General features: G+C 39.2%; 6 protein-coding genes and 1 long non-coding RNA gene across 21 annotated transcripts in view; 1 reads left to right on the top strand and 6 right to left on the bottom strand.

Annotated features, from left to right (window-relative positions):
• Nucleotides 1–5613: 5613 nt before the first annotated feature.
• On the bottom strand, nucleotides 5614–16348 carry LOC113747152 (uncharacterized). Its single transcript, XR_003463385.1, has 3 exons — nucleotides 16250–16348; nucleotides 7447–7552; nucleotides 5614–7347 (listed from the first exon to the last, which is right to left on the bottom strand). It is a non-coding gene; the product is annotated as an uncharacterized LOC113747152 (long non-coding RNA).
• Nucleotides 16349–25951: 9603 nt separating this feature from the next.
• plk3 (polo-like kinase 3 (Drosophila)) lies at nucleotides 25952–34843 on the bottom strand. The gene is made up of 15 exons (XM_010752788.3): nucleotides 34488–34843; nucleotides 33353–33460; nucleotides 33106–33222; nucleotides 32727–32856; nucleotides 32509–32596; nucleotides 31891–31986; nucleotides 31501–31699; nucleotides 31158–31284; nucleotides 30736–30851; nucleotides 29503–29623; nucleotides 29310–29393; nucleotides 28743–28905; nucleotides 28371–28500; nucleotides 28088–28198; nucleotides 25952–27947 (listed from the first exon to the last, which is right to left on the bottom strand). Exons 1-15 carry the CDS (start codon nucleotides 34701–34703, stop codon nucleotides 27750–27752), a joined length of 2004 nt encoding a protein of 667 aa, XP_010751090.1. The 5' UTR covers nucleotides 34704–34843; the 3' UTR covers nucleotides 25952–27749.
• Nucleotides 34844–35991: 1148 nt separating this feature from the next.
• On the bottom strand, nucleotides 35992–39968 carry cacybp (calcyclin binding protein). The gene is made up of 6 exons (XM_010752807.3): nucleotides 39858–39968; nucleotides 38318–38528; nucleotides 38128–38224; nucleotides 37942–38041; nucleotides 37287–37381; nucleotides 35992–37038 (listed from the first exon to the last, which is right to left on the bottom strand). The coding sequence occupies exons 1-6, from the start codon at nucleotides 39873–39875 to the stop codon at nucleotides 36870–36872; spliced, it is 690 nt and encodes a 229-aa protein (XP_010751109.2). The 5' UTR covers nucleotides 39876–39968; the 3' UTR covers nucleotides 35992–36869.
• Nucleotides 39969–41353: 1385 nt separating this feature from the next.
• On the bottom strand, nucleotides 41354–44043 carry mrps14 (mitochondrial ribosomal protein S14). Its single transcript, XM_019262131.2, has 3 exons — nucleotides 43918–44043; nucleotides 41995–42159; nucleotides 41354–41888 (listed from the first exon to the last, which is right to left on the bottom strand). The coding sequence occupies exons 1-3, from the start codon at nucleotides 43990–43992 to the stop codon at nucleotides 41706–41708; spliced, it is 423 nt and encodes a 140-aa protein (XP_019117676.1). The 5' UTR covers nucleotides 43993–44043; the 3' UTR covers nucleotides 41354–41705.
• A 16877-nt stretch (nucleotides 44044–60920) lies between these two features.
• tnn (tenascin N) lies at nucleotides 60921–108122 on the top strand. Of its 8 annotated transcripts, XM_027285505.1 has the most exons (26): nucleotides 60921–61060; nucleotides 67085–67279; nucleotides 67658–67858; nucleotides 68053–68427; nucleotides 74541–74674; nucleotides 74766–74895; nucleotides 76472–76654; nucleotides 77131–77220; nucleotides 84105–84368; nucleotides 86238–86501; nucleotides 86864–87127; nucleotides 87452–87715; nucleotides 89171–89434; nucleotides 89800–90063; nucleotides 90310–90573; nucleotides 91281–91544; nucleotides 91863–92126; nucleotides 92446–92709; nucleotides 94213–94476; nucleotides 96728–96858; nucleotides 97747–97885; nucleotides 98014–98165; nucleotides 98363–98459; nucleotides 98568–98732; nucleotides 99323–99486; nucleotides 100621–108122. In XM_027285505.1, exons 2-26 carry the CDS (start codon nucleotides 67087–67089, stop codon nucleotides 100768–100770), a joined length of 5208 nt encoding a protein of 1735 aa, XP_027141306.1. In that variant the 5' UTR covers nucleotides 60921–61060; nucleotides 67085–67086; the 3' UTR covers nucleotides 100771–108122. The 8 variants fall into 8 exon arrangements, with proteins under 8 accessions (XP_027141306.1, XP_027141307.1, XP_027141308.1 ...); XM_027285506.1 differs by lacking the exon at nucleotides 92446–92709; XM_027285507.1 differs by lacking the exons at nucleotides 86238–86501; nucleotides 86864–87127.
• kiaa0040 (KIAA0040 ortholog) lies at nucleotides 107321–114629 on the bottom strand. Its single transcript, XM_010743653.3, has 2 exons — nucleotides 114412–114629; nucleotides 107321–109772 (listed from the first exon to the last, which is right to left on the bottom strand). Exon 2 carries the CDS (start codon nucleotides 109064–109066, stop codon nucleotides 108737–108739), a length of 330 nt encoding a protein of 109 aa, XP_010741955.2. The 5' UTR covers nucleotides 109067–109772; nucleotides 114412–114629; the 3' UTR covers nucleotides 107321–108736.
• A 14290-nt stretch (nucleotides 114630–128919) lies between these two features.
• The window catches only part of tnr (tenascin R (restrictin, janusin)), a 158933-nt gene continuing 143673 nt past the window's right edge, over nucleotides 128920–144179 (bottom strand). For all 8 annotated transcript variants that reach the window (XM_027285570.1, XM_027285568.1, XM_027285571.1 and 5 more), the window contains 6 exons: nucleotides 142308–142440; nucleotides 141183–141334; nucleotides 140887–140983; nucleotides 133337–133498; nucleotides 132503–132666; nucleotides 128920–130301 (listed from right to left, as the gene is read on the bottom strand). In XM_027285570.1, coding sequence (XP_027141371.1) covers nucleotides 130182–130301; nucleotides 132503–132666; nucleotides 133337–133498; nucleotides 140887–140983; nucleotides 141183–141334; nucleotides 142308–142440 — 828 coding nt within the window. In that variant the 3' untranslated portion in view covers nucleotides 128920–130181. The remainder of the gene's footprint in view (nucleotides 130302–132502; nucleotides 132667–133336; nucleotides 133499–140886; nucleotides 140984–141182; nucleotides 141335–142307; nucleotides 142441–144179) is intronic.

The following is a 144179-nucleotide window of genomic DNA, read 5'->3' as shown; positions in this document are numbered from 1 at the left end:
TTAAATTCTGGCAAGTTTGACTGGGATTCACATGAACACACAACACAGAAAGACAATAATCGCATAAATCGCTGGGCATGGAAGAGCGGTGTGACAGATGAGGAAACTGCAGACTACTTTCTGATGGCACAGATAAATGTGACAATTGATATAGCTAAATACGTACATCCACACACTCTGCACAGGCAACAATTAGATATTTCCTAGAACAATGACCTTGCAGCTCTGCAGAATGCTACTTTCTTTTCCATTTATAGACATTCTCACATTTTCACAACATGTGCAGACTCTTAAACTATTTATTGGACCAATGGCACAAGATAAGTTTTCCACATTCTTCACCTACTGACAAGCAGCATTCCAGCCAAGAAACAGGTGGGTTTTCAACCAGTTTGCAGTGACACTGACTCATCTCGGTTCTCCCTAAAAGAAGAATAAAAATTGTGCTTTTAGAATTTCCTGGTTTGGTACAATACAGCCTGTTTAAATAGTGCTTTTGAACTCTATTGCTGTTAAAGTTTAGTTCAAGTTTCAAGCTACTTCTTAGTGCATTGCCACATTTTGACAAAGTCTGCCCGAGCTGTTCAAGTTTTGAGCAAGAGCGCTGAGATTGACTGTACTTTTACATTCACTAAAATCAATTTTTACTACTGTTTACTGTGTGTTTTTATCCAAACATTAAAAATAGTACTTCAATAAAAGCTAAAGACCCTCACTTGGCACGAAAGCAGAAGAGCTTAATTTGCAAACTACTCAGTGAAAACAGCTGGTTTGGTAGTTCATCAACACATTCCTTTGAGCCCCCCCCCCCTATCTTGTCTTCTCGGGCAGGCATGCTAAGAGGACAGGTGTGAGCCCATTGCCTCCGCACATGCACACAGCGGGTTTGGGATTTCAATAATGTCATTCAGCAGAGCTGAATAGGAGTCAGTAGGGGCCCCGCTCTGTCCTGCGCCTCTGGTTGACAGACGAGCAGCCGTGTCTTTGTGCTGAGCCGAGGGGCCCCGGATTGCTCAGCAGAGAGGAGGAGGTGGAGCAGGAGACGGTTGGTGGGTTTATGGGGGGGTTGCAGTGGCAATCACCGTAGTCTGTAGTCACTTAGAGAAGACAGGAGGGGCAGGCGGAGGAGGGAAAGGAGGTGGAGCGGTGGCGGTTACGGTTTTGTAGGCCTGAAATGGTGGCAGCCGTCGAGGCTTAAGGTCATGTGTCAAGTCAGTGTTCACTGCTTTCGTCATAGCAGATGGAGTTTTTGTGTGTCTTTGTGTGTAAAATGCGCATCCACTGTACTGTTTGGACCCTTTTATTTTACTGTTCCTATACACTGTCGGCCTGTTTAAAATAAGCTTGTTTGCTAGCATCCATGTACATATATGTGCATATGTGTGTGTATTTGTGTGTATATGTGTGTGTGGAGGTCAGGGGGTGGGGTAGGATTAGGATTGGGTGTGTGGGGTAGGATTGGGGGGGCACTCTGGTTGATCCCACCTGCTGAGGACCATACAAAGCTTTGCAGTGTCGACTTGCCACAATGCCCCAAAGCTGCTGCTCCTGCTGCTGCCTCGGAGCCTGCTCCATTCAAAGATTCTTTCAGTTGCGACCATAATAAACACTTCTGTAAAAGGATCTCTACACCCAATCTGCCAGGGGTCATATGAATATTAATACATGGCACACGCAACTGCTGCTCCTACTGCTGCTTGAGTGGCACCAATGCACCCTCCTTTACAAAGCTCAGCTTGGTTTTCCAAATCCTTTGCAGCTTGAAGCACAGACACTAGTTATAAGGTCAATCTATTAAAACCCCTACAGCCCCAATAGTTGCCTGTTGTTACTGAGAGAATGTTAAATAAACGCCAGCTATGAGGGATGTTGTTAGTGTATTGTGTACTACCTGTGAAAGTGTGTTAAAAAGTACTGTAACTATGTGCTGTGGTGGTCAAGATGTGACCGTGAGATGAATTGCTTTGTAATTCTTTCTGTGATCATCATATTAGCTTTGTTACCTTTCATTTTTAAAGAAAGTCTTTGCTCGTAGATTAGGCACAGTTAGCCTCTCCAACTTAATTATGATGGCTCATGTCTTCTAAAACCACAATTCTCGAACTGGGTTTACTTAACGCTCACTTACATTAGGTTTAGGAGATTAAAAACTTGTGACGCACCACGTAATTCTGACACAGGACGCATTTGCAGCTCCCACGGCTGATCTAATTAGCACAATGTACACATATTTTAGTCTGTCCAGTTTTTTAGGCGATGCAAAGGCCAAACTTCTTATTGAGAACAACGACGGAAGACCAAAATGCGTCATGTGTCTTCAGGTACTAGCAAATGAAGTTATGAAGTGAGTCAAGCTATAAAATATAAATAATAATAAATATAAATAAAACTTTTTTTTTATCAGCGTGAGGATTATAAGGGTGGTCCTTGGAAATCTTTTTCTCCTGTAAGGCCCCAAAAAGTGAAAAAGAAAAAAAAGAGAGATGTCATAGCATAGCGTTTCCTTGGCAGATAAGGAAGAGTAAACAATGGGTCATGAGGCCTCGTGTGCAGTTCTCCTTCTGACTACATGTCAGTTTATGACCCAACACTGCCAGCACTGTTTCTACATGTAATTCTATTAGAGTATATGATTAGACTATATCTATCTACTCTGCACATCATCTTTTGCATGTCAGTCCATGCTCCTCTGTAGCTCTTCCTAGTTTCTTTATTTTCTTAAAGTGTGTTTTGGGAGATTTTCATGGATCAAGAATTTAATTTGTCGTGGAAAATGTGTGATTTGAGATTTCTGGTGATATAAAAAAACGAACTTTAATTGACCTTCCTTCTGGCGTGAGTCCCATGCATTTAGTTTTCTAATGATTAATCATCTAATTGCAATACCAGAGAGAGATGAGTGATGAAATAAAGGCGTAATCTGAATGTGAGACCTTGAGGAATGTTAGCTGAAATTGTTTGATGTATCACACAGCCACATTCACACATAAATAAAACCATCTCATCACTAGTCATGCTTTTAGCCAACTCTAAACCACATTTTCAAAGATAATTTGAGCACAGGAATCCACAGCGTCTCACACAGACTTGGGATGAGTCACTCTTCTCGCAGGGAGTGACCAAAAGCAAAGAGACGAAGCAGGGTTTGTTTTATTAAAGATATGAAATATTTAGACTGTGACTGTGTCAGAGTTTTGGCGTAAAAGCAACGCATTCTGGTCCATCCGGAGAACAAGGACAGCTACTTGAGTGGCAGACAGGTCATCCATCTCTGTGTACGTGCATGTGCAAAAGGATGCACAATAAATGTATGAGCAGACAGACCGGAAGCTTTTAAGGATGAGAGAAAGCGAAGGAAGTCTGGTAATAGTTCACAAATGTCTGTATCTGACATTTAAAACTCTGAGGTAACAGGAACTATGTTTAGATCTTGAGACTTTGAAATGCATTAGAGTCCACTGTAAATCGACTGACTGCAGCATAGTGTACAGTACAACTTCCCCTCCCTGTTAACTGTTCCCATTCATGTTTATTCTCTGCAAGGTATTACCTTGCAAGGGATCTAATGAATTATACAAGTATGAATGAATCAAACCCATTGAGAACACACTGATCGGAGGATGATGATGGCGAGGATGACAGGTGTGGTGGTAACCCTCTTATGTAGGCAGATCACGTCTGAGCTGTGACATCATTGCGCTGCTCTCTCTCTCTCCCTCTCTCCCTCTTCCTCTCTTTTTCTGTCTCCACATCTTGCCCTCTATTTGGTATTCTGCTGCTGCCACTAGTCCAAGAGACAGCGCTCTATTCCCAGCTTGGTTTGAAGTAGGAATGAGGGAGGGACAGAGAAAGGAGAGAGAGTGTGGAGGTCCGTGAATGAAAGAAAGAAGCGATGATGATGATGAAGGCAGTAGATTGCAGGAGACATGCAGACAAAGAAAAAAAAAGAGACAGGAAGCAAATCAGAGAGAGGAGGGAGAAGAGAGACACAGGGAGGAATGGATGAGAGAGAAAATTGTGCACCCTGGCCTCTGATTTTTATTCACTAGAGGAGTACCTATGGGAACTGCCTGTCTGTGTCTGAATGCATGGATGGTCGGCTGGCTCCCTGTAAAGGAAACTATTATATGTCTCTCCTCTCTCTGACTCTCACTCGTTGGCACATCGGGTCCCCTCTGCTGAAAGAGGCACGATGTACACTGTCATACTTGTCATACTACATCATTCATGCATTCCTTCTTACTCTCTTCCCTTATAGGCAAGCCTGTCTTCACAAGTGTACTATCAGTTTTCAGCACTTTTCAGGACCTGCGCAAATATTCAATTAGATTTCATTGACCTTGGTGTGAAGAAATGCTGATCTCAGTTTACGTCATTGCATGAAAATGCATAGCATATTTGGTCTGACTGCACCCCCAAGACAAGAAAATATGCACATATTCACAAAAGCAAGGATGCTCTGTGGGAATATATTCACTATTCACTCAACAATGTGAAGGCCCTCTGCCTCAATACCAGCTCATTCAGTGATGTAAGCACACTACACTCAGGACTGTTTAGAAACACTGCTGTACTGTTTCCAGTAAAGGAATGCATATTGGCAGTCACGACTCATCTAATTTTCATCCTGCATATATCTGCTCAGACAATAGATGTGTGACGTACTTCATCTGGAGATTGTATTGATTACATGTCTGTGACTCTCCCAGACTATTGATCGGGATGGACTTCATGGTTTTTGCTAAATTAACATATGTTTTGTGAACGGAACTCAAAATGTGTTATTAAATTAACATTTGGAATGCAAATTACTTAAAGCAGCAATATTTCCATAATAACAAAGAATCAGCCCACAGCTTTACAGAGCTTTATAGCTTCAGCACATCACTGCTCTTGTTATGTTGTCTTCAGCTGCAGCTGGCAGCTGTTTTCTGCACAAAAGCTCTAAAAACCTACCACGCAACCGTTAGTGACTAGCTTTGTAAAACAGCATTTACAAACTAAACAGGAGGTGGTGGAGACCAAAAACAGATCAAGCAGAGAGTGAATATATACAGTCGTCCCTCGCTATAACGCGGTTCACTTTTCGCGGACTCGCTGTTTTGTGGATTTTTTTAGTGTAATTTTGCATGCTTTTTTTTACAGCGTACTGTACAGTATGAACGTGCATTGTGTTCGGCATCCTAAATTGGCTAAGGGAGAACCGCACGTGTTCTGCGTCCTGATTAACTAAGGGAGTACTGTACAAAATGCGTGTAAAAAGGTGTACAGTATAAAAGTGTGTGGTTAGGGGTTTTACGGCCTTAAAACATGTATAATAATTGTAAAACTTACTTCGCAGATTTCGTTTATTGCGGGTTATTTTTAGAACGTATCCCCCACGATAAACGAGGGACCACTGTACACTTACATTCAGTAAGCGGCCAGAAACATGACTCCAAATGCTAATGTTTCTCCCCGGTCTATTCGATGTGTAAACAAGCAAGTGTTTGCTAACAGATTTGCTATATAAACTTTACATCAGTGTCACAACTTGCCACCATGTAGCCAGTTATCGCAGGTTCAATACAAAAATAAAGAGGTTAATGTCTATAATGAGGGGGTAGATACAAACACATGGTAAGACAGAGTTACAGTGAATTTCTAAATGCAGTTATGATGTGTGAAGAACAATTAAGAAATAAAAGTTAAGCTTTGTGCTTCATTAGGGTCATCATTTGAGGAATGACTTGATCACTCAAGCATATCTAACAGAGTTATAGAATATAAAACAATTGGTGATACATTCATTCAACGAATTAACCTTTACTAACGCCAGGGCAGGTTTGAGATTAATTAGACATTCCTCAACGGCAGTGAAATCAGCTGAACTTCATTGTACTGTGACTACTTCTTTTGTTCTCTAAATCTAAAATATATGCACGCTGACTCTTTCAACAGATGTTCTCTGTTCTAGTATTTTCTGTCAGTTTTTTATCTGAGGAATGCGAGGATAGCTTGTCGGTGGGCTGCTGCAACAATCTCGGCTGAATTCACCCTTGGCTCGGGATGAACGTGCAAACATGCAACTTCTCTGCAAAGAATGTTACAGCCAATATGTTAATCTTTGCATTCTGGTGCAAAATATATATATTATGCTAGATACCATGTGTTTGACCTTCTGATTTCACTGCATGCTAAAATAACAGAAGTATCGATCAATATGAGTCATGCGTTTCTACAAAGTACAAAGTGCCCCAAGGCACAAACTCATTGAGCACAATCATGACTCAAGTAAACAATGATTAAGCATCAGTACATGGCAACTTTTACGTACAATGCTACGCCTTTTGTGTCTGGATGCATTATGTAGAGTCATGCTGCACACACACTCGCATCCTACTGACCAACTTACAGCTGCTATGGCAACTGGATCATAATTCTCCTTTTCCTTTTGTCTTTTTCTGTGAACAAGCTGTGGGTGTAGAGACGTAAGGCAGCAGATGTTCAGATACATTTCCCAAACTTTCATATCTGCTTTCCAGTTTCCAGTTTCTGCAGTATATTCAGTGTTCTTCATCGTGCTTTTTTCTTGTTTTCATACAAGGGTTTCGGTCTGATTCAGTTTTATTAGTTTAGCTTCTTTTCTTTTCATTCTGAGAGAAACAAAAGAAAACATAATTTACACAGGAATCCACAAAATATACAGTGTGATATATTTAGTTTTTCACAACAAGCACAAAGCCTCTTGACTTAAAAATGGGCACAAGTTGGCTTTAAGTGCAACAATTACCCTACTGCTACTACCCCACTTTAAATCTGTTATATATACTGTGGCACCAATGGTTTTTCCACTTATATAAACTCCCTCTCTGGACAAAAAACTGACACATAGGTTTTTATTTATTTTGATATGTACATGCTGTCCCACCCCTCCTTCTCTTTTGGACCAGTTTAAGGACTTTTATAGTATCAGTGCACAGTGACAAGTTGCACCAGCACTTCTAGATGATGTGGGTGTTCATCCGCGTCAAGTGGGAACATCTTATTCTCAGTGGGCAGTTTTGTGTGACTCATAATGTTCCTTATTATTGGCCCCCTCCCCCCTCCGTCCACCCCCTCTTACAAAACTTGCTCTTGCACAACCGTCTTCACAGAGCTGGAGAGAGTACTGCATCATAAAAAGGTTTCCTTGCCTTCACCTTGGCTTCTTTTGATGATAACAAATCAGGTGGTTATTTTCAAGAGAAAACACATGTCACTGTGTTTGGATTATGTAATCTTGAAACAAACAAACACTTACCACTTATGTTCAGTGTTCCACTTATGTTCTGCTGCTACCTCCCTGCTTCAGGGAGGTAGCAGCAGCTGAAGGATAAAGAATAAACATTTTGGGATGCACTGTACATAAAAATTGTAAAAAAAAAAAATTAAAAATTAAAAAAGGGAAAAAAAGACCATGTTTACCATATATTTTTTTATATGTTTGTGATTTTCTTGTCCCGTGATAGACTGACAGCCTGGCAAGCAATTGCATCTTGCCTAGTTCATGCTGTGATAGGTTCCCATGACCCTGCACAGGTTAAGCGAGTAAAGAAAATTTTATGTTATTTATTTTCACAATGCAGACATTCTTCCATGACATGTAATTACTTCTATATTCAGTGTATAATAAGATGATTTTAACACCCATTTGTAAAGGAGCTGCTCTGAATCATAATGACATTTTCTTTTAAATTAAAGGGAGAACCAACTATACCTTTTTTCCAAAGCTGCATGAATAAAGATTGAGAATACATAGGCTTTGTATAATGTGCAGTATGTCCACTATAATCACAAATATATACTGTATATATACTGTATATTTGCAAAGGTTTTTATGATTGCAAGGTTGTTTTCTCTAAAAAGTAAAAAAATCCCCCCCAAAATTAAAATACCACGTTTTATATGCATCAGTCGTACACCACTGTGTCCTTCAGTGGCAAAACAAACATCCATCACACTGTAGGAAAAAAGACATTTTCCAGAGCTATTCATTCACAAGACAACTGACCCAGCTACACAGCTGGAGTCTAAAATCCCCACTCCCAAATTTGGCTGAGGAATTCCTTTTAACCCTTTGCTGATGTTGCTCACTGTTTTCCCCACTGTCCTGAAAAGTGGTGCAGAGGCATAAACGCCCTTATAACTACAACATAACTGTAACATGTGGTTTCCGCCTTTTAGACTTCTAGCATCACATGCGTAGAGCAGCATGAGAGAGTAGCTGTACAGAGTTCACACCAGCCCACCATAGATCATCAGCCCTGCATGAGACCAGGGCTCATGATTCACCCAATAAGTGTTAAATACAAACACACAGACAACACAAATCCCAGCAACACACACCCACAGACCCCCTTCCTTCTGTAATAAAACAGTATGGGGTACACAGCATTGTAAAGACCTCAGGTGGTCCAGTCTCAAAGAAAAACACTTTAAATATTACACTAATTATTCTTTTAAATAATTAAGCATTCCAAATATTTAAATGGGAGATATAAAACAACAAGATTAGACAAAGCACACTGAGCAGATCATGGATGCAGGCTCATTCACAGGATTCTGGTTTTTGGCTGTAATAGATGACAAGTAAATGACAAATCTTACAGATGAGTTTCCAAATGACGTCATAACCAAAAAGCCTGAGAGCTTATGAGAAGTTGTCTTTGTGCCTTAAACTGCACAAATCACAAAAGTAATGCGTGGAAAATTATATCATTATCTCAAGACGTAAACCTCCCTTTTAGCTCAGAGTGCAGAATTAGCTGTAAGCTCCAGTGATAGCTCCTACTGTTACTGTGTCTTTATGGCTGAATTGTGCAATATATTATATTAAAATAATTGGGAAGATTCTGTCTTCCTACATTGTGCAGACGGCAACATTTTTGTTGTATTTCATACTGTAGTATATCTCTTACGGTGCCAGTAACCTGTCTCTTTATCTCCTCTTGCTTCTCAAACTGGCTCGTGCACTGCTGATCGGAGCTGGAGCCAATGAATACCTGTGACACTGATTGTTGATTGCTGATACTTTTTCACACAGAAGAGAAAAGCCAGATGTTAGTGGGGGTTTTTTGTCTAGCATGAAAGAGGCTTTTGTGTATTGTCTCGGTTAGCATTTATTAACATTTATCATTTCCCTGTTTATACAGCTTTGTGCTGTATTAGCCTGTAAATTAATTAAACAGCATACAATTCATAAATGTCTCTGGGACTTAAATATAGCAGGATTAGTATGAGGCAGACATGTAAAATATAGCAATATATGCATGTATAAAAGGGGGACTTTTTGTTTGCACAAACAGGATTTACCATGCTACTTTTTTTAGCTTTGCACCTGGGACTATAGAAAACTCAGCAAGGAGGAGGATCCTCAGGATGAAACGGGGGGACCTAGTTTCTGGAAAATCCATCAGCAAGAGAGAGAAAGGGAGAGAGAGAGACAACGAGAATGAGGCAGAGCCAGAGAGAAGCAGGTGGTCACTGTAGAAAACATTAAGGACACTTCTCAACAAAGTAACTACCCAAGCTCTCTGTCTGTCTGTCTGTCTCTCACTCACACACACATACACACACACACACACACACACACACACACACACACACACACACACACACACACACACACGCACACACACACACAGTAAGCCATGTGCTCAATGGCTGAAATTCAACAATAACATCTGGTGTCCAAATACTGACCAATAGATTCATTGATGAAAGTAAGCAAATGATTCCAATATGGTTATTAATTATAACACGCTGGACTACAAACATGAAGACAAAAGTAGGCCTGAGAAGCACTCAGAGGATGTGAATATGGATTAACACTGGGTGACTCACCAAAGACACACACTCAGTGTGATTATGGGTTGTCGCGTTGCCGTGGCAACACATCCTGTAATGTGCTAATGTCTCATTTCTGTGTGTGTGTGTGTGTGTGTGTGTGTGTGTTTGTTTGTGTGTCAGTGGGTGGAAGGTGGCTGTAATGTCACACTTGCCCTTAATCGCGGAGAGTCAAAGAGCACAGATATTTTTGTTGTGACATGGGGGCTGCACAGTGAAAGGAAGAGAATTAGTAGCTCTAAAATGACACTGACATTTAGGTGACATGCATTTGTGTTACGTGTGTCGCTAATTTTAGAGTTGATACTGACTTTCAAAGATTTCTGAAAAAATATGAACATTGATTTAAAGGTCTCTGCATACTTTTACAGCTGGTTCTTTCTTTGTTTTCATTAAAGTAACTAGTAAAGCTATGTACAGCGATGACACCCCGATCCTACTAAGAGGACAATGAGTAGTCTATTGTTTCTTTATCAACCGTCAGCAAGCACACTAGACTGATTACTAATGTTGCCGGTGATTCAGACATCTGATTCAGACGCCTGCAGCCAGAAATAACTTCAAATTATTAGTCTCATTCAGAGGCCGCATTTACTAATCTGTTGGGTTTTATTTTTTTCTGAAAGGGTCGTTTATATTCTCATGGAGCATATTATGTTTTTGTCACTGTGTGTGCAACGTTGACGTCAGTGAATGAAAAACGTTGCAAGATGAAACTGTGACACTGTGGTAGATACAGATATGTCACGTATGTATGTGTGTGTGTGTGTGTGTGTGTGTGTGTGTGTGAGAGCATATCTGAGTGCATGTGCAAGAATCTAGTATGTGATACTATGTGTTAGCCTACGCGATAACAACTGACACGTGTGCGTGAGTGCACGCATGCAAATCTTGTGCACTGATATGAACAGCCTCAGATGTTTGTTGCTGAGTCTTGTATGTGTTTTTGTCACGTCTGTATCTGTCTGTGATCTCTGGCTCACACTCGGAGGAACACAACTGTTGTAAATGCAGACAGCTCATGTGTTTGTGTGTGTGTGTGTGTGTGTGTGTGTGTGTGTGTGTGTGCTTCAGTGTCAAGTCATACTGTATGAGTAAGGACTTCATGGGTGGTTTACATGTGATTAAGACAGACTGAGTTCAAACTATATGGAGCAATAAATTCCACACGTGTCACTTGACTGGTGGGAACAGATTAATTAATGACAAACTCACACACACACACACACACACACACACACACACACACACACACACACACACACACACATAACAGCCCTAGATGAATATTCAAGACAAACACAAATATTCATGACCTGACAAAATATGCACAGAAGAGCAGAATACAGAAGTCTTTTATGCAGGACTGGATTTCATCCCAGCAAAGATTATCTTGGACTTTCTGCAGCCTCGCAGAGTGGGAGTGTTGAGTGCTTACAGAAAAAAGTGCAAGAGAACATTTCAGAGCTTGACACAGACTGATACACACTCCCTAAAAGTGACCTCATGGCTACAGGGCTGTAATTCTTTTCGAGAGAAATATATCCGCGTGGTCGTAAATACCAAGCTTTGTGGACGCTCAATAAAGAATAATAATTAACATGATTTATTGAAGGACGGGGAATAACAAGTAGGTGGAAATTACTCTGATGATCCTTTCAGTTTTCATTTTACCAAAACAGTTACCATGACACTGTCTTTAAATGGTGTGTGAACAACAATGGGATAATAATTACATAATCCATTGTGTGTAGAAACTAGCTTGAATAGTTTGTGTGCAGATCCACAAAACTTTGAATGCTGGAGGCCAAAAAAATCCAACAGAAAAGTAGCTGCAGTCAGAACAATCCACATATAACATTAACAAATTGTTGATATTTTGGCTGTCTTTTTGTGACCTACTGATTGAATCATTGTGCATTTAAAATCTATTTTATAATAATGATGTTCTGACATATGAATGGGATTAAGTGGTTGTGATGTCACAGGTTTTTCATTTCTGTCATGAGGCCTGTAGGAAGACCTGTAAAACACCTAAAGTGCTGTCGGATAATCACCAACAAAACTATTTGTGTCAATAAGTGCAACACTGAATGTCTTCTAGGAGAGTCTGTCTGAAAGTGTGTCATTATCCACATGTGTATACTCATATGTAATGGATTACCGCATAACACCCTACTCTGTAATGTCTAATGGTCTACAATGGTCGAGCTACAGCTCACACAGACTAGTTATTTTTGACCATAGGTACTTTTCTACTGAATTCATCTGTTACTCGTGAGAACAGAACTCTAGGTAAATAAATACAGCCAGTCTAAAATGTACTCTTGGGAGTCAGTTTATAGGAGCTTTCCCTCCTTCTGTCAATCTGGGAGCGTTCAAATGAGGTTCCTCTCATTCAATAAAGTAAAGTAGCGCCTAAACAAAATAAAGCATCAATGAATTACTGTTGTTTGTGGTGGTGTTTATAGAGAATAGCATGATTTCAGTGTTTGTAGCTTTTGTGCTGGGTTGCTAATTTGGGTCTAATGACATTCAGACTTCCCTTGAAATGTTCATGTTATTTCTGCGCTGCTCAGTTTTCTTTTACCCACTGACTTCCCCTTCACTTCCCTCTTTTCATTCCTTAGAATTTCTGTAATATGAGAAAGGTCTCTATATAAAGTGAAGAGTGTGTTGAATACATGTACAGTGTAAGCTCAGAAACAGAAATAACCTACATAGATTTGACCATAATTGAAAAAAATAACATGAAGTTTTCACAAGATGTTATATTATTATATTATATATTATTATATTATACCCATGTAAGGTATAATCGGAGCAGATGAAAACAGACTAATAAAGTTTAATGAGAGAAAAATATCAGCAGACATTTACAGCAATAAATACCGAACTTATCTTTCAGCCATCATAAACGGCTGTTTACAGACAGCTAACGCTCAGATAAATCATGTTATGAGTTGTTTCGATTGCCTCTAGAGATGTTTCTCAGTTCTGGTGGTCCTTTTAATGTTATTTCCTACCATGATCTTGCAGTATTTCTCCTTCCAGCCCACTGTTTTCGTTTGAACAGGGTATTGCACACTGGTAAACCCTCAAAAGATTACAGGAAAAGAGGTAAACCCCTTAACGTCTAGCAGAGAAACCTTTGGGTCTTTCTAGATAAAGTACTTCTCACTTCACTTTCACCCACATACCAACACGCACACACCTTCACAAACATGCACAGTTCAGAAGTGAGGTTATCTAGGATCCTCTTATTGAAAGACTGATTATGAATATACACAGTGGGTTGTTCTGATGAAGGTGGCACCCATGGGACAGCCCCGCAGTTTATTGAAATACATCAAAGGCCATTGTGAAAAGCATAGGAGGCTGTGGTGGGGAGCTCCAGAGTTGGGTAGCTGGGTGTTTTGCTGACTAAAAGAACTATTGTTATCCCTCCTCCACACTCACTTTTTTTATGACAACTGTTTACCGTACTATTAAATGACAAAGTGACTTATCTAGTTCCTCCTCGCAGAATTTCCCTGTTTCATTTGTGCCGTTAAAAATAAAGTCAAATAAGTTACAGAAACTATAAGCGCACAGGAAAAAAAATACCTTCACCTGTTGGCATTTCAATGAATTACCATTCAAAGAACATACAGACATTTGTTCTCTGTGGTCCGACTATGAGATGGTCATGAATATTGATTCTAAAGATGATCGCTTTTAGTGAGTGTAATTGTTTGAGAATTGTCTCCAGAATATTCAACAATTGGATTTAGCTTCAACCAGACTCATCCATCTGACAACAATGCTTCCTATAAAATGCACAGTCACAGGCTTGTTTATACAATCCTACTTAGCCTGTATCACCAGTAACTTATGGAGGCCAATGATAGCTAATAAATAAAAAGGCCTTAGTCTACATGTTGAAGTGTCCTCGGGCAACATACTGAACTCTGTACCAAATTGCCCCTGAATGCTACACTATCATTGTGTGAATGAATAAGCTGTCTTCTGATGAGCAGTTGGCACCTTGCATGGTAGCCAGTGCCTTCACGTTTATGAATGTCATGTGTGGTTTAAAAGTGCCTTGAGTGGCCAGAAGAACTAGAAAGGCCCTGTATAAATACAGTCAATTTACCGATACTGTTGTTTCTCCTTCGTGGTATGAAGAAGAGGGTGAGGCATGGGGGTTGAAGACCACTAGATGCAACAAAATCATACACACTGATCCTTTAAAGAACTCTTTAACATGTTATCTTATATGAATGGAATTAATTAGATGTCAGTTGTTCCACTGCCATGATAAATTGCTTGCAATTTAACTATAAACTAAACAAATTAACTTATACAACATATGGTTCCTATAGTGGTTAACTGCCACCATCTACAGTATCCTGTTTCTCAAACAAGCCCGGGATGGGCTCCAAAATGGGCGGATGACAGAAAAATCATTCATCATGGTTTCAGCTCTAGGGACTCACGGGGTCCAAGACCTCTTCTGTAGTAAACAAAGTCATACAACTAATCTAGCTGTCGGCACAGGACAGCTTGAAATATAGCACAATAATCCCATTATCACAGCTCGCTGAGTTTGCTTCCAGTCAGTCCGTCAGTCAAGTTGTGGGTTTTTCCCCTTCATTCCTCCTGGATTAGATTAAATTCTTCTTATCTCTTTATGTGCATTGTTGTCAGCTTGCCTTGGGGTTTTATTTGGAGACAGTAAAGCAGTGTGCCATCCTGTCTGCCCCTAGTGTGTTTACAATACTGTAACAAGGTCTTAAAATGTGCCCTATAAGTACTGTCATAAGTCATGCTATTCGTTGCTGAGCATTATTAATATACATTAATCATGTTGGTTTATCTTTAAACTAGAAAAGAGAGTCACTACCACATCTATCTTTTTATGTAAATTCACAGAAAAATGGGGATTTTGATCGACAGAAATTCTCTCTCATAAACAAGTCTTCTTTCTTTTCTCTAACTACCTGTGTTTGTAGGGGAATCACATCGCAGGTACTTCCCGTGCTGTAAATCAAACATTTTCCCTTCATGTTTTCCAAAAATTAAAGCTAATGCGGGAATAAATCTTTACTGAACTTCGAGTCTTAACATAAGCTTCTCATCTGAGGCTGAACTTGTGTGTCATGGTGAAACTTGGCTCTCTCTGTGACTCTTTTGTGTGTGTGTGTGTGTGTGTGTGTGTGTGTGTGTGTGTGTGTGTGTGTGTGTGTGTGTGTGTGCGTGCGTGTGTGTGTGTGTGTGTGCATATGTGTGTCAAATGATCCACATGCGTGGGAAATCCCCTCTTATCAGTCGGCGTGGTCTGGAATCTCTCTCCAGCGCTAATGTTTGTTTGGGTTTGTGGGGAGCAGAAAGAGAAACGGTGAAAGAGAAGAAAGAGGGGAAGAGAAACAAGGACAGAGAATGAAAATATCATATGCATGTCTCAGCAAATCATCCTACATCTTATCTGTGATCTTTACTCTTAATCCCTGTATCCGGATCATTTTAATTGGCAGTATTACTTCATAGCTTTGAGATTTTTTTTCTTCTCTCGCCAGTTGTATTTTTCTACCAAGTCTTGACTTTGAATTAGGAGCTAATAAAGCCTCATGAGGGGAGTTTCACACAACCCCCACATAGAAATGGACACAGCACAAAGTGGCCCATTGAAACGTGTGAGAGGACCCAGGGTGCCTTGTCCTACAACAAGCTCTTATTCTACAGTACAACAGGCCGAGTGGAGCTCAAACATACTTGTAGTAGGAGGCTTTTCAGTGTCTTGATTGTCAAGCAGAGAACATAGTTTTCAGAAAATGTAGAATGTAGAAAAGAAAAAAGAGCTTGTCTTGAGGCTTACAAAAACACTTCTCAGTAAAAAAGGGGAAACATTTAGCTGAAAGAGGCCGGAGCTAATTCTGATTTTGTGATGTTGTGAGCCGCTTGATCAAAGGAGTAATTATGCCCATACAGAGATTACAGTTGAGATTTTTTTAGGTAGTTCCAGAGACAAAATTCCCGTGTTAGTTTATGTGTCACACTGCTATCACACTTTGTCAGATTTTAATGTCCCAAAACCACAGCTTTCAAGCTAAAACATGTCCTATATATTTCCCACGCGACTGTAGTGCATGACTGTCACATGTAAAAAAAAAAAAAAAAAATCACCCAGGAATCATATGGGATTTTCTGTGCTGAGCTAAGATAAATGAAAGTATGAAACATCATTTTCAGCCTTGGAAACAGTGGTTTACCAAAACAGAAGTAGTTGTTTGACTTGATTATGTTGTCTTATATTTCCAAGATACACACAAAAAAGGTTTGTGTTTATAAGACAAAATGGACAATAGGTTAAATGTTTAAAAGTTTTATGGATGAAACTCACCTGTCAGATCCTTCGCTATCAGCTGATGAAGAACAAGAGCTAAAAAAAACAAGTGTAACGCTTTGTTGAAATAACCTTAATAAAGCAGAACTGATAAGCGTCTGAGTCACACATCACATGCTGAGCTGAATCTGAATAGCAGTTTTTCATCAAGATACTTATGGTGTCTGGGGTTAAAGGGCAAACTGTGAAATAACACAGCGTTTGTTTTCTCTTCACAGGGGGTCAAATGTGTCATTAACTAATTAAATATATATTTTTTTATTATTATTTTGATCTGAGACAAAAAACAACAACAATGATGATAATGATGGCAGCTTCAGGATGACCTGAATGTCAGATTATGATTATATCGGTTGGAAATCAGGTTAATGCAGAACAAAACAAAAAAAGGCTGCCTCACTTTGACCTTTGATGACTTTGATGATTCATGTTGTCAGTTTTTGTGTCTGTCATGTGAGCGGTTGACCTGGATGCTGGATGACCTTTATCAGCTGTCTTACAAGTGGAGGAGCTGCTGATCTGTCCATTCTCAATGATCTCATTTAGCCGGGGGGATGAGCTGTCTGTCCCTTTCATACTTCCTATCACATGTTGTTGACCACAGTGTGGTCTGAAAGCTTGTTTGTGCCTCTTATATGCTAAACCTCACTTTCGGATGGCGATGGTGATGACGCTTGATGACAATAAAGCAGCTGTTATTGGTATGTCTACAAACTGTCTTTTTGAGACACTGCTGCTGATCATCCTCACTGCACTTAAGCTCGTGCCTGATGACTGATTTAAATAACCATTATGGATAAAATGAATCATCGGTTTACAGTGCAAGCCCTATGAAATCCCTTTAGAAAACTTAATCTGGAGCCTCAGTGCATCCTCTGCATCACTGTCTTCTGGCCATCTGTTTCCAGGCGCTGTGCTTTTCTGTCTCGTCAGCAAAGTCCCTTCCTAGCAAAGACATTAGTAGATTAACAGTCTCTCACACAAGGTGTCTCCACATCATTCAAGGGTGTGGACATCCTGTTTCCAAAAAAAAAAGATGAATAAACACTGTCTCGGTATTGAAGTATTGAAGAAATAATTACAGTAGTCCTGTAACAATTTAGGCCTGTACATCATAAAAAGTTAGAGTATGTTGTGAAGTATTCACATCCTTGAGCTTGCTGAAAGAAAAAAAAACGACCTCTAACAACTTTATTCCCAGCAGACATCTGCATAGAAAACCCAAGGTACAGTATTTACATCTTACAAAATCACTTTTAATGTGCTGCAGCAGTCAAGTATGAAAAACAATGTGTCACCAGAAAGTCAGACTCACCACTGACTCACTCACTGAAGGCAGGATTGAGATTTTGGATGAGAATAAATCTGTTAACAATACTTTCCATTTATATGTGGTTTCAGCCCAATTCACTGCTCATTGTGAACTCGGTGTGAAAAGAGTCCATGTAATGAGATGCGATAACTCAGACAGCATCAGAGGTGAAACTGCTGTCAGACTCCCACCTGTGCGATATTCCAACAGAAGTCAACCGAAATACTCCACCTGTCACTGACTGCATCTGTGATGTTCATAACTGATGGAAGAAAAAGAAAAAAAAAATCAGACTGCACCATGGAAGTGTTTTTGTTTTGCTCTGTCTCATAAGTTTGTTGTTGTGTGGGCACTGTTGTCTGACTTCCTCTGCACCTGACAAACAGGAAGGTATGTGTGTGTGTGCGTGCATGTGTGCGTATGTGTGTGTAGCACAGGAAGTAAGATAATCATAGTTGATCTTTCCACGAAGTTCAACACACCCACTGTAGCCCCCCTCCCCCCCACATGACTTTTCAACTCTATAAATAGGTTTTCTTTCTGTTTCCACACACACACACACACACACACACACACACACACACACTCTCAGACAAGTGAAGGACAGTCACAGTTTTGATTTGGCTCTGTGCTCAAAGAGCTCAAAGCCATCTGGGCAGTTATGTTGTCATTAGCAGCACACTTGTATCAGATATCAAAGAGATACCCTTTTGTAGTCTGTTAACACTACACTAATGTTTTACGGAAGTCAAACTACTACTATTATGATTTTAAAATGTGTTGTGGCTGTATATTTGTTGGTGTCATATTCTGGTGGTGCTATGAGCTCATATGTTCACTCAAAAGTGTTTGAGTAAATCCATGATCTGTATCACTTATATGTTTCATTCAAATAACTGATGTTTGTCGTTGGTTTTTTGTATTTACTTCAGATCTGATATTGAATCTGGGAAAAATGCAAAAGTGATTAATCAGTTTGGCCACCACAGTTTAAGCTGAGATTTAGTTATGATTGACTTATTGGATGCAGCAAATGCATCTAAAAATAGTATGAGAGTGGCTGAGGTACTAGATGGAATAAGATCTGGAGCACATTGTTAAAAGTTTCTGTAAAATGCAGCAAATACTGACCCATATAAAACACAATGCGTGTATCATTGAGGCCTACATGTTGAATGAATTTCACAAAATATATACACATTTTTTATTTTTATTTTACACCTGCAGTTTTGATGTATCCTGATCACTGACCACATGACTGCTACGTCACCTAGTTTGTGCCAAAAGTTAATCTTAGAAACAGCATAGCTTCTACTTTTTTTTTGCCTACATGTCACGACTGTAATAGCATGAAAGAACATGCATCACTTCACCTGCATGTCTTTGTGTGTCGTTTGAGTATGAGTTACAAACACACTGGGAAACCACCATATTTCAAGGGCTTTGGACACAAAAAAAAGCAAAAAAACATTGAAGTTTCTGATAATAACAATAATAAAAAATCTGATCTAAAATGCTAAAAACAGAACGTAAACCAAGAAACAGGTTGTGGGTGACACCTGAGATGCTGTGAAAGAACTGGGATTATTTTTGTGTGAACGTTAATTCCTCCTGAGGGAGACATCATTTTTGTGTGTTAAGGAGGTGGATGGGAAAACCATAAAAATAATAAATCTAACGGGGAAATGAATGTGCAGGTCTGAACAATGCATTAGGATGCACCAGGTCTGAGCATAAAGTCGTGGGAAGGGAAAGGGTCTAATGAAACTGATGCAAATGACTCAGAAACGCTTGTTCCTAAGAGGAAACGAGTGTGAGCTAAAGCCCTTCAAAAGCAAAAAAACCTAGCCGCACACACTCACACAGGCCTTGGCTTGTGGCCTTGGCTGGAATTCATATGAGGAAAGAGCATTACAATGGCTTCATACACACACACACACACACACACACACACACACACATACATTTGCACACACACTGAAGGGGCCTGGAGAGAAAGAAAGCTCTTGAGAAAACAGAAGTTACTAATTAGACGAAATTGTCCCATAGCAGTTAGATGTCTGGCTGAATTCTTCCCCTCTCTCTCTCTCTACCCTCATCTGTTTCCCTCCAGATGTTAGACTTCCTGATGCATTGACTTTGGTTTTAGTGCTGTTTCATGTTCAGTTGTCACAGCAGGAGTTATTGTGGCTGATCATTAGTGAGGATGAATAATGAGCCAAGCTGAAACACCAAAGAGTAGGAAAAAAGACACGGTAGGAAAAACAGGAAAAATAGACAGACACAGGATACGTGTTTTAATAGATTTCAAATGTCACCATCTGTATATAGAATACCTTGGAACAGGAAGAGAAAGTCTAAAGGAGACCAAAAAGAAGTGAATATTACATATATCGCTAAACGACCACAACTGAACATGCATTTGCAAAACCCAGCCCGCCAAAATGATTGTCCAATCATGGATTCACTTTTTGTAAACCGGAAATACAACATTAAGATGTCAGTCTCTTTGCTTTAAGCTGCAAATGTTAGCATAGTTTACTACCTACAGCACTGACATTGTTCTATTTATAAAACTTCATATAAATTCTAAAACTAGGACACACTTCTAGCTAACTATATTATTTTGGGTTACAGGTTTCATCAGAAAAACACCTATTGAGGACTGCATATATGGTTGTCCAGAATTTAGTGAAACTGCTAAACTTAAGTGGCCATAGCAAATTAATGGCACAGAATTTGAATCTTAAAATTCAAGACTCAAACTTAAAACAGCATAATAGCCTAAAACCAAATAAAATAGCTGCCTAGAAAACACAGCGTCCAAGAGTGGGTAAGAGTGGGTCTGTACGTCCATGTGTGCATTTACACAGAATTTACACAGTTTTTTTTTTTCACTGTCTGGCTGTGGTTGCACACATGTAAGTATCAGGGGCAGCCCCCTTCTGAAAATGTGTTCCTGCAAACATGGCAAAGATGCTAGAATCAGAGTTTACGGTAATAAGAGCAGCTCTGTCTCTCTCTAACTGGTTTGTTTGCACTCCACGTCATAAACACGTCAATTAGGCTACTCCTTAACGAAGATTCTCAAATTTATGTTAGAGACGGTGACACCTAAATTACATATTTATTCATAAATAAATACTAGACTGTAATACTGGGGCTAAATAGCTCTACCAGGACAATGCTGCTCCTTTAAGTCCATGTCCTCTACATGATTCATCGACGCTAAGACATGCAGCTTTAACCTCAGTCTTTAAACACTACATCATGTATGGAGCCATCAAGTGTATACTTAAGATCCTCTTAACATCAAAAGGAAACATCAAAAAGTCAGCCAGAGACAGAGCTGTCAGCCAAGTTGCATAGTTTTAGCGTGTATGCCAGTGAACAGAGTTTAGAGTAAGACATACAGCCTCTTCTGATCTATGAAGTTTTGTTTAATATCATTTTCACTGTAATAGAGAGACAGCATGTGAAGCTCCAAAAATGTTTCTGTACATTGGCTCAGGATTAGATTCGCTTGAAAGCAAAGTCCTCCTCTTTCCAGAATCACTGTGGTGCTGATTCACTGAAACGTGGAGAGAAAATTTCAGTCTGGCAGCTCAAGACTGGATGACATTCTCCTTTGTGCCTTTTAATGGGAAACAGAGGGAGAATCGTAAAAAGGAAACACACATTTCCTGTAGGACTGGCGCGTGACGTACATAAGTGTGTGTGATGCTCTCATTGTGGCCTTAACAGGCAGGAATGTGACATCAGCAGCAAGATCCCGTTTGGAGGATAAGCCGGAGCCAACACAAACACACACACACACACATCAGAGTCTGAAAAAAAACGTGGCCAAGGTTCAGTGAAATAGTAACAGAGAAAAGGAAGGATGTCCCCTCCTTTAACTCCTTTTCCATGCCACCCACTTGGTCTCGCCTCACATTCCCATCTTCAAAGATTGTATACATACACAGCAGTACTGAGTGAGTTTCTTTCCGGTAATATATAAGCCCCAAAGGCAATACCACAAAGTGAGCAATCTTCACAGCAACACAATCACTTCATTTCCTTTAACAACTGCCCTTTTAATCTTTTTTAAAAAGACAAACAGTAGAAACGTGAACAACACACACATTCTTGCCCACACACAGAAGACACACACACATTCAAGAGCTAACTCACTCGGCTATCATTTAGTTTTTGGCACACATTGTTCCCCAAGTGAGTTGCGAATAAAGCAGTCTGAAGAAACCAGCAAACATAGTAAGTGGGGAGTGGTAAGAGATAGTGCAGGAATTGGAAGAATCAGTTGAGGTTTTCTTGTGATCTGACACCTAATGCTGAAATTCAGGGTCCTAAACCTGGAGATGAGGACATTTAACACAGATTATAGCAATATATTAGGCTGTATATAATGTTTTTATATATGTTTGCAGGCCCAGTAACCCTAGTAATATGAGAATGTACTGTATATCTATTATTTTCTTTTAGGCCTAAAGCAGACATATCAATAAATCTAAAACACAAATTAAAGACCAAATATAAATTAGTTATTGTTGTGCTTTGTTTGTGGGTAAAGTAGGAGTCTTCTGGTGTAAGTCTGGCCAGCTTTCATGTGTCATATTACAGAAATCCCTGAACCATCTCAGGCAGCAGCAGCTGGTCGATCAGGTCACAGTCGCTTTTTGTTTCTTTTTTAGGAGTTTCGTAAAACAAGACGACCAATATCACATCTCAGGATGCCATTGTTTATTCACATTCTCGTTCCCCGAAGTTGGTTCCTAGCACTAGTCACTTCCTTGTGACATCACATGAAAGATGGCAAGCTATGATTGGTCAGGGACTAACATGAAGTCTGACATGTCTGACGTAGATTTTATGCATTAATAATAATGTAGCTATGGAATATAAAATTGCCTAAAGAACAAGCTGACTAAAAAAAGAAACCCTATAGTTAAATGTACTTATTAGATATTGATGATTTGGTTAAATGAACAATTTTGATAAGTGCACAGACTTTATAATTACTTTATTTTTCTTGTCATGAAGCACAAACCATAAAAATTTAGTGCCAATGAGGCTCAGGTTTTTTCTGTGATACAGAACTTGTCTCGACGTCACCACTGTGTCTCTCTACAAGAAATCATTTCAGATTCGGTAGGTGAGTGTGTGACTTCACGATTGATCATCTTACAAATGTAAGTGTGACAATGACACTTAGGCAGGAGGTTGAGGTGAGAACACTTTGTAATAGTGATGTGACGGTTGCGAACGAGCAGGTCTATACAGACATGTTCAGGGTCACGTCACAATCTCACTCTTATATGCTGTGTAATCAATTTCTAATGACAAAGTGACCTCCTTTAGAAAAACAGATTTGGAAAAAAATCTCTAATCAGTAATAATTGATGACCCATTTAACTGTTAATCATCGTTTTGTGAAGATATTTGCTGGCAAAAAAAAAAAAAAGAGTAAAAGAGTAAGAAAGGAGATGACTTTGCTAAAGGAAATGAAAAAGCAATCATATTGCTGAAGGGAGCTGGCATGTTGCCATCAGGTACAGTGCAGTAGGTATGCTGTTGTGTAAATTATTTAATGCTGAAATTGCTGTAGGCCAACACACACATACACGCCTACACACAAACACACACTCTAACACCTAAACAGCTTACTGTTACTGATACAATGACTTTTACCAAGGACACACATTGCAGTTACAAAATTCTAACTATTACTCTGTATGTATGTATGTGTACCTTTCTATGAGGAAATACTCTGATCATTTCTGATATGTTAGCAGGATCTATGCCAAACCTCTTTAGCAGCTGCCATTGTTGTTGAGTAAACACTTCTCCCACAGTCATCACACACACCTAGAAAAAAATGCGTAGCTCATGTTGGAGCTGCAGTACCTGCTCAGAGGAAGGAAACCGAGCTTACCTCTGCTTACTTATTTTCCATAATCACGCCAGCACATGCAATGTCAACATATTTTGGAACTGATAATGACAGTTCAACAGTGTCTGCTCATTCATGTCAGCATATTACCAAATTCAAAGTTGGGCTCAAATAATAGATAAACCTCCATATGAAGCAGACACTCATAATTTATGTGATTACACCAAAATCTCAAAATTTTATCAGAGGAAGTTATTAACATTCAACCAGATGAGGCCAAACATTTACAAGCAAAGCAGGTATGATATGTGTGTGTTATTAGTTTTTCATATTAGAGTATCAAGCCGTGTAATATAGTATAGAGTTTGACGGTAGAGATTCTCATTTACACCTCTGAGGTAACTGGCTGAGAGGAGTGAAGTGAACGTCTCACGCTGCAATTAAAGATGTGAAATCAGCACATTTTGCCCTCAGAGTCACAGCAAAGCAAGCTTGTGATCTCTTGCTGCTGCCCCAGTTTCCAGCATGCAATCTGGAGGAAAGTTTGATGACATTTCTCTCTCTCTCTCTCTCTCTCTCTCTCTCTCTCTCTCTCTCTCTCTCTCTCTCTCACACTCGCTCACTCTGTCTCTCTTTCTCTTTGGGGTTTCATAGAGTAGCTACCAAGTGAGTCCTGTCTGCCTGTATGCCTTTGTCTTTTGTGTACATACAACATTGGCTCTCTGTGACTGTGTTCATGGCTGCAAAGAGCACTTCTGCACCATAACAACTGCTGATCATGTGCAATGCCTGTGCATGTGTGACTTGTTTACGAGTTTGTAGTAGTGAAAGAGTGTATTTGTTGTTCACACATATGCCTGTGTCTATATCTATATGTTGGTAAGTGTCCCCAGCCAAATATATAGATAGAAAACTATACTGACTTCTAAGCTTTCCTTTCAGCACATGTACAGAGCAGTATTGTGAAGTTTTCTTAACTGTTTTTCTCCATCATAGCAAAGTTGATAGTGGTGTTTACTAATCCTGTGTTAGCACTTAAAATAATATAAAAAAAATGTGCTTTTTCTTCTTTCATAGATAATATAACTAGTTTGACAAGTTTGATATTATGATGTGAGTCTCTTGACGTCATGCCTTGCAACTATTTTGTCCTTATCTGAAGTAGGAGTATCTCAGCTGATATTGTATGCACATTTAGATTCAATTAAATTTAGACAGATAACAAAATCTTCACTTTTCAATAAAAACATCAGATTTGTAACATTAAAGCTAGATATCTGACAGGTAATTTGGATTTTGAATTTGTTTATATATCTTGTTTAACAGCTATTCAACACTTTGAATGCCTTGACTTAGTTTTGTTAAATACGTGATCCTGGGTGCCAGGTCCCTGCCTATTTGATAATTTTGACAAAAAAAAGAATATTCATGTCAGTGTTATATGACTATAGTGAGAATACCAAGACATTTTAATCATGTAACACTGTTTAGTAAATAAAGTCATACTGGGCTATAACGACACTGCAAACGGGCTATTTCCTTTTTTTCTTTCTTTACCAAAGTTGAGCTGAGCTGAGTTATTTATATGCTTTAGACTGCATACACTGTTTAGTTAATGAAGTTATTCTTGTCAGTGTAGAGATGCTTCAATGTTAAACTCACTCCAGGGTGTCATGTTCCTGCTAAGGGCTGCAGGGCAACAAGTTTAGAAGCTTCTGTGTAAATAACAGCTAGTCTCTTAGAGTTAAGCAGTCAAGCTGGTTTGAGACTCAATTGTGTCACATGAAACATGATTACACTGGCTGACAATGGACAAAAGAAAAAAAATGCAGGAATGGTAAATTCCTTTAGTATAGACACCGCCAAGAACGTTTTCATAAGAACACTTTCATCAGTTGAGATGCAATGTGAGTCTCCTCAACACGTGATTAAAAAATGCTTCATAAGAAGAGGAGAAACAGGATCAGGAGTCCATGTTGAAACCTGGGTCAAAGTATGAGTCAGGCCCAGTTTGAAGTCATGCCCAATTACAAGGCTATCACACATAACAAGGCTGCACTTGTGAGTCGGCACCCTCACTTCTTACATTTTTCCCCAGCTTCCTACTTAGTTGAATAGATTTTGTAGACTTCCTTTCCTTGTAGTTAAGGGTCAAGCTACCTGCCAAGACTTTCACAGGAGTAGATTAAAGATATATTTTTTTGTACTGGCATAAATTACCAGTGAACACAAAGGGTAGATCACAGCAGCCTTCTATAAAGAGAAGAAGGTCATCTGCATATTACCTACTACAATAACTTTCAATGTGGCTATAGAGTTTTACAGTCACTGCCTGACTTCGTATATTAGATGTGAAAAACAACTAGAGCTCGTTTCAAAGAAAGAAAATTATATACCAAATATTACATAACCTAGGGAGATACAGTCTTTGGTGTTGAGAAAAAGAGGACAGCAGAAATTCTACATGTTTCAATATCCAAATAATGTGCAATTTTAGTTCATTTTCAATAAACTTTATTTTTGTCCCATTTTCCCCCAAACATGTTACATACAAAAAGTGATCGGAATTGAACATTTCCTTGTGTCAAGACCGTAACATTTACACAACAATAAATAAAAAACATGTATAAATAAAAAATAAATAAACAGGACATTATGTGCCAAAAAAATAAAGACTCTTCTGAATTGGCAGATGGCTTTCACAATGTTGGTTTTTTGAAAACACATGTACGTAATACTTGCATTCCAGGTCACAGTTTTTAGGATACAACTCTGGGTCGAGAAAGCAAAGTAAACCAATAAGGATTACAGTACAACAGAGTACAATGTTTTCTTTTTTCCATAGTAGATATTACTGGGATATATACTTATGATACCAGTTGTTCTAAAAGCTTATACCAGGTAGTGAGAGTGTAGTGCTATTGGACTTACTTTTAAACTTGGCTCAAAGTACAAAAGTAAATCCCACCTGTAAAACCCATCTCAATTCTTGTTTGTATCCAGCTTGACATTCACAAAAGGGTTGTTATTGCACTATACAGACATCCCTCAGAAAGGCACTTTTATCCCCTCCCCCCCCCCCCCCAATCCTCATTTTCCAACCAACAGTTTTGTTTACCAGCACATGTGTGGCACACACACACATTCACCTATTGTATGTGAATGTAAAACAGAATTTTAAAAACCAAAGAAAATGCCTTTTGGTATCTAGTTAAAAACAAATAAAATATAACAAGTGGTAGTAAAAGGTTTTGCTTTTCAGATGAATTTACAAAAAAATAAAAATGTGCAAAATTGTGTTGCTCCCTTAGCCCCTTTAGTATGATGTGTACCATGTGAAATTTGTTTCTAATAACTAAACCAAAAAAAAACAAAAACAAAAAAGTGATGTTGGAGCAGAAGCAGCAATGACTTTCTCCAGACATTAGCATCACCATCTTCAAATAAGGCCAGGAATGTTATTTGTGCATGTGAGGTCAAGATCGTAGTGTGATCCTATAGCTGGCTCTATTTTATTTATTTTTTTAAATGAAGGAAAAAAAAAAAAAAAAATGAATGTGTGCACCATAGTCCAAAGAGACCAGAAACCAACCGGGGGTAGGAGGGTCTCTCTCTTTTGCTCTCTAATCAAACCACAGCTCTCCCCAAAGCACATCTGCTATAAGATCACAGTTCCAGTGCAAGACAACGCTAAAAATGATCTTGCCGCTATAATACTTTTAGAAAACTGAGCCTAAAAGCATTCCAACTGCAAGATTATAGTTGTTCCGTTGCAAGCAAATAGGACAGTTTTAGTGTTTAGATACCTTTGAGAAACCATGCCTGGGTTATCGGCTATCGGCTATCAGGGGAAGCTGAAAGCTGCAGGGTTGGTTGGTGGCTTTGAAAGAGCCAGCCAAGAAGCAGTGGTTTTAAGTGAGTGAGGGAAGGTAGGAGTCTCTTATTTAAAAAAGGTATCGATACCTTCCAGGTGGATACCTTTGTGGCATAAGCTGGACAGGCACAAACCCTTGAGGCAGATGCTGCATTGAGCAACTTCCTGACTGCTTGATGTTTATCAAGGTCAATCAATTTGATAATCAGCTGCCTAAGCACCAGTCCAGACAAGAATATTTGCTCAACTCCTCTGAGCAGCCTTCCATCTGGCAACTGAACAAGCCTCGGCTCCTCCTGGCACTGCCTTGAGAAATCATATCAACCAGTCAGGCTGCCTAAAAGAAAACAGGTGTTAACCAGTCAGGTTGCCTCTAAGGCATCTGCCAATCAGGCAGCCTGGGAGGCACTGAGGTGTGCTCTCAGGCATCAGCATGGTGTTGGAGCAGCTGGACCACATATCGCAGTCGGTGTCTTAGCTCAGAGGTGCAGCCCATCTCAATCAACATGCTGAGGAGGTAAGTGTATGAGACGCGTTCCCGGCTGATGTAGGTGAGCAGGTAGGAGTCATCAGATGACTTGCACAGGATGATCTTGGTGTGGTCTGTGTAGAAGTTAACCTGGAAAAAATAAAAAAATACAGAACATGAATTTAAGAAAAAGGAGGGCAAACATGACATTTTGTGGCTTTATTCAGCGTTTTACCACGCGTTTCAAATGGAAACAATAACTGAATTACAAAAATTGAGCTTTTTCGAACCTGTAGAGTGCCATTGTTGAAGAGCATGACAAGAGCATGGTCAGTCTTCACCCACTGGAGCAGAAGAGGAGGAGGACCTGAGACTAGCTCCTCACATTGTAGATCCCCACCCTGATGAGAAGGACACATTTTGTTTAGATTATAGGATAACATGTTAAAATTGTCTAATTGCTCTTAGAAAACGTTGAGCCTGGTGTGTGTGTGCTTTAATCAGGAACAATTCAGTAAGCAATTCAACTGCATGTGATCAATCAAATTAAGTTAAAAACTGCTTTGCTCATACCTCCATCAGGTTCTGCTCCATGTAGTTGGCCATGAGATCTACAATTTGTTTCTGGCTGCGAAGCTGTTCAGGTAGAGAGTTTGCAGGGAAAGTGAAGTGTTTGTTGTTGGTCAAGCAGTAGTAGACGGTCCTGTTTGGAGAAGAGTACATTTTTTAATAAAACAAAAAACACAATTCAATGTTACATTGTTTGATTTCAATGTCAAAATTGTCTCCAGTTTTATTAATGGGGAAAAAAGAAAATGACAGGGGTGGCTAGCTTGGCCCTGTAAAAGCCAGTGAGTATAGCTGGGACACATATTGGACCAATTCAGTTACTTGGTGGAGTCTAGCCAAAGTAATCAAGGTACAATGTGAATAAGGAGTACTTACTTGCGTTGGTTACAAAGACTCAGATGTGTTCCCTCATTGAACAGCACACCAATGCTTTGGTTTGAGAGCTGGTAGCCAAAACCATATTTGTTTGAGTAGTCGACCCATTTAGTCACCCACAGGAAGGACTGCGGCCTGGACAAACAGGGCGGGTTTCTGGTGGCTGGAGAGATAAGGATAACAAAATTAAGTTAGGGATTACGGAACAATTTCTAAAGAACACAATATCAATCCTGAGTAAATAGCAGACAGCCAAATTCTGTAAGTCAGCTTATAATGTTTAAAAACACAGTACAGACTTTTAAAAAGGTGCTTTGGGTTACATGAGTCAGCAGATACTGAGGATGTAAAGAGATGGCTGAGGCAAGGAAAAGATCTGGTTGATTAAATTTGAATTATTGGTACTCTATAGCCCAGTATGGGACTGAAAGATTTAAAAAAATACGACTCAGCATTTTCATTTTGTCTTGAGGTTAGACACGTCGATGCGACTTGCCAACCATATACTGCCAATCCTATACTATAGACCAAAAGTGCTCTTGCAGGGTTTACAGTTAGAGCTCATACCTGCAGGCATGGTTGCTAGGCAGCTGTTGAGGACCTTCATGGCCGATTCAGCAACAGCTGCGGGGGTCAGGACGTCTTCACATGCTGGAGACAAAACAAAAATCCAAAAGTTAAAAACGCTGATCACAAAAGACAAAAAAAAGGAATTAAAATGAAATATATCTACTTAGAGAAAACATTTTGGGGACCCTACGTTCTGTGCTGCTGGCCATGGTGCCCTTGAAGGACCGAGAGATCGACTTCCTTGATTCCTCCTCAGCAGGAGTCTGTTCCAGAGGCACAGAGTTCACCAGCTGACCGGTGGGAGACGGCACCTGAGAAGCAACAAGAGATAAGATTTAACCCAACGAAAGCGATCTGAAGTGAACAAGATGGAACAAATGACATGCCTAAAAGAAGCCACAGATTTATAAAAAGAGTACTGTGAGGCAGTCTGTGAGCGTGTTCTATTAATGTTTGCACACTCGCTTAGAGATTTGTGAGAAAGATTCGGTGAGCTTTTGTTTTTTCCCCTTTTATACTCTGCTTCAGCTTTAACTGTTGCTGCTTCATTGGTTTCCAAATGGTTTAATTTTGTGCATCTCACTGCCACTGCACTGGGGGTAAGACTACTTTTAGTACCACAGTTTCCTTGCAAGCATGCTGCAAATTTGAAATGTAGTTTCTAATGTCATGTCACCACAAAGCTGTTTCTAAAAATCCGGTGGTAATCTGTTTCATCATGTTTTTCTACAAACATACGTAGAAAAAAAAAAAAAAAAAAAAAAAAAAAAAAAAAAAAGCAAGCATGGTACTTCTAATGACTACTTTATGTCGTCAGGAAGAAGGAAAAAAAGTTTATGATTCTTGACTACGACCTGGTTTCTCAGTGCAGGCTTATTATGAAGCTGACAAAGAAACAGTCACACCAAAGAACAAACAATGTAGTTTCTGTTGAGCTTTATAAATAGAAACTAGACCAGTGCGAATAGGGATTGGCCAATTGAGCTTCCGGCTCTTGTGGCATTTACTTGTAGCACCTCTTATGAATCTTTCCTTTATAAATGAATACATCAAGTCTGTAGTAGATTCCTCAGCTTAAGTCGAATGCAGTTTTGCTTTCACTTGGTATTAAAACAGCTACACACACAAACTGCACAACATTTTTCCTCTGAATTTCACTTGACTGTTGACAAGCTGAATGACGCTCGAGACAATATAGAACACCACAATGTCAAGTGGAAAAAAAAAAAAAAAAGTAAATAAGCTAAGCTGCTGTTCAAATAATATGCCTGTCATCGTAACTGCCATTTAACACACAAAATAAATGTATTCACCCAAGTTTCCCTGTTGCACCATTTAGCAAATAATTGTTTAAATGAACATACTTCAAAAAGGCGTTAAGCACAAAAATTAAAAATAAAATTTAAAAAAAACATCAGTCTACCTCATTGGGTCCCACTGTCTTGTAGCTGATCTGCCGATTGATTGAACATTTAACGATCCCCGACACCAGCTTGGAAATGTCTTTGTCGTCTTTTTCCTCACATGGAATCTTCTCCACTGCAAAAACAAAGATTTTTGCATTGTAGTCACAACAAATATGTTCAAACACAGGAGTGTTTACGTACATACAGAAGATCTTGGAAATGTTTGAAGGAAAACTAGAACTGAATGCAATCCTGTTCTTCTGTTTAAAAGAACTTTCAGCATCAGTTCTCATGAGACGAAACCGAATTAACAAGATGACAGGTGCTGTATAATTATATTTGGGAGGGGACTAAATATGAAACCAACACATGATTATTAAACAAATGACCTAGACGTCTACTGTGTCAGTCACTTCACTGCTATGCTGCTGCTGTTTACCTTTTGGCTTCTTTTTACCGAAGAGGCTCTTGGCCATTTTAGTGAAGAATTTCTTGGCAGGGCTGGGGGGGTGGAGCTCTGGCACCATCACACAGCTGCTTGGGGGAAGCTTATCAGGGGTGAAACCCTAGAAGAAAAAGAAAAAAAGAAAGACAAGAGGATGAGGAAGATGCAAGAAGGACAAAGAATGGTATGCAACTCATTCTGAGTAAAAAGGAGAATGCGTCAAGCACTGATGCACCACAATATTCTGTTCTTGTACCTCCCCCATAAAAGTCCATAAACTGATAAGATTAAAATCCCAGCATCGTTTCTTTAAACAATGAGCATGACTTCTGCTTACTTTGGTGAAGAATTCGTGGTTGAGGATTTGATCAAGTGAGAATCTGTCGCTGGGGTTTTTCTGCAGGATGCCTGTGATGAGTTTCTGTGCGGCAGGGGAAAGCGTAGATGGCAAGTTGTACCGAACTTCCTTTATACACTTGTAGGTCTCCTTCAGGTCAAGAGTCTCAAAAGGAGGGTTGCCGCACATCAGTGTGTACCTGAATGGGATAAACCAAAGAACACAACCATTAGTCAGCTCAAGATAGAACATAATGACAACCTTAGTGGTTGGGTAATACGGTTGGGATAAAATGAAGCCAAGACAAAACCTGTATGTTCAGATTCCACACGTTATTTTACAGGACAAAGCAAGAAATTCCTGGCAGTACAAAAATAAAAAAACACTCACATGACACATCCGAGGGACCAGACGTCAGACTCTGTGCCGTGGCCCTGTCTGTTGAGCACCTCGGGGGCCAAGTAGTTGGGAGTCCCACAGATTGTTCTGAGCAAAACAAGAACAGGATAGACTTAATACCTCAAACTATGCAGTTGTTTTTTGTTCTCTAGATGCATCTAGCAGATCAGGAAGTAGTGGTTGAAGCTTTTTTTTTTTCTGCCGTGCTCATTCTTCTGGTATTCCACAGGATGGTGTCAAACGGGTACTGAAACTGTGCTCTGAGTGCTACATTCAACCGTCACTTGGAAACCGGTTTAGTTAGGTACTTACTGAGGGAAAGTAGTGGGAGGAAGTATGTGCTTAGTAACTGACGTAATGGTTTTATGTTCATGTACATTACGCCATTACTGCCATGTTCAGGTACCTGGGTGTTATGTTTATGTATAGTAACCATGCCCAGTAGCAATGTTTTAACATTAAATTATATAATTGTTCCCAAAATACTTAAAAATGTTACTGTTCAATATTGTTCAAATATTTGTTTCTCCTCAATCAGAGTGCTAGAGGCCACCTCCATTAGAAGAATACACACAAAACACATATTGAAAGTAGTTTAAAAATTCTAACTTTTTCCTCTGTTCGACTGTCTCCAGCTTGGCAGCAAGGCCGAAGTCTCCCAGCCGCAGCTCCATGTTCTCGTTGACAAAGAAGTTGCCTGAAAGAGACAAAAACATTTGTCCAGTCAGCATTCCACAGATAACACAAGCCTGTCCAAAGTCACAGCAGATTCCTGGCATGCCTGTGTGTGCATGTGAACGCCACGTTTCGGTCATGTTCTCACATACCTAGTTTTAGATCTCTGTGCAGGATCCCTCTGCTGTGGAGGTACTTGAGGCCGGATATGATCTGTCTGAGGTAATATCGCACTTCTGGCTCTGTGAGTGTGTGTCTCGCCTTCCAGATGTGTGCCAGGGACTGCAGGGACAAAGCAATGGGTGAACTGTCAACCCTGCATCAGTCAGTGGGACTGTACAACACTGCTGCACACACACACACACACTCAATGTAGCATATAAAATGGATTCTTTTATAATTCAGATGGGTGTCTGGGACATAGTGTGTATAATTTCCATTGTACCACTGTGAAACAATGAGATGGGCTTCATACGTGCAAGCAAAAACACATGCCAGCTGTGCAGACTGTTCTAGAGATTCAAGTCTCACCTTCCGACTGCAGAGCTCGAGGAATATGTAGATGTTTTCTTGGTCTTCAAAATGATGAGAGAATTTCACCACATGCTTGTGTGACAGGGTTTTGTGGAGCTCAATCTCATTCGTTATCTGTTAAAACAATACGGCAATCTATCAGTTTCAACCCTTAAAAAAAAACGCAACAAGGATATTAAATTCAGGTTAGGCGTGAGCATCTCTGCAAGACATACTGAGACATAACAAGCTCAGTCGTGTGTACCTTGTCCCTCTGGTGTGGTTTGGACACCCTGCTCTGTGGAATCACCTTCACAGCATACATTTTGTTGTTGGTGAGGTCTGTCATCTCGTAGCATCGAGCAAAGCCACCCTTTGGGGGAGACAAACAGGATGATCAGTTAACAAAAAATAAAAAAAAAGCAGCAGGTTGAAAACCTGCAACGGCCATAAATAATCTGCCTCAATGGCAAGTCTTTGATCCGAGAATCAATAGGTGCACAGCAATGACAATGATGTGGCTAATTCTAAAAAAGGCTGGTGTGGAGGCAAAAGAGGTCAGCAAGAGGGAAAGAGAAAATAACCAATCCTGGATTAAGCATAGGGGTTATAAAAAATGATGCATCTCAGTAGATAATCAATTAAACAAGCATCTTTTGTCGCCTTGGATGCACCCATATGCTTCTAAAGTCAACAATCGACCCCTGATATCATGTTTACTGCTGCTTATTCATGCATATATCTTGATGCAATCAAGACTACACAGGGTTGAGGACATGAGGGATGAGGCAGACCGAGCTGCTGCATTTATTAACCGTGAAATTGACGGGAGACGTTTCCAGCTCTGCGGCAGGCAGCAGAGGAGGAAAAAAAAAAGAGAGAGAGAGAGAGAGAGAGAGAGAAGGACCTGGCTGGCTGCCCGATGCAGGGTATCGATGGCGAGCAACATGTTGATACAGTCACTCCATTCATACATCGCACATACTGTGTCCAAAAAAAAGCATTACAGCGGCGACATGGTGATTGGGGAGACATGGCAGAGTCAGGCAGATGGATTTTTGAAGGGACATTAAAATGCGATGATCCTTATTAATTGATTTTTTTTTAAAAGGTGTTGCCAATCATGTGTGCGCACAGGAGCTGGGCACACCTTGCGTCTGATTCATTCAGCAATGACGCGCACAGCAGGGAGAGACTGGCTACCACGAGGTCACCCCCTCCTTATTCCCGCATTACTAATCACACCTGGAAAACAGCTAATAATTAATTTTAAATCGTCGACAGCTTCCTTATCAAACCCCAAACAGCGACCCTTCAATATAATTTCTAGATCCAGCTTTGCGCCTCAAAAGATCCCTGTGGTGAGACGAGACAAGCACATGAAAAATGTAAGCTCGTACCTTGCCCAAAAGCTTTCCTTTACTGTAGGATCTTCCAGTCTTGGAGTCTGTCACCACTTGGGCCAGCTCTGGTTTGGTTTGTTCGGGTTTATTCCTGTTGGTTTTCACCGGGGCAGAGGACTGTTGGGGTCCACGCTCCGGAACAGGCTTAAATAAATCCGCATTCATGGTGTGGCACGAAATACGCTGCGCCGCGGTGAAACAACCAGTATCCATGTCCACACGTCGCTGTAAACGATCAGTTCGTGTATAAATATATATAGATATATCCTTTTCCTTTATATTTTCAGTAGTTGGTCTGGTGCGTACTGATGAGTCCAACTGTATCCATCTGGCGTGTCTGGGCACGGAGCTCCGAGACTTTATAAGCGAGCTGCGACGTCACGGAGAAGAGGGCGGTGGGAGGTGGAGCGCACCGGTGGAGAAAGTCCAGACGATTTGCTCAGACAGAAAAAGTGATGTGAAATGACAGGAAAAAAAACATGAATGAAACTGCTCATGAAAAAAAAAAAAAAGAATCGACTAAACTCGTGTGTGTCTGCTGATATGAGGCCAGTGACACAATGTGACCCAGCAGACAGAAAGGGGGAGTTTCCAGTGTGTCATGTTTAATCTTCTGGTTATTAAATAGCTCTCTATGGCGCTGCAGCCCCGTCAGCATGTCCAAGCCGAGCAATGAGAAATAAATAAGAAAGAAATAATATCTTAATGAGTCATCTGCTCCATAAAATGAATTGTGCATGGCATTTTTCAGTGGATCATAACACAACACAACTCACCCCAGGACCTGTGAAGTTTTACAGTCATGGATCTCTTGTTCCACGTGTTTAAACTGGATTAACATATTAATTGAACAGATCTAAATGCACAACATATCGTGAGCAGTCATGCTGCCATGGAAATATTACAACGGGTCATACAAAATGACCCCTATTTGTCCAAAATTATTGTGTGACTCAAGAGATGAACTTACATCATGATCATGAAATACTTCAGTGAGTCTTAAAATTAATTTAGCAAAACCGCAGGCGAAGACAATGGTTTGTTATACTGCCAAAATCATCAGAAACCCTTCAAAATAAAAGCCCTAATTCCAACAATAAAATCTTGGGTTGGCTTTCTCCAGTGTGTTAAAATAAGCACATGGGAAGTGTCGATCGCAGCTGCCACCTGGTGGTCAAAAGCTCATGTTTTCAGGACATGAACCATTAAAAGCTGTGCTGCATCACAAACAATAAACATAAGGTGACCAGGATCCATTTTTATCAAATAGTATCTGGATCATTGTTCATATTAGTGGATTTTATTGTTTGGGTTGGGTGAAGGTTTTCATGGATTGTCCTTTTTTATGATTCTGGGTTAAGATTAAGTTCAATGTAAACTTTTCAAGACACGATAACAGCATGTGTAGTGCGATGAGCCAAGTCTAACAGATGATGGCTTAAAACACTGAATCAAATCTATTCTGATCAACAACATAAACAAAGACAAAAACCAGACGACAAAGAGTCAGCTGAAGATCTGTATTTGTGAGAACTTCATGAACAATCTGAGGACAGCATGTAGGATGACACAATAATCAACATTATTAAAATAAAATGTTTACATATTCACAAATGTTGGAGGAAAAATTACATTTGAATAGTGCAACTGTAATCAGAAAGTATAGTGGGTACTGGTCACATTAAGGAATCATAAAGAACGTTTTAGAGCATTACGTTATGCAACAGACCCATGCAGTAAATTATTCCACTGGGCTGATGCATAAGTAGTACTCTACTTAGTAAAGCTTATGAAATGACAAAAAATAAAAGATCTGAGAATGTTAAAAGAAGTCAGAAGAGCCCTGTGGTTATCTCCACTGAAGGAATATGAGCATGACTTTGGCAAATGTACATTTGAAAACATCTTAAATCTTTAGCTGCACAGGAACAACATTAAGATGTGACTTTAAAGAACACGGTTCAATAACTCTGGTCCAATTTAAACTATGAACTACTGACAGACATTTATCTCAGGAAAAACAAACTGCATTGGGGTGTGATAACCTCTAAAAAAAAAAAAAGTTAAAGTGATGAAATGTGATTTCTTGTTGTATTAAGGTTGCCATCTACTGGACAGTGCACTTGTGTTTGAGCAGGCATTTTCTTGAGAATGCATTCTCAACGGCATTACGTCTTCTGACAAACCAGGGCCAGAACGAGGCCACCCGAAACATTAATCCCTAAATCTTATTTATGAGCTGTATACTAAATTTCTAGATTTTGTGGAAATGATTTATATGTCGGACTGTACTCTCAACTCAGAACGTTTAATATTCAAGTCATGTCAGCTACGTGTGCCTCTGGCTTGGTCCTGCAGTGGAAAAGCAGTGTGTGCAGTTCAGAAGTCCATCATGCCGCCTTCTTCTCCTCGTATTTTCTTCTCTTGAGACTCTGACCAGGCTTTGTTGATGGTTCTCTTCATCTCGTCATCTCCCTCTGAGTAAATCTTCTTCAGCATGCTCATCAGGCCGTCGCTGGGGTCTGCACTTTCATCTACGTTGGGTTTCCTGTTGACCGACAGTAGGATTACCAGTTTGTTTAAAGAAGTTGGAATTTTTTAATCCTCATTCTGTATGCATGAACTGTACTGCATTGTGTACAGCGACACCTGGTTCATAGACATGGTACTGCACTTCAAACAGAAGTCTGAGACACACTGCACATTGGAGTGATGTGTGAGACGAGTTAGAAACTGACAACATGGAAGCATTCACTCAACATCTTTGAAAAATAACAAAAACTTCTTTGGACTTACTCTTTATCTTTGGACTGCTTTTCAGCCTTTGTAAGGCACTCCCACTTCTTTGTCGTCTGCTTCTTGCACATGACCAGGACCATGTCTGTTTTTATCTGGTGCAGGAAGGAAAGACGGTTACAAGACTCTGATGCTCGGTTTTCCCACAAAAGTTGGCAGATTGAACAGAAAGGGTAAAATGCAAGTCAACACTGAGCCTGGATTCAGCAGTTGGCAAGACTACTGGATGCCCACGTTTGTTTGTTGCTGTTGGCTCTGTGAGAAACATTCAGCAATTGTTGAACAGAATCTCGGCCATAAGCAGTTGATAAATCAATGTCGTAAATGAAGGGTGGTTTATTCTGGAGCACACTTTCTGCCCTGTCATGGTCACAAACTGCACCCAGCGCCAGTCCAACCGGCACAGGTTCTGGTGTGTGATATTACACTAACAATCTTTAAAAACGAAATGGTTCCAACATATTTGTTTAAGATGCCACATTATGGCTTAAATATTTTCATCTATAAGCTCTATTTCCTGCTTGCAATTTAGGCTGATAAGTTCAGCGTGCTACCTCAGTTCATCTATGTAATACTGCCAAATAATTTATTTCCTGTTTCTGTCAAAAAACATCGTATAGTCTATTCCTTTAACAGACGAAGAGGATTTATTAACCTTTTTATAGCTGTCCTTTTCATCAATTGGGCATAACAGGTTGAGGACTGCCATCTGATGGTTTTTCCCACCCAGATCCTTTATAAGCACAGAAAATGACCTGCAAAAGAAAGAACAAGTTGTAAGGTTCTTCACGTGATGAATAATAAACACAGTATATACTGTACGTGTCGATTATCACCTTACCCTTCTGTAAAGTTGACCTCCACGTTTTCTGATGGAATTTTGTGCACGTCCTTCAGTGTAAGGTAAATTTTGACAAATTTCTCTGACTGGTCCCACGCTGCATAGAAAATCAAAAGTGTGAACGATTATGTTTCAGCTCTTGCACACAAGTTAACTGTTGCACTTTTTCATGAATCAACGGTAGCCTTACCATAGTTGGTGATCTTGACCGTGTATGTCGCTTTAGGGGCAGCAGACGGGTCTGCCGCTCTCCTGGCTTGTTGCTCCTTCTGTTGTCGTTTGGCTGCAAGCTCCTTCTCCACCTTCTTCTGCTCTTGCTTTAGCAGCTCCTGCACTCTTTTCCTCTCAGACTTCTCCAGGAGTGACCCGAGCTCCTGCATGTCTGCCTCCAGCTGGTTGATCTGTAACGGAGGAAGACAACAGACCACTTAGAAATGCACATCCCTGAATAAGACGCGTTTATAAGACCGTGCATCTCATTTAGGCAAAAATCAAAACGCCTCATTTTATATCTTAGTCTAGATTTCAGAGCTGAAATTACTTGTCCATATTAAACCAATTTTGATTAAGAGATTTATCAAATATTAAATGTTTGCTTCACAAAAGCTGATGGACGTAGATGGAAGATAATTTTTGATGAGACTAAAATAACAATTTAGATATTTTTCCATTTTTCTCTTTTTGTCTTATCTGATAGAAAACATCCCGTAACTAAACCTTTTATCCTGTCCACAAGAATGATCTCTGCTTAATTTCATCGTATGAAAACTGTGTTATAGGTTCAATGTGTGTTTGCATGCTGCTACTGGATGCTTGGATTTTTCTTTGGGATCAATAAAGTATCTATCTATCTATCTATCTATCTATCTATCTATCTATCTATCTATCTATCTATCTGGCACAATTCATCCATATAAAATAGCACTCATCAGGGTATACTAAATATTAGAAATTCATAGTGCTACTTTATATATATAAAATATTCTTACACTATGGTCACTTTACATTAAAATACTCTTTTTATATATCCTGCACTTTTATCCTCAGTACTTGTCTGTTTGAAGGTTGATTGTTTTTCGTGTTTATTGTGTAGGTTATAGATATTTCTGTCTGTTTATTGTTTTTGTTTTTTGCCTTTTCTACTTTTTTCTACTTCTGCAGTGTATGCTACACTTTCCTCTGCTGCTGTAACAAGTAAATTTCCCCGTGGTGGGATAAATAAAGTATATTTAATCTAATCTGATAGTCTTGCAGTTCACTTCTTCGGGCCCCATCACTACAGTTAAGGGAATACATAACATGCCAAATCCAGATGGGTGAGACTGACAAACACTTCGCTCTCACGGTGAGTTTAAAAGCAAACATCAGTTTACAGCTCAGTGACAGAAAACGAGACATCACGTTGTCCCAGTCGGAGCTAACTTACTGCTAGCCGCTAGTTAGCCAAGGTGAGCTAACGTGACTGACACATGCCGCCAGACCAAACTAAAAAGGCTCGTTGTGAAATAATTGGAAGATATACGTTTTATAGGAATATATTTGGTTTAAAAAAATGTAGTTATTTCGTAAAACTACACATAAAAAACAGCATAAAACCACTTTGCCGGTGCGCGTTTCCTCGCTAACTCAGTAGCCAAGGTAACTAATGTTGGCTAACGTAGCTTAGCAACCACCTCAGTCAGCTAATAACATAAACTCTAGTTTACACCTGACTGTATATAAACATTTACCTGTTCGGTTAGATCCATTTTTATGTTTTAAAGGTTCAGAAAGGTTGTCCTCGTCCTGCTGCTGTGAGTCTGTGTGCAGTGACGTCGTTTCTGCTTCTTTGGGATTAATGGCGTTTGGCAAACTAACCTGAATGTTCATGACCGCCCCCTGCTGGATCAAAGTAAGGACAGCCATAAACTATAACCACTTCAACAACTGTCTCATGTTCTTTTGAGTAGTTATTAATTACATGGTTTTGCTGCCACCACCAGTTTACCTTTTACTTTTATCAAATCAAATCAAGTTTTATTTGTAAAGCCCAAAGTCACAAAGTACATTTGCCTCGGAGGGCTTTACAATCTGTACAGGGAGTGACACCCTCTGTCCTTAGACCCTCGGTTCGAGTGAGGAAAAACTTGCCCACAAAAAACCCTTTAACAGGGAAAAAAGGTGGAAGAAACCTCAGGAAGAGCCACAGAGGAGAGATCCCTCTCCCAGGACGGACACATGTGCAACAGATGTCACATGCACAGAACAAATCAACATAAACAGATTGTACAATTACTGATAAAACGACAATGAATTACAATGAATGATAAAATGATTACAGTCCCCCAGCAGTCTAGTCCTATGGCAGCATAACTAAGGGATGACCTGACCCAGCCCTGACTATAAGCTCTATCAAAAAGTCTTAAGTCTACTCTTAAAGGTGTGTTGACCGTGTCTGCCTCCCAAACCCAGAATGGTAGTTTGTTTATAGCTAATTTTATTAAATTTTTATATACCATTTACACTATGTATGTGGCGTATGATCAAATGCTTTTCACTGAATTGTATTTATTGTTAAAATATATACACCCACTGCAGCAGAGGATGTATATTCTATATGCTATAGAAGTTCAACCTGCCAAAGAGTGATGGTGCACTTCTACGCCACCATCATTGTGTCTGTCCTCCTCACCTCCTGCACCACCACCATCTGTTACGCTGCTGCCGCTGCCAAGGACAAGGGCAGACGGCAGCACGTCATTCGGTCTGTTCAGAAGGGACTGTCTGTAATCTTCCTCCTCTTCCAAGACCTGTACTCCTCCAGGACCTTGAGGCATGCAGGGAAGACTGTGGCTGAGCACTCTCTCACCCTGAACACAAAACGTTTTGATACACTCCCCCTCTGGCAGGAGGCTGTGGCCCATCAAGGCCAAAACCTCATTTCAGCCTCAATACTTTTTGTCCCAGACTGCCACTGGCTTCATCAGTAAGAGCCCTCTCAGACAGCAACTCTCACCTCCATGTCCACATCTTTTGGACTACTATGTTTTGTTAAATATCTTGCGCATTTAAAATATTCTGCATAACGTGAACCTTTGCACATTACCCGGCAATTGGAATATGAAACCTTCATGTTTATACAATATTAGAGCTTTCATAGGTGATTCCTTCCTCCCCTTTAACCATATGTGCATAAACATTTACATTCTACAATAAAGTAAGAAACTTGAAATGAAAAAAAGGTTTATAATGTACAACAATATTTATTCATCCATTTCTGAGTACGGTAAGTCACATGAATATTTTTCTCCACTGAGGATTCATATTAACATTTTAAAATATTATGCATTTTGTTGTTTTTCATGAACAAAAAGACAAACGGACCAGGACAAACATCATCTACAGAAAGGATATATATTTATGTCCTTCTCAGCGAACAAATACTGTAAATATGCTCTCAGTGGATCCACTTTAAATATTAACAATGACTTTTTGTGGGTAGTGGTGGGACTAAAGACTCCAGATGGTAAAAGGCCAAAACAAGTCTGTACTGAAATGAGATGTCCTGCTCTTCATGATACAATCCAAAGGATTCCCGGTCACCACCTTGCCCTCTGAATCCCAGACATCTGGTTGTGGTCAGCTAAGTGACGGAAGACAATCCGGCTTAGTCGCCACCTCCGCTTCACTCCCCGAGGTCTGGAAGTCATTATACACCTGTTGCGTATTCTCACAGGACAGCTGTCTCTGGGTAATTCTGCAATTTCTTTATCTGCCACCTCCTGCAAAAAAAAAAAGAAAAAAAAGTCAGTATTTATTTGTGTTTGAAGTGAGTTGTTGCTCAGTTCTGCGACACACTCTGAAAGAAGTAGAAATAGTGCATTGTACCTGAAGCTCTTTGGGCAGGATGGTGTTCTTCCTCAATGCATTGATCCGTAGCCTCTCATCGGCATAGTCAAAGGCCATCTGTCTTCTCTTGAGGTCCCTCAGCATCCTCCAGTCAACGTAGTAACCTCTCACCTGCTCCACCGCCCCCCAGCAGGTCCTCAGGGCCTGCACAGAGTTGTTACAACAGTTGTCATTGAGTGATAGTATGCCCCGGTGCACGACACAGAAAATTAATGGCTCCGACTGAGTTTCTTGCAAGACATGAGCTTCTTGTTACAGGCTGTTCTTTAAGAAATTTTGCAGATATACTGAAAACGCTAGTCATAGCCATATCAGCATCACTTTTGTTGGCCAGGTGTGTGTACACCTGACTCTGGTACACCTTGCTCTCAACGTACGTACAGATATAGACAGCTACAGTTAAAAAATAAGCAGCTCCACGGGTAAACATAAATATGGAAGCACTAAAGTGTCATATATACATACATTTTATTCCACCCGTTTTCCCGTGATAACGAGATAATTTTCCTCCGTTTTCTCGTGATAGTCAGTTTTGATTTTCAGGGTATTTATGACGACATCAGGCTCAGTTAGATTGCGCCTCCGATAAAGCTGAAGCCTTGCTCGCCGTCTTCTCAGATGACACACACTAATGTGTACATTATCTATAGCAAGGCAGTTTAAGCAAATAATAAGCAAAGCTGTTTCAGCCTGTGTCAGGCCTTGATTGAAGAGATATGTGATGTGGTGATCGATATTCTCCTGCTCCTCTGACACTGCTACACTAAATGATGTTTCCTGCAATGATTTAATACACTAGACTATCGTTTAATTATCTCGAATTAATTATCTCGTTATCATGGGAAAATGGGTGGAATAAAATGTATGTATGTATGTATGACCCTTTAGGGCTTCCGTACATAAACATAAAAAGCTATGTACAGATTAAAAGTATATGAATACATATTTATATCTATATATGTCTATAAATAAACAACAATAACATTTGTAGAGAGACAATATATGAGAACAGAGCTCTATCAACACTTCTCAACACATCAACACATCTATGTGCTATGGACAGCATGGTCTTACGCACTCCCTCATCATTATGTGGCTATCTAACTATCAAATACGGAGAGCGATGATGTTGGTAAAGTTATGAGACGGACCTGTAATTTGTCTGCAGTTTATTGATAGGAATCATGTGGAGAAACATGTCTTTTAAATGAACTTGTCGTTAGTTCGTGCATTTATTTCTACATAATCATACTACAATGACCACTGGATGACAAAGTTTGTCGTGTTATTACAAACTCAGATCAGGGAGACGGGGGATGAAGTTCATCCTTCAGTGCTCTGTGTTTCATTCAGCTTGTATTCAGTGTGTTGTACATGTCATATATTAAACAGCCTCTGATTGACCTCCATGACATATCTGACCCCCACACTGACATGTTTACCTTCAGGGTCACCAACAGGTCAAACATTTCAATACATCTCTGAGACTTGTTTGTTGGATTAAGGGGATAAAAGTGTTTCTTAATGATTTGATAACCTGAAGCACAAACACAGCCTGACATCACTGACACAGCTGTGAGAGGCTCAGTGGTGTCAGACATGACTTCAAATCTTGATCATGTAAGTTGCAAACAGGCAAAACTCGTGTGAAAGGTTTACATTGTAACAGTCTGACCGCTCTCTTCCCATTAACACAAATAAACACAAATAAACACGCAGTTATTTATTTAACATTTAACACTTGAAGGTTTCAGTCATCAGGCTAACTAGCATTAGCTGCGGAGCTAATGTCAGAGAGCTGTTTAAAAACAGGCTTTGTCAAGCTTCCGGTCATTTATATGCGATGCAAAAAAACTAATCAACCTAACTAACCAACCACACACGGTATGATAAGTATTTTACCTGCTGAGGAGCGCAGACGGAGGAATAAAGGGCGTTCAACCCCAAACATGCTATCCTGTGTGCGGCCATGTTCATGTTCTTCTTCTTTGGTGTTTTACAGCTTTCTTATTGTTGCATGTACCGCCCTCTCCTGGACTCTTTACTACTAGTGATGGGAATTCCGACTCTTTTTAGTGAGCCGGATCATTTGGCTCAGCTCACCAAAAAGAGCCGGCTCTTTCGGCTCCCAAGTGGCTCTTCATTTTACCTTTTAATTACCTATTCAGCCAAATTTAACTGCTGTTTTTACTTGTGATTTGTATTTGAACGCATATATATCACTTGAATTTCAATAATTTGCTGTAGCCAAACTGCATTTACAGTTGTAAAATGCCTTGTAACTCCCTGAAACCACCCAATGAATGCACTAACTTGCTTGAAGAACCACTCTGCTACACAAAGCAGATAGAAACAAAGGACAGCTATTGACATTTTATTTTTTTATATTTATATAAACACACACACACACACAAAGTACTGAAAAATATAAATTAAATAACAGCACTCAAGTAAATGTGCTTTGTTAATGCCCACCACTGACATCTGGCGTATAAAACCAAAATGTTTTTGGTATAGTGTAAAAAATAATATATCTTTGCACCACACTCCTCTCTCGTCTTCCCTCCTCTCTCTCCATCAGCGTGTCTCCCTCCTCTTGTCTCTTGTCACCTCTCAGCGCTGCTACCCCCGCCCCTCCCTGCTTGGTGGTATGCTACTTGTCAATCCTCACATGATTGGTTGCACAGCATGCACGTGAAACCCGTAGCCAATGTCGCAGTGCCTGCAGGTACTTTTCCTAAAGAGAAAAGTTTTAAAAAAAAAGAAAAAAAGAATGGCTCGCAGATGGACGGGAGCCGGCTCCCATCGTTCACTTAAAAGAGCCGGCTCTTTGAACCGGCTCGTTCGCGACTGACACATCACTATTTACTACTTCATTTTTCTTTTCCATTTTAAATTCTTTTAATTAACCCAGTTAAAACAAGATATCTCATTATGATGTTCCTCCCTTCTCTACATTTCCCACATTCTATTATACTCTTGACACTTTTCTCCGTTGCTCCTGTCCTCCGCAACCCTGCCATCATCTCTTCCCTCTCTCTTTCATATCCATGACAATCAACCATCACATGCTCCACTGTCTCTCTCTCACCACAGCGTAGACCAGTTGGATGTTTCCCTACTATGTTGAGTGTGCTATTCAATCTACTGTGTCCTATTCTTAGCCTGCTCATGGTCACCTGTTCCACTCTGCTACCTCCACAACACCCCACCTCTCCTACTTCACCTTGTAGTTTATATAAATGTCTCCCCTTTTCCTGGATTTTCCAGTATTGTTTCCATTGATTGATTATTTCTTTCCATATTAAACTTTGTCCTTCTGCTTTTGATAATTTTACTTTCATTTCCACCTCCATCCCATCCTTTGCCATTTGATCTGCTTTTTTATTCCCTGTATTCCTAAATGAGCTGGTACCCACATGAATGTTATTTCTCTCCCCTGCTGTGCTAATCTGGATGTTCTCAACAGTATTTCATATAATATTTCTTGATGTGTTTTTGCTGCCCTGTTTTTAATGCTTAAGAGTGATGAGACTGAATCGCTACATATGATTATCTTCCTATCCACCCTGTCCTCCACCCATTCCATTGCCAATACTATTGCACATAGTTCCATTGCCTATACACTTAAATGATCTGAAGTTCTTTTTAATACTTTGTTATTATGACTAGGAACCACTACTGCTGCGAGCCGCCATGTTGAAGGAAGATAGAGGGTAAAAAGTTAAATATGTCGCCACCCATCGACCAGGAGTGTGAATTAACACATGCAGGGTGTGTGAATCAATCCTCATCGTTTCCAATCAAAGTTACAACATCATCTTATCAGGATTAAATAATAATAATAAAAAAGGAATAAAAATAAAAAAAACACATGACAAATGCTACAAGTCCTTATGTGTTACATTTTATTCCATTTGTCACGACTTAAAGTGACTCACATGATATGATCACATAAAATATAAGTAATTCTGTTGACAGTGTTGTAAATTAGTTTATTAAGAGTTTGGACTATCAGATAATGGGTAATCAACATGGTAGACACCCCCTTTAAAATGTTTAGACTGCACTGAACTCCTAATACTGTTAATACTCTTACTGTTTATAGGAGCCTAAATGCAATTTTTTGTTGATAAGTATTTGAATAATAATTTACGTTCATATGTGAAAAAAGATTGTTGTTAATTATGATAAAAAATAGGTTATTTACATTATTTACAGGTAAACAGTTCATATTAATAAGTTAGTACTTAATTCATTTCACTTAAAAATGCGTGGATGTTTTTAGGTTTAAAAATCGCACATGTAACCTTTAATGTGGATGAGTGTGTGTGCGTGGTTGACCCTAAGGCAGTCGGTCAGGTCGGTGTCATGGAGTGGAGCCACACAATTTTTTTTTACCTCTTTGCTCTTTACTTTACCTTTAGACTTTACTTTTGGTTCTTGCCTTTTTTATTTTCATAATGATAGACTATTGTATTTTGCCTTATTTTCTCGGAGTAAACAATGAAAAGAAAAGTTTTTCTGTCGTTCAAGTGGATAACTAGGGAGGAGAGCGTCAATCTCATGGCTTCACTGATTAGGAACCTACACTGTTATTAAGTCAGAGGCATTTGATTGATAGTTTAGATTTGGTATGATGGCATACGTTAATGCTGTAGGTCAACACCAGCTTTATCATCCCCTTTGACTTGGGGCCTTTCTGTGTGGAGTTTGCATGCTCTCCCTATGTCTGTGTGGGTTCTCTCCGGGTACTCCGGCTTTCTCCCACAGTCCAAAGACATGCACTTAACAGGTTAATTGGTGACTCTAAATTGCCCGTAGGTGTGAGTTGTTTGTCTATATGTACTTGTGATGAGCCGGTGACTTCCATGTCAATGGTGTACCCTGCCTTTTGCCCTAAGTCAGCTGGGATAAGCTCCAGCCCCACCGTAACCCTGATGAGGATAAGGATAATGGATGGATGTTGGGACTTGTGGTGGTACTATTTTAAAAAACAACAGGTGGCAGTGTTGCTCTATGCATATACGCTCATACTCTCCTCACCACCAATCAGTGGTGTGGAGTCCTACTTTACACTGAATGTAAACCTTATGTCTGCCTGAAATCATATTCTTAAATCTCCTGAAATCAGACGCCACCATTTCTCCCCTGACACCACTAACAATGAAACCTTTGTGTTTTGAGCACTTACCCACTTGCAGTGTGGTCATATATGGCCCTTTAACCTGTGGTTCAAAGGGGCACTGTCTTAGACAGTCTTTATAGAAATGACATTTAAGTTTTCTTCAACAATTTTGGAGCCCTGAGGTGATGCATTCTTGGATAAATATTAACACATGACAGACTTTAGGCAGTGCTTCCTCTATAAAGAGCAACACTGTGAAGCAGGCTGGGAAATCTGTACAGGTCTCTGAGCACTGAACTAAATGAAACATGACAGTAGACGAAGTGCTTATAATAGCTTAGAGATGACTTTTAAACTCGACATTGAATATATAGCAAATCATTAAAACAGCATCACAACTACATTATGAAGGAACAATTTCCTTTTTTTAAAAACTTGAAGTAAAATAAAAAGTTTTATTTTCTGTGTTAGTAGGCAACAAATGAAATCATTATAACTGTGAAATTACATTGTTGTCAACCAGGGGAAAAAAATGTTTTTGTTCAGTTTTTGAGGTTTGGAGTATCCAACATTGTCATTTGACAGCAGCAGTATATCATAGTTAAACTGCCTTTTGCCTGGTCCAAGATCCCCAGGCAGGTAAAATCATTTACTCTTTGATTTCTTTACCTCCATAGTGAGATGTCAGAGGCTTGAGAGGATTTGAAAGGTGACCTTCTACGTTTCCATATATTGTAAAAATGTATGATAAATGCCAGGCTGCCACAGTCCACCAGCAAAAATAAAGAATTGTGTTTTGATTGGAGTAAACAAAGAGACTTGCTCTATAATTAAATGATGTAAGGGCAAGACTCCCTGGAGAGAATAAACTGCTGTAAAAATACAATTAAGAGTACCATGTACTTCACAAATACGAAAATATACTGTACATTCTGCTGCTTTTTGGAGCTGAAAGCAAGAACAAACGTGAAAGGTAAGCTACTGTAAAATCTGACAGTAAAATGCATTATTTTCATTTTGTCAGAAGCCACATGAAACCAATATATAATCATTCTTCATCCTCGCTCCTGAGATCAAACCAAAAGGTCTACCGAGAAAATAAAATTATATTGGCGCATCTGGTTACCTAATTACTGAACTAGGTGTAATTTTTGTAAACAATAAACTGATATAGTCACAGAAAGCATCTGGCAGGCACAAGAGACAGGTAGTTTATTATTTTAAACATTATTTTTGTAGAACAACTCTCTCTTGAGTACGTCTACACTGAAATCAGTGAATGCTAATGTTAGACTCTCCTAATATGTAAGATATCTTTACTCAACCCAAATATGTTTCTAAGCTGCAGGTGGGTTGCTGCAAGGATATTTGCAGTTTGTTGTTAAAGTGCACTAAAAGCAGGGACATATTAAGTGATTTCAATTATAATACCTTTTATTTATTTATTTATTTTTATTTTTCAATGACATTAGTTTACTTATATAAGTGTTACATTCTGTTTTTAGGTGAATCGTTGTGATTAACACAGAGAAGGACAACAGGGCAAGGCCGGAGGAAACTCATTTCTAAGAAGACAGGCGAGCTAATCCAAAAGAAGGGTCTCACCGTAAATCCTCACGTTGCCTTTCTTTCAGAGCATGTTGGATTTTCATAAAGGTTAGTTAGGTGTTATGGTGCAATGTGGTATGTCAAAACATTTATCTATTAACTTGTTTTATTTCTCTCTGTGCTTAGTTTGTATTCTTAATTTTTGGGTTGCGTTTTCTTTCATGTATCATGTAGTATTACACTAATAGTGTCATGTTCTACTGTAGAATACTGTCATAATTTTAACAGTAATAAACTGTAAAATACAGTAGTGACACTGTAGAAACAGCATTGTACTGGTCACCACCGTTGTCAGTAGTTTATTCTAGCTCCATAGGGAACTCATGCAAAATCTAAAAACAATAAGAAGATGCAGTATAAGCTGTTAACTGATGTTAAAGAGGATTATTCTTTTCTATTCACCACATTGTCATGCTTCTTTGAACTATGTGTCTATCCCCAGTTACTCAGTATGAACAGCCTTGCAGCCTTGCTACACTGACTGTGTAAACAAACAGTGTGTGTGTGAGGTTCATACTAAATTCAATGACAATGACAATTAGAAAAAAAATGAGCTGCTGTGTGTAGCCCTGAGATCTTTGTGTTAAGAGACCAATGGTGAGATGGATCTTTGATACCTGGACTTTTAGACATTTCGAGTGGATAATAATAGAATAACAATGCAGTCTCTGGCTAGCTGGCATCAAAGGAGCAGTCGAATATAAATGTGTCATGTAGACAGGCAGTGAATTGGGCGTACCTTACAGGGGCTCAAGACCTCAGGCTTGATCATAGCAAAGACTTAAGAGATCTGGGAACAAAGCCTTGCTATATAAAACCAATCTGTTACTGAGGTAGGTTAAGAGGGCTCAGTGACACAGCAGACAAGTGGCCTCATCCATAAAAATGATAGCTGTGCTGGGAATATGCTCAACATGATGCAACTGAGACTGAAACAATTGAGCACACTGGATTGAATGTATTATTGAAAGACAGTGTAGAATATTTGAAACCACATGAAATAAACATGAAATAAACAAACTTTATAAAGCTCCTGCCACATTGAAACTGAAGGAAAGCTTCCAGTTTCCTCTGATAAGTACCAGATAGACAGACAGCTAACTTCATGTGTTGTTCATCAACCATACTTTCTACTGTAGTAGTTAAGACATTCTTTCATGTACCCTAAACAAGGTGATTATAGTAATCAAACTAGACTGATCTCTGACATACCACATGGAGATGAAAACAAGACTGGATGCCGTGTTTTTGATCCATTTGGGAGCGTTTGATTAAAACACAATTTGGGTTTTCAGAGGGAGGGAATATGGCATATTTAATGCTAACATATGCTGTAGGCTGCAGCCTTATATGAAGACTGTTGATGAATGAAGAGACACACAGGTCTGGGGTCAGTCTGTCAATTCTGGTCAGGTCGACATCTTTATGGATACAATTCAACTTGAAAACAATAAAAAAGCTGTTGTGTTTCTAAGCGGGTGGTCTTTCCCACTTTCGACCTAACTGTGTGGCCACAACATGACCATCCTAGTAACATAAATCATACACAGCCTACGTAATCAGACTCTACCGATCATGAGTAAAATAGTCAAGTGAAATATACATGAATGAAATTTTACTTTGGCATCCTGGACAGAATATGATCTCAGTTAACATTGTTCAAAACCATGGTTAGAGCATAGCATCTTGTCTGATATTACATGTGTTACTCTGGTAGTTCCAATATTTAAAACCAGCCTTGAGTCATTTATAACTGCCAAAACAAAATCCTTCCTTACATTTCTATTCCATAACATAATATATTAGGTCATAATGTCATTACATTTGGGACAGAAACCAGAAGCACCATATGACTACCCAGTCTTTGCTTTATAACCTGGCAATGATTCTATTGTGAAAAATGATATAATTACTAAGACAAGCACATGTTTGTATACTTTCATAAATGTAAACGATGAACAAAAAAAGGGGCACCTTACTGACAGTTGAACTGTTAAGTACTGTAAATGAGCCACCATATTGGATCAGTCATATATTTACATTTATTTTACATATATTTAGAGATATATATTTTTTTCTTTAGTTTTTATCTACACCCAACACGTATATTAATGTCAAGAAAGTGTTGTGACTTGAAAGACCAGTCTATACAAATGTGGTGAAGTGATTACCATTCATTTTAAATACTCCACTCATCCATTCAACCATAATCAAACACATACAGTACCGTGGTGCAATGAGGAAAAATGTAACAGTGAGACATTTCCTGTATTTCTCTCGCCGGGTAAAATAAATAACTCTCTCTCCTCGAGATGTCGTAAACTTCACAAGCAGAGCCGCAGTTTTCAAGTCGTCAACTGGACCATTATTCTATTCCGGACGTCTCTGACAAACGTTTCTGCCGCATGAAAAGAACCAAGCATATGTTACAGTGTTTAAAGGTGCTTTAATAAATCATTGACAAAGCAGAGCATTCAGACTGGATTTTCTGATCATGGAAAACTCCATGCAGTCCTGCAAGTATATTTAACACTCTATAAATTCGCCTAGGGAGAAACTAAGACAGTAAAATTAGGGGAGAATAAGAGCTTTAAGGCATTCAAGCACTTTCTAACTAAACTATTACAGATGCTGCCAAATTTAACTCTGCAGTGTTTGCTTTTATATTACATTTAAACTTCGGTTACTTATGTATCCAGATAGATTTTTAGATGTACTTCAAGCAGTCTGGTGCATACACACTGACATTATGTATCAGGCACTGAATCAGCAGTCTTGAGCCATTACGATACCTTCACTGACACGTCAGCATGGGAACTCCTTCTCCTCTTAGCAATCAGTGTCCATTTGAAGCAGATACAGCTCATTTAGTGAGAGGCCGTGACCTGACTGACTCAGAGGTCTCTGCTTTGTAGACCTCAGGAATGCCTAACATTCCCCCAGGAGAGAGAGGGACAGAAACACAAAGCTTGGTCAAATTTATGGCATTGATTAATGAAGTTCATACGCACATTTTAAGACTTTGCTACTCAGACTTAAACCCTCTTTACTTCAACACATTTAGCCAAAGGCATGTTTATTTTAAGTGTGTAAAGGAGAGGCAAATCACATTTGGAGGTTAGATACCTGTTGTAATGGATACTGTATGGAAATAAATAATATCACCAGGTTTGCTGAGACTCTATAATATATAAGATATGATATACTTTATTAATCCCATGAACAGGGAAATTCTTTTTACACTCTATTTTGTTTACATGCATTTTAACCCAGATACACACACACATGCAGTACAAGGCATAGACATGCAATTTTTGAAGAGAGATGGTGGAGTGATGGGCAGCCCCCCTGAGAAGCGCCCATCGAGCAGTTGGGGGGGATCGGTGCCTTGCCCAAGGGCACCTCGGCAGTGCCCAGGGGGTGAACTGGCACCTCTCCAGCTACCAGTCCACCTTCCATATTTGGTCCATGCGGGACTTGAGCCGGCCACCCTCTGGTTCCCAAGCCAAGTCCCAATGGACTAAGCTACTGCCGCCCCTTGTTGTTATATGTTATATGTTATACATAATAATGTTACAGGTGTCTTAAAACATCAAATATATGAAATACAAAAATGCAAAAATTCTTGAGTAATTCAAATACATACTTAACTTAGAATACACAACATATTTTATCATGTCAGATACAGGAAACGTTTTAAGAAGATTAGAAACTATCTATCTGATATCATATATGAAAAATTAAATGTTCAAAACTTACAGACAAGTTTCTGTTGATGTTATATAAGGGCTTCACAGCAGCAGTTGGGTTGGATGGATAGGCTATAAGAATGCAGTGTATGCATGTATATGTCTCTGAACCTACATTCCTCTTTTCCCAGACTGAAATGTAACCACCTGATAAATGAGTCTGACTTTTAAAGCTTTCATTTATGGTATATGATGGGGTTTTATTTACAAAGAAAAATCTCACAAATACAAAGACTCTTCATTTCTTTAATATGTTGAAAATTGTGCCCAGCAAACATTTTAAAAGCGAGACATCAGCGGGGCATCAGTCGTATGCGTGATTGTTTCATAGCATCTGTTTTTATCATTTTCTTGTCCTGGCAGATAGATTATCTACTTAATATTATCCATCACAATATTGTAAGACTTGGAACTGAGTCTTTTGGGTCAAGTAAAAATGATGAGTCCCATCTGCAGATATGCTGCATTCACTTATGCTCTGCTGGGGGAGGATTTTATGAAAATCAACAACTCTTCTTCTCAGATTCAGAGTTTCACACTATTTGTGCGAATAAAATGTTTCATATATAATCTAAAACACAAACAAAGATGGTTTGTATTATGTCTGAATTCAAACAAGGGAGGGCCAGAGAAAAGAAAAAGAAACAGGGAGAAAAGGGGGTACAGCCACATCTGTGATTATACTTACTTACGGGACCACCAATACTCTAGGAAGCGTAGTCCACGAGCTTTGAAAACAAATCTTTCTTGACCCGCGAGAATCAGGTGAAGAGTAACTCCTGGTGCAGTTTTACAAAGCTGAAATAATTTCCTTTTTGCCATGGTTTGAGGAAGTGTTGATTCATTTGACCTCTTTCCATGTTTGTGTTCGTGAATTGTATTAATACAGACAGGAAATAGGTTATTTCAAATTACATGAATTTGTCACTGTCAGTCTGTAATTGGGTACCTCTAGTTTTAAGTGGCCTGTCAGTCAAAGGCTATCTTTGCTTTGTTTAAACTGTAAGCTGAAATCCCATATCTCACAAAGTAATGTATTTTATTTTTTCAGAAATAGGAAGGTCACAAAAAGGTGAGAGAAAATGGGCTTTTCTCAAATGTATAGTATAATGAGGTAAACTGAAAAATGATTCTCATTTATTCTCTTTTTTCAATGGATATCTACTCATATGGAAGTAGTCCCCACATTTACACCACACAGTCTACTCCATAACTATCAACACTCTGATGAGGATCAACCACAAATGTTAGCTGGAAGTGATGCAACCTGCTTGAGCTTGTCTCATTTTTAATTCTCACTTTGCTTTTCCTCTTTGAGGCGGCAAAAAACAAACAAAAAAAATCACTGGTGAGGCCCTCAGATCAAAAAGCACAAGCATTCCTAGGTCATGACAGCCGGTGGACCCAAGGTCAGGTCCCTAAACGGCATCTCATGACAGGATGACCGGACACTGAGGACTGGTATCCACATCAGCTCATGCAAGAAGCTCTGCAACAGCTGTTGACATGAGCTCATCAGTCAAACTCCTGCTTGACTTGCCTTGTCTGTTCCAATTAGCTCACTCTCTAACTCCATGCAAATGATTAAAGACTCATTATTTATCATTCTGGTGGCAGATTCGTCTCATTTTGTGAATTGTAGTGTACATACAGTAAATGTTACTGCAGTTTGTTTAGTTTTTTTGTGAAAATTTGAAACAATAAATGACAATGACTTTGTGGCAAACAGCTCCCAGTAGCTAAATCTGAAGCATAGTGCAAATTGTGCTGTACTTATAATGTCACAGATAATCTTTGTTGGTCTTTACCATGTGCCATCTAACGAAATAGTAGCCATATTAAAAAATAATATTTGAAAACAATCAGAATCCCAGGTGTGTAGACGAACAATTGCTGCATTTTGCTATAATGTGTGGTTGACAAAACACAAAAAAACTGAACTGTGGTCTGCATTAAAGATAACTGGAGACAGAGAAACAGCTTATAGTTTATGAACATATGAACATTACGTGCGGCCACAAGCTTGTTTGTGTGTGCACAATGTGGTAGGCATCAAAGAAAGCTGAACACACAACAAGGGCTTTGAAAAGAACACATTCACCAAACCTCCATATGGCACTAGTTTGTCTTGCCTTAAATGACTTTGGCTTTATCTACACTGCGTCGTCTAATCTGATCTGCTTTCCACCAAAGTCACACACGTTCAGTTTAGACTGGCAAAAAATAAAAAACAGCCTCAAAATCATTTCAGAGTAAACATGCAGAATGTGGCATTGATACCAGCTTGGACCCAACTTCCTCTAACCTGATCTTGTCATTCCATGTAAACAACGAGGAAACATTTTAAAATGTTTAGACAGAAATGGAAAAAAAAAAACTTTTTTTGTACCACAGTGATGGAAAATTGTCAGCTTTGAGTTGGCTGTGTTAATCTAGACTAATAACCACCAGACAAGCCAGACGTTTATTTAGTCAGTCTTTAAACACATTTCACGTGTTAGATATCTGTGGGTGCTATTTGGATCTGTCTGTCAGTTTCTATTTCGCGCACAGTCCCTCATTGTGTAGCTCCCCTTCAGATCAAATCAGTCTTCTCAATCAACAGTTGCCAGATCCACGAGGAAACACGCAATCAGTGATGTTTCAGTTCTCCTTACCACAGTTAGCCTGCGTGTGATTAAATATACCAAAGAGAAGAGTAATGTGCTTTTTGTATATTTACTTGAAAGGATCAAATGAAGGTTCAGGTTTAAATGACTGAAAGTGGTTGTTTGAGCACAGATAGACATGCAGTAGTTATAAATGGCATGTTGCCATCAAAATGTATTTACACTAACGTGGTCAGCAGCCTCAGGCTGATACAGGCTAAATGTTTCCATGATGGGTGCTAACATTTGATTAAAACGTAAAAGTTTTGTATACGTGTGGGTTACTTTAAAGGTGTAATTTGACATATTAGGAAAAGCACATACTTTATTAAGCTAGAGAAAATCAATACCACTCTCATATCTGCTTGTAAGTTGGTATCTACAGCCAGCTTAGCATTAAAATGGGAGGCAGTGGCCTGGCACCCTCGTGGTGAGGAAATGAAGTTACTGCTTCTAGCCAAGAAACCATCCAGCACACAACCCTTCATAAAACCACAACTTCATCATTTTTAAGGATTGGTTTAGAGATACTGGTGAGTGGGTTTTGTTACAGTACAGTACAGTACAGTACCGGCTGCTGGCTGTAGATTCATAACTATAATACAGACTCGGCAGTGGTATACATTTTTTTTACCTAAGAAAGAAAGCCAATGTGATTTTTCCCAAAATGTTGGAACTATTTGTGAAAACTGGTAGTAAACACACAAATATCAAAATGGTATATGTCAACACTTGTCTGTGTCCAAAATTTGAATAGGTTTGCTTAGTTTGCAACTGTCTAACTTAATAAACTGCAAAGATTCAATTTTGTTCTTTGTATGTACCACAATCTAATGCTTTACAGCAGATGTATGGGCACCTAGCTGTAACAATGTAGATATTCATAGGAAAAAGCCAAAACTCAATTCTGAAGTGCTTAATCAAAATACAAATGTGTTAAAGGATAATATATTATAATTTTATAATTAACTGGTTTTATGTTAATTATGGCAGGACATGAGAAAGCATAAATTCATTTTTATAAACAATGCTCAAACATTGTTGTAACTATAAATATGAGCATCAGGAGAGTTGCTATTTATCTGGGCTGTAAGGAAAAAGAAGATGACAGCAAAGACCTGCAGCAGACATAGAGGAGTGGATAATGAAGTGCTTCCTCTGTTTAGCAGGCTTTCAAATCCAAAATCTGCTGAAGAGAACATGTCAGGAGGGAAGATCAAGGTATGTCAGCACTATGTCATCGCTCCATTCATTCTACAAAAACGACTGCATAATTCAAGATTATAATAATTAAAGATTATTAACAGACTGACATAACTTCAAACTCATTTTCATTTCAGATGCATTAGTGCACATGATTCGTCACTGATAGAAGAAACGTGAGTAAGAGACAGAAATGCACTGAAATTTCAGAGAATCTTCAGAAGTAATTAAACAAAATTGCAGTGCCTCTCTCTCTCTTTCTTCATAGTAAACATTGTGGTGTGTTGAGGATTTGAACAATGCTTTTCATCTTAAGAGATCAACATTTTAAGTATTGTTGCCCTACCACCATGTCTTAACTCAGCTTTCCAGGATGCTTTTAAAAACAACAACAACAAGAAAAAAAACATGGCAAACAACTAGCGACAATACCTCAAGTCATCTAACATCTACGATCAATGTGATCTGAACTAATCACGTTGCAGGCATGAATAAAAATATTTGTGTCCTGATAATGATTATCCCTTTATGATAATCACTGTCTCTGTTTTTGAAGATTGTGTCTGGGAAATAAAATAAAGAGCATGAGAAAAAAGAGTTAACTGAACATGAATCACATGCCATGGCTAACCCTACAAACCAGATCCTAGCATAATTGAAAAGTAGATGCTGAAGTGGTGTCTGGGCCATTGTTTTCCACTGTCACCAAAAGAACATGAAACAAGGACAGTCATTATCATAATGTGATTGTTATTGTACAATCCATCAGTACTTTCCAGACATTCCTCTAATTCTCTGCATTGTAGATCTGTCAGTATCTGATATAACTTTGCTAATGACTCCAAGCAAAAGACAGATAGGACAGATATACACCAACTATGTTGACCTCTTGTCCTGTCATGGTTTGCATTTTGATGTCAAAAACACCTTCATTCAACAGCTTTCATTTTAAAATGTTCTCGCCTGGCAGAAAAAGAACAGGGATAAATTGAAGAGAAATTTTGAGGTGTGTGGGCACTTCTAATAAGAGTAATAAGAGACCTGGGGAATGAAAAGAAAATACAGACATGCATCACATTAAAGGAAACGCAATATAAAATCCCCTCCACTGTGAAGAAGTTCTGTTACATCTGCTGCTGGTATGGGGTACGTTTCCTGGCATTGAGCTGAAACCAACAGGCACTTACAATGAAAAACATTTCCCTGAAAGTATCATGACACGCATGAAAAATCTTCTCATTGTTCCATGAAGCACTGTGAATGTCATCATGTCCCACACAGCATGATTAGTGCATGAATGGAGTTCAATGTACCGATTTTACATTGTGTGTATTCTTTAAATTCACTGAAGCTGAAGATTGTTAGGAATGATCAACACATTTTGTTATGAGTTCAAAAAGGGAGAGAGATTGATGAATTGACACATGGCATAAGGGATAAACATTTAGATGATTTAGCATGAATGAACACCCCCTCTCCTCTCTTTGTGTAAACACTGTTATTTTAACATCAGGTAAAATAATGATTAAACTGCATCAACTAAGTAGAGTTGAGTCAGTTGGACTTATAATTCCAGAGGAAGGATGTTTGTCAAGGTTGCGTACAACCAGACCACAGCGTGCCAAAGCAAAATGTTTTTTTGATAGACTGAATGTTCCCAAATTTACTAAAAGCACTTGTGGACATGTCAGCTGAAACAGAATCTTAATACTCGTTGACATTTATGACAAACATCTTTGCTGTCGTCATGTCTGAGTGACTGGTCTGCGTGTGTGTGTGTGTGTGTGTGTGTGTGTGTGTGTGTGTGTGTGTGTGTGTGTGTGTGAGAGAGAGAGAGTGAGAGGGAGAGAGAGAGAGACATACTCCATTCCTCTGTGCTGGTTTGGAATCAGTTTTGTCTATATCCAGTAATTGGGTCCAAACATTTGAAGCTGATGTCAGATAAGCAGCTAACAGTCAGCTCACATCTCTACAGTCACACACAGACATGAGGAACACAAGTATTGGCAAAGAAGACTTGCCAATCATGCAGACATGCATATATCCCCGACATGCTGCCGACCAGTATACATCCTCCTGTTGCATGCATTAGTATTTATGTAGAAGTACTACATGTCACAGTTTTCAGGAGAGATGCAGCATACTGCAGTTTCTCTATAGGAGGTCTATGGAGAAGAACAATGCAGTGCCATATGAGAGTGTGCTTTAGTCACTGATTTCTGAGGTATAACCAATATGGCAAGGGGAAATGTGTTTGTTACCATCTGTTAATGATGATATTCAATCAGTCTTCCTTTCGTTGTGTTCCTTCAAAATCTGATTGCAGTCTGTCAAAGTTAATTAATACAACTCCAGATTTACATCTCCAGATTCATTTTTCTAATGACATAGACTGAAGAGCTTTGTAGTTGTTAAAGCAAATCTTTCAACATGATAAAATGAAATTCAAGGAACTTAATTAATCTTTGTAGTCTTTGTTCTCTGCATATTATAATTGAAAGTGCCCTAGTTTCATAGCTCCTTGACAATGGAAATTAGCAAGAGCTCAGCTGCAGGAGTGAATCTCAGGGGGAATATTACATTCACTGATGTCCCAACGTTATATGGTCACTTCCAGAGGAAATGTAAACTCTCTGTAATGACTATGTCATTACGGAGCATCCGGTGAGTCATTCATCTCTGTCCCTGGTCCAAGAAGCAGTTTCCCTGTAAAAACAGTGCAGACACTGCTGCAGAATGACAGATTTTATCTATCAATGGTTATGTTGTTACTCAGCACAAACAATATAACTCTTGTTCTTCAGTTTTGTTTTGTTTTTTCTAAAAAACTGGCAAATTGTTCTAAATTATATTAAAAAAACCCATTCATAATCCGTCCATGACTTGCCCATCATCACCACTGCACACAAAATACTGTGACCGCACCATGAAAAAGCTCTACAATGGGTGTCATTCTTAGTGTTACTGTCGACAACTTATTTTTGTTTCATCTTACAGCTCTTATGACCACTGTTACCTGATGTGTCAGGGATCTTTTTTTTTCTTAGACAAAAAACTCTGATAAACTCACTGCATGTGCACTGCATTTCCAGCACTTGATGGCAGACAGACAAAGATAGCAACATGTTAAGAGGCAGTGGAGAGCAAGACAGGGCCAAGTGAGAGTGAATATTAAACCTCACCAAGTGGACAGAAAAAAAACTCAAATGAATCATAATATTACTCCATGTTTGCCAAGTGGCCAAATTGATTAGTGTAAGTTACTGTGATGCAAAGAGATTAATCTTCCAACACCAGCAAACAAGAATGTTTTACAAAATGTTCAAGTGTTCCTTAAATAAAGCATTTTGCTATGTAATTTATGACCTGTGGGTGAAAAACTGAATTTGTCTTTATCACTTGTCCTTTACCACGTTTCTCAAATTGTCTTTCTTACATGTGATAATTAACTATATACAGTCTTTCAAATACTATACAGGTCTATCACTGCTATGCCTCTGTGTCCACTGTACCAAGCATCTTATCAGGGGAATTTTTACATTTGGAAAAAAGCCGTGTGAAAGAGTACAATTAAAAGTTCAAGCAGCATTTGTTTTGCGTAAACAACCACACCTGCCCACCAGCCTCAGCTCCAGTTTCACACGAACAAGCTTACCATCCTCTCTGTTCCCGCAGAAACTCGAAACCTTACTTATATATTTAGAGGCAAACAGTCACGGTCAGCGTAAAGAATTGCCAACCTTGACACCTGGGGTCTTTGGTGATGGTCATGGTGGTAGACGCTGATGTGTACGCTCTGTCCCAGTTTGTATGCACGCACAAACTGAAATAGGATATCAATTCTTTGCATGCTTTAAAATGATCATAATTCAGTCTGAGGGGGTAAAGGTTTGATCATGACACGTTGTTGTGTTTTGCTCTGTCGGCTTACGCACGCTTAGTGGTGGCCTAGTTTCGATCAAATCAAGACTTTCTGGTGTCTCACTGCCAATCATTCAACCAAGAAAAAGTGCTTCAAGAACTGGATCATTATCACAATTTTCAAGAATGCATACCCCCAGAATGTTTAATTCCAAAAAATGCCCCTGCAGGTCTAGTCTCCAACTTTAATATGATCTGTACAAGTCTTTGTGTGTATTGTTGCATACCATTTGACTTCTAACAATGTGTTTTTTTCAGATATTACCACTCCCCAGTCCTTCTATCCTAAGGTTACTCTTACTATGTTTTTCTTGGCTTCGATCTCACCCCCTTGAATCCAACCTTTATCCGATTACTTGGTGTTTAAGGCCCTACTCCCTCTGCTAAAGAGATTCATTTTAACCTCCTGTGCTACTGTGACAGGGGAAAAAATGTTATTAAAAAATGAAGAAATAAGAGGCATGTTTAGTTAGTGATTTACAAAGAGGCAAAGAGTAGCAAATGCTGCTCATTATCCCTCTCCTCCTCTTCCCCCTCTCCCTTTTCAATCACTTCAGGAGAGGAGGAGAGTAGACACTCCCAAACTAACTGCCCATTGGCCTATAGGCATTTTGGGAGAGATTTCAACAATTGAAGAAGGAGGGAGAGAGGAAAAGTCACTGGCAGCGTAGAGCTTTTTGGATCATTGGACCAGGCCTTTCAACAGGTGACTTGGTGACATTCAGTCTTTCAGAAAAAAGAGCAAAAGAAAAAGTAGAAGAGGAGAAAGTTAAAGAAAACACTCAAGGGTAAGGCAACATTTTTTCAATTAAGTCCCCAGTGATTTAATCATTGAACTTAATTTGTACAGTCCTCAATATGTCTTTTTTTTATTGAAGGAATAAGTTTATTTTCCATTGTTAATAAAATTTACATGTAGATGTGTGACAGTTCCACTTGTGTTGGGAGGCTTTGTAAGATTTGAAGTAATTTATTTTATGACACCTCTAAACCTGCTGACTAAATGAAAGCAATTTTTAATTTGACTGTCATCAAATTTCTTTTCAAGAGAAAAACTATGACAGTTGTTAATTAAAGTTAATATTTTTGTGTTCAGAGAGTACTTTTGTTTATGTCTACATGATTCCATGTGGACCGATTACATGTTTTCATCCCTTTTGGCACTCTTTCTCTCGATCCATCAATCTTTTTCACATTACAAATTCGGTCACAGCTCTTTCTCAACTTGTCTCTCTTTCCATCCATCTAAACGTCCCACAGTTTAACTTGACACCTGGAATTTATCAAGACTGAAGCTGTTAGTGACTGAAGCTTCTCATGTTAGTCTGGGTGTGCGTGCCAGCACTTTGTACAAAAGTTGTGGAGATCCTGGTCTGATATAAATTGATATGATATGGGATGGAGTTTGTCACACTGAATGAATTCATGCAAGCACTGTTTTTCTGTGTGCTGCGCAGTCAATTTTAAGTACTTCACTTGAGTACTTCCATTTTATGTTACTTTATACTTCTATTCCACTTTTTAGAGGGAAATGATGTATTTTCTCATCTACTACGTGTATTACAATTACTTCTTTACAGATTACTTTAAGATTTTACCTACAAAACACATAAACATTTTGTAAAATATGTTACATTGTTATAGATTAAACTACCCAACAGTATGAACGAGTTCGAACAACTATAGAATTAAAACAATACTTCAGTATATTGATATTATATATAATATTACTTGTGCCATTCTAAATAAGGGTAATAATAATACTTAACATTTGCATGCACAAACTTTTACTTAAGTAGAGCTATCCTTATTTATAGTGTGATACTAATGATCTGAATACTTTCTCCAGCACTGACACATCATGTCATATAACATAAAAATATACACATACAGTAGTTGACAATATTACATAAATCAACAAAGTTATTTTCCCTTCAGAGCAGCTGTGACAGCCTTTAATTTCTGCCCAGACCTATTAGTGGTATTATTTACGATTTGTATATCCCGTTAATATCCATATTGTATTGTAGATAATCCTATATTGTCTGTCAATAAAGCTGCCAGCACTAATTTTCCTTTATGATAACAACATAAATATTCATAATAATAACTATGTGCTGGGGTGATAGATATTCTCACAGGGCTGTCGATCCAGTAGATTTACCTTTAATGCTACTGTGCTGGCTCAGGGAACACACAGAAGCCCTTACGAAATGAGCTACAGATGTGGGCCCTCAGCCATGCAAAATGATAGAGAGAGGGAGACAGAGAGAGGAGGAGGAGAGAGAGAGAGAGAGAGGGGGAGAGAGACATAACTCTGAGTGGGTGGCTTATAAAAAGTGTTCAGAATGCATAACGTGACTCCTTTCATGGAAACCTCAAACTCCAGTTTTTTCACTTTACTTTCACTGATTGAAAACGACCACTGGGTGAATGAAAGCCACTCAAAACATATTTTTATTGGAATTTAGTGCTGTTTTAATAATGCTTATTTTTCGGTCGGTTAGGTTCTCATCTGACAACCCCACTAACAGCCTCTATAGTTCTTATGAAGTGAGGTCCTTATCGAGGTCTACTTGTGGTCTATGCGGCAGCAGGAGGCAGACAGAATCATGAAGATACGAGCTCAGCGCTCAGACGATAATTGCTTTCAGCTTTTGTTTTATTAATTTTAGCTTCTCTGCTCTGTCTGCAAGCTGCTGCGAGGGAACGGGAAGCGGAAAGGAAGGGAACATTCACAAGTTTGCAACCACACATAAAGGTGCAACATTGTTGCTCCTCTTTTTAAACCCTCTCTACTTGTCATCCTCATGCTTGGTTTGGTCCAATGAGATTTGTCTTGAGCCCAAACCTGGCAAAACAGTTGGCCTTTTGTCTGAGGATTAATGGCTCTCTGGAGAGGACAGGCCAAATGTGTCTTCTTCTCTGTTTATCTGCGCTCCCAATACAAGTTTTTTTCTGCAGCTGTTTGTCTTTGTTTTACCTGGTCTTCCCTTCAACCCAATGTTTAACGCATTCACTGTTTCCAAAGCATACACAAACACAAGAATTTCAGGAGCTTGTTAAGAAGCCCTCAGTGAAAGGATCCAGACAGTATTGTCTCTAGGTGATTAAATTGCTTGTAGAGTCCCATGCACTTTTTTTTCCTATATAAAAGAGTCAACAAACATTTTACAAGCCCATTGACATAGCACTGCTTTAACACAGAGAGTTATTGTCAGGAAGGAATTTTTAACTGTGTTGGACATGTTGATTTTTACTTGAGAGGGTTCAAAAGCCAGGTTGGAATGCTATCTGGATACTGATTGAGTAGATCCACTGTGCTGAAGCCATTCTGTGTTGCCTTGAGAACTGCCATGAGATTATGAATGTGCTGAACACTGATACCAAACCAGATTTCTTTATGATGGTGCTGGTCCATTGGAGAAGATTCACTTAACCCCTTCTGCTTTCTTAAAGAACAAGTGAATATTATTTCTGCATACATCCAGTATTTCATTCAGTGGTACCTAATCATTCCTAGTCATTTCACTGCCAAGCAACCATCTACAACCATTCGTCTTTTAACTACTTGAATATACATGAAAGTAGTATATACAGTACATACTATACAAGAGGCAGTGTTGTAGTACTCGAGATTTTTTGAAGGTCTTGTCATGTTTCTATATTATTCACTTAATAATGTCAGGTTTGTTTGGTCTTGGTCTTGACTCGGTCTCTCCCTGCCTTGGTCTTGGTCCCGACTTGGTCTCGATCCCTCAAAGTCTTGGTCTTGATACACTCTGGTCTTGGTCTGAACTTGGTCTCGGGTTAGATGGTCTTGATTACACTGACAAGAGGTAAACCATCTATGAGCTATACCATCCATCCATCCATCCATCCATCCATCCATCCATCCATCCATCCATCCATCCATCCATCCATCCATCCATCCATCCATCCCTTCTGCAGTCAAAAATGTGCCCCACTTCCTTCTCTATTCCCCATTTTCTCTCTCCATTAATATCTCCATCTGTCTTTCTTTCCCACACCGGGACATTCTTAGCAGTCAGTAGTGGCCTTCTGCTATGCTTGGAAGGTCACAGTGCTATTTCTTCCAAGAGAAATAAGAAAAGGGCCTAAAAACGGTGAGCATCAAATAAAACCTTGACAGGGAGCTATAAACATGCTTGTTAAGCATGTCTGTGTGCCGGTTCTCAGTGTCGTTCCACACACTGCTATTGTATACTGTCTATAATGTTTCTAACTTCAAGGCTGTCACTGATTCAAACACACTCTCTCTATCATTCCCTCTATCACCTATTCACTCTCTCGCACTCACTTTATCTCTCTTTTTTCTCCATCTCCATTTCCTTAACTTTCCAGTCTCTCTCCATCTTCTTTTCTTAATGTCTCTTTTACTTCATCCCTGGTCTTGGCCATTGATAAAACACTCACTAATGTTTTGGCCACTACATAGGGTCAAAAAAAGCAATTTCCTAGTGATGTCATAGCTTGAATTTCTTGTGTTGGCAACAGCCTCCAACCTCAAGCTTTTGACCAGCAGCAATCAAACAGACAGCTGAAATAGCCAAACAAGGTCAGCTGTATTGAGTTTGGACTAGTTAGAAACAGGTCATGGTAATTACACGTCTATTTGTCCGCCTAAAAAAAGACGGGAGAGTTTTAAATCACAGAGCTACTTGAGTTACATCCTGTGCAAATCATCAGAGAGAAGATTCATAAGCCAAAGTTTGTTTTACTGAAAACAAGCGAAGTAGCTTCACCACTTAAAGGTTAGGTATTCTCCCTGCTCAGACTCTGATAATGGTATCGTTATGGTGGCTGGAGGATTGGCAGGTTTTATGTCCACTCGTTAACATTTTAATATTCTGCTGATTCTCACAATGTCCAGTGGGATTTTTAAGATCTGTTTCTCTCTTTGCACATTTTCTACTTTTCCATCTGTTCTAATCTCTGATGCGTAACAAGTAAATGTTTTGGTTTCCAGTTTATTAATTTCTCCTCTTCAAAGATGCGCCTACTTAGCAAACACCATAATATATTTACTAAATCACAAAAATACAGATACTTTATTCATCTTTGGCATATTCTTTGCACAAGATAAGAAAGAACGAGGAAAAGATTTCATCACAATCTTTCATCATAATGTCATGCTCATGGTTATATACTGTATGTGCAACACTGTAACAACTCTTGGGATTTTCAGTGCATATTCCACTGAATAATCCTGTGTGATTTCAAACAAATCCAACAGATTTATTGAACCATCACAGCAGGGTCCCTGACACTTTACTACAGAGATTGAAGTCACTCCATTAGGGGTTTAATGTTTCCATGGACCACACAAGCTCCGAGTTTCCTCCTGCCACAATTCAAACTTTTACACCAGAATGTTAAATTCAGACCAAAGTCCAAAAAAAGACCACCTAAAGGTTAAGACAGTCTTACTATTTTGAAAGCATGTAATTTGGCTTTCCGGGGAAGCTGCTGCAAGGTTTTAAGTTCACATGACATCACTGTCATTATACACAATGACATCATCACTGAGGACAAGTCTCTGTGCGCTCTGAAGTTCTGAAACGCCTGACTGAGCACAATTTATGGTTTAAAGCAAAAAGATCTCTGGCAAAGTGATGACTGCTCACTTTCTGCTGTGGCTTTAGGGCCTACACAGACACACACACACACCGCAGTGACATAATGGTCCAGGTTTCTTGAGATTAAATATACAGCAGTGTGCCCGACTGAATGTAGTGTAACTCATGTCCTGTCCAGATCGTATTTCTGTCCTTAGTTCTCTATAAGACACTAACTGGAAAGTACAAACATGACCCTTTTCCAACCCGGAGACTCTGGTCCAGTCAGCCCTGACGACAAACATCTACAGTTTCAGTAGCCTGTTACACATAGCTCATGCCAGAGATACAATCTCTACAAAATGTATAAACTTGCACTAAAATAACAGATGGAATATATATTTCATCTCCATAAGAAGCATAGTGTCTGCCTCTGTGAGAACCTTAAAAGTAAAAGGGGCCTAACAGTCAGCCATGAGGCGTTTAATTTTGTTCTTGTTGATGTTTCCATGAGGTAAGAACAACTTTATTTAAATTAATAACCACAGCCTTTGGCAAATGTGCTTATGAGGTGAGCCATTGTTATGGTTAGCCTAACTTCTACCACAATTTTGCTTTTTCTGAAGAGAAATTTTCTTCAGAGGGGAAATCTTCTTCAGTTGGACTAGAAGATTGGTACCACTGTCATGTCTAATGTATTAAGCACAGAGCTTAAGTCAGGAAGCTAACAACTCATCTGTTTATGTTTAGTTCAAAACAAAAATGTGCCAATAAGTTTCTGTAGATGAACAGGAACTTATTGGCTATTCTCTTAAAATGTTGAACTATTCCTTTAGTGATTCACCATACCAAGCAGGCATTGTAACTTCTGTGTTTTGGTTTTCTCTCCTGCAACAATAACTTCTGTTCAAACCACAAACTACCCTTTTCCTTTTTACTACTTCATGGAAACAATACATTTATGATAGGCCTTTAGTTTGGAACAGGCCTAATGAGTTATCACAGTTTTAAAAGGATTACCTTCCAGTCACGGTTCACAGATGCTGTAAATATTACAGCATCTTAAAAGGTTCCCCAAATGTTGTCTTTTAAATTTATTGCAGTACATAGTTACATTTTAAACTAGCCTGCCTCCCACTTTCTGATGGCTCCACAAATCAGCTTAAGATCGGCAGCATTTTGTGTATCCTGTGTGAAAAATTAGCAATGATCTGTTTTTATCTTGTCCTCTAGTCATGACCACCAGACTCCTGTGGAGGGCCCTGTGCCTGCTGGCCTTACTGACCGTGTCACCCTTCAGCTCTGCCACCAACCATCCAGACCCCTCAGCCCCAGAGCAGGGAGTCACCTTCAGTCATGTTTATAAAATCGACATCCCAGGGAGCTCCGGTTGTAAACTTGAGAGCCTGCCAACCCAGGACGAAACAGGTCATATACAAAAATAAAAATCTAAGTGGGAGAGAATGTAACTGAGACTTATTAGAGTACAGTATGTGCATGCAGAAAGCTCAAAAAAATGGAAATCTATAAATAATGAGAGTGAAAGAAACTGTCACTGTGAAGGTTATTATGTTAAAGTAATGTAGTTTTCTATTGGACATACAGCATTATATATTTACCTCATGTACTGGTGGTGAGCTCCAGGTACACATTACTGTAAAAGTTATGGCTCGCCCTTTTTTTGGCCTCCTCATTTCTTACATAATGGTTATATTTCACCTGAGATATTATACTAAATATACTGTAGCATTGTGTGTGAGCAATGTGACCCATTAAAGTGCACTGAGAAATAAATATATTATGTAGGTCTGCAGAGAGAGACCGCCACGAACGGAGAGAACGACATCATCTTCAGACACAACATCAGGCTGCAGACACCAAAGTGTGACTGTGAGGAGTCGGAAAGCTTCAAGTCACTCTTGTACAGAGTCAACGGGCTGGAGGAGGAAGTTAACTACCTAAAGACCCAATGTACTCAGGGATGTTGTGGAGGAGGTGGTGGTACAGGTAAGCTATGCCGCAGGGAGGCCGAGCTGAGAAGTCAGCTCTTGACCCCACAATTTAAAGGGTAAACTAGTGGAAATAAGGGTTTGCAGAAGGGAGGAAAATACTAACAATCTTAATAACTACAATGGCACAATAGTTATGAATAATTTAGCAATGAACCATACAATAACATCTTTTCATGCTTCTTTCTCAAGGAGTGGACACAAGCTGTAGTGGCCACGGTACCTACCAACACGACACCTGCAGCTGCCTCTGTAACCCTGGATGGGAAGGCCCAGATTGCTCAGTGTCCTCCTGCCCCGATGAGTGCAATGACAACGGCCGATGCGTGGATGGGAAGTGTGTGTGCCATCAGGGCTACACAGGCGACGACTGCAGTCAACTGATGTGCCCAGGCGACTGCAACGACAAGGGACACTGCGTGGATGGAAAATGTGTGTGTTTCCCGCACTTCACCGGCGAGGACTGCAGCATCCAGAAGTGTCCCAATGACTGCATCGGTAACGGGCGATGTGTGGATGGCCAATGTGTCTGCGATGAAGGCTTTTATGGAGAAGACTGTTCCTTAGGTAAGCTTTTCAAATTCTGATTTTTTTTTCGCTGTATACATGAAACTTGGTAAATAGGTGATGCTTGAGATTTGGTGATGTAACTGTAGAGAGCAAAGTTACTTAAGGGTGAGCCAACAGCTTGCAAGACTGGAATATGCTAACTAGTTCATCACAAATACATCTCCAGTCAGCGAACAGTTTTTTCTCTCTCAGAGTCATAAAAGGGTAAAGATAAGGACAGTTGCTAATTGGTTATTTATTTTAATTAGCAAGCTTGTTAGCTTTGTTCCAGTTGTGGTAGTACTCAGATACTATATCAAAAAAGTACTTAACTTAGTAAAAGCAACACTATAGTGTAGAAACAATTAACATTAAAATACAGTTATGGTCTGATTCCCTTTAAGTCTGTTTTCTGCACTATGTAACTTGGTGCGACAACCCACGAGAAGTATGTAAAGCTGTGCGGCACAAAGTCAAAGACCAATTATTTTACTGATTTTGGTGAAACTGGATCATATTTTATGGAGAAAATGTTTTCTGGTTTCCTCCAATCTTATGTTCTCCAGCTGCTTCATATCAACTACTACTACTGACAGAGTTTCCTGATGGGCAGTAAAGTAAACTGCTGTGATTTATAGCTGCTGTTAGCTCAGTTTGTTAGTTAGGCTACCACGACTATGAGTTTAGAGCAGGGTAGTGCTAGTGTTTGTACAACAGGTGTGCTGGACTACCAGGATGACGAGGTCCTGGCAGAACCAGAGCTAGGCAAGTGGGCAATGTAACTGACCTCAGCAAAGAAGAAGTCTTTTGGGTTAAATATAAGTTCAAATACAGCTAAAAACCTTAAATAGCTTCCTCCATTTTGGACTCCCCCATTCGCTGTTGGTTCTACTGGTGCTATTGGCACAAATTTACATGTCAAAGTTCACCAGTGTTGAACATTCATTCAGATTCACCTCGACCTTGTGTCTGAATCCACCTACTGTATTGCAGCAAATTACAATGAAATTAATGGATTTCCACCATGACATTTTTTAAGTGGAAGTGGAATAACTGACAATGTTGTTGAGGAATTCATATAGAAAAATATTCACTGATATATTTCCAGTCTATCTGATCCCCGCAGAGACATTGATCATTCACAGGTTTTGTTGCATGGGCTGTTCTTATCACAGCTACCAGCAACATTTCCGATGTGTCCCGTGGAGATTAATGGTGTCTGAGTAAGCATATTCCATCACGATCTTTTTATGGGTAAATTATATATCTGAGGTGCAGCATAATAACTTTTTATGACCCAGCCTTGCATTTAGTTTGATCTGTGTTTCTCATGGGAATTAACATTCACATTTCACATTTTTATTTAGTCACCTGTATAGCTCTGCTGACATTAAGCTGTGAATATTAACTGCTATCTCATGGAAAACACAGATGCTACAAGAAGCTCTGGGACCATTAAAATATAGTACTTGCCCCTAAAGCCCAGGTCACCTTCATATAAATTTTATTCCTATATCATCTAGTAAAAACCTTTAGGATCTACCTGAATGAATTCTTAGGACTTACAGCAACCCATTCGTGCTTGTATCAGCTTATCTGCTCTCATCTGTTTGATTTATGATGCAGCGTCCTTGGCTCATCAACCTATTGCCCACAGGCCCTTTATTCAGCAGACATTTCAACCTTTCATAGTAGGAAAAGCACAAGTGTTACTAATAACATTAAATATTACTCAGCTTTGTGTGTCTATAAATGTAAATGATGACAGCTAGTGAGCCAGCATGTCCCTGTGCTCAGCTTACCAGTAATACACTGTAGACATACATATAATACAAGTAATTAAAGTTAGGAATAACTACAACTCTAAGATCTGCAACTAATGTTGACAGCCAATGCATAGAACCTGAAAAGGAGACGAATGGCATAAGATCTGAAATGTTGATCAAATGTTTCACACACTGAACTGAACAGTTGTAGCCTACTTATTTTTACATCTTATACTTTAATGAGCTATCGGTGCCAAATACTGGAGATTCGGAGAAATTAAATAAACAAACTAAAATAAATTAAAGAAAAAGACGAGATGAGAGATAAGGAGACTCTCCTCAAACTGATGTTACGCAATCAACTAGATCATTTCCCGAGTCAAGAGTCAAACACAGTTGGAACAGCACAGAGTATTTTTTGTGTTGTTGGACTACAAAAACATCATCCACATGCAGTCATAGGGTAACGTTACAGAATGGCGTGTATATTTGCTCAAAAATTACCTTTGGGTTTGAGTTCACCAGTTTGTCAGTCAACACAGTCAACAGTCAAAAGTTAGCTATTTGGAATTAAAGATAATGAGCCACAGTTGATGCTGATGCCGCCCTATTCAAAGTAGGTATTTTGTACATTACTCTTGGCAAAGAAAAAAGATCAAGGAGAGGTAAAAGATTCCAAAAGATATTTAACATTCAAGCTTAGCAGTTATTTATATTTCTCAATCCATACTGCACCAGTAACACTTACTGCTGGTAACCCTCCTCTATTAAACCAATGTACTCTTTCTTATGTTTTGACGCTGTTGACTTCAGAAGATGTAACTACTTTGACCTGCACACTCTGAAAGCTTCTTCAAAGAACTTTCTGCCAAATGTAACTCCTAACTTTTTGCAAAAAAATGGTCAATCCACTGAAAAAAATCTGTCTCTGACTGAACCTAAAGTTATTGCAGTTATCATAATGGCCATACTGACCTACTTATTTGGAATTCAAAGCATCTATCCAACAGTTATTTCAGATAGAGCAGCTGATGGGGCCCTTTCAGTGCTCTGACCCCATGACCACTGACAGCTATGGCCTCCAGACATCAGGTCACAAACTGTAATACCTCGGGATTATAAGAGCACCCATCAGTCTTTTCGGTCTCTATCTAGCTTTGACCTCGTAGCAGAATCCTCATTCTAAATGCACTGCTCACCAAACTGCTATTACTGTACTGCCTCAGGTGCAGAGTACAAAATTGCATTTTATGGCAATTTAAGGCCGGCGAGCAGAAAGGTGAGCAGCAGCAGTCAGGCATGGACAGTTTAATTCACTGAGTTCACACTGTGACAGTCATTTCTAAGGAGATGTTGAAAATTTTGCTGCAAGTGTAAGACACAAAATGTGTCTCTTAGACAGCAGAGGAAGCTTCTAGATATGGCAACATCTATACTTGTCTATGGCATTTCTTCCTGCATTTTCCTAAAATTACTTCCTACATTTAACTAGGCACATTCTTGAAACATTTTCTACAAGCAAATCTACCAAAAGAAACTCCACAACCAGTTTCAAGCCCTGAACCACTGTTATAGAAATTAAACCAAGAGCATAAATGGTTCAGGCTTCACAGTAGCAGGTCAGACATGTCAAAGCCATGACGGCTATTTAGTTTCTTCAAACTGTTTTGCTTTGCAGAGGTAAGAGAATAGCAACAGACCGATCTACAACTGTATGTGTAGGTGCTGTTGAATGGAGTCCAACATCAATAGTGGCACCGTGTCAGAGGAAAAGTCAGGGAGGAAGGGAAAGTGGGAGGTGAGATAAAAAAAACACATTGTGTTGATTTTAGGTGTTAGTAATAATAGTGGTAATAAGCACCAGGAGAAGAAGAGCACAAAAGCAAAACAGCTGAGACTTTCTTTGTTTTATGTGGCTACTTGCCATTTCACCACCTGGATGATGGATGTCAATCTGCTCTGCGGGCTCCTGAAGTACGGCTTTAGATATACAGTACGTACATTGAGTAGAGTGTTGGTTCATTCCCTGCTATTGATGTTGCAATGTAGTTCAGGGAATCAGAGGTGCTTTAACAATGAAAATATTGTTGTAGCCTGAACTCTTGTCCATCCATCAATGATTACAGTAAAAAAAAAAAGAGGAACGTTTAGCCACCACATCTAACAAGGTAATCTAGATCAAATGAGGGTGAGATTATTTAAAGTGAGTATAGTAACTTCTTTAGAGCTCAACAAGATGCAGATGTTTTACATTTGCCATTCTTATTGTGGCTTCTTTGACTGTTTCTTTAAGCTTTAGGCCTTAACTTAACACCATATATGGCCACTCATTTAAGTTCTTTGCGTCTATGAATTAGTTCAGAGAGTTGATTTGAAACATTAATAAACAGAAGGGAAACATATAGAAGATAATAGGACACAGACATTTTTTCCAATCTTAATATGTTAATGTATTCATCCCAGCTGTTCTGAAATAGTATTCAAGGGTAAAGATTGCTGACAGTCGTGCCTAGAGTAGCATCAGGGGGATATTAACTGCTACTGGATGGAGAAGGATTGCTACTGAGAAAAAAAAAACATTAAGCTTCCTGACTTTGCCTTGTGGAACAGCATCTGAACCTGATGTGAATTCCTTCCTTGCCCAAGTTAAGGCGGATTCCTTCACCACTCTTAACTCCTTCACTTTTTCCCCTTGAAATATGCTTACGTTTGTGTGTACTGTGCTGTAGTTCTCTAAATGTACCACCACCATCTACCATCCCTCTATTCTACCCACAGAAAGTTTTTCTTGTTTGTGGAAAACCTCACTCCCCAACACTGCTGACTTGCTGTCTTCTGTCTTTTGGCTACTGTTTTGTTATTGTACTCCCCCCATGGTTATATACCTTCTTATTCACCCCCTGCCATATTTTTTCCATCATCTCCATTGAAGCCCTTGTATAACCACTGAATTGCAATTTTTTTCCCAGTTTCCATCTCAGGTTTGGGAAGAAACCACAGTGTTCAAAATAATGTATTGCTTGTGCTTGGTTTATGATCCTATACACCATGTAAGAAGGCTGGACAGGTAGAAAGGAACAAAGGGCAATAAAAGTGAGAAAAGGTTATTAAACGATAAACACTGTAACACAGCAGCATTATATGTTTTTCTCACCTTCCAGGCAGCCATTTGTTTCTGTCTGTCAAGTTGGTATACTCTAAACTTCAGAGACTAGAGACCAGTAATCCATCAACTTGAACACCAAGTTTGTTTTTATTGTTGGAGGTTAATTAATTTAGAAAATGTGGACTATGGTAAGCAGTTGATATGCCTCATGTACCAAGATTGTGAAAGAAATCGAGCAAATGTTATTATAATAGATGAGCACAACTTTTACAGTATAAATTTAATCATACAGTAAAAGTTAATTATTTTGTGATGATCTAACACAGATTGATTTGTACTGTCTGCACTGCCTTACCACACAATATTAATGCAACTGTGACCAGAAAAGATTATTAAGATGAATTACCGACAGTATCTTAAGCATGTCTTCCATTGAATTTATTTAAATGACTACTGGTAACTTAAATTGAGATATATATATATAAAAAAGGCAAAAACATTGACATGTCTTAAACCCCCTGAAATTGTGGTTTCAAATTTAAATATCTCTCTGTAACGTTAGTATTCACTATTAAAAGTGGCAACATGATCAAATAACCTCACATCTGTCATCACTTCTTGACTTTAATGTGGCTTATTCCTGACCGGTTCACAGAAATGCCAAAGCTTCTTTTTTTCCAATTGAGATCATTCCTCAAACCAATGAGAAGACCAGACAAAACTCAAAATATGAAAAAGCTCCCATGTGAAACAACCAACTGTGTGTCGTGTAGAACCCCATAAATTGTTATTAATAAGCCGACTGATGAACATTTATAACACATATCACATGTAATCAATGGATAAAGAAATAAAATGTAATAAATGGTTTATAACAATTATACATTCGTTAACTCCTCCTGGCTGGCATATGAGTCCTCATAGGAGAAGTTATAAGTGTTGACAAATACTGTACATTAATAAAAACTTAAAAAGTCCTTACACCTGCGTGTAACTGGATTATCGTCTGTATGTAATGATTATATGTGATAAATACGGAGACGTTAAGTGTTACCAAGAAAAAGGTTTTTTTAATGGCTTTTATGTTAATGTGTTAAGTGGGGATGAAAGACAAGAAAGGAAAGGAAGACAAAGGAAATGGTCAAAACTAGCAAAGCAATTAAAGTAGGAAAGGAAAATTGTATTAAAATGTGCTATAACCTCTATTTAACTTTCTCTCTCTCTTTCTCTGTCCTTGTCCACCTCTTTCTTCCGCTTAGTCCTCGGCCCTCAGGGTCTGCGGTTGGTCCAGGCGACCGACGTGTCTCTCCTGGTTGAGTGGGAGTCAGTTCGCGGGGCAGAGTATTATATTTTGACATATCAGCCCAAAGATGATAACAGTGCCCTGCAGCAGGTAGGTTTTTCTTTTCTTTTTGGTATCTGTATCAAATAAAGGAAAATGATATTTTTCTAAAACACATTTGTTCCGGCTCTCTGTATCCAAGGTTCAGGTTCCCAACACAGAGAACTCATACCTCATCACTGGACTGTCTCCTGGGGTCACCTACATTGTTCAGGTGTATGCCGTCATCAAAAAAATCCAAAGTGAAGCAGATAAGATCGAAGCAACCACAGGTAAGCACAGACCGCTACGATCAGGACTGAAAGACAGCGATTTCTGCTTCTCTTGATGAAATGAGCATAACGCAGAATAAGATCCATTACAGCTGAAGTGAATTGGGGCTGGGTGCAACATGTTGCCTTTAAATGTGTCGGTGGTTTAGGGCAAAGGCAGATGTGACCGATCAAGGACTCTTCTGGCAGGAAGGCCAGGTATGGCCTGCAGGTCTGGCAGATTTAGTCAGATTTTCTGTGGATTAAATGGTCACATTTGAGGTCAAATGTAAGTACATGTGTGATGAAGCATGAAAAAAACGAAAGCGTTAAACTCTTAGATATTAAGAGGAAGGGGGTGTTGTCGATTAAGAATCTAGATCCGGTCCGGAATAGGTGCACAGCAAGAGTATAGACAATTTTGAGGTGAGGCGTTCCCAACTACATTTCAGATATTTCAGATTTAAATGTCACTTGTTGGGCTACCACATGTTCAAGCTGTATATCATGAATAAATACTTAAATTACTTGACGTTACATGTGTAAGATAAGGAGAGTTTTCTCCTTATTTAAATTTAACGTATGTCTTTTACACAAATGCTGTGCTTAGAAAAACCATTAACAACGGCAGTCTGGCATTACTAAGTGTTTCATTAACACGCTGGTGTTGTTAACCATTAAATTTAACGGTAATTACAAGGAAACGGCTCTACGGATGCGTTTAATGGAAATCGGACCTGCTGACAGATGTGGTGGAGACAGATGTGAAGAGAAAGAGATTACTAGACAGGGATGGTGGGCGTGAGTGAGACGGAGACTGAGTTACACTCTAATGTGTGGTTAGCCTGGTAAGCCATGGAAAACCTATGGGCACATATGGACACACCATCATCTGGCTTATGGTTGTGTGAGGAGTACTCAGCATGAGGCAGACATTTCACTGGTTACGTAGTTTTCAACTTCAAACGATGATCTACTTCAAAAGAGGGCTTAAGTGAATGTTTTTCTTTCAAAAACACAGAAGCTGACATAAAAAAAAGAAGCTAACCCTTTTCATTTGGTACCATTTATTTTGTTTTATGGTTTTGTTCTGTTTTAAACATATGCTGCACATTTTGACATCCCTCCTGGATTTCTAATATTTATAAATGGCACCTCTCTGTATATCCAGCTAAATACATTTCCTTCAGTACTTCTAATCTCTGGCAATTACCCCTGTCTGTATGAATCATACCTCTGACTCACAGTATCACAGAGGTCACACACGGTTAAGACAGAGTTTATTAGTCAATTAACTTAAAATATGTGCATATGTTTGATGTGTTTGACTTTAATGTTGTACTCTGCCATGACAGTTCAGTAAAGATATTATCGGCATGTAGTTTGACAAGTAACTTGTTGATATTTTGATGATATTTTCTTAATGGCCAAAATGGAAATTCTTGTATGGCCCTCTTTTCTTTGGATGGTCGCATTTCAGGGTGCTCCATCATGTACTGTTGCTCAAAGACAAGTGAGCAGAGCAGGGGCTTTAACGTAAGGGTCATGTCTGTACATCCAGTTCCACTTTGTCGTCCAACACTTGTATCCTTCCCAGATGTCTCAGCTATCAATGATATCCGAGTTCTTGGCCAGACAGAAGTCTCAATCCAGGTGGATTGGAAGAACCCACCAGTTGAGCTGGATCACTTCAGGCTTAGACACACTGACCCAGCAGGACAGGAGGAGGAGCTGAATGTACAGATGAGCCAGGAGGCGCGCACTAAACACACTATTGTTGGTAAGTGTTGTAAAATGAAGGAGATTTTAAAAGCACACTTCTTACTTTTCTCCACTCATTTTGCACTTTTGTTAATGTTATTTCTATTATTTGTTGGTGTGTTGTTACTCTGGCGTTTGTTACTATCTTGCCAATTTGATACTTTGTGGTAAATATTTTTATTACAAAGAATTTTCTACCTTTTGCTTTGAAACATGCTTCATTAAATACACGTACACTCCTGAATTATATAAAATGAACAATATTTTACTGTATATAAAACAGAAATGTTAAAATAAATCCATATAATGCTAATGAGATCATTTGTTTCTGATTTTCTGGAGATACTGCCATAATAATGTTATCGTAACAGCCCTAATTTTAATCGTCTTGGGAGCTCTTGGTGGGTACCGACTCCCAGTTTGGTAACTAGTGGTAGTGGTACTACAGTTCATTGCATCCCATTTTAAAGTTTAAAAAAATGTTTCTTTCTGCAGGTCTGTTTCCAGGAACAGAATACCAGATTTCAGTGCAGGGCATCAAAGGAACCACTGAGGGAAAATCTTCCTCTGTCACTGGTGCCACAGGTCAGTGTCAACACATCAGCGCCTAATGTCTTACACAGTGACCAGTGCTTAAGAAAATTCCGTATTCCACCAATAAGCACAAAATGGGCTCAGATTTCCTTAAAATGAACTACCGCGGACAGAAATCGCAGAGACTTGTGTTTGTGCTGCCACTGACTGTGTCTGACAGATCGGCTACTTGTAGAAATGAAACAGTGAGGATATCCATATTCCACTTAGTTTTGAACTGGGTGCAGCATTCAAAGCTTTTAGCTCCTGTCGATTCACCTATAATTTCATAGCGGTCAGAACCTAATAGAAAAAACACAAAGTCTGTCATACACAATACTAGCATGCTATGTGATGCAAACCTGGTATTACCTTCCACACAAAGCCAATGATAATGGCATAATAAATACAGCCAGCAACGAGCTTGATTATGGTTTAATGGCAGAGGGCTAGAATTTACAGCCTAATAATGTGGGCGGGTCTTAATGGCTGTGGTCACCAACAGGAAACATGATATGGACGGTGTAATGACTTTAAGATGCTCCCTGATGGTTGAGGTGAGAATGTCCATGATTTACAGAGCCCATCTGGTAATGCTGAATCTCAGCGGTGTGGCATTGAGTTTGATGCATTTGGTGTAAGCGTGATCTGGACAGGTTTCAGGACGTGAGGAGGAATTCATTTTACAATTTCACTCTAACAGCTGGTCACGACATTCAGTTGCTTTAAAGTTATTATTTAAGTGACTGACAAATGGTCCTCAATGGCACGATAGGTCTTCAGTCACTCATATTATTCTGCTCATTTGTGTGCTTTGTTATGTTCTGCTTTCTTTCTTTCTTAATTTTCGCGCTCTCATCCACCCTTGGTGCTCACTCAGTTCAAAAGCAGTCTGTAGGTTGATGGCTATTCCTTTTTTTTAGGCCCTGAGGCAGCCAATTTAATGGTTTTTAGTCATCAGTGTTAGCTGGGTACTTTCAAGACTCACTTCTTTTCTCTTCTTTTGCAGCCAGTCAGGTACTCAAGGGTCCCTGTCACTGCTAATCTTTTTTTTTTTCTGTGTGTGAGTGTACCACCTACTCATGTAGTAATTGTGTGCGTGTGTGTGTGCTAATCTACACCAGACAGACAAGTGGCTTGTCCTTACTCCAGTAGCTACAATCCTTCATTTTAGGTGTTTCACAAAAAAGGCTTAGAGGTGATTGAGGAGGATAGTCTTCAGCTTTGCTTGCCAGAAAGGATGTGCTGGTTTCATGATGACCGGCATGGACTACTGTTTGCATTGGGCTACAGTGCGGTTGTAAGTAATGAAGATAACAAGAACATAAGATCATAAGATATGAAAAAAAAAATACACATAATAAAGAGCAACAGCAATGAAGAAGAAAAAGACAGTAAGTGCTAAAGTTACAGCAAGAAATGAGGATAAATAAATGAGCAGGAATGATCGCAGGGACAATAAGGAGGAATCAAGATATTTATAAATCAAGAGCAAGAATAAGGTGGGATATTAAAATAATGGGTCACATGGAGGCAATTTAAGTGATATTATATAATAGTATGTAATGCTAGCTCTGTGGCTACTGTTGTGGTATGAAACTGAGCTCTTGTCTGTAGAGGCTATAGCTGACTCCTTCCATTATAGAAGCTATTATGTTTCCTCCTTATTTTTGCCAGTCCTGCACTCTTTCTCACAAAGTTCAACATTCAAATGTATTTTTTTGGCTTTTCATGCCTTTTAATGATAGTACAGTTGAAGATAGACAGGAAACAGGGGGCAGAGAAGGGGGGGAATGGCACGCAGTAAATGGCCGTCCGATGCAGGATTCGAACCGGGGCCAGCTGCAGCGAGGACTATAGCCTCTACACACGGGGCGGCCGCTTATCCCACTACGCTACCGACCGCCCCAACGCTCAAATGTATTTTATCATATTTTGTTGCAGTTCCTTACTTTCTTCCAGTCTTGCCACCCCTAAAAAAGGCAAATTAAATAAGGTAATGAGCCATTGCGGGAATTTATTTATGTCATCTCTTCAAGAGGACAAATGTAGCCCCAAAACTGAAAGTATTGTTTTAGTGGCAAAGCTGTGAATGGTGCTAAACATGAAGCTGGTATTCACAATGACCTTTTAACTGTAAACATACAGTCACTATGTTTAATTTTTATGGCTGGATATCCATACATGCACCCAGTGTGGCTCCATAAAGCATCTTCTCTCAGCCGGTGGTATGTTGAAATCATTCTGGTGTTAAAGCATATACATATTTCATGTGTGTGTGATTCTGTGGGTGTCTGTATGGCGTCCTTTAACTGCCAGCCGTTCCAGAGTAATATGATTCAGTGACAGTTAACATTTAAGAAAACACCAGAGCCAAAAGGATCTCCTGTTGGAGCAGACATTTCATAGTCACTAACCTGCCAAAAGATTATAAGGCATATAAACATAACATACCACGGCTGCTGCTGCTGCTGCTGATTCAGATTCAATAAAGTCGCCACCAAGGCCTGTATAACCAAAAACAGATGGACTTGGCTTTGGTAGAGGAGCTCAATGTTTGGTCTTTATGTTATCTGGACACACTATAGCACTTCATGTAGCCCAGTGGGAGTACATTGTCTGGTCAGACTTGTCCTTCAGTGTTTTCTGAGCCAGCTCTGTAGAGTGGATGCCAGAAAAATGACAAGTGAAGCTGTGCGCAGGGACAGTTTATAAAAATAATGCTATATCCTATTCTTGTCTGTTTATTATGTTGGTGTGGTTAGACACTACAGTGGCCTGTCCATGTGTGACATAAATGTGAATCCATGTGCCTGTAGCAAGGATAATTCAATAACTATTTCCATGAGTTCCCACTACACATTACTAATAAAACTGGAAGTCAGAATGGATGTGGACACCAAGCTACTTGAAGATGTCCTGATATTAAAGGGAAGATGTAATTCCTTCCATGCTTCTTTCCAGTCCACTATCATCTCCTTAGTCTTGCTAACGTTCTGGTCTTGACAGCGTTGAGTCAGGTTCTCTACTACCTTCAGATGTATTTTTATCAGTGATCAGACCCACTACAGCTGTGTCGATGGTATTGGGGTCAAAAGTGACAGCACAGACACAGCCGTTTACAGGGAGAACAGCAGGGGACTCAAAACTCAATTGTGGGGTGCTCCAATGTTAAGGCTGAGGGTGGATGAGGTGTTTCCCCCCTCCTCTCCAACCATTAAGTCCTTGAGCTTTGTGTGTTCTGGAGAGAACTATGATGTTAACTGCTGACCTGTAGTCAATAAAAAGAATTCTCACATAGCTCCTTTTTGTTGTCCAGATGGGATAGGGTGGTGTGGAGGTAGTGTGTTATGGTGTCTGGTCGGTATAGTCTGTAAAGCTGTAGTGAGTCCAGTGTGTTCTGGCTAGTGAAGAGCAGATGTGCTCTTAGTTATGTATACATAGTGTATGCTCAAAAGTTTGTTCTTTGCATCAGTCACTGGGGCTGTTTTTTGGTTTTACATAAGGTTACAGGCACGCCTAAAGACACAGATGGCTTCAGTATGGGAGTAATTTAAAAAATCAAAAACATAAAGAGCTCAGCTAGTCTAATGCCGTGTTTATCAAAACTGTGAAATTTGTATGGCTGCTTGTGCAGTAGATGGATAATGAGGGGATGATTTATGACGGCAAAAAGGTTCATATCATCCACATCATATGTTACTTCAAAATAGACAAGTCAGTCCTGTCATGAAGACTTATGAGTTGCTTAGGGAAAAAATAGATTGTTGGACAAACATGAAAAAAATCTGTGGTAGCCAGGGGACTCCACAACAAAACATATGTCACACCTGACATACTGTAGTCTCTAAAACATTGCCTATTGACACATATTTTCCCTCCGCTCCACAGACATACTATATGGTCCTAGCAGTACAGTGAGACTGTGAGGCTGTAAATGATAAAAGATGGCCTGTTACTGTGGTCGATGTCTCTGCTGAACATGCCATCCATAATGGATAAGCTGTTTTCCAAATGGCCAAAGCCACAACTCATGTTCTGTAGCCCGGTAGCCACTGACGCTATGGGGCTAGTGGGGTAGAACGTCTGGAGAAACTTGATCCATCATGTGCTGTGGCTTCAGAGCAAATGCAAGAAAGTAGTAGTAGTGTTTGGCAAAAAGATCTAATAACATCTAAAATATATCAGACAGCCATGACAGCAACTATACCGCCTATGAGAGCAAAACAAACCACAGAGGGTAACAAAATAACTCCAAAGAGGAAGAAGGAAAGCTTTGTTTTGAAGGAGAACAAGGCATAGTTGAATACAAGTTTTCCTCAGATGGTTTCAAACCAAATAACAAATTTAAGTTAATTCATAGTGAGGAATAAAAAGCAACAGAAGCCTCTTCAAACTGTCAAATGCTCTTAACTTTCATTGTTCATCTGGGTCGTCTGTTGTAAATCAATTTGAAATCCATTCATTTAATTTGGTTTTTATTGAAATAAGAGGACTTCTGTAGCCAACATCACTTTGGGTTAGGTATCACAAGCCAAAAGTGTGTAATAATTGATTTTTAAAAAGCTTTGGGCTGACAGTGCAGTTTTGCCTTGGCAAAGATAATAAATCTGCTATGGGACCTAAAAGCGACTGCTAGTGCCACTAAAATGAAATTACTACTAGTATTTGTGACAACCACTTCCAAGTTGCTGTCCAATTACAAAATGCAAATACAATGTGCCAGGTAAAACATGCTGCTGGGCAATACTCACGCATTTGTGGTGTATGCTGTAATTTATATTAAAACAAAGGTTTAGACTTGCAAAAGATGCAGTGTGTTTAGAGCGGACCAAATATATTTGGAACAAAACTGCTGTTGATTTCTTTCATAGTCTCCAGTATAATATTCATAGGATATGGAACAAACATTTAGATGTTTGGATTTAGAAGTGCACATGCTTGTAAATGTGTATATGTGAATATGTTTTTCTACATGAGTGGATTGACACCCTCTGTTCTCCCTTAGTAGCCACTTAAGGTATTTACACCACTGAATGACCCTTCATTTTCAGGCCTTGGAGGAAACACTCAATCCTCATAAAATAGAGCTATTATAAATCCCTTCTGCAGTTTAGCTCATGACAGACTGTTAAAGCAGTGCAAGCCTCAAGGACGGAGTGACAACAGGAGACGAGATGAGAGACAAAGAGGGGATATAGAGTTAGACAGCTGCATAGTTCCTTTCTTCTCCTGGACGCATCATCAATCAGTTTTCATGATGCAGACTGCGCACTGACACAAGACTGACCTCTGCCACAGAGGAATAATCCTAAATGATGATTGCTTTTACATTTCCTTTCGCTTCCTCTGTGTCTCTCTTACTATGCCTCTGTGAGTTCTTTTTTTTTTTTATCCCTCTCTTTGCTGCTTCTTCTCTTTTCACTTTCATCAAGATTTCCCGCAACGGAGACTAACACTCATCCACACACATGTACCACCAACTGCTCCGTCTGTGTCTTCCATATGTCTGCTGTGATTCCTCAAGCCTGTCGACTTTACAAACAGAGGCTCTGTGTTCGGCTGTGTTCTCTTCCCACTGCAGCTCATCCTGTGGAGCTCAGAGCACCGTGGGTTTCTCGTTGCTCGTGACTCTTTTGAAGAGTATCATAGAGCTCTTTCCTTAAGACAGAATACAAATGTTCTTTTGGTTCATTTGCCATCTTTATTGTCTATATAAACCAAATATGGACAACAAGCCTGCGTAATTTATATTGGAAAAATATAATAGCTGGCTCTGCTTTTTACTCACCTCACTTGCTTCATCCACACACACCAATTCAGTGCTGTTGTGGTGAGAGTTCAAACCCACTCTGTCCATACTGTACATTATACTGCCTCAATTTAAGTAAAATCATCCCTGTTTTGTTGAGACCTTTGTTGAAACAACAGCATCACTCCATTTAGGATGTGCCACAAAATAATGTATGCTTGCATGCAAGTGACAAAGCCCTCTGCATCTCTAGTATCTGCACTAATTATGATGGGAGAAAAGGGAGAAGTCAGATGATGTTATTACAGAGCAATGTTCACAGAGGGAGGAGGGATGGATCAACAACATGTTGGATTTTTTACAAAGCAGACATCTGTTTGTTTCGTTCCCAACCAGCAGTCAATATTGAACCTAACCACGTTCATTTTGTGCCTTAACAAAAATGTTGTCACCTCAAAACTCACTCAAAACTGATTTACGGTTTGTAATGGTTCTGGAAGACACAGACAAAGGATGTTGCCTTGCTGATAGGAGCATCAGATCAGATAATACTTCTACTTGGTGTTGTTCTAAATGGCATGGACAAACAACATATATAATATTTCAGAAGTCAAATTTGTTATGGGGGTTTGAAATCTATCTGACTGTATAACATAAGGAAGAAGTAAGTATGAGTACAGCAAACCTTATGTGAAAGTGTAAGTTACTGACACTATAGCCGTTAACATTTGTCTCTTTTAATGATCTTTTCCTACACTTTAATGTCGTGCTGTCATGCTAGCAATTACAGCAAGGGACTGATGGACAACCTTTGTCATTTAGATATGATGATTTGCAGGTTCACTAGTAAATTGCCAACTTTTCATTCTTCCCACTAGTTCCTCACAGCTTGTGCTTTTTGCTCCTATTACTGCCAGTACTCCTTTTGACAGGTACAGTTGCCAGTTCTATGGATTTTTCCATTTACTACCCAACCTCCCACTGTTCTTTTTCTTATGTTTGTTTTTTTTCTCTGTGCAGTTACATTATGCTTCTTGCTCAACTCAGTTTCTACAATCAATGTGGATGGACCTAAAGGAAAAGCGAAGAACAAAAAATCCTTGTCTGCTTGTTTCTTATTCTTTTTTTACCACTTCTTCATCAGACATCGATGCTCCTACCAACCTCATCACTACTGAAATAACAGAGGACACTGCGACAGTTGCATGGAATCCAGTCCAGGCTGGAGTAGATGGATACATGTTGAGCTACACCTCTGCTGAGGGCTCCAGTGCTGAGATCCCTGTAGGACGAGACAGCACCTCATACAGGCTGATTGGCCTGAGGCCTGGAGTTCTCCACACTGTCTACATCTGGGCGTTCAAGGGAGACAAGGTCAGCAGGAAGAGCTCAACAGAGGCTGAAACAGGTAAACTTTGAGTTTGACCCCTCCAATCCCAGGAGTGATGTATTTGATCTTTTGTGTGTCCAGAACAATTTAAGAGCTTCACATATGACCTTTATATAATTGCTGGATAAATAAGTTTAATGGGCCTGTGTTTGATAGCAACAAAGAATTCCTCAAGCGTTATACATAAGAGATAAACGACTACCATAAACGTTTTATCCCCTGTACACTGAATGACTGAGAGAGCACACAAGGACCTGTGATTCTCAGATATCTCAAGTGTTTCCAGGTAGTATTTTTCCCTTTCGTCTTTACAGCTGGCGGGAAAGATGTTTTAAGTGTGTCTTTTTCTTAAGCTTCTTTGTCCAAGACGCTCTTACCTCAAACAGCCCTGCACAATGCACCAATCATTTCCCTTTGATCGTCTGCGTGCTGGTTTTCTGCACAATTTCTTTGTCTTTTATGTGGTGCGAAGTAAAAAGCATCACAGTAGACATTTTGCACTTAGCACACTAACGCCTCTTTGCGTAACTGCCAAGAGGAAAACTTGAACTCTCACTAAAAAAAAAAGCTCTTTAACATAATGAGGCTGGACACCTCATTTAAAGGCAGTTTAGCCTGGGGCTGAATGTCTGAAAAGATTTTGCTTAGTCAGTAAAAGCAGCTATTTAGTTTCTCCTGTGTTCTCCTGTCTCTTAATCTTTTTTTGTTGTGAAGTTTAGCAGCTGTTGCTGTCTGCTTGCTTTTATGTCACTGAAAAAAGACAGCAGAACAATGCTTTGGAGTAGTGACTGGCGTATATACAAATCTCCAACAAGGAGACCAAAAACTTTTAGGACATACACACACAATAGAAGAGATGTGACTGTTAAATACATGTTTGAATGTAAATCCACATCACAAATTAATCATTTATCAATAATAATTTCTTGAATTTATAATTTAAGTATTGCACCTCTGCAGGTGTATGATAGTATGTGTAAGCAGGAGGACTTTCTTCTGTGCCACTAAGGCCTTGCGTTGCTTTTAGCCAAATCTGTAAATCTGGTTTAGTTTGAGTTGCTGCGTTTGCAGAACATACTGTACCCGATATTTATTATATCATATTTATTTTTTGTTTTTATTCAGTCTCAGTTTTCAGATTTTTCCTGGTATTTTTTGATGAGGGAAGCAGACGTGTTAGCACCAATAACCTTACTCATACATCAGCCAGTGCGAGTGCACATCAGTGCAAATATTTGAAGTGGCTTGAAACTCACTTTGGTAGCTGGTGTTGTTAGCAGTTGTGATCTTAATTAACTGTAACATGAGCACAATGAGGAGGAGACATGGTGAAGGACAGATGAGACTCTATACATATTTATAGTTTTCATCTTTGTGGTAAAATACAAGGAACATGTTTTTTACTTTTTTCTATTTATGGACACAAGATAAATGCAATATTCATCTAGAAACCAAATCAGTGATATTGTGTCACACAACATTAGAATCTATTGTTTGCAATAGTAGCTTGCATGTTCTTTATTTAACATAGCTCATAGTAAACTCATAGTAATCCTGCTTACATAACAATGTGAAATGACGTCAAACTTGGATCAAAAAAGCTCAACAAAATAAAATGACACATTTGGTTCTTTTTGGTATAATTTAATTAGTTCAACATTCAACAATTTTTCATCAGTTCTTAAAAGTTTAAAGGGACCAAAAAAACATCAATCAAATATTTCAAACACTTTGATCCAACTTTGATGCTTTTAACCTCTTACACAGTGACTGTTTGTGTTTAAGAGGTAACTACATTGAACTGATTAGTTCAGCTGTTTGTAGTTGTTGTTATGTTAGCACTGGATGTAGTGATGTTCTTTTTACTAACCATAACTCCCCATGCAGAGCTGGACGCTCCTACTAACTTCTTGGCCCAAGATGAAACAGAGTCCAGCTTCAGGGTGTCCTGGGATCACACCCAGGCAGAAATTGATGGCTACACCCTAACCTACAGCTCTTCTGAGGGCTCTAGTGGGGAAATCCCAGTCGGGTCTGACAGTTCTTCATACATGCTGGATGGCCTGAAGCCTGGGGTCCTCTACACGGTCTACATCTGGGCCATCAAGGGAAGCAAAGCCAGCAAGAAGATCTCAACACAAGCTGAGACAGGTTTAACCAACTAATGCCAAATCTGAGGTTAAATGCTCATTTAGGCACCATAAAGCATTTTGACAGGATAATTTCAAAGAAAACTAAGTTTTAAAACCGTTTTTTTTATGGTTACATGTTAGGTGGAAATTTCAATCAGTGTAATCAGTCGCCTACAAAATCAACTCCATATGTAGCACTAGATACTGTTTAGCTCTTGCCAAAGGTGAAACATAGAGAAAGGTGAGTCCAGCTTGAGCATGTCAAAAGAGCAGGTATAGGGATAAGCTGATGGATATATTGTAGGCTGAGCTACATTTCATCTGTAGTTTGTAGTTTGCATCAGTAGTATATTAACCGCATCCACTAACATCTTCCTCTAGAACTGGACGCTCCTGCTAACCTCTTAGCAAGAGAAGAAACAGAGTCCAGCTTCAGTGTGTCATGGGATCAAGTCCAAGCAGATATTGATGGCTACACCCTAACCTACAGCTCTTCTGAGGGCTCAAGTGAGGAAATCCCAGTTGGGTCTGGCAGTTCTTCTTACATGCTGACTGGCCTGAAGCCTGGAGTCCTTTACACGGTCTACATCTGGGCCATCAAGGGAAGCAAAGCCAGCAAGAAGATCTCAACACAAGCTGAGACAGGTTTCAGATCTAAAACTTTCTGTTTAAATCCAAAGCTCTCAATTATCTGACCAACTGATGCCAACATTTAGGTTAAATTCTCACTTAGGCACTATAAAACATTGTGACAAGATAATTTCATAGTTTTACATAGTTACAAAATCAACTCTATATGTAGCACTACATACCGTTTAGCTTTTAGCCAAAGGTGAATCATGGTGAAAGGTGAGCCCAGCTTCAGCAGTTTAAGTTGATGGATATACTGTAGGCTGAGCTACATTTCGTCTGTAGTTTGTAGTTTGCATCAGTAGTGTGTTAATATCCTCTACTAACATCTCCCTCTAGAACTGGATGCTCCTGCTAACCTCTCAGCTCGAGATGTGACAGAGTCCAGCTTCAGCGTGTCATGGGATCCAGCCCTGGCTGAAATAGATGGTTACATCCTAACCTACAGCTCTTCTGAGGGCTCTAGTGGGGAGATCCCTGTGGGACCTGAAAGCACCTCATACATGCTGACTAGTTTGAAGCCTGGTGTCCTCTACACTGTCTACATCTGGGCCATCAAAGGAAGCAAATCCAGCAAGAAGATCTCAACACAAGCTGAGACAGGTTTCAAATCTACCATTCTATGTTTAATCCAATTGTCTGACAATTGTCTGACAGGGTAGACTAATCACAATCAGTATGTTTTTTTGTGAGTTTACCAACTTATTTATTCATCGGTTCATCCATCAGCTTGCCAGCGTCACAGACATCCTTTTCGACAATAACTTACATGCCTTCAGCATATTGGACTAATCTGCAGTCTACCTTCAGTCAGTCATGCCTGGAGCATAAGAAGGCACTTTGGTCCATTCTTTCCAAATGACCAAACACCTATACATGCTATTCTTGAAAAAGAGAGATCCATTCATAGTTCCTCTCAGATCAACAGTGTCTTGACTCTGTCATTCAGACTGAGGTCAGCCAACATATTAGAGAACTATTTGAGTTACATGTATCGTACACTTGTGACAACAAATGCAGTATATATTGAGGATTAACTAGAGAAATGCATTTCTTCGGCTCAGCTTTCTCTTCACTAGCATGATCTGATAAAACATCTGCATTGCCACACCCAGTTCATGTCCATATTTTGTTGTTCTCTTTTGCTCTAACTTGTGCGTCAAATCCCAATTTTCTTGGATCCATGGGGCAGCAGCTTACTCATCTAAATCGGACAAGACACATTTGACCGGAAGAGGACAATTAAAAGCCTTGAAGGACTCCTTCCTTAGTTTGACAGCCTTCTTCCCTCCATCACCAGGTTCTTGGGCTGTCAGCAGTGAAAAGCACTCTACACCTTCTAACCACAAATTCTTGAAACTACTTCCATGATAGAGATATTAACCAGTCCACCCTGGATACAAGACATTTTGGCTTGGGATTAAACTCATTGATACTGGGCATTTTCACAAAAAAAAAAGAAATATGAATATTCTGAATAAACTTGATAATTCCAAAGTAGGATGGATAAATTTAGATTAAGTACTTTTGGCTGGCCTCAGGCCTGGCTCCAGGAGTGGGCTCTCATGCCCTTATTCCAGGCAAAATTCTCTTAGCTCTTACTTTTACTTTGACTCTATATGCAGAGCTAATCTTTTGACCCATAATCAATGTCCAATGAGACAAAGTGTAGTCAAAAGTCAGCAGCAAGTTTAACTATGGTTCTGATAAAAGACAGAGACACCTTTGGGATCCCGTGCTTTCTCTTACAAGCCTACCGCCTGGGGCTTTGTGTCTTTTTTCTGTGATGTACATTTGGGCTGTTAAAGGCTGACAGTGCTAGTGGGAGGATATAACATATATCATATCATACGAAGAGAGGGTGTCTTATTTTTCAGGAGGTGATATATGAAAGTAAATATAATTTCTCTCTTTCTAATTACTATCATATTACTAATGTTTATAGCAACTGCATGTCAAAAGAGTTCATTTGTTCACCTTTGGGTGAAAAATGAAACAAATCATCTTGTAGTTTGCATCAGTAGTGTATTAACCACATCCACTAACATTTTCCTCTAGAACTGGACGCTCCTGCTAACCTCTTAGCCAGAGAAGAAACAGAGTCCAGCTTCAGCGTGTCATGGGATCAAGTCCAGGCAGATATTGATGGCTACACCCTAACCTACAGCTCTTCTGAGGGCTCAAGTGAAGAAATCCCAGTTGGGTCTGACAGTTCTTCTTACATGCTGACTGGCCTGAAGCCTGGAGTCCTTTACACGGTCTACATCTGGGCCATCAAGGGAAGCAAAGCCAGCAAGAAGATCTCAACACAAGCTGAGACAGGTTTAACCAACTAATGCGAAATCTGAGGTTAAATGCTCATTTAGGCACCATAAAGCATTTTGACAGGATAATTTCAAAGAAAACTAAGTTTTAAAACCTTTTTATTTTGATGGTTACATGTTAGGTGGAAATTTCAATCAGTGTAATCAGTCGCCTACAAAATCAACTCCATATGTAGCACTAGATACTGTTTAGCTCTTGGCCAAAGGTGAAACATAGGGAAAGGGGAGTCCAGCTTGAGCATGTCAAAAGACCAGGTCTAGGGATAAGCTGATGGATATATTGTAGGCTGAGCTACATTTCCTCTGTAGTTTGTGGTTTGCATCAATAGTATATTAATTGCATCCACTAACATCTTCCTCTAGAACTGGACGCTCCTGCTAACCTCTTAGCAAGAGAAGAAACAGAGTCCAGCTTCAGTGTGTCATGGGATCAAGTCCAGGCAGATATTGATGGCTACACCCTAACCTACAGCTCTTCTGAGGGCTCAAGTGAGGAAATCCCAGTTGGGTCTGGCAGTTCTTCTTACATGCTGACTGGCCTGAAGCCTGGAGTCCTTTACACGGTCTACATCTGGGCCATCAAGGGAAGCAAAGCCAGCAAGAAGATCTCAACACAAGCTGAGACAGGTTTCAGATCTAAAACTTTCTGATCAAATCCAAATGTCTTAATTATCTGACCAACTGATGCCAAATTTTAGGTTAAATGCTTACTAGCACTAGATACCGTTTAGCTCTTAGCCAAAGGTGAAAATGGTGAAAGGTGAGCCAAGCTTCAGCAGTTTAAGTTGATGGATATACTGTAGGCTGAGCTACAATTCGTCTGTAGTTTGCATCAGTAGTATGTTAATGTCCTCTACTAACATCTCCCTCTAGAACTGGACGCTCCTGCTAACCTCTCAGCTCGAGATGTGACAGAGTCCAGCTTCAACGTGTCATGGGATCCAGCCCTGGCTGAAATAGACAGTTACATCCTAACCTACAGCTCTTCTGAGGGCTCTAGTGGGGAGATCTCAATGGGAGCTGAAAGCACCTCTTACATGCTGACTAATTTGAGGCCTGGTGTCCTCTACACTGTCTACATCTGGGCCATCAAAGGAAGCAAATTCAGCAAGAAGATCTCAACACAAGCTGAGACAGGTTTCAAATCTACCATTTGAATTGTCTGACCAATTAGACCCCGAAGAAAGGGTTATCTCTCACAAGGTAGACCGATCAGAATCAGCAACGTGTATTTATTCATCAGTTCATTCATCTGCTTGTCAGTTAATTATGTGGACCATAGCAGCCCAAAAATCCTTTTCATTAATAGGTGCAATGCCTCTAGTAGACTACTCTGTAGTCTTCCCTCAGTCATGACTGGAGCATAAAAAGGGATTCTGGCACATTATTTTCAAATGACCAAAACACCTTTACATGCTATTTTAGAAGAGTAGATAAAGGTTAGGCAAAGTTCTTATAGCTCTTGTTTTCACTGTGACTTCATAAGCAGAACTGATAACTTGACCCATCAGTGTGCTGTGAAATAAAGTGCAGTCAAAAATCAGTAGATATATACTTAGCTATTGTTCTGATTCAAAGCTCAAGTAAATCTCCGTGATCCCATGCTTACAAGGTTACTGCCTGTGACCTTTATATCATCTACATTTGGCTTCTTTTTTTTGAAGATATGATATATTAAGGTGAACATATTTTTTTCTTTTTGTAATTACTATCATATTACTAATATTAGTAGCAATTGCATGTCAAAAGAGTTCATTTCTTCACCTGTGGGTGAAAAATGAAACAAATCATCTTGTAGTTTGCATCAGTAGTATATTAACCACTGCACTAACATCTTCCTCTAGAACTGGATGCTCCGGCTAACCTCTTAGCCCGAGATGAAACAGAGTCCAGCTTCAGCGTGTCCTGGGATCACACCCAGGCAGAAATTGATGGCTACGTCCTAACCTACAGCTCTTCTGAGGGCTCTAGTGGGGAAATCCCTGTTGGGTCTGACAGTTCTTCTTACACGTTAACTGGCCTGAAGCCTGGCGTCCTCTACACGGTCTACATCTGGGCCATCAAGGGGAGCAAAGCCAGCAAGAAGATCTCAACAGAAGCTGAGACAGGTTTTGGATCTAAATCTTTCTGTTTAAATCCAAAGCTCTTAATTATCTGACCAACTAATGCCACATTTATGGTCTAATGCTGATTTAGGCACCTGAATTACTATTATTTCAACCATAGTGTAATCAGTTGATTACAAAATTAGCTCTATATGTAGGACTAGTTACTGTTTAGCTCTTTGCCAAAGGTGAAACATGGTAAAAGGTGAGCCCAGCTTCAGCATGTCATGAGACCAGGTCTTGGGTTGAGCTTCATTTCATCTGTAGTTTGTAGTTTGCATCAGTAGCGTGTTACTATCCTCTACTAACATCTTCCTCTAGAACTGGACGCTCCTGCTAACCTCTTAGCAAGAGAAGAAACAGAGTCCAGCTTCAGCGTGTCATGGGATCAAGTCCAAGCAGATATTGATGGCTACACCCTAACCTACAGCTCTTCTGAGGGCTCAAGTGAGAAAATCCCAGTTGGGTCTGGCAGTTCTTCTTACATGCTGACTGGCCTGAAGCCTGGAGTCCTTTACACGGTCTACATCTGGGCCATCAAGGGAAGCAAAGCCAGCAAGAAGATCTCAACACAAGCTGAGACAGGTTTCAGATCTAAAACCTTCTGATCCAAAGTTCTTAATTATCTGACCAGCTGATGCCAAATTTTAGGTTAAATGCTCACTTAGGCACCATAAAACATTTTGACAATATAATTTCATAGTTTTACATAGTTACAAAATCAACTCTATATGTAGCACTACATACCGTTTAGCTTTTAGCCAAAGGTGAAACATGGTGAAAGGTGAGCCCAGCTTCAGCAGTTTAAGTTGATTGATATACTGTAGGCTGAGCTACATTTCATCTGTAGTCTGTAATTTACATCAGTAGTGTGTTAATATCCTCTACTAACATCTCCCTCTAGAACTGGATGCTCCTGCTAACCTCTCAGCTCGAGATGTGACAGAGTCCAGCTTCAGCGTGTCATGGGATCCAGCCCTGGCTGAAATAGATGGTTACATCCTAACCTACAGCTCTTCTGAGGGCTCTAGTGGGGAGATCCCTGTGGGACCTGAAAGCACCTCTTACATGCTGACTAGTTTGAGGCCTGGGGTCCTCTACACTGTCTACATCTGGGCCATCAAAGGAAGCAAATCCAGCAAGAAGATCTCAACACAAGCTGAGACAGGTTTACTATTTTATGTTAACCCAATTGTCTGGCCATTAAAGCCTACAACTCCATTGAAATACTCACCTTACATATTGTTTTGTGAGGCCATGTTTATGTTTAATACATCATATCGTCAAGGATCCTATAATTAGTTATTTTGATAGGACCACTGCCTTGTAAACCCCATAAGAAAAACACATGGTAGACTAATCAGAATCAGCATGTTTGTTTAAAGTTTTCATCCATCAGTTCGTCCATCTACTTGCAAGCAGCCCAGAGATCCTTTTGGTCAATAACTTACTCAGCTCTTCCTGAGCAGTCCTATGCCACCTGGAACTACCCTGCCGGTCTCCCACTCTCTTTAGTCCATTCTTTCCAAATGACCAAACACCTATTCTTGAAGGGCAGCAGATCCATTCATTGTTCCTCTCAGATCAATAGTGTCTTGACTCTGTCATGCAGAGGTCGGCCAGCATATTGCGGAACGTCATCTCAGCCTCTTGTACTCGTGTCCACAATATGATAATTTCAGTTACATGTGCTGTTGGTTTGTGACAACAGTTGAAGGATGGACTGAAGATTGACTATGGAAATTAATTGCTCAGCTCTTACTCCTTTGTCGCTCTCCTTGCCTCTAACTTGTGTGTAAAATCCCAATTTTCCTGGATCTTGAATCAGCAGCCTACTAATCTGAACAGGACAAGACACATTTGACCAGAAGAGGACAATGAAAGGCTTCGAAGAACTGACAGCTTTCTTTATTCCAAATGTCCATCACCAGGTTCTTGTGGGTTCAACAGTGAAAAACACTCTTCACCTTCTAACAACAGCTCTTTGACTGTTTCCATGGCAGAAACATTGAACAGTCTTTCTCTCTGGATACAAGAAATTTCTGCAAGAAATTGAAGTCTTTAATACCATGCATTTCAGCTTCACTTTCTTCCTGCAACAACCACAAAAAAAAGCAATGTCTAAATGGGATGGATAGATTACATACCCCCAAAATGTGCTCTGTTCAAACCATTTGCCAGTATTAACCCTAGTTTTCAACAGCTGGCTGCAGTCTGGCTACAATAGTTAGTTCTTATGCCCTAATTTCATGCAAAAATCTCTTGTTCTTGCTTTTGCTTTGACTCTATATGCAGAACTAATCTCTTGACCAATCATCAATAAATCCTGACACAAAGTGCAGTCAAAAATCAGCGGTAAGTTTAGCTTTTGTTCTGATAAAAGACAGATACACCTTCGGGATCCCAGGCTGTCTCTTACAAGCCTACTGTGTCCTCTATATCATGGTAAACATATATTGTATCATATATAGAAAGGGTATCTTATTTTTTCATGATGTGATATGAAAGTAAATATAAATTACCTCTTTCTTATTACCATCATATTACTAATATTTGTAGCAATTGCATGTCAAAAAAGTTCATTTGTTCAGCTTTGGGTGAAAAATGAAACAAATCATCTTGTAGTTTGCATCAGTAGTGTATTAACCACTGCACTAACATCTTCCTCTAGAACTGGATGCTCCGGCTAACCTCTTAGCCCGAGATGAAACAGAGTCCAGCTTCAGGGTGTCCTGGGATCCTGTCCAAGCAGATATTGATGGCTACGTCCTAACCTACAGCTCTTCTGAGGGCTCAAGTGAGGAAATCCCAGTTGCATCTGACAGCACCTCTTACATGCTGACTGGCCTGAGGCCTGGAGTCCTCTACACTGTCTACATCTGGGCCATCAAAGGAAGCAAAGCCACCAGGAAGATTTCAACAAGAGCTGAGACAGGTTAATACACTACAAACAGGCAGGGTTTTCTTTTGGTAAAAGTTCCCTTTCTCTCGAAATAACAGTTCCATCATTTAAGATCTTAAAAAGATAATCTTATCCGTCTGGATTTCTCTTTTCAGATGTAAGTATTCACAAGCAAAGCAGCACTTTTTTTATCTAGTGAAGCTTCAATCTGATGTTTTTATAAGCCAACTATGAGAATTGCCATCCTGGTAATGTTAAAATCCAAATTCAAAATTTGATTTTAAATCCACGTAAGACTGAAGCAGACAGTATCTGAATTGTTTTTAAATATCTGGCTTGCTAGCACCACAGCTGTGGCACTGTTTAAAAAAATGCTGTGTTCATAGCACAAAGCTGTCTTTCAGTAACCAGTTCCACATATCTTTGCAACCTCACACAACCTCAAACAGGTCACTGCTCGATTACTGTTAATAACAAACTGAGATTGCTGATAAGAATTTTCAGTCTGCCAGGGTCTGCTACATGTGGTCCTAGTTTGGGGGAATGTTGGTTCTACATAAGCAGGAACTTGGAGCAGTATTATGAAAAGATGCAGTGAAGTTTCTGCTTTTCAGATGAAGAGAACAAGAACTACAGTTATTTTGTCCCTATAGACTTGATACGTAATCCCACGATTCCAATTTATGCTGAAAAATTGCATTAGGTTCCTACAATTGTGTGTTTATTTTACTTCTCTAATGATGTTATATTTGACAATACTGGACACACTAATATTCACTAGGGTCGGGTTGAGTATCACAGGTCAGGGAATAAATCTGGGTTGTTTTGATGGGAAGTGCAAGGTTATACACTAATTGTGTATAAAGTCTCAAAAGTAGTTGTTGAGTTGTGCTATAATAAGCCACCACATTTTGTAGATGCCTGCAAACCAAGTGAACTTGAAAACTGCTTTATTTATTCATTTAACACTAATGATGCTCTTGATTTATGCACACACAAAACAGTAATCCACCGATTCTTACACTACATCACGTTTGATTTACTGAACTGTAAATTTCTTACAAAGTCTGAATTAGTTCATGTTGAACCTCAAAACTACCATGAAAGCACCAAAACCGGCAGGAATTTTTCTCGCATGCCAGGCCAGGACATCGGGTATGTCTAACTTGGTGTGGGGTAAAAATAGCAACAGCAGCAACACATGGTGAACGGATTACAACAGGGGTATCTTTGTGTGAGCCAGATGATCTGTAAAATCACCTGGGAGCTCTAAGTGAAAGCTGGATCTTTTTCAATAAGGCAGCAAATGGTCGAGTTTTGGATTATAAACTTGTCTCGTCGTAACTCATTAGAAACCCTCTGTGGCTACAGAGCAATACAGTGCTGGGTTCATATAGGAAAGACATTGTGTCAAAAGACCTCATCCGGGAAACATAAAAGCACGTGTTATTACATTTGTGACTTGATCGTAACAAGCACCATTAATATGTCAGTTAAAACTGTCTCAGACAACATCACTGCATTTCACAGACTAATGATACCAAAAGTACTACTAAATGTGTCACTGTTCACACTACTTTCTCCATTTACAATTTAATTACCAGAAAAGTGCTTTGTGTTTCGTTAAACTGACAATTGGATGGTGCCTGAATATAAACAGATGGTAGTGTTTTTACAAGAAGAGGACTGAAAGTATGACTCTTTGTTTGGGCTGGTTTTGTACCTCATGGTGACATGAGCTTCTTCTAATTTCTTGAGCCACAGGAGGTTGAGGCTCCCACTGTTTACTGGCATCTTCACGTCAGACAAAATATTTCACCGCCTGTTGCAGGTTAAACCTCTGAAGCATTTAAATAAGGTGGAGGATAAGTGCCAGTTTATCTACAGAGGCAAATTGTAACTCTGCAGGCGCGTCTGTAGTCGTCTCTGGTGTCACGCTTCAGGTGGAGAGAGGCTGCAGCGTCAGATACATTAATGCAGCATTTATCATTGAGGTAGATAAAGGGATTAAAGGATGAATACTCCATCATAAAGTTATGTGTTTGTGTGAGTATGAGAAAAGGTTTGCACTCTAAAAACTGAAGCACAAACAATATGTACAAATAACAGAGAGCAGACTAAAATGGCAATTTAACAAAAACATTAACACATCTGTTTAATTCAAGACTCTGTTTTTCTTTCATGTCCCTCACAGTTTCTTCCCTGAGTTTTAGTAAACAAACTCAAGTGCGAGCTGCCTTGTTCTTGAGCTTTAATCCATTCTGATTTACATTCCAATCCACAGACATCGATGCCCCTAAGGACCTGAAGGCAACAGATGTGACGTTGGACGCTGCTGTTTTGAACTGGATCGCTCCTCTCGCTGACATTGAGGGGTACATCCTCACCTACAGAGATGAGGATGGCAACATGAAGGTACTTAACCACAACGTTTGACACGTTTTCCTCACCCAAACAGAGAGACGCAACAGCAAAAGGTATTTATTCGCATGTTAAGACCGTATGTGTAATAAAAAGTAATGCACTTGAAAAGTGAACTACAAAGTTTTGCTTCTATTTTCTTCATAATATTTTATAATAATAATAACATGCTGAGAATATATACAAGGTGTGCATACATATAAGTGTTTGTCTAGGCAAAATGAGCTTTTCTACAAGGCAATAATGCCACCGAGATATCAACTCTTTGTGCCTCTGACATAAGCTATTCCATATTAGGGTATATTAGATGTTATTTATTATATAACTTTTACATTACATTTCAAAGAACATGTCATCATATGGAAAAATGGAGGAGTGTGGAGGAGGATGCAAAAATCTTTTATTCTGCATTGGGTAAAAGCAGAGCTGCAGTTATGTTGATGATCCTGTGATCCAAATATGAATACTGAACTATGAATAGATTTTAAGTCCTCGATTTTGTCTTTACAAGCATGTAAATACTATTTGTAAAACTCAATTCACTGTTTCAAATAGGCTGAGGCTACATTAAAGGTGGATGCTCAATTGAAGCTCTGTAGAACGCTGACCTCTTGTGGTCAAAAATAAAATGCATCGACTGGAAGTCATTTGAAGCACTTAAATGAGGTGATTGATCTTGATACCTTTTAAAGATTTTATAAGAATTGAGAAGCCCGTTCAGTGCTTGTCTCTAATTAAATTTCAAGACAGTATCATCACTCATACGGTGAACTTGATCGAAGGCCACATTATACACTGCACATTTTATAGGACAGCTACATCACTTTATAATTTAAAGAGTGTTCAGTAAGATTAACTGCAATTGTTGTTTATTGTGGTCAGACGGTTGAAAAGCAGCTCGGAGCCAGCGAAAGCAGTTTATCTCTATCCAGTTTGGAGATGGGGAAGAGATACATCGTCACCATCATTGCCTACAGGGGGAACAAGAGGAGCAAGGTCACACAGACCATCTTCAAAACAGGTCTATATACTTACTGAGTCACTTCTGCAGATTACCTGTATGATGTTCTTTCCTGTTGGCATCTTTTCTTTGCAACATATGGCACCACGACTATTAAATTAACATGAATAATGTCATCACGTCCTTAGTTGGCCTGCTCTACCCCTTCCCCATGGACTGCTTTCAGATGATGAAGAATGGCTTTAAGAAGAGTGGTATCTACACCGTCTATATTAACAATGATCGCTCTAAGCCAATTGAGGTTTACTGCGACATGGAAACCGACGGAGGCGGCTGGCTGGTATGAATTATTGAGCAAAATATGGGAAAATATGTTTTGAGTAAGGTTTGAGAATAATAATGATAGTGTATACATATACTACTCAGTCTGTGAAAACAGTGTTATGTCTTCTGTGGCTTTTCAAAGTCGCCTTATGGGTATTATAGGCTTACAACTTGATGGAAATGCTGTACTAATTCACTGGAGTGCCCCTTTAGGTGCTCCAGCGACGTAACATTGGCAAGCTGGACTTTTTCAAACGTTGGAGACAGTACATAGCAGGTTTTGGCAACATGACAGAGGAGTTTTGGATTGGTGAGTGCTCCACTGTTCTGTCTGTTTTATATTCAGACGTGGAATTATTCACATATGAACAGTTTTTTCTTCTGTCTTTTATAATATCTGTCTGGTTGTCTCCTCCAGGTCTGGATAAGATATATGAACTCACCAATACTCCTACTCAGTATGATCTGAGATTCGACTTGGGCCTGGGCTCAGAGAGAGTCTATGCCGTGTATGACAACTTTAAGATTGCGCCGGTCAAACAGAAGTTCAAACTCACTATTGGCAAATACAGTGGGAACGCAGGTGGGCCTTTTGCTTCTAAAGTCTTTGCAAAACTACCAGCAATTCACAAGACTGACACTGAGAAGACAGCATGAGAGGCTAACATTTTTTTCCCTGACACTTTGTTCAAACAGAAGGAGTTATAGGAGGAGGAGAGGGCAATGAGATAGACAGGGGTGGGAATACTGGAGTTTCAAATAGTTGGCACCCCACACATTATCCTGCGGGGTGCTGAGAAAGCAAATACACATCAGCAGTAGGTGGAATATTTGTTTCAGAAACTTCGGTGAAACTTCAGACAGTAGCTGTACAGGGAGTGCTGTATCTGAAGACGGCAGGGTTTTAGTAAGCTTTGAAGCCAGACAGATACAGACACACAGCAAGTGGGATGCTGTGTCTACACATACCAGAGTGTGCTGAAACAACATATAGTGTATTGCTCTATATTTGGCATTTTAATAAAAAAAATTCAGGGAACACGGAAAAGAAAACGGAGGGAGCAGCAAAAGACAGAATATATATGTGGCTAGAGGAAGGCTGAACTGCATACAGCATGTTTATGATTTATAATCTACTAATTATGATTGTTAATTATTGTTGATGATCCCCAGGTGATGCCATGACCTACCACCAAGGCCGGCCCTGGACTACCATTGACTCAGATAATGACATCGCCCTGAGTAACTGTGCTCTGGCCCACCGTGGTGCCTGGTGGTACAAAAACTGTCACCTGGCCAACCTGAATGGAAAATGGGGAGACAACAGGCACAGTGTGGTGAGTGAGCAGAGAGGCAGCTCTGCACTGGATCCTGCATGATGAAGTATTAAAGTCAACTCCTGCGGTGTAGCTTCTCACCAACAGGTGGCACTGATAGTATTATGTGATGGCAGATTTATACTAACCTAAGTCTTTAAATCCTTGGAATGAGGCTGTCAAGCATCACGCCCTCACTCCATCCTTAACAGTAAATTTATTTATTCTTCAACTTTGTGTGAAGTTCTAGCATTTAAATCTAAGTTAAATTAAGCTGTGCTGTTGTCTGATATTTCATACTTGTGAATAATAATGCAAGTGTTGGATTCAGCATGGCAAACAAAGGGAATCCTCTTCAGCTCAAAATATCAGTGTTGTTCTAGATTATTTCAGCCGTTGTTGAAAGTTTCAACGATTGATTTTAGTTACAAAGTAAGTGAGTTCTTTCTTTAGAGCAAAATCATTTGGCAGTTTCACAGCGACCACTCACAAATCTGCTTCTCCTGTCACGACTTAATGATAAATGACAAATCCTACTAACCCACTTCATCACTGTTTTTTCGAGATTCTTTCTAAACTTACAAAAAACTAAGTGCTTACCAGTACGCTGTTTCCTGGTCGACAATCAAAGACAGCCTCACTCCAGCCCAATTCTAGTTGTTTTATGTTGGATCGTTGAGGTGAAGCAGAAATGGCCTGAATCCATCAGCAGTGATAAGAAAACACATTTCTCACACCAGCTATAAACCATAAGTGTTTTTTTTTTTTTTTACCAGGCTGATAGGGTAACAACAACAGTTATTATGTCTAAAGGAGACTGATACTGAAGGAAATGCCAGGGGAGATCTCTGCTCATGTCGAGATTTCATCCATAATATTGCAGCTGCAGATGTCTCCTGCGATGTTTGTTGGCGAAATGCAATAACAGTCAAAACAAGTTTGTACTCACATGAAATGAAGCTGGAGGCTGGTATTTATTAGTGTTTGTCATTCTGCCTGTCTGTCACACCAGAAGAGCCTTCTGTGACTCCATCTCTCTCCTCTCTGTGTCACTCACCCTTTTCTTGCCTCCCGTGCTTCCGTTTCCCCCCTTTTTTCTCGTCTCCCCTTCTATAATCCATCTCTTTCTCGCTCAATCCGCTGTCTTGTTGTCAGGGAGTGAATTGGAAACCATGGAAGGGTCACCTGACGTCCCTCGACTTCACGGAGATGAAGATCCGACCCGTCGGAGCCTTGTCCAGCAGGAAGAGGCGATCGTTGATGGCCAGACAGAAGAGTAGAACCACAGACCTCCATAAGAAATAATGGAGCACCTCCCATTAAAACCACAACAGTCGCCATCAGTCCCATTAACATGCCATCACACTAGATTTGGGTGTTTCTGTACATATGTACATACATATGTCTTGGTGCTTTGAGCACAGAAGGGTTCCCATTGGTCTACATGCCTGTGCATGTCTCAACTTTTGGAGAATATATACACTTTTGTGGCAAAAAGGGAAACGCTCATATGCAATAGTAACTTATTATCTGTTTATACAGTGAGATTCCTCAGAAATTCCTAGGTTTGGTGTGATTGTTGGAAAGCGGTGAATAGAAAACTGCCTCAGCGTTGTTTTGAAGTGAACTGAAGTTCAGTTATAATTTTAACAGCTACTGATTCTGGTAGTAATCTCAATTATAAATCAGGAAACAGTAGATTTAAGTTAAATTGGAAACCACGAAATACATATTTTCTCTTATTACTTTATTCATTTTAACTTTCTTCTTTTTTTTTTTTTAAAGACCTCAGGGCAAAAGCCGAGGTTATCTGTATGATATTTGTTTATTTTATGTCCTATGAAGATTTTGAGTAGCAACCTTTTGTGTGTATAGCAGCATTGTTAGAATAACATAAATGTTAAAAAAAAAAAGAAAGCTTTTGGCTCGTGTGTTTTGTTCATGTGTGGATGCCCAGAGTTTATTGATTATGAAGCTGGCTGGCTGTGTTGCATTAAGCTGCCACTGTACTGCAAACACTGTCACATCACATTACTTTTTGTAGGACAAACAGGAGAATAACAATAGATGGCTGTCTTGAATGACCATATTGCTCCTGCTTTACATTCATACAACGGGGACAGCGCATATCAATCAATTTGATGCGCCCATATCAAACTCCAAGAAGAATGAGGCTTGTTTGCCTCATCCTCAGGAGCTTAATGACCAAAATCTTGTTTTCAATCTCAAAAGCTGACAAAGGTTATTAATGCTGTTTTGACTTTTACTTTATTACATGATTACATTTTTTTTTTTTTTTTACACTTTCATTACAAACTCTGTTGGTTTATTTGACAAGGACAGAGCACATCAATCAACCTTTCTGCTAATCTGTGAGAAATGATTTGTAGTCCCTTAGTTTGCATTCACTAAAATGTCTTTTTAAGCCTTCATGGCCCATAGGGTTTTATATTCCAACAAACCCTCAGTCAGGATTTTCAAGGTCAGAAATGAAGGAATTTAAATCCTGTATATATATATTTTTAAACTAATTGTACTGTCAGGCTAATGTTATAGCTTCTCATTCAAGCCACACATTCACGTAATAATATGAATAAATAAAGGTTTAGCTACATGAACACGTTGTCATTCCTCATCCAAGGACACATGGAGCCTTAAGGGAAATGGGATGAACAGAATAATTAATTAAGCAAGTAGTTCCATATTTTATTGCAGAGGTGGAGGTTTATTATGGGAATGTCAGTATTATAAGATTTGTATATATTTTAACTACTGTAGTGCTGTATCTATCTACAATTAACAGGTCTGCAGCCATGCTAGCAGCTCTGAGACTGTATTTGCAAAGGAGCTTTGAGCTAAATGCTAACATCAGCAATCATCGATAGCATGCACCAGAGCTGTCATAAAGATTGATTTCACATTTTTCCTTCCCAAGACAATTTCAATGTAACTGTAGACTGATGGAGCCGCACATGAGCTCAAGCTGGACTTTACATTCAATGATTTTTGTCTACTATGACTTAAACTGAGATCGCTCTCTCTCACAGCCAGTACAGACAAGATGAACAATTACAGTAACTGTTAGTATTCTGTTAAGATATTGTATATAATATATATATGATATAATTTTTACCACATTCAATATGTTTGTTTAGAGCATTTTGGTAAAATGTGACTTGATAGTGGCACTAGATAAATAAACAACAATCCTCACTAACAGGAGAGCCCCTGATGTCCACAAAAATATGTTTTCATCTTGTTGCACATGATGTTTTTGTGTAAATGTTATTATAGTGTGGCTTTCAGGACCTTGAAGGCCATTTTGCATAGTCAGCAAATTGTGATACTTCAGTCTCTTCACATGGTTTTCTTTATGTTGAGCTGCAGTGTTCCCAGTACACTTTCATCACACTGAATTGAGCAACTATACTTGCAGGGCCTGATGACTATTTGCCATCTGGTTTCAGAATTTCCCAATTCTGTAGCTCATAATCTGCAGCAGCAGCAACAGCTCACTAGCTGTCGGGGCAGGAACCATTTTTTAACACAGCTGCAGTACAAGGAGACAATATGAAGAGCACATTACACCATTTCAAGTCAAAATACATGTATGAGATACGATCTATTCAAACAACATTACACCACTTCAGGAATGCCATTCCATCCTCAAAGGCCAAATGAAGAAGTGAAAAATGTTGTGTTTGTTTATCAAAATCGAATACGACTGTGAGAAAGCTGCTGCTGCTGCCTCAAATTTGGCAGCAAATATTTCAACCTTTTTTCTTTTTTTTTTTTTTACTTTGAAATGAAATGTCTCACAAAAGCTCATTGATGCGAACGGCCTTTTCAGCCACAGTGATTGCAAATTACTTTAAGGAGATTGGTTCCTGCCATTGCTCTGAGAGGCAAGTGGTTTGTGCGGTGCAGGATAAACAGAAAGGTTTGCCCTTTCTTTCTTTCTTTCTTTCTTTCTTTCTTTCTTTCTTTCTTTTCTGTCTGCCTATGTGCCATTATATAAAGTACAGTATAAACTTGGAGACATGCAGTACAAATTTGTCACTCGGGAGTTGACTCTTACGCCTTGGGTTCAGTGTGATGTATTTTTTCCATGAGAGAACTTGGTAGTGTTGTAACAAGGGAGTGTTTGTTTAAAGGGGTGGAGGGTGAGCAGTTCACAGAAAGAGAGAAGTACTGACCAGACAGAAGAAGAGAAGAGAAGAGAAGAGAAGAGAAGAGAAGAGAAGAGAAGAGAAGAGAAGAGAAGAGAAGAGAGAAAAGAACTGTCACCCAGCAAATGAGAAAAAAAAAAAAAAACTACCTCTGACTCTGGTGGTCTGTGTGTGGGTTTTGCAGGAGATTAGTATAATATATTGACCTTTGTTTCGCAGCAGACAGGAAATGACAGGAGACAGAGACGTGGTACCACAAATGTCCCCAGCTCAAATGAAACTGTGGGACATTGTAGTTATGTGGTGTGTGCTTTTACATATATACTGATTTTTTATTAGCTTTTTATATGATATCATATTTATATTTTCTTGCTCCAATGCTGCACTTTCAATATGCAACGGAAGCTTTTATGCTTGTTGCCAAAGCAGCCTTTACCTGCCTATTTTCTTCATGCTTTTATAAGCCTCAGATGTACCAGTTACTAAGTCGCTTAACACAAAAGGCCAGATCAACAGCTGGCTAGTCTGCTTAGTTTATATCCCATAAATATTCATACATATTGTTTATAATTTATCACATCTTGGCTAAACACACCAGTGATTAAAAAAAAAAATAATAATAAAAAGTTTGTCAGGGAGGCGGATAGGTGGATTCACCTCTTGATCTATGTAATGTAAGACTTTTTTTTCACATTCACATGTCACAGTGAAAACACGACAAGCTGTGAAAGATCATTCTCAAAGTCACCTCAGGCCAACATGTTTACATGCTGGGATTTAAGTTAATTTGGCAACAACAGCAAACATGGCACGCGGGTTAAAAATCACGTTCTGTGAGATGGAACTAATTTCCCAAAGTGCATGTGTGAGCCTTAATATTGTCAAAGATGAATTGCTCCTCAAGCCAAACTGATTACTGGCATCAAAGATTGCTCCGCTACGGCCGTCAAACCAATGATGAAAATTACATGTTCATGAAGATCACTGCAGGCAGAAGTGCTTATTAATTGCATTGGCTCGGCATCTTTTTTTTCCATTTTGCTTATTTACACAGTTTATTATATACGCATAAGAAGGCTTCCTCTAACCTCCTTTTTATCAGCTTATTTCTTTAATTCACTACAGTAAAAGACAATGTTAGTGTAACAGAAAATGTTTGGAGCCATGCTTAGCAGACATCATGCTGTATGTGAACAAATGCAGCTCTTTGTTGTTTGGTTGTCTCACATTTCATAGTCACAGTTCCTGTCGTTTTAATAATCACAGTGTGTTAACAGGCAAAAAATGACAAGCAGCTTTGTTCCCATTAGGGTGCACAAATACTTAAAATAAATACACTGGCTACAAATATTGAATTATTGTCTTAGCAGTGAATGAAGAGGCTTCTGCAATATATGATGTGCTCACACATAAAGATAATGACTTTCTCAAAGTCTCAAAAGCTCAGTTAAATTCAGTATTACTGTATATTACATTAGAAATAGAAATATGAGATTCCACAAAGCTAAAAAAAAAAAAATACTTTATTTCCCTTCCTGTCATCTTTCACATTGTGCTCTCCTTTATCATTGTATCTCTATATGTCAGGATAAATTATGCTTGCAGAGCTAACAACAAAGCCCAGTCAGGCATATAATTAAAAAAAAAAAAAAAAAAGAATCAGCTCAGCATTTTTTTTTTCAACTGTGGAACAACAAAAAACATATGCTAAACGTACAATGTCATGCATAACTGGATGGGATCAAATATGGGCTGCTCCCATATATAAAACCAGGACGGTGGATTAGCTGTTCAATCAGATGACAGATCTTACTGAATCGGTTCCTTCTGATCAAAACAAACTGAAGAAAAGGAAAATATGTATTTAGAAAATAGAATATGGTTAAAGTTTAAAGTGGGTCAGCATCACAGTCTAGCAAACAGGTGCTGAGAAGAAAAGCGTTGATGGTGTGAACATGCTAACAGGAAATAAAGTGATCTCATTAATGCAGCCCGCACTTCAGCATCATATATATTTATAGCACAGCGGTGTAAAAACACCTACACTACTGTATGAAGCATTGAAAAAACTGATAATGGGGATCAGTAACTCATGGTCAGCTGGTAATTGAATGAGATTAATGAAATTAATTAAAGAATCATTAGGATTCATGTCTGAAAACCATAATTCTCCTGCCTGTCTTCATTTACCCTTGTAATTATATTACAATCTGTATACTGATGAAATGACAGGCAGTAATCCAAAAGCAAATGTGCCTTTATTTTTGTATAAGATCAACACTTAGGGTGTGTTATTTTCAACCATCTAACAGTGCTTACCATCAGTCATCAGTTTGGTTAGTCAAGTGGCTTACCTCACAAAGACTGTAAACAGGAAGGAACAGTTGACCTCGCCTCGTCTGTCAGCTTTTTTTTTTTCGTCAATGACGATTCATGAAGGATGTTCTGTGTCACACTCATAGAGAGTTTAAAGAATAGACATCATATCTGTGAATCTGTGTATGTGAAGCTCAGAGTGTGTCGCCATCTTGGCAGTCCTGCCCTTTGTGGCCTCCCATCAAAAAATCGGCAAAGACGTGGATCATCAGGGGACGTGAGGCGGGCTGAGTGACACCTTGGCGCCCAAACACACCACCTGTATCAAATTATAACTAAAGTACCAGATGTAAAAGAACATGTAAAAGTGCTACAATCTCAGAGTAATGTATTTTATTTTTTGGGATTTTAATATAATGATTGGTGCTTTAATATCTCCCTTAAATAAACGGGGCTCATTTTTGGTGCCCCTGTTTCCAGTCTTTGTGCTACGTTTAGCTAAATATCTGCTGCAACTAGCTGCAGTGGTATTCAGTTTATAATCTAACTGTCAGCAAGTCAGCAAATAAGAATATTTACCAAAATGCTGGAGTATTCCTTTATTCTTACCTTTCTTTTTTTTATTTTATATCATTATTTTTATGTTGTTAAGAAAGCCTGTCACAGTTATAATGAACAGGAACTGACTGTAAGTCTTCCTGACAAATACAAACCGCACTGACATGTTCAGCCAGCCCCTGAACACGGCAGTGATGTCACTTCTTGGAAAACAGCACTGATTAGTGATCATGCAAGAATTTTTTGCAGGGCACGCTTTCAAATTAAGCCCAACAAGTCAAGCTTCTCTCTTTGAACATGAAGTAAAAGAGACAAACCCCGATTTCCACATGGGAATGTGCCTGTCTGAGCTGTAATGAAATGAGTGGGGCCTGTTTTCCCAGTAGCACTTGAGCAAGAAGATCAACTTAGTGCCAGTGTAAGCTAATGCATAAAGATGATGATACTGCTGAGGCGTTTTTTTGCTTAATTGGGCTTTGAGATGTCATACGCTTGGAGAAAAAAAAAGCGCCTTCAGGCATAATCTACTTGAAACCCAAATCATTTGCCTATTTCAGACTTTCCCTTCTTTATTCCTTTATTTTATATTTCAAAAATATGTTATACGTTGAATAAGTTCACAACTTGATATACTCTTTAAAACATTTTTTTTTAACCACATAACTTTGTCAATCAAATTTAACAACATGACTGACATAAACAAAACTGGACATGTATAAATCAAACCATCTAAGAATTACATGTAAGAAATTGTCTAGAGACAATTTGGCGAAATAAAGTTTATGAGTGTGAGCAGTAAGACGACTCATTCAAACGTCGGAACAGCTTTTAATTGATCACATGATTTATCACATTAGAGCTTGAATAGCCAATCAAAGACGTGGATCTGCTGCTTTGTTCATTCTTCAACATATGTCATTTGAATTTTTATCCTTAATATCTCTAGTACTAAGTAACGTGAAATTAGCAACTCAACAGCAACAATCTTATTTTATATATATATATATTAATATAAAGAAGTGAAATGAAACAAAATGAAAATGAAACTGGAGCAAGAAAGAAATTCTGAAGCTGGAGGCCAATCAGACAATTTAGTACAAGGTGAGTAACAAATCAAATTAAACAGTAAGCAAACAGTAGGCTAAAGGTATCCTACTAGGAATTATACATATTTCTTCAGCTGGTTTTATATAACCACTCACATACATGTGTCAAAAGGTGTGTGCTCATCTCTGTTTCTTTACTGCAGTCAACTCAGCTCTACTCTTAATCAACTAAATAAACTTCTGGAGGATCTCTTAACTTTAAGCTGTTTTTTAAGTTGTAAGAAATGTAATAAATAACTTTTGATCTTGTCAGCTTGAGTGAACCAATAAATACAGGCCCGGGAAACATCATTAACTTCAATACGGTTGTCTAGTGTTAATTTAAAGATCTGATAATCATTTTGGGAAGCTAAATTTTTACTTTTTCATTTTTCTGGTTTCCCCTACATTTGGATATTGAATTGTGCCTTTAAGGCTCACTTGACCTGAATACTGCAACACTCTCAAAAAACCAAAACTAGGAGAAGTGCCTCTCTTGTGGCTTACGCTACATCATATACAAAAAAAATGAAAGAAGTAGTTTAGAACTAGTTTTCTTCCTGAAATCCCATGACTTCAACTTTTTGTGATGTCAGTGGCTTCCACTCTAGAAAGTAGGAGTCAATCACCAGTCTCTGTTGCAGTTGTTGAAAAGTAGGCAGTATTACACGGATCTGAACGCTGGGCAGACCTTAAATTGGCTCTCTCTCCCAAATACAGACGCAATGAATTTCACATGGGAGCTCTAAGAACAAAGTGCTCTCAATAACACTGTACACTCACACACACACACACACACACCCTCTCACTCTTTTGCCCACTCACACAAACACACTTTTGCAGATATGTTGCCCCCGTCTAGCATATTTCTTCCTTTATGTACCACACACTAAAAAAGCTCATACAAAGTGTTGTAAACATTGCCCACAAAAGACATCATACGACTATATAAGAATCTGTACACTGTTTACATATTTCAACCAGACATGTGCCCATTACAATGTGAATTAATTTGAACAATGACTTCAGCCTTCCTTTTGTGTCCAAGACAGTTTGCACTTTTGAGATGCTCCATCAGCTCCATGGCACCAACTGGCCCAGGATCAGTAATCTCAACAAAAAAAGAAAAAAGAAAATTGATTTCTAATCCATGTCCAGAGCGACCCTGTCAGGTGTCATCGGCCCTGTCTTGACAGAGATCCACAAGTCTTCAGTATTGGCCGAATTCTTTTTCTTCTTCGTTTCTGACTTTACCGTTGTCATGCTGCCTCGACAGCAGCAACAACAACCGTTGGCATGGCGACAACAACAGCAGTGGCAGCATACCACCAAAGTAGTGAGGAGTACCAGCACGGGAAGAGTTAGGAGGATCACCAGACAGACTGTGTTGTAGACCCCCTGGTTGTGTTTGTCTGTAGCAAAGCTCCAAAGTTGGTTGAAGAAATCCTGGATGCTGTCTGTTTTCCCATCCATGGCTTTCAGATACGGAGCTGTGTGGCTCCTTTTTAATTGAGTCTGTCAGGCAGTTGTAAAGATTTAATAAATCCTTAAGAGGGCTGTGAAGTTTGTAAGTCAGTAAATGTGCATATTAGGCTGCCGGAGACACCAAAGTAATTAAGATATGGTGTTAATTTAAGATAAAAGTGCTTTTATGTAATCTGGTTTTAACTTTTAACTTTTAAGATACAAAGTTTGTCTCAGTATTCAATGAAACATCAAACATCCACCAACCCAACAGCTGTCAGATATACTACTTAAAGATACTACTTAAAAATGATCAGTTCAGATAGGTGCCCTGAAACACAGCACTATCTACCTACAAGGTTTGTGCTTAGGCATATGTTGTTTATGTTAAATGGAAACACTGGACGTATGGAGGGTGACTTTATGTATGCCCCCCTCCTTTAAAGTGCCCTATGAGGTGGTAACGAAGCCAAAGTAGTCCGAAAGCTCATTTGTTTATGACAAGGCTTTCTTTGAAATCACCCAGTTGTGATGATTTTGATCTTGATGGAGGAGGAAAAAGCCAAAATCTGCACTTTAGCCAAGTTTGTTTAAGCTGCTCGGCGTTACAGCAACCTTGATTTTCTTACTCTTTTTTTCTTCTCTTGTCCTTGTGCCCTTTGGCTTTCGGTTTAGTTTAATCCAGTTGTAGAGAGGCGCTTCAATTCGGGTATGCCTGCGGAAACAAACAAAAAAAAAAAACGAAGAGTGAGAACGTGAACATGCAGAGAACATGCTCGTCTTCTTCCTCCTCTTTTTCCCTTTCCCTGCCTCCAATCCATCTTTCTGTCTCTGTCTTTAACATCTCCACTCCTGCTCTCCCCCCCTCTTGTCAAGTGTCAGCTTCGGATTTTCAGCTTCCCCCTCATTAATACTGCAGAGGAGACGTTCAGGATTCAGGGCAGATCTTTCTAAGAGTCCCACTGAGGAAGAAAGGGGCAAAGAGAGAGAGAGAGAGAGATAGTAGGAGAGGAACAAATGGAGGGAGATTGTGTCTGAGGGAAGGCCAGACAGAGATAGAGGTAACCAATCTTTCTAAGAGTCCCGCTGAGACGACAGTGTGCGACAGAGAAGAGAGAGAGGTAGGGTAGAGAGAGACCTGCTGCAAGAGATTCATCTGAATATATCCGGCTAATGGTTCCCATTGGAGGAGATAGATGGGATCTGGCTTAAGTTTTCATAAATGTCTGATTGTAACATTTTCCTCTGGCCTTGGGTGAAATCTCCTTTTAACAGCTCTCCAGGAGAAGGAAAACACAAGGTGAGATACTAGGTCTGCAAAAGAAAAGTAAACGTCGTATTGTTCAATTTTACTCTGAGAATCCAGACTCCAGTTTGAGGCCTTGAGGCGACATCGTTATCTAAATGGTGTTAAACAACTATAGTTATTCAAACACTATTTGACTCAAGTGTGTCCCTTTAGAATCTGCATAGCTCGCGGCTACAGAGCTTCTTTGTATTCTAGATGCAGGATGGAGAAAAGATTTTCATCTCACATTTGGCTGCTTCTTAGGCAGAGAGGAAGATGCACCTGCAAGTGGAGAGCAAATAGATTTGACGTGGCTGTCGTCATGCGTTGTGTCTCATGTGTGAAATTGGTTTGCCCGCAGACAGCCTGCTAACTTGCATCCTGTTCCTCAACAGGAAGTCGAGCGCTTAAAACTAAGTAGCGAGAGTCACCTAAAACGTCGACTCAAGAGTTCAGAGAAAGTAGTCTCATCGCTAAAAGAACACATCTGATCTAAAATAAATTACCACACTAGAAGCTGTTCTTGTTGTTATTGTCTTTAATTTCTAGATCTTTGCACTAAAGTGAAAAACAAAAGTGCATGTGAACCTTAAAGGTCCGCATTACGGTTTAGGTGCAAGCTAGCTATTTAACATGTTCATATACAGGCCTTTTACCCTTCACACGCTGTCACAAAATCAACCTAAAAGATCATTAATGGGATAGAAAAGTAAAAAAAATAAAAATAAACACAAAACAGAATTATGGCAATTTCTTTCTTTTAGATTTTCCTCCAGTCTTTGTTTTGTTGTTCTCGTGGATTACTTGATAATTTATCAGGCCTTGAATACACTTAATTTCCACACTACATAGTCATTGTATACATTAGACTTTATTAGTATACTATATTCTACTAACTATGACTTTCGAATGTCACTGCCAATTAAACAACAAAATTACAAAACATATTTTTGTTATTATATTAAAAATATGTTGTGTTCTTTTGTTTTGGGGGATTTTATGTGGCGCTGCTTCACTACCATCTAAAATTAGCCTTGCAATTTTTGCAACTCTGAAAAGGCCCCCTATTTCCATTATGTACTGCATATTGCATTGTTAAAGAACACTTGACAGCACACTGAAATTTTATTTTGGTATGTACACCAACCGCTTTGAGTATGCTTTTGGGTAATTTGGGGTTTCAGGTTCACAGCTTCTCTTTGTTGGTTTGCAAGAAAACACTGTCACTGACTGCCAAAAGGTTTGGGAACCACTGTCATGAAATATGTTTTCATCCACCTGTTTCTATCTGCATTTTTAATTATCTAAAAAAAAAAAAAAGTAATAAAAAAAATCTAGATAATGACTTTTTTATGTTTTGCTGAGCTGGAAATGTTCATGTATTATTAAAATCAAAATGTTACAAACGGCAGTGGAACAAGACTTAATAAATAAACCATGACATACATGAACGATGAGGTTTTAACGTCACTCAGGATGCCAAAAAGACAAAAAAATTAAAATAAAAATGCAGAAGATGAAAACATCTGATATGTGTGGGCTGTCATCGCGTTCTTCAGTGCTTTAAACACACCCTAATGTAGAATCAGCACCAACAGTTGTTTGAATACAAATCTGAATCCTTATAGTCACACATCAGTAGTGAATTGAAACGTAGTTATTTAAATTTTCTTTTTCACTAAAACAACATTGCATAGAAATGAGTATATAGCCCTCAGTTTTTAGAGTGCAATACCACTGTTGTAAATATGGACAGATGTATATGTGCATTTGTTACGATTATATTACTTATGATCAAAAACTAGCACATCACTAACTTTGCTAACTCAGTATCCTCTTTGGTCTCTTAGCCTCTGCCATTATGTCTATAGAAGCTGTTGAGCCTGGTCATTGCCCGCTAGCCCAGCTCTGGTTCTGGCATGACACCGGCTCTACTCTCTGTCAGAATTTGCCCACGCCCCAGGCCTAAAGACCCCCAAAACGCTGGTGCTACAAATACAAACATCCCCCGGTGCTCTGAGCTCACAGTCCAAGCAACCTGGCTAATAATCTGAGCTAGCATTAACTAACAGCAGCTCACAGAGATTTAAGGCAGAGCAGCCAGAGGACATCAGATGGGAAATCAGGGAACGTTATCTCCATTAAATATGATCTAGTTTCATCAAAATCTCAGAAATAGTTGGTGGTGTGTGACTTTGCCTTGTGAAGCATTACATGCATCTCAGGGGAGATCGTACCCAGAGCACAAAGTTACATACAGTAGAACAGAAAAAGACGTACAGCATGCAGAGCGGAAATGACAGGAAACATTCGCCTGATATAATATAATATATAATAAAGTCAGTGTGATGTTTTAAAATCTGTTTTTCTATAGTAGCAGAGTTACGCATCGTTGCTTTAAAATCTGCGCTACATTTGGATGGAAACTCACTTATGATCTATACTGAAGACTGTGCATATTGTTGGAAGCCACGATGTCACTGCCACATTATTCTTGATTATTTTCTCTGCTGTTGGTACATGTTGTTGTGATGAGCTTGGCTGAGCAGCAACACCTTTGTGTTCACTCTAATCTCCCTCACATTATGAAAACACTGTCAACACGACAACCCAGGGTCACCGAACAATAAGTCTGAAGGAGGGACACAGAGGCCAGGAGCAGCACAGAGGTGTGATCTAGTTATATAAAAGAGATGACGAACAATGTATCAGTGGTGAAGTCATTAAATGGAATGGATAAGTCACTAAGTGATCATGATTATTATCATAAGAATAAGAGTGCCAGGAAATGTAAAAAAAAAAAAAAGGATCTTAGATCATGTTATAATCTAATTTTATCAAGTCAAAATAGTTGTTTCTTGTATTAATTTTTTAAAACTTGGATGTCAAAACTTTCTTGGGATAAATACGTCGATTTCCAGTATTATTGTACCAAGGGTATTTTTCTCAGTAGGCTGTTTGCAGTATTGTATGTTCGCAGTAACTGAGGGTGTTCACACAAATGTTGATGACGTATGTCTGAGCTGAAGTTAGACTGTGAATTATCAAAGGTTACAGAACAGAAGAGGTAATTTATAAAGAGAATATAGCTGTGTAAATATAGGAAATATTGGCCTGGCTCACTGAGATGCCTTTCTTTCTAAGACTCTGCCCGGGTACTTCACTTTCTCATGACACTGTGCTCTCCTGGAACCATTCATATACAGGAAAAGGCCATTTCTGGGGCACACAAAGCCAGGAAGGGGCTGAGAAAAATGTTATGATTGCACTCAGTTAGCCCCTGCTGCTTTTTAAGGAGCATGTGCGACCTAAAAGACAACGTTGTGACAGAAGGCAAGGCAGGAATTTTTAATGACTGGCCCCGAGCGCATGGTCAGAGCAGATCCCTCATCAGTCAGGATTAATACAGTTCTTGGACACTTAAGTCAGCCACCAACTAACGATTAAAGCCATTCTCCTTCACTTTTCCTCAGAAATCATGAGCTATCTGGAGCCACTAAGTGCAGCTGTTTCGCTTGGATAGCTACAGGCCTGTTGATAGTCTGGAGGAGAACAGTCCTCTACAAAAACAAGTGCACAAGCCCAAGACTGTTGAGACATGCGTCAACTCAATCCTGACAAAACTGAGGACATTCTTACAGTAAAAACAAGAGGAGGATATTTTCTGCAAAGATCCATTGGAGATTTTTTTTCTGTGGTTGATGCAGCACATGTATTTAACATTTAACATCTAACTTTGCCATTTCTTTCTTTTCATAAACTTAAATCTGAATCAAAATGTTTATTTTAAAAAGTCGAGGAATTAACTAGAGCATATTATAGTGACACTGTGCAGCACTCAAAGGCAGGAAGAAACTTATCAGCATGTCGTTGTAACTTGTCAAACATCCTGTCAAATTTGACTCCTGACAAAACATTGTTTCTTTAAAAGGCCACAGCAGTTTTGCCTCTGTTTCCTTACAGTCACACAACAAAAAGCACCAACAGATTATATAAACCACTCAAAACAATTTCAAAGTATTTCAAGTTGCCGGCACTCAAGATCCCTTTGAAAGTGGCATCTTACCCCAGAGGCACTTGTGAAGCGGCAGGTCAGCTCTCTCTCCCTCCTGTCTAATCCAGTCAGCTGCTCAGACTTCTGTTGTTTCTTTTCTGGCATCTAGTTTCTGCTTCTGGTCCCCCTCACCCAGACATCTTGACAAGTATTCACTTTCTGTTCCTGTTTCCCTCTCTACCCCGTGTTTCCCGTCCTCCTCCTCCTCCTCCTCCTCCTCTCTCTTGCTCGAGCGAGGAGTGTGTGTTTTGGTCACGTCACTGCACCCTGCCCACTTTGTGTAAGAATGGGCCCACTGTCTGTACTTGTGTGTTTCCTGCATGGTGAACTGAATTCTTGTGGTTGCTTGACTTTACTCACACAAGCACCGGATGATGTCAGACGGAGGGGAAAAGTTACGTAATCTGAGTATGAAATGTAATTATAGGAAGTCGTTATTAAATGTGTTTCAGAACAAATATTAAAAAGAAATGCTCGCCCACATGATCTGAAAACCTGGCAACACCAGCCATAAGGTGCAGACGAGGTTGCAGCCTTTTGCATGATAACACAAAATTACAGCTCAAACAAACACGTCTCCACCCATGTCAGAGTTTCAAAACGGCAACAAGAAGGGGAAGTGTGTGTTATGTGATTCTGAGGTGAGCTCTTCAGATGCAAGTAAGATATAATGCAGTGATGCACGCGTACAAACACACTCGCTTTGCCTTTGGCACTGTGGTCATTGCCGTTTTAGTTCAGTCAAGCAAAAGAGGATTTTTATTCAAGTAGGAAAGAAAGAAGTCTATTTACTCTCGACTCCTTTAAAGAGGAAGTTAATGCATTGACTCGGATACTGTAAGTGTACTTGAACAGTATGTCAGCGTATAGTACAGTAGGCCTAATGCATGAGCTCGAAAAGTGGTTATTGTGGACCAGAGTGGTGAGTGCGGTGTCAAACAGTTTCTTTCTGTTATTTCTTTTATAGTGTCAGTCTCCAAAGTCAGCTATTCATGAATTTAGAAAATAAAGAATGAGGAATTTCACTTTCAATGCCTTTTTAAAGTAGTTAGTGGCTGAAGAATATTGATACTGTGTGTCCTTCATCTGAAATATGATGAGATCACCACTGATATTGTATAACGGTTTACTGCAACAGTAGGAAGAAACATTCCTTCTGGTAAAACACGCTTCATGACCATCTGACTGGCTGAACATGCAGTGTGTTTCTTCGTTGCTACGGGGCACGGTTACATGAAAATTGATGAGACAAGCCTCACCATGTCTGCAGGTGTGTCTGAGCCGTCTCAGATAAATAGCAACACATGCACGCACGCACACACACAGCCAGCCGAGAGGGTGCTGTATGACTGGCAGGGCGTGTAGTGCTGCACAGTGAAGCTATATCACAGCTGCTGTTGAGGCACTACAGTGTCCAGTCACCTCGAGCAAGTGTTGATTAATGACCTCAGTGTAGCAGCACTTTCCTTGATGGAAATCCTTCTTTACAGTAGTTTATATGGAAATGATTTTTACTATATTCCATTTGCTTCTTTTCATTGCTGCCGCAGAACCACCTGCATGTTTTCATTGCAAAGATCTGCTATATGCACAGATGCTCTTTTATACATGGATGGGGTCATTTAAGAATTTAAGATTCTGATCTGCTTTTTAACCATGAGAAGACACGAGGGACGATCTGGAAAAGTGGTTGGATCTTTTGCAACAATGTGCCTTTTCAGGTCTGCTGTAATTCAAAAACACAAGGCTACAGAGGCTGCCTCAGTAAAAATGAGCAGTAGCTGCTGGATAAATGCCTGACGAGGGAAACTAGTATTTTTTGTTCCATGATGGAGGCTTTATTTTGTTCTTGCATTATAAGGACCCTATTGTACCTTCCTTTTCCTCTGAGGATACCTTATGTTCAACTTACACTGCAGTGACCCTCGCATGCGTCCCATTTCCTTTATGGAAACCTTACTCCCAATTTGTACTTCATTGACCCTGTACTATAATGGGCGTAGCTCCCTTCTGGTTTATAGAAACCTTATTCTCAGTTGAGCACCTTAAGGGGAAACCTCAGACAATATATCCCTTTATCCAGCTCGGGTCTGGAGCTCAACAAATTGTAGGAAGGACCGCTGAGCTCACACTGGATCACAGATTGTACAGTGATGATAGCAAAAAAGTGACTGTGACATTACCAGTAGCTTTAAGGAAAGCCTTGTGGAATTACTGGACTGTGCAAGAAGGGCATTACAAATCATTACGACCTACTGGTCCTGCCATCGCACACTGAAATATGAGTGAGCGTGAACCCAACACTGCACTCTGTGAGTTTTTCAATGTGAGGACTAATGAAAAGTGACTGAAGAGTTGTTGTAGTGGAATCTGACAAGTGTCCAGAAATAGTCTGTTAATAAAACCGGTCCCCCGAGAGGCAAACCTTAGCTGTGATTCAGTGCTTTAAAATGTTTGGGCCCAGTGCTGTGAAAACATCACACATGATTGTCTATATAAGGAATTGCCTCTTGCTCTCAAGAAAAGCCATTATTGAAGAGCTATTGGTTGGCATGTAACTTAGGCCAAGTTTTACAAGGGCACCTAATTGCACTTTCCAGCTATGAGGTCAGTCTGAGCTATTTTTAACATTTAATTACGTAATAATCTCAGCATAGTTATCGAATGACACGGGCTGTCTTTATTATGTTATGACATTATGTTAAACATTTCTTCCTTAGCTTGTGAAGGGCATAACTTTAGTCTCTTCTGCTGCATAAATAAATAACTGTCAGCCTGCAGTAAGGGAAGTATTTTCCAAAGTGCTTAAATTTAATCAATGGGGACTTTCTAAGTTCCTCTTAGCTCCCCAGTATTTCCAAATACAGCAAAGCAAAATGAGACATCATGGGAATAAAAAGTCACTCAAGTTAGCCAACATTTTGGGTTACCATGGATATGTGAGTTATGGTAGTTCAAAAAAACAGGGGGAAAATAGATGATTCATAAATAAACTGCAAAAAAAGCAGCAGATAGAGAGTTCAGTTCACATCAGCACATGGACATGTTGAGTGTTGGGAAATGCACTCTCTCACTCTGTTGCTGATAATTAGATGAGAAGATTAGTATGTTAATTAATGAAGACATTATTCAAAGTTATCCAAAGTTATTTTTTTGTTTCTGTAGGAAAACATCTTACAACGTGTGGTTTATTTTTGTTAATTAGTGAGATTTAGAGGTTCTGGTAGGTGGAATTTGTTACCTTTGGACAGCATAGCTGTTTCCCCTGTTTGCAAGCAGCTAACTGTTTGCTGTAGCCTGACATTCAGGTCACACAGTGGTATCAATCTTGTCATCTAACTCTTGACAAAACAGCGAATACTTCCTTTTGCTTTGCTGTACTGTACAAACCGGACATGGCGAGTTGAGTGTTAAAGCAGATTATCTCTATATTATAATTGCTGTGTCATTATCTTTTACAGTCAGACGTTGGCCAGTGTTTCCTACAAAGAGAGAAGTAGAATGACCTTATGTGGCCATGGTATAACCAAGAAGTACTAAAACGCACTTTGTTTTGTGTGTGTGTGTGTGTGTGTGTTTAAAATGACTAGACTTGTATTCAGTCTCACAGCCATTTATGTAAAAAATTATTCAGACTGAAGCAGATTCTTAATTTCTCATTTGTAGCTGCATGAACATTTTCACACAGCAAGATCAATTAGAACATTTTAGCCTGCAGTGATTAAAAACCCCCGCCAACTTTTGTTTTAAAACTCAGTTTAACCTCAATTTATATCAACATGACAGTAAATAAATCGTTCATCTTCTCATTTTATTATTATCTCACTATCAAACTCCTCTCCCACTAATCACTAATCAATGTCACCAACTAGAAACATTGAAACATTGTCTGACATTTCAGGTTTTTAAATATGTTTCTTGATAGATTGCATTTTGTGTAACTGAAGATACAATGATGCAAGCTTTGTGACATTTGCTGTTTATAAATTATACCTTGTTCTTATTCACATACAGCATGATTTCCATTCAGTTCGATGCAATTTAAACTGTGCACCGATGCAGTTGTGTGTGCACTGCATCAGGGTTGAAAAGCACTCAAGTAGCAAATACTCTCTGACAAACACACACATGCCTCCTCTAAAAAACTCCCTGTCCAAAGTGAAACATCCTGTAGGTGATGTGATAAAGAAAAAACAAACTCTCTGCTGAGCTCATCCCTCAGGTCACTGCAGCCCTGAGAGACACTTTCATATGTGTGTCAGCTCTCATATCTGAATGGCTCCTGAGGACGTCTCTGTAGTTCAACATGATGCAGGGGAGACATTAAGAGCGCTGCTGGCACATTGCAAAAATCAAACTCCATTTCCTATTTGGCCTTGAATCATGAGTAGAAAATGGCAAAGCAGGAAAAAACAAATTGGAGACAAACTCTTACAAAGGGGTCCAGAAGGTGACCACAGCACACATGACTGCTATAAAAAGAGATGTTTGTACCCCAGAAGCTATGTCTGCACTAACCAGGGAATGCATCGAAAGATTGTAGAGGAGGTCAGGAAATTTGCAAAAAGAAATAAAATAAAAAATACTAATGATTTGATAATATATATGAATACATATCCATGTTTGGAGGAAAACAAGATAACAAATTTGTTGTTGTCACAGTAACTTACAGTAAGGTAGTCAGAGTTTTCCACCAATCTGAGTCAGTTGTGAGTTGATCAAAGCAGTATGAGGACTAATTAGAGAAAAGGCTACAAAAAGCTAAAATTAATACTGTAAATTGGGTAAATTGACCAAAAGGCAAAAAAAACAAAACAAGATGTTGATATCTTGTCTGAGTTTGATCAGGCATGTGGGCATGTTGGAGAAATGAGGATGGAAACCACTGTTGTAAATTATATATCAAATATAACAACATATCAAATGTAGTGAGAGGAGAGGCTGTTAACAATGTTCAACAGAATGAATCTTAAGAACAACATAAGTGTGGCTCAGCTCAAAAAATACATCTCTTCATCATTGATTTACTCCAGGTTAATTCTTCCCCTTGAGTCCAGCTGTCAGTCAGAATATTTAAAAATGTTTCTAAGCATAACCTCCCTGTCTTAACCATGTCAGCTCATATCTGCATTTACAGGCCAGCCCGTTCAGGAGGTATGATCATGATTGAGTGAGACATGGTTTGCTAAACTGTTGGGTTTGTGGTTGGATAAAATCTGAGCTGCTGCAGAAAGGAAAGACTTAATTAGAAGGTCAATCAAATCTAAAATATGTAAGCGCAGGGCATGATTGGTCAGTCAGTACTAGTAAACACATTCAGCAGTATTCAGGCTTCAGAGCTTTGATTCATGCAATTCATTGACACTGTTCAAGAGTACTGAAAACATCCTTAAAAGGTTAGGCAGATCATTCTAATAACATGCATGTTACTCATTTTCACTTGTTGTAATGAACAAACAAACAAAAAAAAAACAGCTTTTGTTGTAGAATGTGACGCTCAATCGACACATCAAGTCTTACCTCAGATTAAACTCTGCTTAAGGTTGGAAACAGTCAAATCCTCATGGCTCTATGAGGCCCTGTGCAGGCTCCCCCACTCCAAACTCATGGAGTTTTGAGCATCAATAAATGGTTGATGGAAATCAAGCTGTTCACCGGCCGGTTTCCCAATTAAGCCCCAGTGTTTACAACGCTATCACAGAGAGATTCTAACTGGGAGATCTGGGTTGCACCTCCCTTTTATTCAGATGCCTGCCAGGGCCTGTTAACTTTCTGGGTTCAGTGAGATGTAAAGAAACTCTATGAGTGTATGGGAGACTGGGGATGGCTCACAACGCCGCTTTTCATCAGCTTCACCCTGTCACCAGATCTGTGCTCAATCCTGCAGAGGGATGGTGGAGGCTTTACTGAATGGATTGGGTGAGGAGAGGTGGAGAAAGGGTAGACAGAGGAAAAGAGACAGGGGAGAGGCAGAGGAGGATAAAGAGATACTGATGCCTCTTGTTCCCTTGGCCATGCAATATTTAGCATTTCTGCTGTTCGGCTGTGTTTAGCTGCACAGACATTTGTGCAACATTCTCTATCTTTTAATGACTCTATAAGAAAAGGGGAAACATCAATAATTACATTTTTTTCATGGGGTTTATAGTTTTGGATGCACCCTGGCCTTAACAAAAAAAATGAGTAATGTTTTGTGGCTAAAATGTTGAAATTAAGGAATAATCCATGTATAATTTTTGCAGCTTTGGAGACTCACTAAAATTCTGCCTAAAAGTTCACATCAGAGCCCTCAAGCACTTTTGCAGAGAAACCACCGTAAGCCCTCGTGGATTCAAATCAAATCCACCAAAAAAATCTACGAAGCACTGTGAGGAGACACTGGGATTTAGCAGAGCTACAGAGCTGACTTTCTGGAGTCAACACATCATCTTATGTTTGGGACACTGATGGGATGGACATCCTATTATAGTATACTATAGCCTCAGCCTAGCAGAGCTTGACCGAAGCTCCCCAGAGTCCTGCTCTTCACCTAACAAACAATACCGTGCCAGTCACGGATACTGTTCTAGTTAGTGGTTGTAATTAATTTAAAATCCTTTACATGTTTTCGTTCAAACAATTCTATAATACAGCATACTACATTGCTGCTAATTTAGGTCATGTTGTTGCAACTCTAAGTTCTTGATGTTATACTTCAGCCACTGTAAGCTGAGCTTAATAAGTACAAGCTACTTTTTTTTTTAATAATCATCTTTTATAGAAACAAAGGATAATATAATGTAGTTTGAAATAGTTGTTAGTTTGTATTACTAATTACTAATGTGTCCAATAGTCCATTTACAAATATTATAATCTGCCACAGTGTATTCATACTTACATAATGTAAGGATGAGGAACAATGTGCAAGATTTCACATTCACATTCTTCTTCTTTATTCTTTTTTCTAACGTGTGGTTTTTCAGGTCAGATCCACTTCTTCTTTATTTGTTTCGAGATGTGATGAGAAAACTTGGCCTGGAAAGTTTTAAGTCATGTTTTCTGAGGCAGGTTCAGCTGACTGTGTGGTCGGTGGTTTTGTTTTGAAATTACATTCTTCCGGCTGTCTAAGATGTAACTACTGGCAGCTGTAAAACGCAAGATCACTAAAGCAAGTTGCATGCTCAGCCACCATTGAAAGGTTTGAACAGAAAATGCTCAGCTTCCCTGGGTCACAAAGGAAGATTTATGGATCAACATGAAAAGCCTTTGAGTTCAGACTCATCAAGTGAGACGGATGAAGGAGAACTTGAATTTACCCCGTCTGGTGGATGCAAGAACATAATCTTAATATTTTCATAAAATATTACACTTTTTATCCACAGGCAAAAGTTAGAAGGATCGTTTATGTATGAAATAAAAACACAGACCCAGCAGACTTTGGCCGTGTCAGCACAGCAGGGTTTATAGTCTGTGTAATTATTCATACTTTATAATCATGTTGTGTCTTTTCAGTTGTGTCTTATCACTTTGACCAGTTTCAGATTAAAACCAATGCTCCCTATGGAGCTCAGTCATTGCTTAAAGGACACTTCGCACTTGCGGCGAGCAAAACTTTTAAAAGTTTGATAAAAAATTGTAGGAAAAGAAAAAAAAAAAACCTTAGTGATTCAGTTAAAACAGGAACGGCAAGTTACTGTAAGAGAGGCGACTAAAGCTAGCGTCAGTAGTTTCGCTCGAAAAAAATGCTTCATCAACAATTTCAAGTATAAATAGAGTCAAAGAGCGACCACATGACTGACAGAGAACCTCGTCAAAACTGTGAGCATTGTCCTCATGACGCAGCAGTTCATGTGAAGTGTTTTGTTTTGAACATGCTCTTATCCCTCTGACCTTTACTACACTGTTAATCCTGTCTTGCTCATTTATTTGTGTCTGACTTTAATATATTCACAAACTTCACGCAGGCTCATTATTTACTAACTTGTTTCTGCTGACCAGACATTTGAATGGATAATTAATGAATAATTAGAACGTGCAGTAATTAAACAATGAATCTGAAAACTGCTGAACTGTGGGTTTGCACTGAGTATCTGTTGTTACGATAAAATCGGTAGCTGCTACAATGCATGTGTGTGTGTGTAGTTGTGCATATATTGTCTGCATGAGTAAAGATAGGTAAGCTGGTTGTTGGTATTGCGTAGCCTTCAATTCTATTTTTATATCATCAGAAGTTAGTATATTTATACTAGATTTACTAATTACTATGTCGTACTACCTACAGGACATGGGGACTGTTCAAGAGGAAAAAAATCCACCTACCAGCAGCTAAAGCTCCTTAATTAGCATGTTTTACCTTGGAGCCAGGTGCAGTACCTTCCTGTAGTCTCCACTGGTTGCCAGGCAACCTCACAGTGAAAAGAAGACTCAAGAAATACTTTGGCCCGTAACTCCTGTAAAAGCACGTGCTGTTTGGTTTCTGTGAGGATGGAACAAATTAGATATAACATGTTAAAGGGTGATTAGACAGAAACACGTGCGGCTTAAAAAACAGCAAATAGTGTATGTGTAGGAACAATTGTCTGCTGTGGGGCGGGGCTGTGTGTCAACTGGATGATAATATATGACAGGGGCTGGCAATCAGCGGCCCGCGGGCCAAAACTGGCCCGCCATCAATTATATCTAGATGACGTTGATTTATTTTTAAATATATATCTATATTTTTAAATATATCTTTTAAACCTCATGTTTTCTGTCAAAAATACAACAATTCCACAGATTTCACAACATTTATTGAAAAGTAGCTGATAAGTAACGTGACAGCAGCCAGAACATCCTCGCAGCCTCTTTACGTGACGCACAGGTTGGAACACTAATTGGCACGTGCGTGCGTGCGTGCGTGCGCTGTAACCTGTGGAAAAAAAAAGTGTCCTGTGAATGCAGGTAATGTATACATTAGTAATGGTAGGTTGCCTGTTTCATGACAGACGCCAGGAGATGCAGCAGTGGGCGTAATAACAGCACATGGAAGCAAATTAATGTTTTAAATGAAATTAAATGCATTTTTAAAGTTAAATAACGTTTATTTTTAATATAATAGAAAAAATAGGAAAGCATGGTCATGGCCCGCGATGGAATTGTCTGAAAAAAAATTGGCCCGGGTCCAAACATATTTGCCGACCCCTGATACATGATGTGCTGTTGCTGTGCTACAGGATGAAGAATGCACATTTACAACATACTGAAAAAGATGGCATCAAAACAGGAAGGAAGTGGAAGAAATATAGCCTGCCTCTTGCTTGATTTGATTGGCTGCCGGGCCGAGTGTGACAAAAGAAGCTTGCTGTATAAATAGGATAAATGAAAATGTGTCATCGTGTGTGTCTCTGGGCTAAAGAGGAAAAGGATCATCCGGATTGTGACCAGCATCTGTGATGGGGGTGTGCTGGTACGCAGGGCATGGATAACTTGCAATCTGTGATGGCAGCATTAATGCTAAAAGGTACACACAGATTTGGAACATGCAACATGCTGCCATCCAGACAAGGTCTTTTGTCTTCAGGGACATTTCTGCTTATTTCAGCAAGACAATGCCAAGCCACATTTTGCACCTGTCTAATTGAAACTGTGTGGCACATTATAAAGCACAAAATAAAGCAATGAAGACCCCAGACTGTTGAACAACTGAAGTCCTCTGTCAAGCAAGAACAACAAAGGTTGCTTTAAAGGTCCAGTGTGAATGATTTATGGGATCTATTGGCAGAAATGAAATGTAATATTCATAAGTGTGCTTTCATTATTGTATAGCTTTTGTCACCCTACAATAAGTGCTTATTATCTACAGAGGGAGTTGGTCCTCTTACATGAGTCTGCCATGTTAACATAAAATGTTTCTACAGTAGCCCAGAATGAACAAACCAATCACTGGCTCGGGATACTATAAGTCCTTTTGTGTTTTTTGCAAGTTTCACAGCCACCGTAGTTTCTCCATTTCCTACGCGCTTGGAAGGGGCGAGAGTGAGGCAAGGGGTTGGGTGCAATCAACCTTACCACTAAATGCCACCTACATACGGCTCCTTTAAAAAACATCAGCAATTAGTATCCTCAGTTCCCAAACGCTTACCAAGTGTTGTTAAAATAAAATGTGATGTAACACAGATGTTAACAGGTCCTGAGTGTATATTTAAAAAAACAAGTTTATCAGTCAGAACATTAAATATCTTGTCTTTGTACTTTATTAAATGCATTCTTTTTTTATATACACATCACTGCCAATGTTTCTAGAATGGAATCTGATATTAGCTAGCGAATTTACTTTAATTGTTAATTAGTTAGATAGCTAGCTAGCGTTTTGATAACAATAGCTAGCCCGAGGTGTTCCCGGGTAGATGGGCAAGTTTTTTGGTCTGCCCCGGGGTCTTCTACCAACACCTCCAAAGGAGGGCCCAGGAGGCATCTTATTCAGGTCCTGAACCACCTCAGCGAGCTCTTTTTGATCTTCAACCATCTGCATCTACAAATTCGGTTGTCTTTTCAACATAGACGGCTAGTTGACTGAGGTTTGTTCAAATGCAGAGCTGCCAACTTTAAAAAAACAACCTTGGAGTAAGATTCTGTAAGGGATGGCCAAAATGTTGTACCACGTACAGACACGTTTGCGTTTTACCCATGTCTCTACATCTCTACATTCTAGTACATTTCTCTACATCTCTACATTTCATTGTCATTTTATCAGTCATTGTACATTATGTTTGTGTTGATTTGTTCTGTACACGTGACATCCATTGCACGTCTGTCCGTCCTGGGAGAGGGATCCCTCCTCTGTGGCTCTTCCTGAGGTTTCTTCCACATTTTTCCCTGTTAAAAGGGTTTTTGTGGGCAAGTTTTTCCTCACTCGAACCGAGGGTCTAAGGACAGAGGGTGTCACTCCCTGTACAGATTGTAAAGCCCTCTGAGGCAAATGTACTTTGTGACTTTGGGCTATACAAATAAAATTGATTTGATTTGATTTAGTGGTTTGTGGGGCCAAAAGCCATTGATTGGGGCGGCCCACAAGAGATGGACAATATTAGTTACAGTCTGTGAAGCAAAGACAGCTGAAGGATATTTTGGATTAAGGAGATGCGATATACTTTATTCTGATTTTATGTTCATTTGATCATGACTTGTAGGGCCTTCTAAACTTGTAGGGCCTTCTAAAGCTAAATATTCATCAACCAGAAAACCACTGTTGTGAGTGTACTGTAAGTACCACAATATCGCCTTATTAAATGATAGACTTTTGTTCAAGATTTGACCAAGGTATTCATTGATCAGTGGTATTCAACCAATTCTTCACTCATACTTAATCCATTTAATTATTTAATTAATAAATGTATTCGGAAGAGAAATGTTTCACTATTGAAAGCCCACAAACAAAACAAATACTGAGCTTACACATCAGCCTTTGAAGCAAAACATCATAAATCAATAGATCATAAGAACATGAAAATAACAATGACAGGCTAGGATCTGTGGGCAATGTTGTACTTTCCTGTGTCCTTCTTAGAGGCCTTCTTCTCAGAACGGAAAATATTTTTATTTTCTTCAGCGATCGATGTTCCACTGCGCGGTTGCTTCTCCTCCTCCGACTAGCGCCAACTCAGGACAGGAAACGCAGGAAACAGTAATCCACTGAGCTCAGGGTGGGTTACAGTGACCACTTGCGCTTATTAGATGTGTGGCATGAGAGCGTGTGAAGGCAGGCAAAAACGTGTGTCACATGGCGAAAGCGTGTGAGTTGGCAGCTCTGCAAATGTTTATTGGAGCACAGAGCAAAAAAAGAGTGCATCAATTCTGACAGACCTTTAGAAGGTTATTAAATTGGTTTATGTACAATGAATGTAGTATATTGTACTGCAAGTCTTCCAGTGTGTGTAATATCCACGAAGGTCTGTTATGTCTCTGTGTGTGAGCATAAATTAGAGGTCTTGGAGCCAAACCACACTGGCAGACCTTACGACGGCACCTTTCACTGTTCACTTTTAAGTGGTGCTGGTCTCACTTCGGGTTTTAATGGCCTCCAATTAGGGGTGAAGACACTTTGAAAAGTTTATGACATGGAGTCAGTTGGCTCTCGGTACTTCATTTAGAGTAAAAAGGGGAAGTAGTTACAGCAGCCACAGTTCAACTTGTTATATAAAACCTCTCCAGAAATGAGCAAATTAAACTCTGGGTTTCTTCATGCAAAGATGTTGCGCATGGAAGTTACCAGTTCACCATGAACTTTACATATAAGCACATGTAATTAACACAGTAAACAAAAAGAGAAACAAAACACACCAAATCAGACTATTTGAATGTTTTATTAATATGTAGAAAATGTATTAAAAAAGGAACTATATAGTACATGTTTAAGTCAAACTAGAGCTAAATTTGACAGTAATATCCAAGGTTATCCAACAATAAATCCGTATTTTCAGCATATATGAGCTTTCAAACAGTCAAGATCACATTTTGTCAACATTTACATTTCCATGGCAAGATTTCAAATCAATGCAGTTACAGTATCTGGCTTATGAGACAAATACCACCAAACATGGTGGTCATATCCGTTAATCCACTTGTAAAAGAGACCAATGAAATAAAGCATTTTCTTTTCAATACCATAGAGGACCATCTGCCATTATTAAATGTTTTTTTTTTTTTTTTTTACAGAGAAATTGTAAAATAAATAGCAGTAAAATAAATAAGAGTTAACAGGTTTCCTGTACTGTAGGAAGCTCAGGAGAAACAAACAGTGATACAGTGCGAGTGTATTCCAGTGACTGAGACTGAGGTTTTAGTTTAAATAATGGAGGAGATGATCTTTTCAAACCTGATGTTACACAGTAGATTTAAGAGTTGACATTTCACACGATGAAAAACATACAGTACAAAGAAAATGCCAATTTAATATCCCCCTCTCCTCCAGAGATACAAAAGTACGTAGTATCAGTTCTCTTACAGTGAGGAAAACAAACTTAATGCTAGAGGGAATGACATCAAATTATTCAGAATATCAAGAAACTAATGCAGGTTCATTCGTCTTTGTATTTTCAGGCATGTTGTTTATTAATGGATGTAATGTTTGTCCCAAGCAGTTTTCTCATTGATTTGCAGAAAAAGCTTAAATTGATGAAGGATGGTTTGAAAAATATGTAAAATAAGCTTAAATATATACCAGCTTTCTTCTTGAAAGATTTAAGAGCACCTCATAGTTTGAGAGAAATAAATCCCCCACAACACACACGCACAAAAAACATTCTGTTCCTTTTCTGCAAAGCTTCATGACCTTTGTTCCTTGTACAAAAATGCACTGAGACAAACTTAATCTAATTAGTTAATTAAATAAGTACACAGAGAATTTTCTACTGTATTATAAATCACTATGGGAGATGGATTGCATGGCAGGCTCTGAAACAGTCACTTTGACACTGAAACATAAATCAGACCTGGGAAAGGTTGCATGTTGAAACGGTTTGTTATAAATTATATTGTAGGTAATGTTGGTTTTATTTTGCCTTTGAGGGTAATTTTACTGTTTTTTCATAACAGCTTAGAAGCCTGATCATCTAAGTCATCTACATTTTCTAGCTTGCAAACCATTTCAAGAGCACCTTTTTATCCAGATCAACAAAAAAATGTCACTACAAATCAAATGAAAACATCATCTTAGGACATTTGTTATTTACGATCAGGCTCTTGGTTGCAATTTAGTCAACATGCGGAAAGCTCCATCTGTCCTTAAACACAATGATGGGTAAAAAATACGGTGGTTAAAGAGGGAATGGTTTCTGAATTAGTTAGCATCTAAAGGGGGAACACATCAAAAGTCACATTATGTTCTATATCTACTGTACATGAGTATATTAGTAGTAGTTTATAGAGGGGAGTCACCATTGTTTTCTAAAAAGGACAAAACACATGAAAAATACTCAGTCACATGACACAAGCCAGATTTGCTGGTTTGTTTTAATGACTGACAAATACATAAGAATCAAATTTCTAGCTGTAAATATCTGGATTACTCAATTTAAATGAGACCAAATGTTGCTTGCAGTGATGGCGACGTTGACTTTGAACGGATTTTAGTGGACAATACATTTCGTTTTTATTGATAGTATGAAGCCAGAGAGCAGAGTTAGCCAGTTGTGTGTTCAAACTCTGCGGAGATAATTTCCCACCAACATACGAAGCAGGGAACTAAACCATTTCCAGAAAACTGCAGTCAACTAAACACATTGGCACTTAACGCCTTGTGCAACAGTGTGAACACTGAATAGAACAAAATGCTTGGTGGGCATGCTGCAGATTAGGCCCACCCTTATAAAAGAATACATTCTCTGCCATGTTTGCTGATTTTTGCTTTTTTCACTGGGGAGCTTAAATAGCGAAACAAGTAAAAGAAAGGCATAGAAGAAAGCCTTGGCTCCACTCCACCTACTGTTCTGCTTTCTTTGTTAAATTTATTTCAGCTAGCAGTGGGGGGGAGGCCAAACTGAAATCTGCACTATGCCCACCCTGACTTTCTTTTGCATAGAATTTAGTGTTCACATTGCATAAAATAACGCCAGGGGACACGATTAGCATAAAAGTCTCTGAAAAGTAAGAATCTATTAATGTAGGAAAAAGCTGTTTCAGTGACTTTGGTGACAAAATTGACTGGCATCTTTCCAAACAGCAGGCCGAGTCTTTATTATGCAGATCTTTGGTAAATATTACATTGATCAGCACCATCTCTGCAAGCAATCACAGCATCTACAACAGGGGTGAAACAGATATTAAGCATTTGTAATTTGCTTGTAAATAAAGCCCAGGAAATACCATTTAAATACCCACGAACAACTAAAGAAATAATCGATTAAACAATAGCTTTGCTGTGTTCCCACTCCTAGTGCAAATACTGTCTCAGTGTGGCTACCAATAATAATAAAGTTTAATGTTGGTGAATTTGCTTTAATAATTAGCACAAAGCATATTGTAATTAACAGTAACATAGACAGAGAGAAATAAAATATATGGCAATGAAGCTGTTGCTGGTGCACTGCTCTGTGAACGAGGATTCTCGAGTTTTGCTTTTCGATGTTAATTTCATAGCTTATGTTCAGCGTTTGTCATGTTTTATGATTAAATTAAAAGTCATCAAATCATATTAAATAGATGGACTTTTGTCACAATATCAGTTATAAAAATATATATATCTTACAGTTAAGGGGTTTAAGGGCATATACAGTATATTTTCCGTTAAAAGTGTTATTATTTCGTAACGGTTAAAATAACGCTAGCTCTTGCACTCTTGAGGGCATTTCTGAGCACATTTCCTCGCATCCCAGGGAAAGGCAGGTCACACACTTAAAAGAAACAAAAGAGGCTTCTTGGTTGGCCTCTCCGTTTTTTTATACAGCAAATAGAACCATTGTCATTCAAAGTATTTAATAAATTACATACAGTGTCCTCTATTGTCTGGGTAGAAGTACAGCAGGGAAAGACAGCTGAAGCTGGGCTGGAACAGAGAAAAAGAGTTCGGACGTTGTTTCAGCCTCTCTGCTATTTCATAATCCATGTTTATAATAGTTTCTGATTGTTGGTAGTATATTAATAATAATGTTTTATTATTTTACAACTGAGTATTAATAAAATATTAGTAGCTTTTTGTCATAACCCCCGTTTTTCTTTGCAGCCTCACTAAAAGGCATCGACGAGCACCATCAGTGAGGCACACAGATAGCAGAAACTCATCACTAAACATCATCCGAACTCCATTTATCCTCGACTCTGGGCTTTGTTTATACAGGGACAGACCGCCTCCTCTTGCTGCTGATGCTACGGAAGTTGAATGGCCTCATTTTCATCTCCACGAAAGGAATAGAGAACTCGTGGCCTTTCCAGTGGTACCAGTTAATACCCTGCAAGACAAAGTGTGATTTCAGAGGCTGCTCGAATCAACAGAGCTTTTTAGACAAGAACAAAAGCATCTGAATAAAAGAATGACAGAAAATGACACGTAAATGGAGTGTGAAGATGGGAAGGCATTTAAAGCAGCACGGCAAAAATCCTGACTTAAGAGCGAAGAAAATTACAAATTAGTGCAATTATAGTCTTATAGACTCTAGCCCCGCTAATCCCCATCACCACCGAAACCCCGGCATTTGCAGCTTCACTTTGAAAGGCAATTCCTCTCTGTGTATCTTTATGCCTGTCCATCTCTGCTCCCACCTGGTCTCATTTCACGTCATCAGGCAACAAAGAGAAGGGTACAGAGCACAGTGAGAGAAGCAGCAGTGCTCCAAAGCCTTTGTAGTTCAGTCTAATCACAGCTTCACACAACACCTCACTCTCTTTCTCGAGCCATTTCAGCATCAAGCTGAGAGAGAGAGAGAGAGAGGGGGAGAGCACATCACACACTTGTCAAAAGACAAGCCCTCGACGCTCACTCCCAGCTCACATGGAGCAAAAAACATATAGAAATCTATTACAGAGACAGGCTTAGGTACCACTGTTCATTGTGTTTACTCAAACATGCATGCCTTCTTCACGTTTTGAATAAACTCTGCCCTTTCCCTTCCACACGTTTCTATAATTTGAATATTTAACTCACTGTTGTGAGTGTTTGGATGGACTAAAAACCCAACAGACAATACAAGCCCTTTTGACCAGTAAATGTTAAAATACATCATCTCTGAGTGTCATTAAAAGTGGTGCAGCAGCCTTTTATTCATTTATTTATTTATTTAATTGACCTTTCATTACAGCTCCTCCATCAGGCCAGATCAATGTAATGGATGGAGGCGGTCTGCAGAAGTTTCATGTAATTTAATTTATAAGTGTTTCAAAATTAGAAATTTTAACCTTTAATTACACAAAATCAGGACAATTCAGGTGATTTTTGTAAAGGAAATGCATCGAGTTAGAGCTGTAATATGTAACATTCCCGAATTGCAATGTAGAAAAACCACTAGATCTATGTTATATATTTGAGTGTGTTGTTTACTTACGTTATTCTAAATGTTTCCAATGGTGTTCAAACCCAGAGAAATTTAATTGTATTCAAAGTAATGGTGTTTTTTTTAAGTTGACTGTCACAGGCGTCATGTCTCCTTATACCTGCTCTGGTTACTAGAACTGGTGGAAGTCAGCAAACGTGACTAAATGTTAACGATTACCTCGTCCACAAGCCCACACTACTTCACAATGTAACAAAAAGTGTGCCTTTTGTTATTCTTTTGATGTGAGAGACACCTCAGTAGCATCCCAGAAGCATCTCTAGACCCTGCTACACGGGGAATACATGGCTGGTTTAGTTTTGACAAGCTGTGACCTGAAGCATCAAGCAACACCTAGCAGATCAAGTTGGCTAGGAGTCAGACACAGGAGTGGTAGAAACACATAAATTGAGGAAAAAAGTTTAAAAAAAAAGAAAAAAGATAAACAAAGTCTGGTGGGCGAAACGCTCTGCTTTTGAAACGCTGTGTGGAGAATGAACCAAAACAGTTTTGCAGAAGCAGTGTCACAGAGCTGTGCTGGTTGGAATCAGGTCATTAGAGTAAAAGCACGGTAAGCTTTAGGGTGTGGCTATCTTGTGATTAACAAGTCATTCATCCATTCCTCCCACTCTCTCCTTGCAGCTGTTCTGTGCACATTTCCTGTGTGGTCATTTTCTTAAACACAAAATCATTTAGGAATGTGAAACATGAAAGCATAATACTAAAATAATGAAGGTCTTAAAGACAGGCTTTGACTGAGGGATCTTTTTTGAGGCAATAAAGCATGCCCACCTCATGGACTTGTAACATCAGTAGATGCGCTTTAGTGCTTCATATTCCTAAACAAAATTTTTATTTACTGCACTGCTGAGTGCTCAGAAGAAAAGCATTTTTGTTTTTTATGTATGCAAGCACACAATAAAATATGACAATGAACTAAATCTTGAATCCTGAATATGATTTGCATAAAGTTTGACACACAGTAAGTCTGAACCTTTTGGGGTTGTCTTGTCTTTAATTCATTCACAATAAGTGTCCTTTTGCAATTTCTTTCGACTTGCACCCCACAAGATGTTTGGCACATTTACTCTGATCTAGTGAGCATATTTTTTTAGATGACTCACCTGACTGTGTCTGGACTCGCCATATTTGCCATTGAGGTTGGCCCGGTGGCAGTTCTTGTACCACCAGGCTCCTTTGTAAGACAAGGCACAGTTAGTGACAGCGATGTCATTGTCTCTGTCTTTTGTCGAGAAGGGCCGGCCCTGGTGGTAGCTCAGAGAGTCACCTGGAGATCAAAGGAGAGAGCGAGAGAGAGAGAGAGAGAGAGAGAGAGAGAGAGAGAGAGAGAAAACCTTAAACATTAGGGTGTACCAGGCAATGTTGGTATACGGCTGCAGTGAATGATGGCATGATGAAGTGATAATAAACAACCAGGCAGGCAGGAGGGGAGATAGGAAAACATGACAGAGAAGGATAGGAAAGTAGTCCTGCTGCAGGCTCTGTGGATTTATTTAGGCAGAGAGAATTATAATTATAAACATGCAGGAATGATGGGTAATTCTGGCATATGGTCATGTTGACAGACTGAGAGATACATGGAGAGCGAGGACAAGAGTAGAAATGTGTAGAAGTGCTGAGGCGGGCTTCAGACATCAGGGGGAAGAAAAGATGGAGGGGAAAAGAGGAAAAAAATGACAGATGGCAGAGGAGAGATGGGAGAGAATTTCACTTAAAGGTTGGGGAAAACACACTTTGCCATATTACAGTATATACAGTTGTATTTTGACAAAAAAATAGACCCAAATAGCAAAACGCTTTCAATGTTCATGTCCTCGTTGACCATTTTTACACAGTAAGTGGGTTGAGCACAGTGCTGTCACCCACAGAACCAAGTAAAATGCTTAATAATGATGTGTGCTAAATAAAAAATATTTCTAATGTATTCAACCACGTACCAGCGGTGCCGTTGTACTCTCCTATCCTGAGCTTGTAGAGGTTTCTCGCATCTCCAATGGAGAATTTGTCATAATTGGCATAGACTGACTCCTGTCCGTCCTTCATGTCAATTCTCAGCTCATAGCGGCCTTGAGCTGCAATCCTCTGAATGTTGTCTAGACCTGTAGAGAAATGACACGTATTATATTGTATTGTCGACACTGTGCTGCATGTTTTTAGACTCCAGAGACACAAACTGAATCTCAACATATCTGTTTTTAATCATACTGGCGTTATAGCTTCAAAACATGATTTAGAAGTCATCCCACCCCCACTGACATGGAAGTAATTACAGTTGTACTGATTATGGACGTCATTATTATGCTTGTCATCTTGATTGGACTTCTGTGGAGTCTGGGTGCAATCCACTAACAAGTGGGCTTCAAAGCAATGCCAAGACATGAGAGTAAGACAAAGTAACACAGGTGCAGATTTAAATCCATACAACCACGATGAAATGCTGATGTACAGTGATTTGATGAATTTCTCTCTTTGGTACAGTATGTTATTTGTAAAGAACCCCTGTGGAGGTCTCAGTATGTGTTTCTAAGAATATACTTTGAAAATGTTTTACAAGAAAGAAAGAAGTGCATTCAATGTGGTTGTTAGACATAAACGATACACATGTTTTTACTGTAGGAGAGAAACACGAAATTCAAACCAAGCAGCAATGTCTGTGGCTGGAATGAAGCCAATGCAAAGTGCCAAAAACTTCCTCAAACGTCCACTTGAGGCCGGCTACAAAACAAGTCAGTTTCTATAAGCCCCCATATCTACATGCCCAACTTTACAGCAGAAATAAACATGTTTATAGCCTGGTTTTGGTCTCTATACTCTTCAAAGGTGGCTTTTACAGGACTCAAGTAATTCCTCTAAGGGCTTTACAGGGTACAAAACAATCTGTTCTTAGGTCGAAAAAAAAAAAAAACCTATAATAGGAAAAATGTCAGAAAGAGCAACAGAGATCATGCCATAGATGTTATGTATACAGAATAAACAGTATGGAGTGACAATATAACGCATGGGAATCAGAGAAGACGTAAAACCATTACACCAAGAATTCAACGTGTGTTATTTTTATGACTTAGTGATATTTTACCAATCAGATTTGTTTCTTCTGTGAATTGGATTATTTCCACCAGCAGCTTTGTAGGTTCAAGGTTTCAGTCCTAATAAGCACTCTCTGGGACGTCTTTGTCAGCTGGCCATATAGATGTGGATGACTGACATTGTGAAGAGCGGTGGACACTGTCACCACCAGCCCTACTGCAAATGCCACATGTTGCACCTTTTCCGAGATAGGCAGCTTTGCTCTCTATCTCCAAGGTAGCAGATAGGAGGCTCGTTTGAACCCAGACAGGCGATAAGGCCCCACACTGACCTGAAAGATTGGAACTGCCTTCACTATCAGATTACACCCATTTGGATAAGAGACTCCTTTCCTGCTTAGCGTCCAACAGAAGCATCACTTGAACACTTTTCTTTTTAGCCTGGGAAAAATTCAAAAGAAAAAAATAAAAATCCCCAAGCCTTCGCTGATAAGCGGCAGGAAGTAGAAATCCCGGAGAGCAGAGAAACTAAATCTGCTGTAATATGTCAATGGAAAGCAGATACAATCTATGTTACAACCCAAAGGCACTTAAGGTGACAGGGGAAAAGCAATTGTTGCAATAAAATTGTGTTTAACACTCAGTCATCTCTAATTTCCATTGTATAATATCACTGTATTATCAGCAATTAATCTTGCACCCATAATTTTTTACTGTTTTTTTCCTCCAACAGTTTTATGGGATCAGACTGCTTTATTCCAAACTGCAGCGATTAAAAATACATTTTGACATACTATTGCACTCTTGTCCTATTATACTACCAATATTACCATCTCGTCACATTTTATTACCAGCATTTCTCTCACACTTATTCAGAAACAAGAGGGGGGAATTAAAAAAGGAAAGACAATGGGATAATGATCGCATATCACACACAGACACTCTGGTTCCTCTCTGTTATTACATCATCAAACTGACATTGTGTTAAGCATGAAAACTGACTGAGGTCAGTGAGTAGGGAGAATAGATTGCCCTAGAGCGGCAATAAAAATGGCCGTTTTCAGACTGTAACATAATAATGAAAGCTTAATTTCCATATTCTTTACTGCTGGCCAGTTAAGTGCCTCTTCTTTTCAGTGTGAGTGGATTTAATATCAATGTTTATGGTTCCATACTGCTCGATATATTGCCGTTCTGTGTGTCGAGGCGGTGATTAGCTAAATGTTCATTATAACGACTCTCCAAGGCTATGACAGTAACCTATTCTGTCGAAAGAAAAGTGAAGGTCAAATTGTTTGAAACTGCAGTGACCATCTGTATGATGATACCATTTCCTCCGTGTGAGGATGATCGTTTTAAGGACACTGCTTATGCCGTAAATGGTTAAAATGCACAGCAGATAGCAGAGGACATAACACAAAAACGGCTACCTCAAGTGCAGAAAAACACTTAGAGCAATGATAGTATTTTAGAGTGTTACGGTTTTGCCAATAACAAGTTGGAACGCAGATATAAATACAACATTTTATGAGTGTTAAAAAACTTGTTGTGTTAAGGCACAGTCACAGAAGCATTTTAAACAGCAGAGGTTTGGACCGCAATTTATTAATTTCAATGAAGACGCCATGATCAGTGGATACACTCACAGAGGAACACCATCAGCAGTTAGAGCTGCAGCAGTGGCTGTAACACACAGCTCATGGAGGCAATTAGGGTAGCATATTTATATCCTCTCTGAGTCATAACTCAGTTCAGTCTGAACAAACAGATACAGATATACATAAATTTAGATTCAATATGACTTCCGAGGATATCATTATCTCAGATATCCATCATGAATAAATGTCCATAAATCTGCAAAGAAATCATAGGGGGGAAAAAAAACTCCAAGACTTGCCTGACAATCATCAGATTTGTACATTTTCTTCAAAGTAATCCAGAAATAGTTGTCTGTATGTTCATGGGTATGTTAGAAACAGGAAATGCTAATAGCTAATTTGGCATTCTTTGGATGGTGCCAATTTTCCAAAAATAAGTAGGGTAAAAAATGTTGTAGCAAGTTGTACCACATTGCTAACTGGCTCCATACCAAAGATTTTTTTTATAGCAGAAGATAACACATTACAATCTCCACCAATTATATTAAATGGTATACACTTCCTGTGCTACCTTGTTTGGAATGTGTTGTGAATGTTGTGTGGATCGCTAAAAGCAGACTGTGTTGTGCCAGAGATGCTTCAGGAAGTCATTTAAATTTTAGTTCTGTTGTTACATTATAGATCATCTTTGGTGAAACCAGACCAACGATTCAGCACTAACACAGAGAAGGGACGTCTTTGCTGACAGATCTCATAAGAGTGTATTGCTGCTGTGACAAAGACAAGTCTTGACAAATTAATTTTCTCTGCTTGATTTGTCTGCCTGAAAAACTTCATTTCAACATCAAAATGTTCATATTCATTTATTTATATTTATTATATTTATCATATTTATTTCAGTGACTGCTGTTGAAAAATATAATAATACAATACAATAATCAATAATAATAAAACTATAATAATCTGCGCTTAGGTTCACTTTTCTAATTTAAGTCAATTGACTTTAGACCTACTGCTGTTCTCCTGAAGGGGAGTGGCAGTGGCTAAACCCACATGACCCACAACAGGGAATGAGTCTCCTTTGAGCTGTCTCTTGTCTTAACCGCGTCTGATTATACTTGTCGTTTTAATCTCCCAAAGCATCATTCGAACTTGGAACATGACCACCCACCAAATTGAACAAGACAACAAATAATAAACAGTGACAGAAAAGTGACAAAATCCATGAATATTTATGTTTAATTATTATGTTTTATTTTATATTTATATTTTATGTTCTCTGTTGACATATCTTTGACGGTACTAAAACTCGGTTGCTCATCAACATGTTTCTTATATTCCTAGAAACACTACTCGCCCACAGTGTCAGACATTGAAAAGCTCTGGCCTGGATTAGCACAAAGTTTCCGATTGTCAAAAGCTTACCATTGCAAGCTGTCCTCCTGACACTGCTAACCGGTGTTGTAGCACTTGAGGTTGGACTTAATAATGTCCTGCCACAGTTTCATAATTAACTGAAAATACTTTCACACAAATTAAACTCACTATTTTAGGAAGCAGGTCATTAAAAAAAGATATGAATATGAACTAGGTAGACCTTCCTGCTTTGAATGACACCAATAACTTTCTAATTTTAAATTTTTGTCATTGTTAACGGCTGTTAGCCTTCGTTGCGTTCCTGACAGAAAGTGAGCATTAGCCAAACCTCCTGTAATTCATAATGTAATTCAAAATATCACAATATTCCTATGGGATATTTGCAAAACTGTGTCCAAAAGAAAACACACAGCAGTCAGTAAATCCTGTAATACGCTTACTGAGAAGGCTGTGAGGTGTGTGCCTCACTAAAAGAGATATAGCCAATATTAGCCACATGTGTGATATATACTGTCTGGTCTTGGTCTTGACTTGGTCTCGGTTGAGCTGGTCTTGACTACAACACTGCTGCTAATGAAATGGCGAAATAACTGGATTGTTAAAAATGGAGGAAGAGATACTGTGTTGCACAATGTTTTCCTTCATGACCTACCTTCACTTCCTCCAAATACTGTACAACCCACATAGTCCCTATGCCCTAACCTTCTAACAACAACTGTATCATGAGGACATACAATTAAACTTCACTCTGCCATGTTTTGGTGAGATTAATTAGATAATGCTCCAACATGGCATTGCCTCAGAACATATTTTGACATGTCACAGCAGGAAAAGGACAGATGTAAATAATAAAATTAATGATGGCTGAATTTGATTTCGCTGGTTCATGTTCAGGGTCCCTTCTCCTGGTTTTGTTCATGCTGGCTCACTGTCACACTGTCAAGTCTAAATGAGCCATTGCTAATTTCATTAGTAACATTTGTGTATGGAAGCATGTAGTCCTCTGTTCAAAACCATATAAACCAATGGATCAACAGACAAGCCAGTTTCATACAGCAGCTTGACGTTTTGTGGTGCACTTTATGGCTACTGAGTTCCCTGCTGGCACGTTATCTGTAATCTGGCATCACTGGGAGAAGCTTTCACAGGAGCAAAGAACAGCTCTTGATGCCTCACGCCCTGAGGTTACATTAAGCTGCTATTATGCACTGAGAGGACAGAGTACAGTGCAGGATAGAAGAAAGTCTGGAGGGGGAAAGTGCATCCTAGGAAAGCACTGAAAAAGTAAAGCGTGACCCTGTAGATGGACGTGCCCTGGACCGGTCCAGAAATGTTGAGAGGGCACCGGCAGATTATTGCTGATTCAGCTCACGTGGAAACGGGTCAGATGAAATATTGTACTCACTGAACCAGATATGCACTGGTGTCTTTAGATCATACTGTACGGAGAGAGCTGCTGTAAATCTGCCAGATGTGAGGCAAATCTTTGGCAGGATGTTGTTTCATGATGCCTTCAGGTCTCCGTCAGAAACAGCTAAAACACTCCTGTCACTTTATAGCTCTCTATCTATGCTTCATATTGTGAAGTGTGCAAAGAGGAAGGATTTTTCTCCCGTATGGTGTAGTGTCATCTTACAGAGATATATCTGTCCACTATTTCTGTCAGGCCTCTTCAGTGAGTGATACTCTCTACTGTTGTTGAGATAAAAAAAAACAATAAATTATTAATTTATACCAGCAGACAGCAATCCAACTTTTTCTGTTGTGATAAAATGTTAAGAGCTAGCTTTGAACACCCTCCTGGTAGTGGAGCACAAAAGTAACAGGAGCAGCTGACATTATTATTCAATTCAACTCGACAACACAGCAAACTACAGCTTTAAAAATAACCACTGAAGCAATAAATCTGACTCTCAGCAAGAATTGCTGGCTTTTATACCACATTCCATTATATTGTCAGCTCCTGTTTATGAGGGATTCGATCTAAAATCTCTTTATGCTCTCACCTATTACAGTGTGCTTAGTCACTAACGGACTAGCGTGTGCCACAGCTATCTTGTATTATGATCCAATAAGTGTGTATGCAAAGTAGCAGCCCTCCCTCTGTTACAATGTGGTGACAATGCCATGTTATAACTCGTGTTTCTCTCAAAAAACATTCTTCTCAAGGTTCCGATACACACAATGAAATATTCATGTAACATTTCCCTTTAATCTTCTGCACAAAAACACTAACACAGAAACTGGCCCATGAAGAAACATGACTCATTTGCACATTTTTCTAATGAATATAATTATTGTTTCATAATGGGATTTTTTTTTTTGGGGGGGTTGTTCTTTTGTTTTGTCTTTCAATCAAAACGACGCTAAAAAACAATTACAGAGTCATTTCAGGGAGAGATGATCTTTCAGGGAATGCAGTAATGAATCGGATAGACTTTGTGAAGTCAAGTGCTGAAATATGATCTTCACACAGAGTGAAAAATCTTACGAGAAAGGCTGTACTGCATGCACGAGACACTGAAAACGTCTCCCCTCTCCATCAAATAGACATATCAACTGAAGCCAAGTGAAAGCTCAGATACTGCCACGCCTCAGTGACTGAAATACTACTGTAATACTAAAAGGTAATACTAAGGGATCACGGAGCACTGTTCTTAAGAACATTGAATATTAAGGATTAAAACTCAGAGATGATGCAGTATTGTATGAATTGGCTGTTTATTTGTCGGCAGGTAACGTGCAACATAATCCACTCCCTCTTTTAGAAACACAACCTAGCCTTCTCTTGCTTACAACAGCAGCTGAGAGCTTAACAAATATAGTTTTCCACGGAATGATAGCATATCATACAGGGACAGCAGTAGCACTATGTTTTATAAAAAAACAGAGCTCACGTTTTTTTTGTATTTTTTCACCCCTAATACTGTTTTTACAGATGAGTGTGTCGAGGAGGTTTCTTGTTAATGACGTAGCCTGTTGTTGCTTTACAGGTCCATGTTTGGGCAATCTGTCTGTTTTCTAAATGTGTTACCAGATAACATCTCTCTCTTTCTCTTTGTTTCTCTGCAAAATGCTAAAATGGGTCATTGGGAGTTAATATATCTGGGCGGCCCGCCCAAGTACACAGATAGAGCTTTCATCTGGTCAGCTCTTCTGAACAGCACTTATAGAGACCACAGAGCAAACAATTTAGAGCGAGTATTGGCTCATAATGATCAATTGGAGCACCCTTAGGTAATATCAGAAAACTACATGTGGTTAATATTAGCCTGCAGCCTATAAAATGCAAATGGAAATGCAGCTCAATGGACAGGGTGACCTGAAGTTGAAATAATGCAAACGTGAATTTTCTAGTATAACTACTAGTCTGTCATAGTCAGTATTATGTAAAAAAATGAAAAGTAGAACCACTATTCCACTAGTCCTGGATATAGTTATTTTCTGTCTAACTTGGGTAAATATTTCTCTGTCTCAGAGTCTTACCAAGCCAGAATTCATCCTCCAGGTTTCCAAAGCCGACCCGATAGTCACTCCACTTCCTGGAAAAGTCTGTCAGGCCATTCTGACGACGCTGGAATACCTGAACACCAAAATATGAGAAGATCAGAAAAATAGAACTCATTTTTACAGACCAAACAGCTGACATAAATCAGAAGGACCTTGCAGTGTTTAGTGTTGTATCCAATGAAATACAATTTTCACACGCACAGTTTTTTTTACATTTGCACATATGATAAATGTGCTATTAAAAGGAAGGTGTTATCTTCACTGGGACTTACAATCCAGCCTCCTTCATCAGTGGTCATGTCGCAGTACACCTGCACACCCTGGCTGGGATCTCTGTTGATGTAAATGGTGTAGACGCCGCTCAGCGTCTCGCCATTCAGCAGGTGTTGGGCACAATTCTGAGGTGTTGCAAATAGACGACTCCCTGGAGAGAAGCAGAGGAGGCATGAGGACAAGTTAGGGTCTGCTTAGTTTTGTGCATCTCTATCAAATTATATGGCATTTTGTAACATCCAGGATTTTGTTTTTCAAAACTGCAGTAATTGATATTTTTTTACATCAACAATGGATGAAATGCCTTTGTGTAATGAGCTGCTTGTAGTCCACTGATCGGTTCTGTTTTCAGTCACAGCAGGCAGCTGTTTTAACTGAACAAAATCAAATGAGCCGACTCTCCGCTACCTGCCTCGCACCAAACAGCAGACAGACAAAGGTAGGAGGTAAACATAGTGGAGCATTTAAGTGTTAAAAAGCAAACATTTCCCTCAGGAGTTGGTGGAAACCAAAACAGAGCTAACGGTAAATATTGACCTAATGAATGAATGTTAATCCGTGTCTGTTGGATTTATAAATAAAAGCAATGGCCTGCTATATCAACTTAATAAGGTTAGAGTTGGGTTAGGGTTTTTTCTGCTGCCCCAAGTCATGATACAGCCCACTGCAATGCCCACAGCTTGGCTGAAAATATGAATATTGATATTTACTTTCATAATATTAACACAGTTTAAATTATCCACTTCATAATGCTCATTAACCCTTACTTGAGTGACATATCTGCCATCCAATTATGCATGGAGCGCATTAAATATTAGAGCACACTGTTCAGCTGTAGGATTGCAGACAGCCACCCTGCAGGTGCAACCTAATGGGAAGTCTCCCCCACTATCCTACAGGGAAGAGAGATGAAAATTGTGTCTGACTTCTTCTGGGACCCATTATTGCGCAGCTTTAGTTATGGTGACTGTGATGTGAAATGTAGTGCAAAAGAGAAAATGCATTTGCGAGGCCATGAAAAGTCACCCCATTATCATCGCTTTCCGAGCTTAAATCAAAGAACACAAATACTTTGTGTGTGTGTGTGCGTGTGAGTGAGTGGAGAGTATGTGTGTGTACTGTACCTGTAGTGAAGGTAGTGGAGACTACAGCACTGGTATCAAGTCCTCTTGCAGCCTGGAGCTTAACAGTGTACTCTGTGGTCTCAGCTAGTCCCTCTAGTCGAATCCATGTGTCCTCTGCATCTAGGATCAGCTCCTAGCGCACACACACACGCACACACACACACACACACATCCAAATTCATTCACATGCAATTAAAAGATATTACATAAAGTAATTGTATTCTAAAAAAGTAATATTTAATATGTTTTCAGCATGAACCCCAGGGTAAAAATAAATGATATCAGCTTCCCCACAAGTCACTGATAAAACATTAAATTGAACTTGTGAGTTTTACAAAGACCTACAGTGCGGCAACAAAGAAGCCTTCAAGCTATTTTTGTTCAGGAAACACATGACAGCTTGCTTTGTGTTCCAGTAGCACAATATTCTCAATCCAACAACACAAATAGTTGAGGTTTATTTACTGTAGAAGGAATGCAAAGAGGATTTTAGGTCAGTTTAAATACTGTATTAGCAAAATCTACATTGGCTGTAGAAAAAAATAAGAAATAAAATATGAGGATAATCTTTAGGCTTGCAGGAGTTCTTTTCAGTGTACAGTTCATTTGGATTTCTTCCACATAAATCTGGTATTTGAAAGCATAAATAAGAATTTATAATGTTGTAACTGATGTCCTTTTTTTTGTTCTTTTGTTTTGTATAACAGTGGTGTCTTATAATCCCGTGTGGGATGGGCTAGATATTTAGTGTCGCCCAGAAATAAAAATGAACTAACTAAGCAGTTACTCTTCCACTGACTGCAGGACAAGTCTGGCTGCCTTTGTGTGTTCACATGTGAAAAGTGACATTGGAAACAGAAAAAGACAAAAAGAGCTGAGAAAAGCAAGCAAGTGTGGATGGCAGGGAGGAGAAACAGGGCAACTAGATGTAGAGAAGTGAGATAAAAGACGAGCTCCTCAGCAATCAGGGAACAAACATTTCTATTTTTGGTGGATAAGTCATGATGGTACAGTACAGTTACTTCCCTTTGTTTCTGACAAATCCTCTTTTATTGAGCCAATCTTAAAGACATGATGTTTAAGTATTTCCCGTGACAGGAGTTTCTTAGATGAGAAATGATCCTATGCTCAACTGATGAACAGTGTGTGTGTGTGTGTGTGTGTGTGTGTGTGTGTGTGTGAGAGAGAGATAGAGAGAGAGAGAAAGAGAGAGAGAGACAGAGAGAGAGAGAAATGTGTTGGATTTTGCCCTGGATACACATTAAATATGAACAAGTAAAAATGAAATATTCAGCCAGTTTGGAGAAAAAAATCACACATTTTCAGGCAATGTGTCCATGTGAATTATGCAGGGAAGCAGCTGGTAAATGGTGTCTATGTCTCTGAGGATCTTACATTTCCCCCCGAGGTTTTCAGGGTCAAGATAAGATTTGTTTTGCAACGAAACAGTTCTGTCAAATCAAGGATAATAAATACCTTCATATCAACGCTACTGATCGTATGGTTCAGTGGTTGAATGTATATGTATTTACCCTTGTGTGTGTGTGTCACTATGAGATCTTTATTATTCCCAGGCTTGATCATAAACAACACTGATACATGTCTTTACAAATTGTTAAGTAAATATTGATCAGATAAGAAATTAATCTTACAGCTACTTGGTGTAAATTATAAATCCATTATCTCTGTGAGAAGGGAAGCTGGCTGAACAGCTGCAAGTCTCACTATAATGTGGTTAGATTGCAGGTAAAGTAATGTCGCCACATGTTTTCAGCCAAGCCAGACCTCAAGTGGAGACAACCAGAGAAAAATCTTACAAGGACCACTTCAGTCTCTGGCTGCAGCGATCACTTTTTGCTCAGAGCATGAGTG

Source organism: Larimichthys crocea, chromosome XII (assembly GCF_000972845.2).
Source record: "Larimichthys crocea isolate SSNF chromosome XII, L_crocea_2.0, whole genome shotgun sequence".
NCBI classification, from domain to species: domain Eukaryota; kingdom Metazoa; phylum Chordata; class Actinopteri; family Sciaenidae; genus Larimichthys; species Larimichthys crocea.
This window is presented reverse-complemented; position numbering and strand designations above follow the sequence as displayed.

Excerpts from the sequence above, each read along its gene's own strand:
- tnn (XM_027285505.1), top strand. The coding sequence starts at position 67,087 with ATGACCACCAGACTCCTGTGGAGGGCCCTGTGCCTGCTGGCCTTACTG. Across the intron at positions 77,221-84,104 it reads CTCTGTCACTGGTGCCACAG|ACATCGATGCTCCTACCAAC; the intron begins GTCAGTGTCAAC and ends CTTCTTCATCAG. Across the intron at positions 99,487-100,620 it reads GAGACAACAGGCACAGTGTG|GGAGTGAATTGGAAACCATG; the intron begins GTGAGTGAGCAG and ends TCTTGTTGTCAG.
- plk3 (XM_010752788.3), bottom strand. The coding sequence starts at position 34,703 with ATGGATACTGGTTGTTTCACCGCGGCGCAGCGTATTTCGTGCCACACC. Across the intron at positions 29,394-29,502 it reads CATGGCCAGCAGCACAGAAC|CATGTGAAGACGTCCTGACC; the intron begins GTAGGGTCCCCA and ends TTTTGTCTCCAG. Across the intron at positions 28,199-28,370 it reads TGGAGCAGAACCTGATGGAG|GGTGGGGATCTACAATGTGA; the intron begins GTATGAGCAAAG and ends CCTTCTCATCAG.
- kiaa0040 (XM_010743653.3), bottom strand. The coding sequence starts at position 109,066 with ATGGATGGGAAAACAGACAGCATCCAGGATTTCTTCAACCAACTTTGG.
- cacybp (XM_010752807.3), bottom strand. Across the intron at positions 38,042-38,127 it reads GAGGTCAACTTTACAGAAGG|GTCATTTTCTGTGCTTATAA; the intron begins GTAAGGTGATAA and ends TTTCTTTTGCAG. Across the intron at positions 37,039-37,286 it reads AAGCAGTCCAAAGATAAAGA|GAAACCCAACGTAGATGAAA; the intron begins GTAAGTCCAAAG and ends GTCGGTCAACAG.
- mrps14 (XM_019262131.2), bottom strand. The coding sequence starts at position 43,992 with ATGAACATGGCCGCACACAGGATAGCATGTTTGGGGTTGAACGCCCTT. Across the intron at positions 42,160-43,917 it reads CCGTCTGCGCTCCTCAGCAG|GCCCTGAGGACCTGCTGGGG; the intron begins GTAAAATACTTA and ends AACTCTGTGCAG. Across the intron at positions 41,889-41,994 it reads TCCTGCCCAAAGAGCTTCAG|GAGGTGGCAGATAAAGAAAT; the intron begins GTACAATGCACT and ends TTTTTTTTGCAG.